Source organism: Rhodnius prolixus, unplaced genomic scaffold (genome assembly GCF_049639745.1).
Source record: "Rhodnius prolixus isolate KJV_2025 unplaced genomic scaffold, Rpr scaffold_1, whole genome shotgun sequence".
Taxonomy (NCBI): Eukaryota; Metazoa; Arthropoda; class Insecta; order Hemiptera; family Reduviidae; genus Rhodnius; species Rhodnius prolixus.
The window spans coordinates 54,176,922-54,287,735 of record NW_027411581.1 but is presented as its reverse complement, the minus strand read 5'-3'; the positions used below and the strand labels follow the sequence as shown (position 1 = coordinate 54,287,735).

The 110,814-nt window shown below is 33.9% G+C and overlaps 4 protein-coding genes across 11 annotated transcripts; 2 read left to right on the top strand and 2 right to left on the bottom strand.

Moving 5' to 3' along the window:
* Positions 1 to 1,439: 1,439 nt before the first annotated feature.
* LOC141462152 (serine/threonine-protein phosphatase alpha-3 isoform-like) lies at positions 1,440 to 47,342 on the bottom strand. 6 transcript variants are annotated; one of them, XR_012463129.1, is made up of 9 exons: positions 47,074 to 47,342; positions 24,471 to 24,676; positions 8,099 to 8,206; positions 7,924 to 8,012; positions 6,678 to 6,748; positions 5,103 to 5,180; positions 4,372 to 4,633; positions 4,026 to 4,227; positions 1,440 to 3,495 (listed from the first exon to the last, which is right to left on the bottom strand). XR_012463129.1 is itself a non-coding variant. In XM_074143801.1 (8 exons), the coding sequence occupies exons 1-8, from the start codon at positions 47,152 to 47,154 to the stop codon at positions 3,491 to 3,493; spliced, it is 900 nt and encodes a 299-aa protein (XP_073999902.1). In that variant the 5' UTR covers positions 47,155 to 47,342; the 3' UTR covers positions 1,440 to 3,490. The 6 variants fall into 6 exon arrangements, 2 of the variants coding, with proteins under 2 accessions (XP_073999902.1, XP_073999885.1); XR_012463130.1 differs by having other exon boundaries at positions 4,026 to 4,224; XR_012463136.1 differs by having other exon boundaries at positions 4,376 to 4,633.
* Positions 47,343 to 52,075: 4,733 nt separating this feature from the next.
* On the top strand, positions 52,076 to 66,921 carry LOC141448658 (uncharacterized). Its single transcript, XM_074117164.1, has 5 exons — positions 52,076 to 52,351; positions 53,632 to 54,799; positions 60,257 to 61,350; positions 64,033 to 64,038; positions 64,503 to 66,921. The coding sequence occupies exons 2-5, from the start codon at positions 53,858 to 53,860 to the stop codon at positions 66,667 to 66,669; spliced, it is 4,209 nt and encodes a 1,402-aa protein (XP_073973265.1). The 5' UTR covers positions 52,076 to 52,351; positions 53,632 to 53,857; the 3' UTR covers positions 66,670 to 66,921.
* Positions 66,922 to 76,004: 9,083 nt separating this feature from the next.
* Mybbp1A (MYB binding protein 1a) lies at positions 76,005 to 92,155 on the bottom strand. Of its 2 annotated transcripts, none has more exons than XM_074143642.1 (19): positions 91,434 to 92,155; positions 91,102 to 91,296; positions 89,517 to 89,699; positions 88,123 to 88,317; positions 87,572 to 87,772; positions 87,040 to 87,226; positions 86,080 to 86,257; positions 85,884 to 86,002; positions 85,655 to 85,800; positions 84,304 to 84,459; positions 83,538 to 83,729; positions 83,248 to 83,454; positions 81,991 to 82,130; positions 80,708 to 80,854; positions 79,842 to 79,951; positions 79,612 to 79,765; positions 78,390 to 78,621; positions 77,818 to 77,993; positions 76,005 to 77,173 (listed from the first exon to the last, which is right to left on the bottom strand). In XM_074143642.1, the coding sequence occupies exons 1-19, from the start codon at positions 91,530 to 91,532 to the stop codon at positions 76,996 to 76,998; spliced, it is 3,195 nt and encodes a 1,064-aa protein (XP_073999743.1). In that variant the 5' UTR covers positions 91,533 to 92,155; the 3' UTR covers positions 76,005 to 76,995. The 2 variants fall into 2 exon arrangements, with proteins under 2 accessions (XP_073999743.1, XP_073999753.1); XM_074143652.1 differs by having other exon boundaries at positions 83,257 to 83,454.
* A 171-nt stretch (positions 92,156 to 92,326) lies between these two features.
* On the top strand, positions 92,327 to 99,073 carry IntS14 (integrator complex subunit 14). 2 transcript variants are annotated; one of them, XM_074143672.1, is made up of 7 exons: positions 92,327 to 92,627; positions 93,344 to 93,514; positions 93,595 to 93,909; positions 93,990 to 94,242; positions 96,918 to 97,088; positions 97,163 to 97,314; positions 97,387 to 99,073. In XM_074143672.1, exons 1-7 carry the CDS (start codon positions 92,469 to 92,471, stop codon positions 97,597 to 97,599), a joined length of 1,434 nt encoding a protein of 477 aa, XP_073999773.1. In that variant the 5' UTR covers positions 92,327 to 92,468; the 3' UTR covers positions 97,600 to 99,073. The 2 variants fall into 2 exon arrangements, with proteins under 2 accessions (XP_073999773.1, XP_073999782.1); XM_074143681.1 differs by lacking the exon at positions 92,327 to 92,627 and adding an exon at positions 92,740 to 93,113.
* Positions 99,074 to 110,814: the final 11,741 nt, after the last annotated feature.

Genomic DNA, 110,814 nt, shown 5'->3' with positions numbered 1-110,814 from the left:
AATATTAATAAATTAAGGGTTAGTAGTAATGAATAATTTAGCACGGTTGTTAATAAGTAACGAAGCATATTACTCTTATACAGATGAAGTTGGCAGTCTGTGAAACAGGTAGATTATGAATAGGACAACATTTGGTGTTGAAATGCCATAACTATTCCAGATATAGATTTACTTATTTAAAACAGTACACATCTTCCAGCGAGAGCTCATCCGTTCTTGTAAATATCAATAGAAATGAACAATTTTTATTTCTACCTAATAATGTTTGCAAATTATCGTCATAATTAAGAGGTGACACGAAATGTTCGAAGTGCTCAAGGCAGTTACCAATAATTCTCATCCAAGTCAATGTCAATGTTATATTGCACCGTACCAGACAAAAGTAAGCTGTTTTAATCCAATAATTTTCATAGTAAGTTCTTTTCTGAATTCCCCATTTTAGAGTATATTACTGAAAATACCTTCGTTATCCTAAAAGATGAACTCTTCCTTCATTCCCAGCAGCTGCAACCTTCTTCTACTCCTATTTGATTCTTCCATTTCCCTTTTACTGTTAAGCCCTTCTATTCTGTCACGAATAGCAAATGCTGCCTGGCATTTGTTCTATTTTTCGTACTTTCTTTAATTTTTCCTCCTTTTTTTATTAAACCCCAATAGACGTTGCAAACTGAAGTGACTTTTATAGTCAGTCTTCTGTGGATTCTAAGTGGATCGGTCTAAACCTATATGTAAGAGCCTATATGAAAAACGTAAAAGAAGGGTCTAGAATGGCACTTTTATATACTGTTAGCAGCTAACCAGCTCAAGATCATGAGAATTTGGAATCCATGATTAGGAAGATGAAAGACCAGTTTGGGCAAAGGAGGATGAAAATGAATAGTCCTGAGAAGAAACAAATGCTTAATACATGAACCTTCTTGATTTGATTAGATTAGAAACATAGTAGATATGAAAAAAATAAAAGTATAAAAATTGAATTACCTGGCCCTGCTCTAGCACTTAGGCAGAAAAGATCTAGAGAATTATAGAGATAGTTTGGTCAAGAGAAAAAAGCAATCAGAATGCTTCTTCCTTTCTATGGAAGAGCGTATTTTTAAGGAAAGTAATTAAGAATTTTCTCACTTTAAGAATAATATTAAGAATTAAGAATAAATAAATGTGAATAACCAACAATGATATTTCTCAGAAAATTAAAATAATGCACACATCACGGAATGCTCCCATAATGACATAAGAGAGCCTAAATATTGAAGAAGAAGGGGAAAACCAGTAGATAGGAAAAGGATTAATACTGAAGGATGAGGACTGGAATGATAGATAGCAGAGGTGAGGCTTGACACGGAAAAAACACATTTATCCACATCCAGCAATACGAATTGATCATATATACAATACAATTATATCCCTTAAAAAATAAAATAAAATATAAAAAAAAAATATTGAACATAAATATAATAATTTATTTAAATATGAATACATACATAATGTATAAATCAAACTTGAATATTTACAATTAATTATTTACAATATTTACGCATAATATTAATTTGATTAGAAAATGCTTTCTTTTTCTTATTTATTATACACATATAATCTACAGATCAGTCTTAAATTAGAGAAAATTATATGGTTTAAAACCATATTTGTAATTACTTTTATACAGGTAAAATTAACTCTACTCTTTGAGCTTTTTATTTATATGCTTAGAAAGTAAACTTAAGAGTATAGCACATATTCCTTTAACTCTTTTTTGAACAATTGTACAAAACAGAAAGAAATATGTTATAGTTAGAAGACTGAGGCAGTCCTAAAAAAAGAAAAGAAGGCCAGGACATTAAAATAGACGATACAACCTAGTGAGAATTTTATCAGTATTCGAAGTAACTCTTTCGAAAATTTGGGAGATTTTGTCAGACAAAGAGATCTCATTGGAAATTAAAATAAAATCATAATGTTTAAAATGAGAACAAAGAGAAGTTAGCTTCTTTATTTTTTACAAAGAACAGGAGTGCAGGACATAAAATAGGACTTGTTTAAACAGCAAATTATCCGCGGCATCTAAACTCGAGTCCACAAACGAACACCTTAAAGAGGTAAGACCCAGTCGGACAGCAATTTATAACTCTGTGTATCTTGTCGAGCAAGGCAATACACAATGATACTTTCTATGAAATTATAGGCATGTATAATTTTACTGATAATGTTCACGTATTTATTATGAAGCGTAAATTTAGCCTGAACTTGAAGTTAATGAAAATTCCATTGTGTGCTTTGCCGTATTATGTGTAGTAGCTGCAATACTTTGAATGACCCAGAGGTCACAAATGCATTCTGGAATTAACTAAGATGGCAGAAAGAAGCTCCTCACTCTTGGTCGTAGTTTTAATTTACTAATCTGAAAGCCTGCTACATAATTTTGGGTCGAAGTGGGTTGGGCTACGTGGGCATTCGTCGCTCATCCTACAACAGCATTTGGCGATTTAATTCTGATCGGTGGCGAGGATCTGACGGAGAATAAACAACCTAAGGTTTTGAATTGCTAAGTTAATTAGGGCCAGAATGCGATACACAAGTCCATCCCAATAGTCTTTGGCGGCCAATTTATATAACAAAATCTAAAACATAGCAAAACTTTGTAAAGTGTAATTGCAATTGTAATTGTTTGCTTTAGGCATACAGCCATTAATGTTGGAATTGTCTCAAGTATTTGAAGTCCATAAAGTCATTTTTGTTTGGAGGAAACTGATTACGTAGTTTGAAATGAACTTGGCGGCAGAGCTTGATGAGCCCAGAGGAAACCGACTCTTTATGCTATTGTACTCATAAACTTTCTGGTTAAAAGTGGAGGTAAAGGCGATGAAGGCTAAGAATGCATTGAGGGGCCGAAGGGTGGCCTTGGACGCATTGCTGTTCTTTATAACATCTATCGAGATGAAAACTGATAGAAATAAGACAAACTGATTCGACTTACCGAGGGACTCATTCACTGTCAGTAGAGTAATTGGACAAAGAATAAAACCTGGTAAGCGTTTTTTTAAAAAGTTATTTGCATATTGTACACTTAATATTGTTTACAAATTTTATATTGTAGTTTTATCAGCTTAACTTTATTGGCAAAAATTACTAAGGAAAGTAACAGCTGAAGAATAGTAGCACATTTTGAGGACTAACTCCAGCTTGTATGACCTTACTTTAAGAAATAAATGAAAATTTTTTGGGACGTTCATGACCTTGCGGCCATTCTAAAAGACTATATATACATATATAGATAACATAAGATAAATCTCATTCATATTTTTTGTTTAACATAAATGAAATGATAAGTCATTTACAAATTCTTATTAATACTAGTGGCTTGTTTACAATTTTTTCTTATATCAATAGGTATTTTGATTTACAAATCATTGGGTTGATAACACTCTGTCTCTCTCTCTCTCTCTGCAGTGTGTGTAATATGTGCCATTATTTAACTTTTAACAGCTTCTTCTTGTCAGGCTGGAATAAAAGTAAAATCAAATTAATAAAGTAGTTCTATAAAATTTGGTAATGATCAATAGATTTTTATAAATAACTTAAATTTATTCGCAATAACTCAAGTTACTGCTGAACCGAAATTCATTTTTTAGCTGAAGGAAAATTAGCACCATCTAAAGATTAACGAAAAATTAACATAGCTGTAGCACCTCGAAACATTGCAGCAGAATTAATTAATAAAGAAGAGATAGTTCTTAAACAAAAATTCTATGTAATATCATGAATGAATATATTAGGTGTGGTAAAGCAGGAAAAGAGCTGAACGCTTCAATTTTTAAAAAACCTTTAAAACCTTTTTTTTTTAAAACTTTTCCCTTTATAGCCGATGTTATTTAATATATGTTAATTATAGAACATGTATTAAAGGATGGAAGGGATTATTTTATCATCTATTTAAAAAAAAAACCTGTTTTATTTAAATAATTCAGTTTACAGTACATGTGTGAATGCATTTTAAGTATAACAAAAAAAAAAAAAAAAATTGGACGTACTTTTAGATTATTAAATATGTGATTGGATCCACAATACTGGACAAAAATATCAGAGATTTAATCACAGCAAATTGTTCTGGACCATTCTTATCGGTTTCGGAAATAAATGTTGAGTATATATTGAAAATTGACGATTCTTTTTTCTAACTAGTAATGCTTTCTAAGTTGTCGAACTCTTACAAAAAAACTTCTGGTTGTGCTACTGAAACAAATTCATATACCTAAGCTTAGTTTCCTTGAAGTGATAAACCCAATCCACAATACAATAATTTGTTTAATTGCGAGTAAATTGATTTGTGTAGTAAATAAAACAAAAACTGTTTGATAAAGTAAAAGTAATGTATACCTACTGGTATTATACTAAAACAGCAAGTCAGATCTTCAGATACGGACATTACAGCGCCAGCGTTGTCGAATTCGCCGCAATAGTTAGCTGCAGAGAATAGTGTTAGTAACGCTCTCTGAGAGAAAAACTGGTAACCATCTTCGACCACCTGATGTGCCCGTACTATTAGCGATACTCGGTGTCTTCTCAGAAAACCTCGGACAACGTCTGCGCCGAATACATAGCTAACACCTCGATCATTTTGTCCCCAGCCAAGAACACGCTGAAAATAGAGAAAGTATGAGAATTAGAAGAAAATTGAGTATACCTTTTTTTTAATGTTTATTTGGGAAGTTCGTCTAAAAGCATAAACTATTTCCTCAGAGAGTTGGCTAAAGTTGCTAAAGAGTTGTAGAAATCCATATCGACAACCTTCTCAAGAAATTACTAGTCTGGGATACCTCCAACCTGAGTTTTGGGCGTATGATATCTGCTTTTGGGAGATCGGTCGCTGGGCATTTACTGACTTTTACTGACACAGTAAGAAATCACGATGCTGTTCTGGAAACACTCCTTCTACCTACGTCCCTTAGATTTGTTGAGCAGGAAAGTGCAACTCGTCTATCCCAATTTGTAGATCGCTAATCCAACAGGAAATCGACACTAATGAGACTCTTCTAGCCTCGCCTGGATAGAAGGACCTGCACCAAGTCTCACCAAATCTAATATAAATCCGACCAGAATTATCTTACCTCATCGGGGTCACCCCACAGGAGGTCGCATACAAGACCACTGTCTGGTACATCTAACGGTCTCTGGATCTTCTTTATCTGAAAAAAAAAAAAATCTGATATAATTTTAATAAAGTAAGAAGTTGAAATCCACATTACCAATCGACAAACTTCCAACTTTGTCTGGCAACATTATTTCATTTTTTATGTCAACTCAGAGAAAGTAGGGTTTTCGCTCAGATTTACCAATTTGAGATTTTACCGAAAGAAATATTATCTGAGTCCCAGTCAGTATGTTTTTATCCATGAGCCTGATGTGTGAAAGAGCTTTTGTATTTAACTTGAAGATTGTATCAGGGGTGACTCTCGAATTGTTGGAGTAAAACTTTGATTAGCTGATACTTCCGTTTAGTACAGCATTTGGGTAACTTTTTAGAATTTCCAGGTAATTACGTATAAATTTTCCAACCAGCTTCGATAAAGAAACATTGGGTGCAAACTTTTTATTTTCATTTTCTTCGATTTTCCTCCTCACAACTTATATGGTTAAAGAAAGACAAAATTTCTATTAAAATTTATGTTAAATTTAATAACGTTACTGAACTTTTAATTTAAAAAAATAAATTATTTACCAGAGATGACAAAAAACCTTTTTAAGTAAGCGAGTACTTAGTAAAGTTTTCAGTAAGCAATAAAATGAGAAGTACTCGTGCACATCATGCCTAAGACATCCGATGATAACCGTTGGCGAGCCTTCGTATCCTTTCAATCTTTCATAGCTCATCTCACAAGAGAGAAGAACTGCTCTTAGGTAACTTATAGGAAACTAAGTCTTTCTCCTTCTCCCACTATGCGTATTTGTTGTGTACGTGTGTGAGTGTATGAGAATTTAAGTTTTCGCGAATGCGTGAAGCTATATCTCATCGGATAAATAGAATTTTTCAATTTGATAAAAGTAAAACGTTAATAATCGCTAATTTTTTCTGTCAAGCTTAATGTCCAACTACCGACAGGTTTCCTGGACTTGGGTGGAAGCACATATTTTACTATTAAATTTTTATTCTAACAAATAAAAATTAGCTTACACGTGGGATTCAAACTAGGGATCTATCACTTACAAATCCACGTTCGTGACCACAACACCAACACCCGTCCCTTTCAATTTCAACACATTAAAGCAAAATTTGTCTTTCTCTACTTGTATAAAATTTCGACACGGATGTATGCCCTAATCTTTGGCATCCATGATAAGGAAGGTGCATTAGGATCTATATGCTATGTAATAGTGTTATACTCTGTTGTGGTCGCTATCAGTTGATTGTAAAACCCCTGGCCTTGAAGTGGTTTGAATATAACCCCTACATGGCACACTTCACTCGTTGCACTCCCTTTCATAACATTAACAACCGACAAGGACACTCATCATGAACGAAACATTTGTTAAATAGATAAAGATGAGTATGCAAGAAAGAGCTCAGCAAGCATTGCACATATTAAAAAGAAAGTTATATTACAACACAAACAAATTCTTATTGCGTAGGCACATTTACTACAGTTAAGGAATTTTATTAATAAGTAAATTTGTAATCAATCTACCTGGTTTAAATCAACCAATTGTGGAGAAAGCCCTCCGTGCATGCAAAATATCGTGTTTTCTATAAGGGCAGCTGAAATTTAAAAAACAAATTAAAATATAACAATTATAATTAGTAACAAATTCATCCATCTCTATTATTCACTGAAAATATTGTGACGTGTCACTTTTTTGAAACTGAGTTTTCTCCGGTAGTGCATTGTGTAAGAAATTATAGCAAGTTCAAATTTAGGTGACGTTTGGTTCCTTACGGACCTGTATCGCTATGCAACTAGCTCATAATCTAACAAACGGTGACATTTTAATAAATGGATTTTTCAATTTTGTACACCGAGTATTTAAACTGTCTTGAGGGACAGATGTATGAGGTTCATCTTATAAAACTGCATGAAAAAGCTTACTATTAAAAAGCAACTAACTTTCAACCAAAAAAAAATCCTAATTCAATGGAATCCTATCATTTTCCCGAGAAAATTAAATACTTATCTGTAAGTTTCTCAGAGAATGGCCATATTACGTTGGCATCTACAATTTACATTCGTTACAATTTACGGTTATATCACCATGTATCTATAAAATCAAAATATTTTTGGAATACTAAGTTCAAGAAAAGTAAGTAATATGAGGATGGGTCTATTTATAAAACATGATCTTATGGTTTCAGAAAGAACTGGTCATCAGAAATGCTTCTGAAAATTATCGATATACGAAGAGGATTCTTCTTTCAATCTCGTTTTTGCGAGTTAACTTCTGGAAGTCAAAATAAATGAAACTCTCCAATTTTCTGTTTCCTAAGTCCAACCACAATCTGATCCTCTCTTATAGCTCGAAATGGGAACATTTTTACTTCGCCTGTTCTGGGTTTAACACACCATTCCTTTTTTTCTTAGTTACAGCAGCCTTTTCTGACTACCGGGACAGATCTCACTTACAGATTTAAATAATCAAAGTATCCCAAGAAAAACAAATTTTTATGGTAGTTGATGTGTACTATCCACTTTGGGTTCAAAGGTGGTTGTGTGCCTGAGGCTTCTTTTTGTTTAGAACCAAAATTAAGAGAAAGTAACGAAAATTTTCTGAAAATGATACAAAATTTTCAAGCTTGAAAAAAATCTGTATGACTTTATATTAGTGGTTTACAGAGTTTGTAAAAATGTTATCTTAAACCGATTTAAAAAGAAAAAACTAAAAAAAAATCTAATAAGTGGACACGATAATTATAAAACATTACCAAGAAAATTGCCTTACCGACAGGTAAACAGTTGAAGAGATCGGTGAATGTTTTCCACAGTTTTACTGTATATCTTCTTTTACATTCATCATAAAATCCATACACCCTGAAAGAAAGAATATAAGTTTTAAAAAACTAACTCGTTTAAAGGTACTTTAACAACAATCATTATTTACTGCGAAGATGTTTTACCTATTTATAGAAGCGCATTCATGATTACCTCTGAGCAGAAAGAAATTGTTCGGATATTTAATCTTGTAAGCTAGCAATAAGCATATAACCTCCAAAGAATTCTTGCCCCTGCAAATGTAACATCAGATCGTAAAATGCATTTTAATAGTCATCAAAATATATTACTAGAATGTATAAAGAATTTTCTTATACTTAAAGACCAAATTGCAATCAAAAACCAATACATTAAGCTTAGAGTTGGACTAAGAACTAAGAATGCAATCAACTAAGAAGCCGTTAGTGTAACAGCTTTTCCCAATACCAAATATAGTTTTTTTTAAAAGGAAGAGCAAGGCTGTTTTTGGGCAGATGTCGGATGTTTGTTCAAAGTTTTAAAGTCCCCTAAAAAGTACAAAAGTACGCTGGACTCGAGCTGACTACTTCTGCGTTCGAGTCCAAGTCCCCTAAACTAATTTCCTGGCAACAATGAATGAAAAATAAAAATGAAAAGACTAACAGTTTAATAAATTTATAGCAAATTGGTAATTATCTTTGATAATTTTATTGTAAGTTATAACTAGTAATCAATTAGTCAAAGCAATAACTTGAGTAATTAGAAAAATGGAATGAAATAATTTGTTGTTAAAATTGGAGTAGAAAGTGTAATTTGACAAGATGAAGTTTTATTATTTAATTACTACTTCATTCTTCAATTTACTAAATTGGAAATTTGGAAAATTACTGGAATAGAATATTTTTACAGATATAGCTGTTAATTCTTGTACAAGTGGTAAGAGTATAGTATTAGGAAGTTTTCACCTAAAACACAAGTTTCGAGTCAGAAAATACTTCTTCTACTTGTCACTTTCGACTTTCCAATAGCTCTCTCTCTTAATTGTTTTTCACTGTGTGTGTGTGTGTTCTCAGGAAGAAGGCCTCAAAATTAACCCAATATAAACTTCAATATAGGTTCATTATAATAGAAAGTACATTGAGGAAACTCTGATCCTTCCATCAAGAAAACAACAAAAAACTAAAATTTTACTTTTTCTACAGATTGCAAAAGATTAATGAGTGGCACTTCCACGTTTAATTGCAATCTGAAAGCAATCTCGCAAGAAATTATAGGGTTTTTCTTCTTCTAATACTCAAACTTTAAAAAACAGATCTGGTTTGAGATCCATCATGAAAAGATGTCTCCTTGTTTCCATTATTTTCATTTTGACCCAAAAAAGACGCCGAAACAAAAAACAAACACTTGCGTCCAAGAATCACTACTTCAGTCACAGGAAACCTCAAATAGTTATGAATGTTCATTTTATAACTCAATGAAGAAACTTTTCTCTCTTTATGAAAATTTCTGTTTCATGTTGCAAGAGAATCTTAAGTATCTAATTTACATAAATAAAATTCTTCTCAAAAGTGAAAAGATCAAAGTTAGAACAATAAACAAGCTTATTAAGGTGAAAATTTACGCCAAATGTAAAATAGTAATAATTTTTCTTAGGCAATCCTTTTCTAGATGAAATTTCTTCGTAGAAAAAAATAAATATTTATTTGAAAAGGAGAAGGAGTAAAAGATTGTTGATTAGTTCTTTCGATTATTTTTTTTAAGACTTTATTCATTGTAACAATATTTTTTGTTAGCATTTATTTATTTATTTATTTTTTTTTACAAAAGAAACGAACTGTCAAAAGTGTGCGTGCTTGGGTGACATCTATAACTTTCCGAAGTTTATTATAAATGGCACACTTAAGTTTTTACAAGGTGCCGTGTTACCGACCTCTACCGTTAGATAGCATCGACAATCTGATTATTTTTTCTGTTAATAATTAAGTTTGATAATTAGTGTCAAATTTATGTGGTGTATAAATTTTGAAAAGATAATTTTGGAGCAAACGACTGAGTTTATCGAATTGAAACATCTGCTTTCTCTTATTTATCAGAAAATGATAAACCTCAAGATTTTCTCTTACTAGTAGAAAGATCTTCAAATAATATTCGAATTGAGTTCTTTCCCAGCATACGTGTGTATGAAAGTATTTTTTTCGTTTCAATGTTTTTAAAGATTCACGACATTTTTTTATAATAATGATCTTAATTCCTTGAAAGCTATCACTAAAGCAAATATAAGTAAACTAAACAAAATAACATAATTACAGCTTATAATTTTAACAGGAGTTGCGAGTGAGAAATAGGGTATCGAGATGCTCTATAAAGTTAATGGCGCAGTTTGCTGTTATTCTGACGGTTCTAGACAGGAGCAAACGCCCTGCTGTAGATAGAAGCTGCGTGGTACTTGTTGAGATCACTGAAATAAATATATTTTGCTATTGTGAAGGAGCACAGTAGACTATTAAAAGGTAAGAATATTTTCGGGTACTCAGGCAGCTCTCAGGATATTCAGCCGTGATGGAGCTCCAGATCAGAGAGAGAAACTTACAAGGCCTGGCTCAGAGAAGAAATGTGAAGCTCCACTTAGTAGAGCTGTTCTGCCGGCATTGTCAAGATGGTGCAGACGAATTGGATAAAGTAAGATTCCATGCATTGTTTTGTGGCTGCCAAAATAAAGAGTTCTGTGGCAGATAAATTGGGGATTGGAGAATAAGGGAATGAGGAAATGAGGTTAAGCAGGAAGGATTTCTTCTGAGTAGACTGAAACACCTGCTTCGGCAAGCGTGTTTTTAAGGAATGCTTGGTGACCATTATTCACAAAATAAGTTCTGATAGACAACATTTATAAAGAAGCAGGGAATAACTATCTATGTTAGTCTGCCTGATTCGCTAGTACAAGCCTTGGTTTGATTGAGGAATGCCTGGGGGATATGGAGCATAAGGTTATCTTCAGATATTGTACACACATCAGAAAACTACTTCTAGTGGAGGACCTTAGGGTTCTTTTCTAGAGTGGCCTTGTGGTGGGAAATGGGGATAAGCTTTCACATCAGGCTAAGGTTTCATACCGTTCAGGTACCTGAACAATTTCATTAATTGTAGTAGGACGAAGATATGTAAGAAATTCACATTGCAATTTCTATTGTTCTAGCTGGTTGTAATAATACTAGAAGGTTATTTTCAATATTTTCAATCCTAAGTTTGCGTGCTTAGTTTGGTGCTGCATAACTATAACATGTCATTAATCAATCACTATTTATAACAGAGGAACTATAACTCTTTTTTTTATAATCGATCTGCTTATTGAACCAAATCGTGGTTCTGCAAACTTTTCACGCCCATATTTCACGTAAAATAAACATATTTGTTAGCTAATATCACTTTTATCTAATAATAGATAGATGTATATGAATTCGGGCATGTAAAAGGAGCTATTGATCTATGAGCACGATAGATTTATGAGACCGCAGTACATATTCCCCTCTCGCCAAATTGGAATGGCTACCGCGCAAAAAAATATTGTCTTAGAAACATTTTTCTAGAGGAAAAATATGACTGAAAATCGGCTCTATGATGTACAACTTATGTGTAGTCAAGAAAAAAGTAATGTTTTCCTCATCGCCTTTATATCTTTGGGATAATTAATTTTTAAAAATCTGTATTTGAGTTAAGAGAAAAACAAACCATTTGCCAACAAACAAAATTTCAAGGTTCCAGTTTTGATATTATTTGATACTACAAAAAAATAGAAACACATGAAATTTAGGAAGATATTGATTTTGGTCCACATCCAAATCCAAACGAGTATAATTATGTTTCTACTGAATACGAACGTTTTACTTGTTTTTCTGATTTAATTCTTGCGATACTAATGAGTAGCTAGGATTTTCTTTAAAAAAATCAGCTATAAAAAGGCGAATCTCACTCATATAGGCAGTCTTTCAATCTGACTAAAACTCTAAATGATATATTCATACAATCTACAAAACAACTTCGTATCATTCGGCCTATCATTTTATTCTGGCAGAAATAATTATTATTTAACACTAAATCAGATTTCTGATTTCCTTAGAAGTAGCTTCCGCTCCAAGGATGGGCGTACCTAAAGTATTTTTGAAGAAAAAAAGTAAAGTCATGACAAACATTTTAGGCGGCTTACATCCATCTTACCGATCAGGTGTCGCGGTCGGAGGCGGATTCCTAATAATTAATTAAATAAATTGCTTTTTTTATATACCATTAAATAAAATCCAAACCCAAAACCAGGAAATGATCCTAGTACCACCATACATATTAGCTTTGAGGTTCGGAGGAAAAACAAAAAGAAAATGCATTTATTTATTATTATTTAGCGTTGCAGACAATGGAATCCCTTAGTCCTACACTTAATATCTTACCAGTCCTCCTAATAAACAGTCATTCTAACAAACAACCAACGAATATCATCACCAGATATCCTCCCCAAAAAATAATCTCAAACTGAACCTGCTTAAAAGACATTCTGGGTTAGCCGCTGCTTGGAAGGGATATACCAATGAATAAGACAGATTTGTTGAGCACTTACAGAATCCCGTAAGTAGTAGGGAAATGGGGGTTCTGGCGCACCTAAAATGTGCACCTTTTTTGTGCAAGATAGCCGCCATCCACACTCCGCCCACACCTTCCCCACCAATCCTTAGTGACTAATCATCGAATTGGAAGAGGGTTTAAGCCACGCCCCCTACCCCCTCCTTATTGGCTAATCTTCGACACACATAAAATGCGCAAGATGGCTGTCCTCCAAGGCAAACATCGATTTCGACGACATCACTTTTATCCCCACCCATTCCTAATCAACCAATCAGCGGACCACATACCAGCTAATAAAACATACCTTCATACCTCTTACAGACTCTATTTTACTGAGTAGTATGCTATAGTTTTCTTGAGTACAGAACCATTAGTTGAGAAGATATTAAGAGTTGAAATTTTTTTGGGTCACGGTATGCTATGAAATGGTGCCCTTTATAACTACCACAGTAAACAACAGATTATTCGTATAAAATTTTGTGCTCTTACGCACTCTATTTTACTGCTATAGTTTTCTTGAGTTCAGATCCATTACTTGAGAAGATATTTAGAGTTGAAAATTTTTTGGGTCATGGTTTTGCTGTGAAATGGGGCCCTTGTAACTCCCACAATAAACAACAGATTATTCGTATGAAATTTTGTGCTCTTACACACTCTATTTTACTGAGTAGTATGCTATAGTGTTCTTGAGTATAGATCCATCAGTTGAGAAGATATTGAGAGTTGAAAATTTTTTGGGTCATGGTTTTGCTGTGAAATGGGGCCCTTGTAAATCCCACAGTAAACAACAGATTATTCGTATGAAATTTTGTGCTCTTACACACTCTATTTTACTGAGTAGTATGCTATAGTTTTCATGAGTACAAAACCATTACTTGAGAAGATATTGAGAGTTGAAAATGTTTTGGGTCATGGTTTTGCTGTGCATTAGGGCCCTTGTAACTCCCACAGCAAACAACAGATTATTCGTATGAAATTTTGTGCTCTTACACACTCTTATTTTACTGAGTAGTATGCTATAGTTTTCATGAGTACAGAACCAGTACTTGAGAAGATATTGAGAGTTGAAAATTTTTTGGGTCATGGTTTTGCTGTGAAATAGGGCCCTTGTAACTCCCACAGAAAACAACAGATTATTCGTATGAAATTTTGTGCTCTTACACACACTGTTTTACTGAGTAGTATGCTACAGTTTTCTTGAGTAAAGAACCATTAGTTGAGAAGATATTGAGAGTTGACATTTTTTTGGGTCATGGTTTTAGTATGAAATGGGGCCCTTTATAACTCGCACAGTAAACAACAGATTATTCGTATGAACTTTTGTGCTCTTACACACTCTATTTTACTGAGTAGTATGCTATAGTTTTCTTGAGTACAGATCCATTAGTTGAGAAGATATTGAGAGATTAAATTTTTTTGGGTCATGGTTTTGCTGTGCATTAGGGCCCTTGTAACTCCCACAGTAAACAACAGATTATTCGTATGAAATTTTGTGCTCTTACACACTCTGTTTTACTGAGTAGTGTGCTATTGTTTTCTTGAGTTCAGATCCATTAGTTGAGAAGATACTGAGAGTTGAAATTTTTTTGGGTCATGGTTTTGCTGTGAAATTGGGCCCTTATAATTCCCACTGTAAACAACAGATTATTCGTATGGAATTTTGTGCTCTTACACTCTGTTTTACTGAGTAGTATGCTATAGTGTTCTTGAGTATAGATCCATCAGTTGAGAAGATATTGAGAGTTGAAAATTTTTTGGGTCATGGTTTTGCTGTGAAATGGGGCCCTTGTAACTCCCACAGTAAACAACCGATTATTCGTATGAAATTTTGTGCTCTTACACACTCTATTTTACTGAGTAGTATGCTATAGTTTTCATGAGTACAAAACCATTACTTGAGAAGATATTGAGAGTTGAAAATTTTTTGGGTCATGGTTTTGCTGTGAAATGGGGCCCTTGTAACTCCCACAATAAACAACAGATTATTCGTATGAAATTTTGTGCTCTTACACACTCTATTTTACTGAGTAGTATGCTATAGTTTTCTTGAGTTCAGATCCATTAGTTGAGAAGATACTGAGAGTTGAATTTTTTTTGGGTCATGGTTTTGCTGTGAAATAGGGCCCTTGTAACTCCCACAGAAAACAACAGATTATTCGTTTGAAATTTTGTGCTCTTACACACTCTGTTTTACTGGGTAGTATGCTATAGTTTTCTTGAGTACAGATCCATTAGTTGAGAACATATTGAGAGTTGAAATTTTTTTGGGTCATGGTTTTTAGTATGAAAGGGGCCCTTTATAACTCGCACAGTAAACAACAGATTATTCGTATGAACTTTTGTGCTCTTACACACTCTGTTTTACTGAGTAGTATGCTATAGTGTTCTTGAGTATAGATCCATCAGTTGAGGAGATATTGAGAGTTAAAAATTTTTTGGGTCATGGTTTTGCTGTGAAATGGGGCCCTTGTAACTCCCACAGTAAACAACAGATTATTCGTATGAAATTTTGAGCTGTTACACACTCTATTTTACTGTGTAGTATGCTATAGTTTTCATGAGTACAGAACCATTACTTGAGAAGATATTGAGAGTTGAAAATTTTTTGGGTCATGGTTTTGTTTTGCATTAGGGCCCTTGTAAGTCCCACAGTAAACAACAGATTATTCGTATGAAATTTTGTGCTCTTACACACTCTATTTTACTAAGTAGTATGCTATAGTTTTCTTGAGTTCAGATCCATTAGTTTAGAAGATACTGAGAGTTGAAATTTTTTTGGGTCATGGTTTTGCTGTGAAATTGGGCCCTTATAATTCCCACTGTAAACAACAGATTATTCGTATGGAATTTTGTGCTCTTACACTCTGTTTTACTGAGTAGTATGCTATAGTGTTCTTGAGTATAGATCCATCAGTTGAGAAGATATTGAGAGTTGAAAATTTTTTGGGTCATGGTTTTGCTGTGAAATGGGGCCCATGTAACTCCCACAGTAAACAACCGATTATTCGTATGAAATTTTGTGCTCTTACACACTCTATTTTACTGAGTAGTATGCTATAGTTTTCTTGAGTTCAGATCTATTAGTTGAGAAGATACTGAGAGATGAAATTTTTTTGGGTCATGGTTTTGCTGTGAAATAGGGCCCTTGTAACTCCCACAGAAAACAACAGATTATTCGTATGAAATTTTGTGCTCTTACACACTCTGTTTTACTGGGTAGTATGCTATAGTTTTCTTGAGTACAGATCCATTAGTTGAGAACATATTGAGAGTTGAAATTTTTTTGGGTCATGGTTTTAGTATGAAATGGGGCCCTTTATAACTCGCACAGTAAACAACAGATTATTCGTATAAACTTTTGTGCTCTTACACACTCTGTTTTACTGAGTAGTATGCTATAGTGTTCTTGAGTATAGATCCATCAGTTGAGAAGTTATTGAGAGTTGAAATTTTTTTGGGTCAAGGTTTTTAGTATGAAAGGGGCCCTTTATAACTCGCACAGTAAACAACAGATTATTCGTATGAACTTTTGTGCTCTTACACACTCTGTTTTACTGAGTAGTATGCTTTAGTGTTCTTGAGTATAGATCCATTAGTTGAGAAGATATTGAGAGTTGAAAATTTTTTGGGTCATGGTTTTGCTGTGAAATGGGGCCCTTGTAACTCCCACAGTAAACAACAGATTATTCGTATGAAATTTTGTGCTCTTACACACTTTATTTTACTGAGTAGTATGCTATAGTTTTCATGAGTACAGAACCAGTACTTGAGAAGATATTGAGAGTTGAAAATTTTTTGGGTCATGGTTTTGCTGTGAAATAGGGCCCTTGTAACTCCCACAGAAAACAACAGATTATTCGTATGAAATTTTGTGCTCTTACACACACTGTTTTACTGAGTAGTATGCTACAGTTTTCTTGAGTACAGAACCATTAGTTGAGAAGATATTGAGAGTTGACATTTTTTTGGGTCATGGTTTTAGTATGAAATGGGGCCCTTTATAACTCCCACAGTAAACAACCGATTATTCGTATGAAATTTTGTGCTCTTACACACTCTATTTTACTGAGTAGTATGCTATAGTTTTCTTGAGTTCAGATCTATTAGTTGAGAAGATACTGAGAGATGAAATTTTTTTGGGTCATGGTTTTGCTGTGAAATAGGGCCCTTGTAACTCCCACAGAAAACAACAGATTATTCGTATGAAATTTTGTGCTCTTACACACTCTGTTTTACTGGGTAGTATGCTATAGTTTTCTTGAGTACAGATCCATTAGTTGAGAACATATTGAGAGTTGAAATTTTTTTGGGTCATGGTTTTAGTATGAAATGGGGCCCTTTATAACTCGCACAGTAAACAACAGATTATTCGTATAAACTTTTGTGCTCTTACACACTCTGTTTTACTGAGTAGTATGCTATAGTGTTCTTGAGTATAGATCCATCAGTTGAGAAGTTATTGAGAGTTGAAATTTTTTTGGGTCATGGTTTTTAGTATGAAAGGGGCCCTTTATAACTCGCACAGTAAACAACAGATTATTCGTATGAACTTTTGTGCTCTTACACACTCTGTTTTACTGAGTAGTATGCTTTAGTGTTCTTGAGTATAGATCCATCAGTTGAGAAGATATTGAGAGTTGAAAATTTTTTGGGTCATGGTTTTGCTGTGAAATGGGGCCCTTGTAACTCCCACAGTAAACAACAGATTATTCGTATGAAATTTTGTGCTCTTACACACTTTATTTTACTGAGTAGTATGCTATAGTTTTCATGAGTACAGAACCAGTACTTGAGAAGATATTGAGAGTTGAAAATTTTTTGGGTCATGGTTTTGCTGTGAAATAGGGCCCTTGTAACTCCCACAGAAAACAACAGATTATTCGTATGAAATTTTGTGCTCTTACACACACTGTTTTACTGAGTAGTATGCTACAGTTTTCTTGAGTACAGAACCATTAGTTGAGAAGATATTGAGAGTTGACATTTTTTTGGGTCATGGTTTTAGTATGAAATGGGGCCCTTTATAACTCGCACAGTAAACAACAGATTATTCGTATGAACTTTTGTGCTCTTACACACTCTGTTTTACTGAGTAGTATGCTATAGTTTTCTTGAGTACAGATCCATTAGTTGAGAACATATTGAGAGTTGAAATTTTTTTGGGTCATGGTTTTAGTATGAAATGGGGCCCTTTATAACTCGCACAGTAAACAACAGATTATTCGTATAAACTTTTGTGCTCTTACACTCTCTGTTTTACTGAGTAGTATGCTATAGTGTTCTTGAGTATAGATCCATCAGTTGAGAAGATATTGAGAGTTGAAAATTTTTTGGGTCATGGTTTTGCTGTGAAATGGGGCCCTTGTAAATCCCACAGTAAACAACTGATTATTCGTATGAAATTTTGTGCTCTTACACACTCTATTTTACTGAGTAGTATGCTATAGTTTTCATGAGTACAAAACCATTACTTGAGAAGATATTGAGAGTTGAAAATGTTTTGGGTCATGGTTTTGCTGTGCATTAGGGCCCTTGTAACTCTCACAGTAAACCACAGATTATTCGTATGAAATTTTGTGCTCTTACACACTCTTATTTTACTGAGTAGTATGCTATAGTTTTCTTGAGTTCAGATCCATTAGTTGAGAAGATACTGAGAGTTGAAATTTTTTTGGGTCATGATTTTGCTGTGAAATAGGGCCCTTGTAACTCCCACAGAAAACAACAGATTATTCGTATGAAATTTTGTGCTCTTACACACTCTGTTTTACTGGTTAGTATGCTATAGTTTTCTTGAGTACAGATCCATTAGTTGAGAACATATTGAGAGTTGAAATTTTTTTGGGTCATGGTTTTAGTATGAAATGGGGCCCTTTATAACTCGCACAGTAAACAACAGATTATTCGTATAAACTTTTGTGCTCTTACACACTCTGTTTTACTGAGTAGTATGCTATAGTGTTCTTGAGTATAGATCCATCAGTTGAGAAGTTATTGAGAGTTGAAAATTTTTTGGGTTATGGTTTTGCTGTGAAATGGGGCCCTTGTAACTCCCACAGTAAACAACAGATTATTCGTATGAAATTTTGTGCTCTTACACACTCTATTTTACTGAGTAGTATGCTATAGTTTTCATGAGTACAAAACCATTACTTGAGAAGATATTGAGAGTTGAAAATTTTTTGGGTCATGGTTTTGCTGTGAAATGGGGCCCTGTAACTCCCACAATAAACAACAGATTATTCGTATGAAATTTTGTGCTCTTACACACTCTATTTTACTGAGTAGTATGCTATAGTTTTCTTGAGTTCAGATCCATTAGTTGAGAAGATACTGAGAGTTGAATTTTTTTTGGGTCATGGTTTTGTGGGAAATAGGGCCCTTGTAACTCCCACAGAAAACAACAGATTATTCGTTTGAAATTTTGTGCTCTTACACACTCTGTTTTACTGGGTAGTATGCTATAGTTTTCTTGAGTACAGATCCATTAGTTGAGAACATATTGAGAGTTGAAATTTTTTTGGGTCATGGTTTTTAGTATGAAAGGGGCCCTTTATAACTCGCACAGTAAACAACAGATTATTCGTATGAACTTTTGTGCTCTTACACACTCTGTTTTACTGAGTAGTATGCTTTAGTGTTCTTGAGTATAGATCCATCAGTTGAGAAGATATTGAGAGTTGAAAATTTTTTGGGTCATGGTTTTGCTGTGAAATGGGGCCCTTGTAACTCCCACAGTAAACAACAGATTATTCGTATGAAATTTTGTGCTCTTACACACTTTATTTTACTGAGTAGTATGCTATAGTTTTCATGAGTACAGAACCAGTACTTGAGAAGATATTGAGAGTTGAAAATTTTTTGGGTCATGGTTTTGCTGTGAAATAGGGCCCTTGTAACTCCCACAGAAAACAACAGATTATTCGTATGAAATTTTGTGCTCTTACACACACTGTTTTACTGAGTAGTATGCTACAGTTTTCTTGAGTACAGAACCATTAGTTGAGAAGATATTGAGAGTTGACATTTTTTTGGGTCATGGTTTTAGTATGAAATGGGGCCCTTTATAACTCGCACAGTAAACAACAGATTATTCGTATGAACTTTTGTGCTCTTACACACTCTGTTTTACTGAGTAGTATGCTATAGTTTTCTTGAGTACAGATCCATTAGTTGAGAACATATTGAGAGTTGAAATTTTTTTGGGTCATGGTTTTAGTATGAAATGGGGCCCTTTATAACTCGCACAGTAAACAACAGATTATTCGTATAAACTTTTGTGCTCTTACACTCTCTGTTTTACTGAGTAGTATGCTATAGTGTTCTTGAGTATAGATCCATCAGTTGAGAAGTTATTGAGAGTTGAAAATTTTTTGGTCATGGTTTTGCTGTGAAATAGGGCCCTTGTAACTCCCACAGAAAACAACAGATTATTCGTTTGAAATTTTGTGCTCTTACACACTCTGTTTTACTGGGTAGTATGCTATAGTTTTCTTGAGTACAGATCCATTAGTTGAGAACATATTGAGAGTTGAAATTTTTTTGGGTCATGGTTTTAGTATGAAATGGGGCCCTTTATAACTCGCACAGTAAACAACAGATTATTCGTATGAACTTTTGTGCTCTTACACACTCTGTTTTACTGAGTAGTATGCTATAGTGTTCTTGAGTATAGATCCATCAGTTGAGAAGATATTGAGAGTTGAAAATTTTTTGGGTCATGGTTTTGCTGTGAATAGGGCCCTTGTAACTCCCACAGAAAAGAACAGATTATTCGTATGAAATTTTGTGCTCTTACACACACTGTTTTACTGAGTAGTATGCTACAGTTTTCTTGAGTACAGAACCATTAGTTGAGAAGATATTGAGAGTTGACATTTTTTTGGGTCATGGTTTTAGTATGAAATGGGGCCCTTTATAACTCGCACAGTAAACAACAGATTATTCGTATGAACTTTTGTGCTCTTACACACTCTGTTTTACTGAGTAGTATGCTATAGTTTTCTTGAGTACAGATCCATTAGTTGAGAAGATATTGAGAGTTTAAATTTTTTTGGGTCATGGTTTTGCTGTGAAATTGGGCTCTTATAATTCCCACTGTAAACCACAGATTATTCGTATGAAATTTTGTGCTCTTACGCACTCTATTTTACTGAGTAGTGTGCTATTGTTTTCTTGAGTACAAATTCTTTATTAAAGGAATATAACTACATGTCCAGACTTGTTGGAGCGTGTACATGCAAATTAACTATTAAATAAAAACGGAAATAATATGAGTTTTCCTATTGGGACTACACAGTACATAGAAATAATAAGAGATATGCTAATTAGTTAAGGTTGCAACAAGTTGCGTCATAATAAGTTCTGTTATTTAATTTTTCAAAAATATTAATAAATGCAGCGCATATATATTAGGGTGCAATTGCTTTCTGTATTAAGGTGTCACACAACTGAAGTTTACACATGCGCAGTTGATTAAGTTAGCAGTGTAAATCATTTTCCTATTTAAAAAACTGCTGTTGGCACATGTATGAATTATCAGAAAATATAAAAGCTGTGGAAAGAAGGGGGGGGGCTTGCTACAGAGACATGTCCAGAGAGGTAATCATTTGGAAAAAAAAAAGACGCAACTCTATTGGCTAGTTAGAGTGTGACGTAATTGTGGTGGGGGGATAGTGCTAGAAACTAGCTGGTAGGATATCCCAAGTGTTAGTTTGTGTTTAGTTTTCTGTGAGAGTAGGTCGCGGCATCAGCAGAGGAAACAGTCCTGGTGAAGGGGGTAAGTAAATAATTTCCTTATAACCTACAGTGAGGTTATCCATTTTTGTTTAAGTTGAATATTTTTGTGATAGTGGGGGCAATTTAAATTAAAAAAAAAAAACATTCTTGGTAAAAGGGTTAGATTTTTAAAAAATAATTCGAAGGTAAAACATAAGAGAATATTCAAAACTAGTGTAAGCGAGACTATGTGGCCTACTGGTGAAGATGACGTAATATCCAACACGAATGTTGTAGGATCTACCCCCATGTGAGAAAACCTTCCCAACGGTGAGGGGGTGTAGGTTAAAGAAGAGATCGTTCATAACTAGAGTATGCTACTGTAGCCGACTGGTGAAGATGACGTGTCTTCCAACACGAAGGTTGTAGGATCGAATCTCAGGTATGAAATAAAAAAAATATGCACCCTCCCGTCTATCAATGGGCGAGGTATGTTTTATTGGCTGGTATGTGGTCCGCCATCTTGAGTACTACAGGTGGTATGAAGCCCGCCATATTGACGTCATCAGCTAATACGAGGTCCGCTATCTTGTGTACTACAGCGGTTAAGCCATCTTGTAGGAGGATTGATAGGCCAATGAATATGACGACTGAGAGGTGGATAAAGGTAGGTGTCATGTAAGTAGGGCCGGGTGGGGGGTGAAGGTGGTGTCGTTGAATTCGCCGATTAACGGATTAGGAAGGGGGGAAGGGGCGTGGCTTAAAGCCCTCATCCAAGTTCCTGATTGGTCGATTAAGAGGGATGGGGTAAGGTGGTGGTGTCGTCGAATTCGCTGATTGGTCGATTAGGAAGGGGTGGGGATAAAAGTGATGTCGTCGAAATCGATGATTGCCTGGGAGGACAGCCATCTTGCACATTTTAGGTGTGTCGATGATTAGCCAATAAGGAGGGTTGTAGGGGGCGTGGCTTAAACCCTCGTCCAATTCGATGATTAGTCAATAAGGATTGGTGGGGTAGGTGTGGGCGGAGTGGGGTTGGCGGCCATCTTGCACAAAAATGGTGCACATTTTAGGTGCGCCAGAACCCCCATTTCCCTACTTCTCCCGTACGACTCAAGATTGTATTCAAATGTAAGATAAATTGATTCTTCGTAAATATGTAAGTTGACTCACATTACCTATATTATTTTGCACATCTTTGTATTAAACTTATTTTCTAAATAAAGAAATAAGGTATGGGCGCTAGGCCAGAGTGATGACGCAAACCAGGTTCATTGGCATCTCCAGCCGATCTAGTTTCTTTGTGTTTTTGTTTGAGTTATTACCCAAAATAAAAAAAAATAAAATGTTATCCGGTGCGAATAAAGGAGATTATTTTACAGATAACATATGTTCAATATCTTTCTATTTTTCTGGGGAAGTTCAAAGTGATTTTTCTTTTAACTACGTTTTGGTTTATTTTATTTATTTTTTTTAAGGCTGAAAATAGACTAAGACACACTTAAATCTTTTTTAACTTCAAATGTTAATAATAGAATATTTTACTTTGAGATTTTTTTAAAATACTTTAAAATACCCTATGCAATAGTTTTAAAAGACAAAAAATTTATGCGAAGAATTGAAGATCACTCACTTTGTTTCTACAATTTTAAGGGCATTGGAGGACAAAGGGATAGATAGGATCTTTACCAATCACTGCAATGAATAGTTCGTACAGGAGAATTAGGAATATAACAGGAAGTAAGATAAAGGGATATGAATTAGAAACAAATCAAGGTATCTGTCAAGGTTGCCGCCTGAGCCCCCTATCTTTTCGTCAACCTTCTTGACAATGTCCTGAAAAGATGTGATAAGAGAAACGTTGTCTCCTGACATATAGAATACTTACGCCAATACTCTATGATCTGACAGGAGTTTTAATTGGGCCGGCTCTTACCGGTGAACATTTTCTTTAAGAATACCTTAAGGTGTTTATGTTAATTAATGTTTACTTACTCTGTATTAAGAATACTATTGTGTTATTTTTGATTATGTTACAGTTATTTAATGTTTCTTTTCTAAGATTGATTTTATTTTTTGTTATAAAGATGTAAATAGCCGAATTTAATTCGAATGTTAGTTTCGAAAGAATTGTAGGCAGATTGGCAGGTAGTGTGCATTTCGCTTTTATGACAGAATTCCATAATTTTTCTCTAACAATCTGGTGACTATTTCATTCTAGGATCAGGTGGTTGGCGTCAATGACAGTTTCAGAAGAACTTGAGCAAATTGTAACGTAAGTTCCTAACTAAGTTAATAAAAATATTCCAGCTCTTGCTGGAAAGTTGGGGCTATCTTTAAGTTTTATGATTTGGCCTTCAATTGTGCGGAATGGTTAATCGAAGGTCATCATATATAAAATGACCAATGCCACAATTCTATAGTTCCTTTTTAAGCCACCTAGTTCAATGCCCTGATATCCAACGTAGCAACACTAAATTCCCTTTCGTGATGAGTTTGTTGATACGATTATTAGCTTCTTCCAGTACGACATTCTGTTATGTGCCACAGCTAACTCTATATGGGCACAAAAGAGGAGTTCACCAGAAGCACGCCATCAAGATTTCAGAAGAAAGTAAGGCACACTACTAACGCTCTAGTATCAAATACTGGACGACTGCCCGACTTAATTTGCATTGTTCCACTCTCTGGATTACGCAAGGACAGAAAGAAACCTGGGTAGTTTGTTTATATTCTTATTGTGATAAATAAATACTAGACAGAACTTGTCTCATTTTTAAACATCACCCTCACCATACGTTTTAATTTAACTATAATTTATTGTTCAGCTTCTGACGAGTTGCCAAGCAACCTTAACCTATATTTTTACTTCATTTTTAGAAGTTTTTTAAGTTTTCTTATTTTTAGTCTTAATGATTTTTTTTCTTCCAAAATTGTATGAATTAATTTTGGAAAATTGGTTTTAAGCTACCCTCCTGTGCCAACTTTGGATGATGAACTATGTACATCCTATACCTCCTTTACATCTACGGTTTGGAATACTAAGTATCTATATGGGTTTTGTGTAGGGCTAATCTCTAGTAGACATTTGAGTTAACTAAGAGCCATTAAGGATCCCATACAGCTTATTTTCAAAAATATATTTCTTTGCTCCTTTTTTGGAGTTTTTTTTGGATCCATATTCTATTCGGTGAATCGTAAATCTCTTACCTGTCTACATAGTCGCCTAGAAATAGATAATTGGCCATAGGTGGATAGCCTAGTTTATCCATATGCCTCAGAAGATCAGTAAACTGTCCATGGATATCGCCAACAATGTTCACCGGCGAAGATAGTTCCAGTAACATGGGTTGCCTCATTAGAAGATCTCTGCCAACTTGGCACAGTTCCCTTATTTGCCATTCGGTCAAGGTCATCTGGAATTAGAAAAAAATAAATAAGTAGTTTTTATTAGATGGATAGTTTTTCTACTGGACTAAAATGATCTACATTCTGTTACTCCCTTGTGAGAGGATGGAGTTCAGTTAGTACAGCTTTCCTATTTTCAGATTTCACCGATAATACATGATTTGAATTTTCCTGTACATGAACCATGTTTTTACCAATTTTTCTACGTCAGTCAGCGCAAAAATATAAAGTTGTTGGAAGTTAATTTAGTTGACGCTACTAACAAAGTAAAGGTAATGCCTACTTTGTTCAGGCGAGTTTTACGTCCAACTGCCAAATTAGGTGTCGTGGACGAAGGTGACTAGCAAAAATTTCTCTTATAATCCATCTCAAACAAAATCCAAGGCCCAGACCGGGAATCGTAAGCAGTACCACAACACCTTTTAGCTTGTTTCCGCTTTTTATGACCGCTTTTTAGCGGGCCTCGCCTATGACCCTTCGGCTATCGTGGCGCCTACGTTGGCGATATGGAACTCGATATTTAAATTTTGGAAAACCAATCATCTGGAAGTGCTACTGAACAAAATCGACTTTTCAATTTTATTCTATTTCATTAAAAAAAAAAGATCCGTCGACTTCGTACTTCGTGCACGCTTGGATGGCTTAGATACACAAAGTATAAATGGGCCAGTCCTCAGAGCAAGAATAGTGATAAGAGATGATGAGAAGACAGTATAATTCTCTTTAGGCCAGTGAGAATACTGGACCAATGCTAGTTTTAGAGTGTATGAAAGAGGTATATTCTCAATGAAATTCAGGAGAATTTGGTGTTCAGGATTTATAGGCAGAATGGGAGGGTACTAGTTTCTATAGATGGGGTGATGATAGCAGCCACATTGGTTTAATCAAACATTTTTTTTTTTAAGAAATATTATTTTATAGGCAGAGGTGGAGTTAAAGCAGCCCTCTAATATGCCATTTTGGTGTATGAAGTACAGTGGAGTCTCAGTTATCCGTCATGACCGGGACCGGACACGTGACGGATAGTCGAATAGACGGATAACGGAAAAAAAACAGGAAAATTTCCATATTCTTTAGTTTAACGTGTATAAGACTTTGTATTAACTGGTATACATATTTTATACGTTTATACGCTTAAGCCTTAAAGGTCAGGTATCTTTCATTATTCAATTCATTCTATTGTGTATTAAAATTAATGAATACAATGTCTGCGACATCTAATCGGTTTTGTGGGCGGTTTTGTTTGTGGTTGATCTTTTTAGGGAAAAAACCCACAAACTGTCGAATGATGGACACGAGTATGTACCTAAAAGACAAAGGAAAAAAATCTCAAAAGAAAATATTCACACTCTGCGTTGAACGGTTTTCTTTTTAATTTTTTTTTTTTTTTTAATTTTTAAATACTGAGGACAGTGACGGTTAATTGGAATAGACGGATAAAAGGGTGACGGATAACCGAGACTCCACTGTATGTTATTATCACTTCCATATCATTAAATGATTTGAGAGAATGCCGAGAGTTTGAATAAAATAGCGTGGTAAGATTTGCGCGTTTACTCGAAAGATTCTTCTGGTAAATTGAGCATAGAGAGTGGTTGCTTCTCCGCCATTTTAAGGTTTCTTCCTAAAATGGCCCTATAGTACGAATAGCTGTTCTGCAGCATGGTATAACATCATTTAATATTGAAAGCATTAGTACAGTAACCATGAATAACCGGTTTGACCATTATTAATTTAGTAATTTGGGTTCTTGAAAACAAATATTTGCGATAAAAACTCGCGAAAAGAAAAACAGGAAAAATACTTCGCTATAATGAACTGGTACATTTCCAGGCCAACCTAGTTTTGCAATATTCCCGCTAGAGGGTAATAAATTATCTAGGGTATAATTTTTCATTAAAGTGAATTTAATTTACTCCGCTTGCGTGTTCAGAAAGTTTTATTTCCGGTCTAGTTCTGTCAGTTATTTTATTTTATTATTTTTTTTTTGTAATGAACTTTTCTTTTCCTTATGACCTTTCTGGATGAAATTCAATAGCATTTTTAGTGAGTTATTCCAAAGTTGTCCAATTATTTGAAGTGTTTGTGGGGGTGTGGACAAATAAAATTGAAATTGAAGAGAAAACTGGTGTGAACACTCACTGACTTCTCTGTCTGGATTTCCCTAAATTCTAACATAATTTTTTTTCAAATTCAGCTCTTTTATGTCATGAAATCACTGTAGAAGGTGATTCACTCCTACTTTTTTACAAAAATTATCCTCAATCAAATTTCCAGGAAATGTTGCCAATCAATGTTATAGACCAACACTGAACAGAAACTTTTTGGAGCCGTTTACGAGAAAAATCTTTAAATCCAATCTGTGAAATGGTACTGCCGGATAAGGGATGCTGGCGTCTCTTGGAAAAATCAAATTTAACACCAATCGCTATTTACCATTCTTGAGTTATGTACAGACAGATACTTCTACATACCAATTTAAAATAAACAAATGTTTGTTTACAGCGCAATCGCAAGTGACTTTAAGAAATAAAAATGTGGTTTTTAAAAAAATATCTAATAAGAATGAGACTGTCAACGCTGAGAGTATAAGAGGTGAAATGTAAAATCTCACCCAACAAAAAGTTGCTGAAAGTTTTTGGGGAAATAAGCAAAGTATAAACTCTACAAAAAGAGCAGCAAATCACCTATGACTTGCATCTAAAGTGCTATTTTTGTGTGATCCGTAAATACCCTTATAACATAGAAAACAATGAATATTTAGCAAAAATTCGATGTTGATTCAACTTTGGACACTATTAACTTTAAGAATAGCTGCAAAGATATCTCTGAATTTCTCAAAAGATTTTCATTTATCAATAAATGTTTATAAAGTGGAAAATCCATGAAGATAAGTAGGTCAAAGCTTATCGCTTACAAAACCAAACAGACTTACAGATACAGTCATTTCTTGACTTGTCTCTTAGCAATACAAAGGCACTTACAAAGCAAAATAAATTCAAGTCATTATATACAATCTCTATAAACCTACAATTTATTCTATTATTGGGAAAAAGTAAATAAATGTATAAACTACGAATTATTATTACGAGTATACAGCTGTTCAGCTGTAGTGATCTTTTTAAGTATGGGAAAACTGTATTCGAAAGTGTGCATGTGTTTGTGGGAGGCGGACACTTTTGAAAATATATAGCTGTTGTTGTTTATGCATGGTCTTTGCAATGAAGTATGACACATTTCCATCAATTATTATTTCTATGCATAATGCAAGAACTCAAGAGCCTAGATCGTTCTCGAATATCTAATACCAAGATTTTCCTTACTGCTTGGTTATTTATCGTTGTTGGAAAGCAGTTAATAAGCAAAAAAAAAAGTTACAAGAGTTACTGTTTTCCCTGAGTCTTCTTTCAAAATGAAGAATCTTCTTCAGTTCAAGTTCATTTACAGAAATGATTTACAATGTACTGAAGTGATAAGAAAAACGTCTAAGTAGAGTTTTTTACAGACTGTTAACTGAATTTTTTTGGGAATATCTGAAAAAACCAACCACTGTTTTGCATCTAAACTGTTTTAGACACTCATACGACTTACGTACATTTACCATAATTTTCCAAGTTTTTTCAGACTCATAATTTCTATTAAATATAAATTGGGTTAATGTACTTAATGAGTTTCAAACTTCGCTGAGTTGCAGGTACTTGAGCGAAATGTCAGCTTTCTGCGATGTATTGATTTTGAGCTAAATTCTCTGCCTCTCTTACCCACGCAGAGAGACAATTAAAACATATTTTTTGCCCTCCGGAGATCACAAATACGTGTTTATTCGCTGATAACTTGCCATCTCAATTACAATACTTCCTCTTTACACCAAATAAAAGATTTGTTTGTTGTTTTTTTTTCAATTTTTGTAAAACAAAATTTATGATTGAAGAAGATAATTTTAGTGAACTTCTACATAGAGCATCATAATTCAGTGTACAACGCTAAATAAAGTGGTTTTTATTGAATTTGATTGGTAATTTCCTTGAAGTACTCGTTATGCGCCGTTCTACTTGTTACACAGGCCTCCAGTTCCAAGGAGAGCCACTGAGGAGTTCTCACTGCGACCAGTAGGTCGGGCGTAATGTAGTATGCGTCACATACTCTCGTATAAACTACGTGCTCGACATGGATGACATTCTCTAAATTTGTACGTTAATTTAAACTGAATAAAGTGCCCAATATTACAATAACCTCCCCCATCCCCCAGTACATCTGATAAGATGATTTAAAAAATTCACGCGTGATCACTCACACGACTTTTCACTATAAATCTCAAGGTTTTCTCTCAATTTGAAATTTTAATTAATTTTTTTAAATTAATTTAATTTATAAGCAACATCTATACAATCTGCACAAATTATAAATCTATAATTGCCACTGAGCACAAATGAGGCCTGTTGACTTATCGGCATGATTAGCGAATCCATTAGACAGATTCCGAATAGAGTATAACTTTTTTTCTCTGGAAGTGATTCTTGGCGGAAGTAGACTGTCGGGCATGCGCGTTTTCGCGAATATAATGTAAGCAGACTATATTATCTATTAATTAAACTATTAAAATATTTATTTTTATTCCCACTTTTTTCACAAAAGATGACTTAGTAAGTTAGTAATCCCAGTAATCAGGTTTGCGAGTCGTAAAAGAATAGCTATGTCGTCTTGTCCACAAATGTTGTTCGTAAAAATTTAATAGTCAACGTATGTTTTTATGCAAATATATTAATCGTTAAATTTAACATTAAAAGACATTTATTTGGGTTTAATTCATAAGAACGAGTTAGCAAAGTGGATGAACAGTACTTATTACAGAAAGAAGTGACAAATTCCGTCAACAAAGGTTGGTCATTGACTTGGAAGATGGTACACTAGCATAATAGTTCATCAAGGTTATTTAAACTGAACATAAGAACTCAGCGATGAACTGACAAGCACTGAATCTGCCTTTGATATCCATTAATGACTTAATAAACCTGTGGCACCTAGTGGCCATCGCCTTGAGCAGAAAACTGAAAATTGTGCCTTAGTATAGGTCAGTCTTCTCAAGACAAAAATGTAACTTACCGCTAAAAGACAAAATCCCAATGATTCCATTCTAGAACTGTCTACTAAGTAAGAAAGTTAGTGTAGTAAATGCAGTAAAGTTATGTAGCCCGAATGTCGTGGAGTAACAGATGGTTGTGCTGGTCGAAGGGCCGCTGGAAAGACCAGTACCACAAACTTACTCGTTTGCTCGTCTTAGCTCGTTTCCGTTACACTAACATTGTTAAGTTTATCACGCTGCCAACCCACCGTGAGATCACCTAATCCTCATCGTGCGTAGAGTTCAGTAAATTATATTTCCATCTTTTCTTACCATTGGTAGATACTGAACAGAAAAATTGTAGGATAAACAGAATTTCTATAACCTCAATTATCAAAGTTATCTTAGAAAAATCAATTTCTTAATTATTTGGTTTCAACACAAAGGCTTGGCCACAACCCTTTTGGATATGGTAACAAAATATTTTAGTTTTTTTTTTTCATTTTTTGGGAAGTGCATCATCACGAAACCCCTCCTCAATAAATCATCCAGAAAAGGAGTTAAGTAGTAAATCATCCTGAAAAACAACTGTTCCAGAACTTCATTCTTCCAGAAAAACGCTTTTCTTCAAATTATATTTGTCTTGAATTCTTATAATATTAGTCTTAATCTATCCAAGTGATAAAACCAAATCTTCTACTAAGATGACACTTTTGAGATAATCCTAACTACCCCTATAATTGCAGGTGACAATAAATAGGTAGGTACTTTGCATTCATGGTGAATATGCCACTATTTTGAAGGTTAATAAAATATATATACAAAAATCTAAATTAAAACATAAGATTTATGAATCGTGTTATTTCTCAAGGAGTTCTAAAATGAATTGCCTCGCTAGATGATTGGCTCTAGTTAAGTTTGATGAACAAATAGATTTATGTGACAGTTTTGAAAACGAGTTATCTTTAAGATAAATCTCTGACCTTTAAATAAAGGAATATATTTACTAAATAGTTTCCGGCCTGACGTTTATTAAAAAATATTAGATAAACCTCAAAAGAGGGGTTTTTTTTTTTTCTATTTTTAGAGATTTCTTCCGTGCTTGCCAAAATACTAAAAAGGAAACCTTGCGCAAACGCTTGGGCTATTATTTCTTTCTTTTACTAATCAAGCAACCCCATTCATATGGTTGATTATACTCGTCTGTACGTCAAATGCGAGGGTTTGATGTGCTCGTCAGTATGTTTGTTCTGGTAAAAGATTTCTTGGCTAGCTGCCACCGCACTCTAACTAATGTCGTATGTCTGTCCCCAAAAAGTTAGAGGAAGTTTGTACAGAGTTAGCCCGTCCAGGGAGGTGAAATTTAAGCGGTTAAGAAGTTTGTTGTAGAGAAAATATCGATTATTCTGTCACAAGTAATGTGCTCACTTTATTATTAGTAAAAAAAAGTTTTCTCTTTTTTGTTGAATGACAGCAACACTGTTGTCTTTCAAGAAAACCGAGCTTACATAATTTATCACCACACTTAAATTTAAAAAGTATAAAATAAAACTATCGGATGTAAAGAACACTTTTTACTTAGTTAGAGGGCGGTACTGCAATGTATCAAACTTTCGAATCGAGTTTTAATCAAAATGTCCGGTTTAAGTTCTCCTTAGATCAAAACAATGATATTTTAGATCGTTGTTCATTCTTTTTGGTGACTGATTCATCCCATAATTTAGATCATGATAAGGGCGTGAGTGTGTGTTAGAGATAGAAAGAAAAGAATTTGAACACTAAACAATAAAGCTCAAATTTTAGATTTAATTTGTGTTCATATCATGTCTCAACTTTAACTACTTCTTCTTTCTTTCTTGGCATTAAAGCCCATGAAGGGCCCTAAGCTCCTCAATTTCCCAATTTAGGTTTTGAGAGGAATTAAGGTACTACAGGGTAGGGTTGTACGCCTTACGTCCAATCACCGAAACAATGGAGGACCATGGATTTGAAGGGTTTATTCCCTTTGCCGAACTAGTATCTCCAAGGAAAAGTATACCTACTTGGATAAGTATATACGTACCTTGGTGTGCTTGTTTACGTGAATGTAGTGCCCCGAATGTTCAGTTAAAGTCAATGGAGTACTGAGCAAGGAACCCGTGGGATTGTAACATCCAGGAAACTGCATGCAACTTTAAATTAGCCATCAAACGGAAGTTCCGCTTTTCGAATGAATTTGTTTTACTTTTTTAAGTGTTTCTGAAAAAAAAGCCATTTTTTTTTTTTTTAACTTGGTACACTAATCATGCAGTTCGTGTACATTTACATGAAATATTTGCCCAGGAATATTTCATTAATGGCATTTCTGCGAGCGGAAACTGGAGGCTTTCTCATAAAAAGCATTTCCGGTGTCACGAATGGTTCTAACCACTCTTATAATTTTAAAGAGTGTTAAAAGTATCACCCCATTTTAAATGTAGCCATAGTTTACATAAATTGCAAAAATTATTTTAGACGGAAGTGATTAATGGATTATTTTAAAAAAAAGTCTTTTATTGAAATTCACAACTGCAACAATTGTTGCAACAATGTGTTGCATAATAAAACAATATCAGGGTATACCAGAGGAGAAGGTACACGATGGATTTAAATTTTCATTTAAAATTGTTTATAATTACCAGTACGTATTTAACAAATTTCAGGAACAACTTATATTCAAAATTCAGACTAGGTTAGTCACTTAGGTAGTTGAATCTTATTCACTCTTGCAATATATATTTTTACACATATACATGAATTTTATTTGTTTATATATTTATTGCAAAGAACTGCGAGAGTATTAATTACATTCAGAAATACATCTCAACTAAACAGTCGTATAGTTAGATGTCTATTACTATAATTAAAACATATATTTGGCGCCGACTAACATTAGATAAAATGTACAACCTGTCAACTGTGTTATTTATATAAAATAGTTGGAGAAAAAGTTACATTCACCTCACTATCGGATTATTATCTAAGAAACAAAATATTTTAGCAAGAACTTAACAGATGTACGATATAGAAATAGCAAAGAGTACTTTATTATTTGGTGCAACAAACCAGCCTAAACAGATAACCAAGGGGGCTGGTTAAATGACCCTCTTCTACACTCGTTACCATTGAAGACGAAAATACTGGTTGATATTTATGGTTCTACATGTACATAGTTCTATAACTTTATTCAATTATTTAAAACATTTTTTGGGGGAAAATTACATTAGAAGCACCTTAGAGTCTAAGGCTTAGACTAGGGGGCGTAGTTAGCAAACCCTTAAATACACTATTTCAGAGAAATGTAAGAACTTATCAACTACTTGATATTACTAAGGATTAAAATGCTACCAAAATGGAGAATATCAGAATACACAAAAGTGCCTCTTCACTGAATAGATTCTGCAACAATTCCTAAGAATCATGAAGTAGAAGGTTATCGAAGTAAGGGATGAACTTAGCCTCACATTTAAAGTACTGTTTCTGCAAATTTTATGGCAAATTGTAAAATACTATATGCATATTTTTATCAGCCAAAACACCAAATTGTAAGAATATCAGTCTGCTATGAGTATGAGCTTATCACTTTGGCTTAAATATTCTTCTCGAATTTGACGGGATTCTGGGTAAGTTTCCTTGGACAGTACAACATAAAATAACATCTATACAGGACATATTTAATGTTAATGGCGTAGAATGAAGGTGGAGATGTCGGAAAAGATACAATATTTATATATAATGCGAACAAATTTTTGATCAGATTATTTTTATTTCTATTTATCTTTTTATTATTATAATTAATTTTTGAAGAGATTGGAGACCTCGATTTTCCCTCTCGCCATTGTTGCTTAGCCAATTATCTTTTTAAAGAAATTGTAAATTTGTGCATTACGATAAGAAAAAGTCTTGCGAGTCACGCTAATTTTTTTTTACTTTCTTAATAACTTATTTTTTTTTTTTTTTTTTTTTTTTTTTTTTTTTTTAAACTTATTCTAAGTGAAAATTCCATTTATAATAAGAGAAATAATAAAAGGAATAAGAGAAAATACATTTGCAAATAAAGTAACTACAGATCTGCAGTGAGCATCGCACCTGTCTGTATCATCGCGGCCAGGTATATCGAACTACTGCCGTCCTAGTCTAAAGAATGCACGATGACGTCAGTTAGAGAATACGCCAGTCACTCAGCATGCAGGCGATGATCGAAAACACAAACACAGATGTTGCATATTTACTACACCAAACGAATTTATAGAAGAGTTTAGTAACCAATAAGAATATCAGAGAATCATTTGAGAGGTGCTCCAGATATCCGCAATTTAATTCCAAAATATTTATATTTTACTATGGCAATCAATATTAAGCGTAAGATTTAATTGGAAGCTTCTGCACGATAACGAGATGAACTCCTCTGGCAATCATGTTCGATACAGCATTGCATTGGACCATTATGAAAATCAATCAGAGAGGTAAATAAACGTTCATCACAAAGTCCTTATACATCAATCTTAACAAGAAGTGAGGAAGGTTCCCTTAAAGACAAATTTAATTTTTAGCCATTTTTGGAGTTGTAGTTAAGCAGTTTTGTAAAGTACCATTTCAGTAAAGTACCTGCATTAGTACATTTCTCTAGAACTCTGGTACCCGAGACCGTAGCATTCTATCACCGTATTTCAAGAGAACAGTGTCTTTAGTGGGCCTAAGGGACGCTATGGCGTTATGTTTATTGAAGTAACACATCAATAAAATGTACAGATAAATTTATATTCAATTTAAATAAGTATTGTTTAAAAATCTAAACTTATATTACATTTGTGATCAGCTGGTTCGCCATTGTACGTTTCAGTGTGTTTAAATTTTGCTCTGCAAACTTATTAATTTATTAAGTGTTTCTAGTGACTATTTAGTGTTAAATTGTTTCTTATTTTGTTTATTGTTGTTGTTTGTTTTGTTAGACATTGAAGTGCGATGACACATTGTCAATTTTTGTAAATAGTTTAATTTAAATAGACTTATTTTTCGTAGGTTAGGTAAGTTATTTGAATTTGAAATTTTTAATAGTGATTGGACACTTAGTTCCGATAGTAGCCGCATGGCTCAAATGCAACTTTCAAATTCATCAGGCATTGAATCACATGGTTCGTGCAGTGCTAGTGGAATTTTCACTAGTAATAATAATAAAACTAATAATGATGTTGATAAAACAAGTAAATCAGTGAAAAGGTCAAGCACAAATAAATCTGAAATTTTGAACAAGAAGAATAAAATTAAAACCAAAAGCACTGCTGTGCAAAGAAAGTTGACTCGAACACAGTCCCTTCAGTCAGTTAATTCCGCTGTTTCCACTACCCCTTTCAGTAATACTATCAATTTCTGCACACCGAATCCTTTTGCACCTTTAAGTGTAAAAGATGACGGAGAAATCCCGAACGCTAATACATCGGCCAGTGAGAAAAAATCACCTAAGCCTCCTCCAATATACATCTCAAACGTGGAAGACTACTTACAATTCTGCACTACACTGACTCAACTTCTTGGACCTTCATCTTTCGATTGTAAATCGAGAGTTGACAAGGTAATGTTATCAACAAAGACAATTGAGGGATACAGAGCAGCAATCAAGTTCTTGGTAGAAAATAAAGCACAGTACCACACTTATCAGCTAAAGCAAGATAAGGCGTTTAGGGTGGTATTAAGAAATCTACACCACACTATTCCTACAGAAGCCATCAAAGAAGATCTGGAAGGATTAGGGCATAAGGTGAGAAATGTCAGCAATGTGAAACACCCAGTTACTAAAGCCTCACTTCCTCTGTTTTTTGTGGACTTGGAACCGCAAGAGAATAACCAAGAAATATTCAAGGTCACGTCAGTCCTGTACACTCGAGTTAAGGTAGAGGAACCCTACAAAACTGAGGAAATAATTCAGTGTAAAAGATGCATGCAGTATGGCCACAGCAAATCTTACTGCAATTATACACCTAGGTGTAAAAAATGTGCTAAGTACCATTTTTCCTCAGACTGCCCCCAGCCTAGGGACATCCCACCTACATGTGCGCTGTGCCAAGAAAGGCATTATGCTACCTATAGGGGCTGCACAGTTCATAAAGAACTTCAGCGACTACGAAGAAAGTCAAGGGATCAAAATGGCCGCAGTCTGCAGCTGCGTTCACATCAGGAAGCTGTTCCACCACCTACTCCAAAAGACTTTCCTCCATTACCTCAGAAGGTTCCTACATCTTCGCATCCGCATCCGTCTCAGCAATCAATTTATCAAAGGCCTTCTTACGCTGGAGTCGCGGGGTCTCCGACTAACCTTTCATCCGCTTCTACTGACGTTACTACTGTACTGACCTCTTTCATCTCTGAGTTCAAATCACTCATCAATCCTCTCATCAGCCTTCTCACTACCTTGGTGACTGATCTCATTCCTCGACTTGTAAAATAAATTCCTCATCACTTCATTTCCCTTCACATTCACTAGCAATACTTCTTTGGAACGCAAACGGGCTGAATACCCACAAAGACGAACTAGACATTTTCTTACATGACAAACTAATTGACGTAGCCCTAATTACGGAGACACACTTTACTGGACGATCTTACTGCAATGTAACTGACTACACTACTTACAGAGCCGACCACCCGGACGACACTGCCCATGGTGGCGCAGCCATTCTCATCCGCTCCTCTTTAATTCACAGCCTACTCCTCACTGAGCAAACTGATGCTCTCCAGTCCGTGGCAGTTACATTGTCTTGCCACCCATTCTCCTTGAATGTGGCAGCGGTGTACTGCCCGCCTAACAAAGCAATATCATCACAAGAATTTAGTACTTTCTTTGGCAAACTGGGGCCTAAATTCTTGGCAGGTGGGGACTATAACGCTAAACATCCGCAGTGGGGTTGTCGCACAACTAATCCTAGAGGATGCACTCTACTCAATGTTCTCTCTTCCTCTAACTACAATGTATTGTCTCCTGATCAACCAACTTACTGGCCGACAGCTCCCTCTAAACTGCCTGACATCCTAGACATTTTCGTTACCTCTCAGACATCTTCACAATGTACAGACATCTACACTCTTACTGATCTTTCTTCTGACCACAGTCCTGTGCTGTTGGTACTAACTGCGACACCTAAGACACTTCCGTCTCGTCCTTCTCTAATTACCGGACCTGTTGACTGGGACAACTTCCAAACTTTACTTGACACTAAACTTAATCTATCTCTCTCTTTAAAAACTGCAGACGAAGTTGATGAAGCAGTTTACACGCTGACTAACGCAATACAGACTTCCATCTGGGAATCGACTACCCACTCACATCGGAAGAATACTAGACAATATAACTTACCTATAGAAACACGAATACTCATAAGAGAAAAAAGGAGAGCACGAGCCCTCTGGCAACAAACACGTTATCCTAGTGACAAACGGATGTACTTTAGACTCACAAGACAACTGAAAAGAAATTTACAAAAGCTAAAAATTGAAAAATACGATGCCTTCATTACAAACCTGACTACAGACCGTAAATCTCTTTGGACCGCTACACGCAGGCTTCTGTCCTATAAACACACTCCTTCTCCACTTAGACGGGACGACGGGACTTGGGCGAAATCGGACGAGGACAAAGCTACACTGTTTGCTCATCACTTGACAAATGTCTTTACACCTCATCCTGATATGTCGGACGACTTACACATGGCTGAAATACAAACAGAACTGGACGTTCCACTTCCTCTCTCACTACCACCAAAAGCCTTTACTCCTTCAGACGTTAAGTACACTATCAAGAATCTTCCATCTAGAAAGTCTCCTGGATATGACCTCATCACCTCTGAAATCCTCCGCCACCTACCTAAAAAAGCTATCATCTTCCTCACCTACATTTACAACTCTGTCCTTCGTACTACATACTTTCCGCTATCCTGGAAGTATTCAGTAGTGCGAATGATTCCGAAACCTGGAAAACCTGCTCACCTTCCCTCATCCTACAGACCTGTCAGCCTACTGCCGACTCTAGGAAAAGTTCTTGAAAAACTGCTACTTAAGCGTATTAACCCCATATTGTCGGAGTTTGGTGTTATACCAGACCACCAATTTGGTTTCAGGCGTCATCATAGTACTGTTCAACAATGTCACCGGGTAGTTGATGTTATTGCTTCAGCACTGGAGAGAAAACAGTATTGCTCAGGGGCATTCTTAGACGTAAGCCAGGCCTTCGACCGTGTTTGGCATCCTGGATTACTGTTCAAACTAAAAAAGCATCTTTCCTCAACGTACTACCTCATTCTGCGCTCCTATCTTTCAGATAGGTTCTTTCAAATTAGTACTGGCTCAGCAATCTCTTCTTTCTCCACAGTGGGGGCGGGAGTGCCGCAGGGGAGTATACTTGGCCCCGTTCTCTACACAGTATACACATCAGACATACCTGTACAACCCTCTACACTACTCTGTACATATGCAGACGACACAGCCATACTTTCCACAAGTACACATCCTACATCAGCTTCATACAAATTACAGACACATTTACATAAAATAGAATCCTGGGCAAAGAAGTGGCGGATTAAAATGAACCCACAGAAATGCCAGCATGCCACGTTTACTCTCCGGCGGGGCTCCTGTCCACCTGTCCTCTTCAACAGCAATCCTCTTCCTCATACAGATCTGGTGCGCTACCTTGGGCTCTACATAGACAAGCGACTCACGTGGAACCCACACACTAGACTTAAAAGACAAGCTATGACAAAACGTGCGAAACTACTCTACAGACTTCTTGGACGACGCTCCAAATTACCTATTGAACTCAAACGATTAATATACAGTACTATCCTCAAACCAATGTGGACTTACGGACTAGAGCTGTGGGGTTCAGCCAAACCTACAAACGTACGGACTGTACAAACATTTCAGTCAAAACTCCTCCGACAGATAGCTGACGCTCCTTTCTACGTGACTAACCTCACTCTACACAACGACCTCAACATCCCCTTCGTACACCAGTTAGCCAAGACTAAATATCAAAAATTCCATAGTGCTCTCTCCACTTGCTCCAATTCTCTAGTACAGTCTCTCGCCTCCTCTGATATTCCTGACAATCCTCCTCGCCGACTGAATCGCCAGTGGCCCCGCGACTTCCTCGCAGTCTGAAGGCCTAAAATAAATATCCTGTAGAAAGTGCTGCCGCTGGGCAGTTTCTTTCCTCCTGCCTTTCAAGCCTCTATACTTCTATCTCCTTATTTACTTATTGTATAGTGTATTATACAGATTGTAAATGGCTAAATAAATTAAAAAAAAAAAAAAAAAAAAAAAAAAAAAAAAAAAAAAAAATTACATTTATGTAATAAATAAATTAAATATATATTAGGTGTAAGTTAAACTTTTGGGATATCAACCACATCAAATATTTGATCTGCCCCCAGCGTTCGGCAACTTTCTGTCAGGTTTCGGATTTACATCTCTCTGCAGACTTTTCAAAAGAAATACGAATTTATGAAAAGCAATGTCCTACTTTATCAGGCTAGCTTGATATCTAACTACTATTCAAGTGTCGTGGATGGAAATTTAGTACTATCATCAAAATCCATGGCGTAGACCGGCAATGGAATCCAGGACCACAGTAGTATACCTTTGCTTTTCAGGCCGCCTCTCTATCCACTGTTACCTGAAGATATTGCGGTTCTAATCACTTATTCTGAAATTACCGAATAAGTTTTGTACATTGCAAGGGCAGTACAAAAAATAATCTGTGAACTGCAGAAGAACCTGTCTCAGCACGTGAACACTTGGAAGAAGCACAAAAATTATTTTTGGGTACCACCCTGTTAGCAATGCTATACCCAAAAGTAACTGAAAGATGGAAATCTATCAACTGAAAGTAAAACATTAAAGATGTTTAAAGTTTTTCTCGAAAATGGCTCCTCTAGGAGCTGGGAAGGAAATAGACTCTTCTTGAAAATTCAATGAACAGCACTTCCGCTTTTATACCCTTAAGAAAGGTGAATTGCGAAAGTTCCGAGAATGAAAAAAATCGACCATCTTCCCATCAGGGAACACCAATTTAAATTTGTATTGAAATTCCAAGTAATAAAGAAAAGAAAATTAGTAAGTTATTGCCTTAAAGACATCAGCGAGTAGAAATAGTGATCACGCCAGAGATTTTTATATTTACAAACATTATTAACATAGAGGTAACATAATCATACGTAAACAGTTGCCTTGTTAAACACCATTGCTGGTGTATTACAAGTTATATAACGCTTACTATGGTTATATTTCTAGCGATTACAAAACTCTCATCACCAATTTGTTTTATCAGTTTAGAAGTTTAATTAAATTTTTATTGCATCGTTGTAAATGTTTTCTGGTTTTTATCTTTACACGAGCCTATTCTGTTACAAATCAAAAGGTAATAATTAGGCAATTCTGCTAACTGAATTGGAGAAAAACCAAATAGTGTCCAAAGGAATTTCACTTTCAATTAAAAAAAAATAATTTCAAAATGTCTTTTACAATTGTATTTTATTGGTTTAGTGACAAAGTTGGACTTATCAAATATTACATTCTGATAGTAACTAGATGTGACTCATTTTGTACTGCCTGCCTCAAGGATATGTATACGTATATTGAAATCAAGTTGATTTTAGAGTTATTTACCCAAAATGGATTGTTCAATACATTTATAAATAACATACTAAGCATTATATGTATTGTAGACAGTTTATGTAATTAAACTTCTAGTTTGTGCAGTAAAGTTGTAAGTTTCATAATTATATTTTATTATAATAAAATGATATTGGAAGAAGCGTGGCATCACAGCTCCTTCCATAAACCATAGTTTATGGAAATATTCTGAAACCAAAGTATTGGGCCTATTCTAAGTGATAGTGATTTCGTTACTCAAACAGGTAACATATCAGTTATTCCTTATAATGTTAATAATGGTAAATCATTAATAATTTTTATAATTGTTAAGGAAGTCGTGAAAAACTGCTTTGAAAAAAAAAAAAGAAGACAAAAATCAATTGTTTAAAATAAAAACATCATCCGCTGTAGGAAATATACTCTTCAGTTAAATGAATGTCTTTTTGATATCATAAGTGGGAACATACTCATCATTCGAATCACTTAGCAGAACGATTCCTGAACTTGTGTTATTTAATATTACATGGTTTACGCATGGTGTACGTGAACTGAATAACTTTCTGGTGGCAGCAAGGGCCGTTCTTCATACACAGTGCTCCTCTTAATAAATATGTTAATACACTCTTACATAACATAATGGCGGTTGAATTCAAATGAGTGTACAACATATAGAACACAATATTTACTTATAAAATCATCCACAACGGCAACTGTCAACAAGACAGAAGACATCATCTCATACAAATAAGAAACATTAAATTAAATTGATATAAAACAATTATTCCTAATATTAGTTGTTAAAGAATGAATTCTTAAAATTAGGCGCATTGCCTTCTTTCTGCACTTATATTATTTGTTGCCAGGTCCATACGTTACATGTGATTCCCTAGTCTGTACAGGGACTACAAAGATCTAAAGCCTGCAATTTACAGACACATACCTCACAAATTTCTATTATAGCTTTTAAATGTAACTAACACATATTTTAACAGAAATTAAAGCACTGACGCATATATTATCGCCATCCTTCTCTAAACTACAAACAAATACAAATGGAAGATTCAAAACAGTTAGTAAAATGATTTCCTTCGGCAAAGCCACCAGTTCTTTCACCAGCTGTCTTATCCAAATTTATACTATCTTATCAAAACAAATAGAAACAGCAAGAGTACTTTTAAAAAGTTACATTTTTTTATCCAGAAATACACAGAGTACTAATTCACACACAAAAAAGTCCAATTAAGTCCACTAACTGCATGATTTACCGAGCTTGCTAAAATTATTCAGCGATCATATTGCACTATTTTGGTTCACTCAAAATCAACAGATAAAGCTGTATAAAGAAAAAATCTAATGCAAAAAAAAAATCTGTTAAATTTGAATACAGGATATTTGTGCTTAAAACAAACAAAATGTCGAACAAATATAACTAGTATTACTGAAAAAGAAGCCGATTTAACGAGAAACCGGCTGCATTGTTCTGCTCCCTTCATTCTATGATCATCCTCTTGTTTTAGTACTCTAACTGTGAAGCCAACAGCTCGAATCCTCTTGAGCGTTCCCTATGAATAGAGACTATGCTTTCTTGAAATTCATTCCTAACTTTTCACTCTCTGTATGCTTCTATCAGCTTGCACACCATGCATTCTATTATCTCCTCCTAGTTCTGTGCAAAATTGCCATCGGCAAATTAGCTTTGCAATCCCAAATTATACCTTTCGCAATTAATTGACACACCCATGTTTTTGATTTTGATTCGGTTAAATAAAATCTGCTAAAGGAAGAATCAGGATCACATCAATCAAGTAGGTAACATTGCGAAATGAATTATGTCAACGAAAAGAATAACTTCGAATTTCCGCTCACAATGATGAAATGCAAATAGGCTGTAAAGCCTTGCAACATGGAGAAGTCGCCATTTCTATGCCTTCCGACCTTTTTGCAATAATTCTGTACTTCGTAGCTAAGAATTACTTTTTCCCTGTTTCTGGTCTAGCGGATAACAACCACCTTTTTAGTACCACTAAAGACTCCATAGAAATCCCAGTGCTGCTTAACTACCCTGATGTTCCGAATACACGAAGACCCAGCCTGAAAAGTTCTCGTAATGGCCAACAGGTTCTCATCACAGTCTCCAAGCAGTCCCATAATATAATATTATTAATAATAATAATGTATTTGTTTAAACTTCAGTTTTAACAAATAGAATTAGGTCAGTAAAAAATCTTATACAAAATGATAATAACTAAGAAGACAGAATAAGAACGTAAAATTAAGACAACTTTGATTACGGAATTAAAACAAAATACAAGACTTTAATTACATAATTATAAAATTGAATAAACAAACAAAAGGCGTATATTGGAAACAAACAAAAATAGAAAAGAGAATTCTGAATAGAAGAAAATAAATATACAAAAATAAGCAAAAACGGAATACTTAAGATAAATCAAATAAAACAGATAACGGATGATAATTAATTTATAAGATTCCTTACGGGCATAGCATAGCTTTTAGCCTGTAATTCCCAGCCTATCCTTAAAAAGGATTCTGAGTAGACAACAGCTTTATAGGGCCGTCTAAATGAGTTACTAACTGCAAAGTTATACTATATTTTTTTGTTTGAAACCTTTTTGGTAGAGAAATAATAAATAATTTGGGAAATAATTCATTTTTATGAAGTTAGGTTTCGATTTAACTTTGTCAAGGAATGGAATTTTGTTAGTTCAAGGGTTGGAATAAAACAGAATGAGCTTGAAAAATGTAGACCTTAAAACAGAAATCATTGCCAAATTGTTAACTGCAAACTACTCCATTTACATTTATATTGCATTCAAGTACAGTCTTAAGAAAATTAGAAATCCATTATTCAGTAAGAGAATGTAGTACGAGAAAGAAACTCTTACTGTTGTAAGAAGAAGTAACCATTTTGTTTGCAGATATTACTTTAATTTTAAAACACTATAAATAGAAATAAGTTGAGAAATTCTGGTATTAGAGTTAGATCTAAAAATACAAGCAGTAAACTACAACATTAAAAATGTAAAAACAGATATTTTTTTTTTCTACTAGGACACAAATCGACTTTGACATAAAGTCGTAGAATTTATTTTTGTTTACAAATTTACTAGTTTTTCCTTCTCAATTTTACATCTCAATAAATTATTGATATAAATTAGAATAAAGAATTTATACAGAACAATGTTTCTTCTGGCCAGTTAGTTTTAATTCATTGCCAAGGCCAGTAACCATGTAAAATGATATTTTCAGATTTTCCATGTACTATTCCTTAATTTATATTGATATTTACATAAGTGTGTAAAATATATTGCTTATTTTCAAATTAATGACGTCACATGTTCCCTTCAATATTATGTAGGGTCTGTATGATAAAGGTTTGGGTTGAAACTTTCTCATGACCCTCTTCTACCGCAACTTAAAACTTCTTTAACTTTTGAAAACTTAAAACTTAGGATTGTTGCGAAAAAAATATCACTAAACTAATAACCAATTCTGAAAAATGGTACTTCCGGCAGTCCTATTTTCTTCAAGTTTCGAATTTTATATAAACATGCAAGAACTACGTATTTAAAAAAAAAAAAATCGGACTCGGGGGAGCTCTTTGTGATACTTAGAAGGGAAACTAAAACTCGAAAACGCACATTCGCAATATCTTCTGTTTTAAAAGATGAGAGAAAGTAGACACGGTCTAATGAAGGATGCGTCAGGTCTCACTAAAATATTCTCTGAGAAAACGTAAACCAAAGAAACAGATCGAAAAGACGTTGTGATCCGAGTCAAAATAAAACCTATGAGAGTCTAGCAGATAAGGAAAGAGCTAAAAGTGTTGGTTGCCCGGATCACTAATAGCCAAACAGAAATTAACTCTAAGCTCTAAGAGGATGTGTAACAGACGCATGGCATGTTCTAGCTATGGAATATTCCTTAATTTATAATGATACTCGTATTTACATAAGTGTGTAGAAAACATTGCTTATTTACAGCGATGAGAACGAAGCCAATATTGTCACTGGACCTAGGATGTCCAGGTCCTAAGATGAGAAATAATGCAGAAAAAGTCTAAAGCAGGATTCTCAACCTGGTTATCAGTTTCAGCTAAGTGGAGGGGCGCCGGAATGGGTAAAAATTCAGGAGGCGAGAATGGGTTAAATCGGTAACAAGCGGAATTTAGTGTTCTCTTTGGAAACTTAAAGTTAAAGCCACAGTTAGGTGCGAAGATAGAACTTTAGAATGGATTCTCTGAATGTTGAAGGTTTTCAGTTTGGCTCCTTAAGTCCAGCTCGGTCTCAGAAGTATTTTGTAAAGAGTTAGTTTGCTTTGTGTATTTATGGATGATCACCGTACCGTAATTTTTGAGATTTTTACCCCTCTAAAGATTTTCTTTGAACATGATTTGAATTTGACACAGTAGTATAACTAGTATAAATTTTGTTTGAAAATGCTTCCAAGAAAATGACTTTTTTGGGCACTTCTTGAAAGCAATGGCGGTAGCTTTTCCATTTCTGAGTAATATATTATGATCTTATCTCCTGTTTCATGCTAACGAGGTTTAAATATGTCGCTACAATTCCGAATTTGAATCAAATATAGCGTGAACGAAAGTAGGATCTCTTTCTTTTTCTTTGAGCGTTTTTTAATAATAATCTTTCAACATTTTGTCTGAGATTAAGACAAATTGCTTTTGTTTTTAAATTCTTCTCATTAATTTGAAACTTCTTAAAAGAAGTCAAGGCTGAAAAGCATCTCTTTAAAGCACTGGTTCCCAACCTTTTTTTCGCTCACCCCTAAAATGTATATTTTGCGGGTAAATATAACAAAAAACAAACATCAAACACATGGAGTATATAAGAAAGTATGCTTTAAAAAAAATAATAATTTCATTAAAATATGTGCAAGATAATAAAATCGAGATTCATACTTTCAAAACATTGCTAATAACTTTTTTGTTCCTGTTTATTGCCTACAAGTTTATCAAAACGTGGAACAATGTTACTTGTAGCAACAAGCAATTCTACCTGGGCATTCAAGCGATTCCTAGATTTTGTTTTAATTTACAAGAGAGTACTGAATCCTGACTCGCATAAGTATGTTGTTGCAAATGGAATTAGTACAGCCAAAGTAGTTTTGAACAGTCTAGCAAAAATGTCCAAAACCGAGCATCAATACTCTTCCAAAGTGCTTGTTTTAAATTGCATTTTTAGAGCACGATTAGAACGCAGTTCAGCAGATCTTCTTTCAGCTCTTTCTCATCTGGTGTTTTATTTTAGCTAAATCGAAAGAGTATGGATTCATAATTCATTCATCAGACTTTTCCAGTTTCCCTACGTAAAAATATAGACCAAATGACTTTGTCAGCACTTCTAAATTAGCTACGACTCCTTCACAAACACTGGGAATCAAACTTGACGATTCATTATTATTAACTATTTTTTTAAGTGATAAGAAATTTGAAAAATTGCCTTTTTTTCACTCGCCGGCTTCATAGAAATTGGTTGCCTTTGAATGCATTAAGCTTTTCACAGCAATTGATTATATTTATATTCTTACCTTGAAGCAATAAACTTAGCTCATTCATACGAGTGAATATGTCAGTCAAATACGCTAAGATTTGGGGTGAATTCTCGTGATTGCTATTCTTCAAGAAGATGAAAGTGACTTTTCTCCAGAAAATCTTAATCTTGAGAAATAAAAATATTATTTACCTGGACTTTTCTCGCACCCCTTGGAATATCGTCTCGTACCCCCAAGAGGTTTGGAAACCCCTGCTCAAAAGTATAGTTTCAGTACAGCGAAATCAAGAGACAGTAAAACTATGGAGTAGAAACTCACACGACTTTTGCCGAACTTCACATAATTAAACATTCTTGAAACAAGAATTTAAACTAAATAGATAGATCACGTCAACATTTACTCTTTCCTACAATCAAATTCTGTTGAAAGTAGCGTGATGGCATAGCTGTCTCAAAACTTTTTAGAAACAATTTTCATGACAAAAGAATAATGGTGGCACCGAAATCCTAATATCAAATTTTTTACCCATACCAATTTGTAAAAATTACTTTTCTTACTAAAATCTTCAAATGGATTTTTTTTAGAAAACTAAGAGAAAGTAAAAAATAAATGAAAATTTGAGAAACTATATAAGTTAACTTTAAAGAATTGTTCAGGAAAAAAGATGTTTAAAAAAAAAATTATTTTTCCTTTCCGAGCTTCAAAAAATAAATTACAGTAATTCACAATCGCAAAACTTTCTCTTACGGTTGATAGAGAAATTAAAAAATGTAAGCTAATTATACGTTTTATTAGCAATGACCAAGAAAGTCTCTTCGGGGAGCCACTTTGGTATTATTTATTTACTGTCAGGTATCATTGGTGCCCTTCAACAGAAATTTCTGGACTGGAGAGCCGAGTAATTGGACCTACAGTAAGATCTGTTATATCTGGCTGTTGCGGAGGAAAGCTACTAATTTAAATAACTGACAAATCACTAACCAGCTTAAGCAAATTCTGTGTTTTAAACGATCTTTTACAAACATTCGTTTCAAAACAATTTTTTGGTTCAAATTTTGTCTATAAAAAATAAATATTTCTAATGCAATTTTTGAATAATTTTAAATCAAAATAGAATTCATGAAATAAAATAATAATTTAACTGACTTGTTTTTCATGTTTCTTCTTGCCAATTTCCAAAAGATGTGTAATAACTTTGTCAACATCTAAAACTTGCTTCATTACCATTATTATTAGTTAGGCGTAATAAATAAAGATGACTTAGGGTTTAAAGCAATAATAAACTACTGAAATCGGTCTGTCGCAATTACCGCTACGAAACTGCGCAATCTAACACTTGCGAACAGTGCCATACGCAACTTTATACTGCCAGCACCTAGTGCCTTTTCCCAGAGCGCCAGCCGACTAAATTGTGGCGCTCCCCAACGGCAGCGCTAAAGTAAAACAAACATTGCTAGCACTAGCACGCTCCTTCGGTGTGGAACTCAACTGTCGATTGTGTGTAAACGTGAATATGAGAGTAATTTGTACAAATTTTATTTGTATCTTTTCTTAACCCTCTTTTTTCTAAGAGGTAAGTATTGTAATATTGCAGACTTTTTATTTAGGATTTTCACGCAAATCTCCTCTTTGAAGTCTCCAGAATTTATTTTATTTTTTATTTAAGATATTACCACTATCTGTGCGTGCGTGTGTACATACACAGAGCCATATATGTATATGTGTGTCAGCATAAATCAAAAACAAAAGAAGCGGCAGAAACTTGAAATTCTATATTTGGTTTAAGTGCTAACAATGGACCCGACACAGGGTCATCCAGAATGTTTTCTAGTAATGACTTATTCCCATCCACCCAAAAAAGACTGAAGTTATCAGTTCCTAGTCAGTTCCCTGGGTCTCAATGCAATACCTATTTAAGAATAAAAGCCGATCATGACCAACACCCTCCCTTAAAATCTGGCCAGTACCAAAACCTAAAACCTTCTTTTAGGAAACGAGGTTCCAAACAAAGAGCACGTTCTTTCGCGCCCCTTCCAATAAATTGGCTCTTTCATAACTTTCAATCTTCAAATAGCCTAGAAAAGTATAAAAATGACAGATGGGATGATCTCCTTTTTTCTATGGTATCTCCCTTTCAGATCACCAGCTATTGAAGCTATCTAGATCCAACAACCTCTTTATAGTATTCGCATTAATTACTTTGATATTTTGTTTTTGGGATATATCGTTTAGCACATATTCATACAGCGAGAAAGGGACATATTCTAAAAATATTTTTGAAACTCAGTATTCCTCGAAACGTTAATATCTGGAAATTACTCAAATCGAAAATTTGACGAAATCACAATACTTCCTTTTATCACCCTCTCCAAAAAAAAGCAACGGAAGATGAACGGCCTTGGAGCTGCCTCCCACATATCACCATCGATTATTTGCGCACAAGAAATGGTGTCAATGCAATACTTTATATTTGGCCCCTCCCAAGCTGCAGAGTTATCCACGTATGTGAAATTTTGTTTCTCATACATATAATGGTCTTGAAACAGTGACTATCTCGGCACTGTGCTTTATAATGGGCATTCTGTTTTAAGGGAGCAGTTTTTCATATTAGAAGCATTAACAACAAATTGGCCGCCTTAGTCTTGAAAGGCCGGTATGTGCATACACAGTAAAGCAGAGTCCAAAGCATATTGGTAACAGTAAGAACGCATTGATGGTATATCAGAATACAAACAGAACTATACCAAAAAATAATAAGAAAACATTTAAATTAGAATTACCACAATATACAGCTAGTAGCTCCTTTGCAGCACGTTAAAGCCTGTACAGAATCTATGAATGATTTAGATTTAAATAATTTAAATAGCTATGCGTACATTGTTATTGAAAATGACACCTACATACAATTCTTAAAAATTATTCCTGATGACTCTGCATGAATAGTTGTGAGATGCATGAACAAATGAACATATAACAAAACTAAAAGTGTGTTGCGAATTGTGGATCAAGGAACCGCTCTGTTTTGACTAATAAAAGAAAAACAAAGAAAACTTATTTTACAGTTCAATTCTCCTAATGTCCAGACATTGTTGTCTTTAAATTTTGGATACACATTATATAAATAAAATTCTATTATTTCAAACATTATCTATTAATCTTCATAAAGTGGAGTTCTTAGAGGGCTAAGTTAAGCTCTTCTATAAAGTGCTGTTTCAGTCTCGGAAGAATATCAGTACAATCTAAAGATATAGAGTAAACGTTTTAAAGTTTTCTAAACTTTGCTGGTCAGTCAATGAAGGGTTTTATCTGGGATAGTGAGGCATACTTTGCTTAAAACATTGTTCTGGGAATGTTCATTTTAGTGATGTTTTGGAAACTGTGACGTCTCGTTTCCTTCAACAAGATCATTTTATTATTGTGAATATTTTTGATATCGATTTCTGCATTTTTATTTATTTTTTTATTTTTAGTATGAACCCATTTATTGGAAAATTTCATTACATTGAAGTTGTTAAAATGCTCCCACCAGGTTATTTTAAATTATGAAATTGACGTCATAAAATGAACATAATTTTTCAAAAGTAGTAACTATTTTTAGCTTGCTGATGTCACCAACCTGTTTGCTCTAAAAATAATAAAGGCGAAAGAAGGAGTTTTTGTTAGAGGATTAATTAATTTTTTGATCAGTATGGGGTTGGGTGAATTTCTGATTAAAGTGTATTAAATGGTTCCTTTGCTTCAAAGAAGAAAATTTTATAAAATATCCCTCTTTTAAATTTATTGGATTACGTGGTAATTTAGGCAGAATATAGGATCTGTGTGTGAGTGTATGTCAAACAATCTTTGTGTGACGTCACTGTACTAAAACTTAAAAGATATTGTATTATAGAAAAGTTTCTAAAATTAGAACATTTGTACAAGTAACTATTTCCTCAGTATACAAGCCCAGTAGGATCTAAGTAAAAGTAACATCAAAGAGTGAAAAAAGAGGTGGTCCAATTTGGGTTGGAAAGTATTTAGGACGAGAAAGACTGTACAAAATCCTGTTATACCCTTTAAACACTTTTCTTTAGTAGACAGCCCTTACAAAATCCAAAGTGACTACCACAATTTCCGGAACTACGTTGATAAAGGGACTATATTTTAGAGTTAGATTTCTTTGTCTAGGTTGCTTGCTATCTAAATTTGGACCGAAGATAGGACCTTTTAGGCGGTTGATGGACAAACCCCTCAAGCATTAGGCAGTTTCTGCGTGACTCATTGACACAGTATATCCCTGCTTCTCCTAATGTCAAGACATACTTTGTAGGAGAAGCACATATAAATAAATGCAATTTAAAATTATTAGTTAGCAATACCAATTTCAAATAAGGTATACAATTTTAGCCAACTGTTTTCTTTAACCTAAGAAAAACCTTACATTCTAGTTTAAAATCACGATGCAGTGAATAATTTTACGTGATAGAACATCGGGTGTTGGTCTAGTGGTCATGAGCGTGGCTTTGTAAGTGGGACATTCTCACTTCGAATCCTGCGTATGGCTACTTTTTATTTGTTACCCCGTCCACGACACCTAATTGGTAGTTGGACGATAGTCCCTCCAGAAAGAATAGGCTTTACTTTAAATAATGCAATAATATAGCAAGATAGTATAGCAAGATTGCCTACAGTGTGTACTGTAAGTGCAATATACAACATACCAAAAAAAAAAGTAAAGAAACAACATACCAAAGAAAAAGAAAGAAGTAAAATAAACTGTCCGGTAGGACAGTTTTATAAGGGTTGATCGTCAAAAACTGCTTAGATTATAATCTAATGTAATCCGTGATGGTTGGCCAGACAGTCTACCAAGGCAATATAAATTTATATAGATTTATTGTTGTAGTAAACCTAATAATTTAAACCTAGTTAAAACAATCTAAAACTATTGACTTTGGGGTTTGGGGAGGAGCTTCTACGCAAAGCATGAGTTTTTTTGTCCAAAGACAAAAGGCAGCAAAAAGGGTGGAGAGGTGAGTGACTCGGAACAGTCACCATATCCTTACCCAATGCTAGTTACCGTCTAAATGGATCCTCAGTTCGGTCCAAATTTAGAAGCAAGCAATAAATTTAACTCGCCTTTATAAGACACAGTACCGCATATCTATAACTACAGACCAACTCTTGAAAAACACTTTTTCTTATCCAGGGAACTCTACGCTGAAAACTAAAAATATAAAATCTGCGACACAGTAATATCTTTTCTTAAAGTAAAAGTTATTTTATCTTCTAAAGAACTGAACTGAACAAATATATGTATATAATATATATCTTGTCTGTGCTACTGACATGACTGCCACTGTGCCATATATTTGTATTCATTGTCGTTACCAAACTATTTTTGCTTCATACCATCTGATCCGATAGAAACCGTTGACTACAAACGTGAGAATGGTATGTATAGAGAACGTTGTTTTTAAAACAATTAAAATTTAATTTGGGTGATTTTAAAAGAACAAGTGGGCATGTTAAATTTTAATAATTACAAAGTACTGAATATTCACTGAGAAATTGCCGAAAAGATGAAAATACATTACAATGTGAATGTTTTGGTCCGAATTGGCTTCAAGTGCCGATGTACTCGGGATTAAAGTATCTTAATTGTTTATCTTTAAGCTAAAAAATATCTGTTTTTATAAATATTAGCAAAATAACTACATCTTGTAAAAATTTGTGTACAATTAAATTTATATAGGTATTGTATTGGAATAATTAAATTTGCTTTCTCCAGGAAATAAGACTGTTTTTAAGAAAAAAAGATCTGAAGCACTAAATTATAAAACGACCTTTCAATCAGAATTGTTGAGAATCGAACTATAGTTCCTATAATTTTTCCAACCGCTAGTTAGGTAATGAACACCTCTAGTAGCAAGTGCATCGGTACTATCTATATTCTATTCAGTGTAACTGCTAATTAATTACACGAAGTGATGAAATACAAGTTATAGAATTAAAACAGTAGTATACATATATCGAAATTTACTTTGCCTTTGACAGAGTTCTAACAATGACAATTATGAAACGTTTTAATTAAAGCTCTGCTAGATATTGTAGGAATTTTGGTGATTTAGTTTGCAAGATTTACCCTAGAGATCAGGACATTCGGACAATTCATCTTTGTAGTGTAGATATGGAAGGTTACCTTCATCTGGTCGAGTGGGACACATTAGGTTGATAAATAAAAGTTTGTTACGTTAATGTTGGCACGGTGGCAGTTTTGTGTTGTATTGTACCATCTAGCGATTAAAAAAATTGCCTTAGACCTCGTTATTCGATTAAAAGTGTCATTTTGAAAAATCGTTATCAAAAGAAGATCCCATTTTATTTCGTTCTTGAAGGCTGGACTGTCAATTCTGGTCATTTGATAGGGATTACGTCTATTCAGGTAATTTTTGCCATTTCCTAGAGGTTTAGTTGCCGTTGATTTTATCTTCAGTTAAAGAAAACATTAAGCTCTTAGTTCCTTGCTAGGCTCGCTCGCTGGAGATCCCGGTTTCGGTACCAAGCATTACCATCTTTAAGAGGATTTTTTCTTGCGGGGAAGTTGCTGCTTCAGGTTTTTTGGTCATGCAAGCTTTATTTTTGAAGCTGGATAGTAAACTGAGGCGTCTGGCTTCAAATTCCATTGATATTAAAGATTTAGATTCCATGAGAGTTTCTTGTTGCTCTTCAACACATAGACCCATTGTGCGTATAGAGGCACTAATTAAAGCTGTAATGAAATCCTGTGTGTACGATTAGATCTAGGATAGGATAAGGAGAGTCTAAAGTTTAAACTTAGGTATGGTAGATAGATAAGTTTTTTCCTCTGCTCCAATCAAACTCATAGCTGCACAAGTTATTCACACTGTCAAAGAGCAGTGCTGTTTTTTCTACCTCTTCACAAAGTAACTCACCTAGACTATCCGTTGCTAAATCTACGATGCAGATGCAGTAATAATTAGAAACTTAAGAAGTCAATAAATTATAATGCTAATAACAGAAACTAATTAAATTTAATTAAAAGTAAGTCACAATTGTATCTAGATATTGGAATATTAAATAAATAATTCAAACACGTCCAAACTTGTTTAAGTTTAAAACTTTTCAATGAGCGCATTTAAAAATCTATTCAATGTATATTTTTTATTTTATCACCTAATAAAGTATGATAAATAATTTCGGCGCTAATGACCGAGATGTCGATGCGCCGATACAAAAAAAAAATAATAATTTCTCACTCTCCTCAGGTTTCTGGTCGCAGGGATGTAAAAATACTGATGTCGAAACCTAGGCCTTAGAAAGAATATGGTAGGTTTTGTGCTATTATTACAATGGGGATCGGCTTAAGAATCTTTTTTTGGTTACCATGTCTGTGATAAAAGCACTAATCTAATCATTTTGATACTTAGTGCCGGTTTGGTTTGGATTATTTCACAAAAATAAAGTAGATGCTATTTTTATTATTTAAGCAAGTTTGGCTTTTTATAATTTTTGTTAAAAAAAAAAATTATTTAGGCTACGAAAGAGATAAAGATACATTTACATAAAAATATTTAGTTCGGAGGGGTATTAACCCTAGTGACTCTAGTTGCCCACTAATCATTATCCGTAAGTCAGAACTTTTATAATCCTACTAGTAGGAAATTAACGTGAGAGTATTGAGAATATATTTTGTTGTTGCAGATTTGGTAATACTTGAAAAAACTGCTGCTAGAATGTCCTTAAATTAGAGGACCTCTCATAATATTGTATATTAAAATTGATAATATGGATCAGTAAGTAAATAATAAAAAATTAGGTGACAGAGCCTTCTTAAGTAAATTGGAAAGAAATGTTATGAACTCTTCAGGTAATTACGTTAATCTTATTGTAATAGTTTAATTTACAAGAAAGAAAAATTTGTAAAGTAATGGCATCAGTTGTCGATGTTTGGACACGTGAACAAGAAGACCAACAATATGATGGCGTTGATAGTAGCGATGATAGTGACTATGAAGCAATTCGTGTCGACAAACTGTACCAATGCAGTGAATGCAATTATAGCAGTAAATCATCCAGTTATATGAAACTACACAAGCTAATACACACAGAGATCAAACCATATAAGTGCAGTGAATGTAGTTATAGTTGTAAATCAACCAGTAATTTGAATAAACATAGAGCTACTCATTCAGCCGTTAGAGGTTTCGTTTGTTCACAATGCAATTACTCTTGTAAAAGATCCGAGTATCTAAAAAGACATATGTTGAAACATTCTACTGAAAGACCATACCAGTGTCACCAATGTAGTTACTGTGCTAAAGCCAAAGCTTTTTTACGGCACCACATGGCAGTCCATTCCGATAATAAGCCTTATAAATGTAGTGAATGTAATTTCGAATGTAGAACAACTGGAAATTTAAAGTTACATTCTATCTATTCGCATTCAGACGAAAAGCCACATAAATGTGGTGATTGTACTTATACATGTAAAACAGCTAAAGATTTGAAAGCACATGTGGTAACACATTCATTCGATCGGCCATTTAAATGTGCCGAATGCAATTATTCTTGTAAATTACGTAGGGATTTGCGATCGCATCAAAAAATACATTCAGGGGAGAAACCATACAAATGCAGTGAATGTGATTATAGAGGAACAGGGTCCGGAAATTTTTTAAGACACATGAGAACTCATACAGATGAAAAGCCATTCAAGTGTGATAAATGCCATTACCGTTCAAGACAGTCTTGTGAATTAAAAAGTCATTCGCTGATACATACAGGAGAGAAGCCGTTTCATTGTAGTGTATGCAATTACAGATGTAGAGTTTCTAAAAATTTAAAGAGACACATGAAGAGACATACGATAAATAAATAAGAAATTGTATTGAGAACTATAAGTGCTTTGTGATGAAATGTAGTTTTAGGAGTTCAAAGGCTTCTGATGTGAAGTCATTTGCTGATACGACATTCAGAAATTAAACCTAATCTATGGTGAAGTAATAGCCCAGCAATTAGTAGATCTAAAGCCTACACCATGAAAATACATTACTGTAATGTAACAGTGCTGGATGAAGAGATTTTCTCCGTGAGCTTCATAATTTAATTTGTAACATAAATCAGTACTTTTCACTTTTCTTCCTACTGCAGCCAACTCGCTAGAATTAATAGTTATTTTCTCCTTTTATGTTTAGGCTTTTATGATGAAAATAGTATTTTTTGCCCAATATTTCCTCTACTAAACTGTTGCGTAGGTAGGAACTGTAATAATAGCCGACATATATAGAGCTCTTAAATCAAATCCACTGAGACTTGAACGATTGTACGTCTCTGTCATATTTGTCCATGTGGGTGTCTGAAGAAAACGTGTTCTAAAGTTTGCCTGTGGGTTCGAAAACCCAAATAGTGGCAGATATCAACTTTTTGTGCAAGCCATGAGTGTATTATTGTTGGGCAGGAATGCCCGCAGACTCCAAGTTCCCTGAAAAGTGCCCAAACGAAAACTGTAATAGAAAAGTTTTTATACTATTGGGACTTATTTGTGAAATGTCAGTTTTTAGGAATAAATCAGACCGTATAAAATCTAACTTTAACGAAGTTCTTTATATCTATTATACTTTATACTTTGCGACGCACAGGCAAGTAGGTCAATCCTCTTGACCACTGGGCTTAAAAAGTATAATGTCAGTAAATTTATATAACAAAATATTTATTCCTTAGTCAATTTGTTATTTTACTTGTTTTATTTCTAATCATTGAAAACAAAGAAACTTAGATGTTCTAAAAAACTTAAAAATAAATTAAACTTTCTTAATCTTATTACAAAATATATATTCTTAGTTCTTCAAGAACTGTCCGATTCCTTTAGGAGTCACTTTTAGTATTTAGTATTTTTTTTTTTTTTTTTTTTTTTTTTTTTTTTTTTTTTTTTTTTTAATAAGTAAAAATTGAAATCTCTACTTGCAGCCACCAATGAAGCACCTCGAAAGATGTACTGCTTTTAAAACTTGCATATTTACGATTCATTCAATTAACGATTTACGAAAAAAAAAATACAGTATTAAAACTTAGATTTTATCAATAATTATTGAATTATGTGAGTAAATTTTTCCTAATTTATTTTTTTTTATGCATAATGTTTGTTTCTGGAGCAAAGAAAACGTGACTAGTATGAACTTGACTTTATATACACAAAATAAATTTTAATAAAAATTAACTTTATAATATGTATTGTTTTCATGTCATTTACCAACCCATATTTTGATGGAATCCGGTTATTCCGATCCAAGGCTCATTGTTTGTGGAGCGAACATTGTACTTTGGAAGAGGGGGTTAAACAGGTTGTTGTTAATCCCACGCCTCAAAAGTACGTTGGTGTTACGAAGATGAACCAAATTATGGAGACAAAGTGCATTATATTTTGAAGAATAAATTGGTAAATCTTAATTTTTAATCTTCATCTAAGTAAGTCTGACAAAATCACATACAATTATTACACCCTAGTACCTTTATTATTTAATTGAAGATCCAGGGGACCTTCAATGTACTAAAAAGCTCAAGCCTAAAGAATATAACTCCTACATCTGCGTAAACCTCTCACCAAGAAACTTTTCGTAGTTGATTTATAAGAACGTTAAAAATAGTTTTGATACTCATTAACCTTTAATATTCTGCGCCAGCCATTTGTTGGGTATTTTGTAAAACTGATAAATCGTTGAAATTTCTAAAACTACCTGAACTAACTGTTTTCTCAATAAATATTCTTCACCTTTGGAGGTCGAAAGAACCACAATATTTATCATAATTTCGAAAGGGTCATGGTCAAAAAAAGGTGGAATCTCGCTTGCTGGTTCGGATGTTTGACTCTAGAGATCACTATAATCTTTCCAGTAAATTTGGAAGGTTTCTGTTTAAGTAGGCTTACTCCTTCGTCCAAGTTCTGGGTTAAAATTATTCTCGTAATTAAATTACAGTTTTCGCTATCTTATTGTAATAGGTATTATTCATGTAGTATTTATTTATTTATTTAACTGTAATAACAGTAAAGTAGGACGGTTAATAAAGTGGGAGAAGCTGAAAGTAATGAGGAACTATCGTGTACAGGTAACTACATCACAATTAGGCTATACAAATTTTTTAAGTAAAATGAGTAGAGGAGGTTTACCTGGATATTTCGAATGGTAGTTAAACAATAATTATTAATTAGCCCAATTTTTTGGGAGTCATCCTAAATTTAAGAAATAATCGTAACCCATTGACACCTGTCGTAGGTGAAGTAACGGAGAATAGTGATGGAATCCAGTTTTGATGAATTTTATTATAAAATGCTTCATTTCTCAAATGTTTAAACTTTCATTTGATTGTTTTTTAAACTTCGGTCACATTCCATCCAAAACGATGTTGGGTTAAAAGAGAGGGTTTTCGGCATTGACCATGAATAGTTTTTCGGCCAAAAAAGTTAACGCCTATTTTTCAGGCGGAGGCTACCGATTAGGGTAAAAAGTTGCTCTACGTTAATTTAATCATTTGTTACCGGATTTTGACTTTAAAGAGTTCTATAAATTATAAATGTTAACGAGTTATGTGGTTATAATCAGTTAAAGAACTGGGACGTTATGGTCGTCGTGCGCATTGTGGGCGTTTCCCAGGATAGGTATCGGAGATCTGGCTGCCGAACCGGAAGGTCTCTCTACGCTACTTTACTTTTGAGTCGGACATTTAATTATTTACGTCTTGATGCCTAACAGAATGCGATTTTCTAAACAAAAATTACTCAACACTAAATGGCCTTTCACAGGTGCTTCACCTAACTGAATAAAAATATATTTTGAATGAAAATGGCCAGAATAGGGGTCATGACATCTAATAGATTCTTAAAAATGAAAATAACAGCAGTAAAATTATTCAATAAATTATTTCAATTGTTCTAAAATTTCCAAAAGTACAATGGGCTTTTGTGTTTGTAATATCATCTTCAAGGATTCAAAAGTAAGCTCCAACTATGAAAGGAATCAGTTCAAAAAGAGGGGAAAAAAATAAAAACCAATTTAAATAAAATACATAATCTTTGACAAAACTTTCAAACTGGTTGAAATTGCTATCCTAAAGTATGAATGAAATGTTGGAACTTGTTGATTTGTGTACTTTTTGTTGTTATATTAACCCTTATACTTTACTTTTTAAACTGAAAGTTTTTGTTAACATTTTGTTCCTTTTGAATGTATTTTATTTTCGGTTAGTTTGTTAGCAATATTTGCACAGCTAATGATGTGTAAATATTAGGATATCGGAAATAATTAGTCTAATTTACGAGGATTAGAATGTATTTATTAATACTCTGTGGTTCTAAAAACCCATATGCATATAAATTTACGTGACGTCAATATCACAGATCCCAAACCAATTTTTTGTTTGTAATGTTTCAAATAAAAGTAATAGGTTAATATTTATCAATAATTGTCATTCCAAAAGTAGAAATAATTGATAAAACTGTTTTCTATAAAATTCCAAAATCCTGAAAAATCTAATTCTAAAGTCACGCTTCCGGTTTACAGATTTTCTTTACCTTCATTATAACTGGATTATTAGGCGGCCAAACGGTAATTACATCTAGATTCTGTCCCCTAACAATTTCTCAAAAACAATTTTCTGTATTTGCTGGTAAATAGCAATTTGGTTTAGGAAAATCGCTAAAAGTTATGGGCAATCGCTAAAAAGGTACTAAGATGCCCAGTATGAGAAACATTATGGGAATTGGTGCCAAGTTATAGGGAAGATTGGCCCGGAACCTGTCTTGGGAATTACCAAGAATGCAGCTCGTGCGGCTCTCAGAGACTGGGGAAACGGCCTCTTACTTGCTGTTCGATTACGTTGCAATCAAGTGGTTGGGCTATGAAATCTTTGGATCTTTGAGACCAAAGGAGATAGTAGCGCAAAAATGTGATATTTGGGCACAATAAGCCTCTTTTGTCTGAAGTGCCGTGGGGTTTAGGACCCATTCCGCCATTGTAATCTAATCTCTGGGAAGAGGTAGAGGTTCAAAGAAAGTTATTGGAATATAAATTTTTTAAAAATTAGTAAGCAGATATGCACTGGTTCTTGAGCACAAAGGTACCTTCCCAACCACATCTTCTTTAATACCTAATCGGTTAAAATGCGCAGCACAAATTAAACTTGCGATTACAGTTCTTTTTATTAAAAGAATTAAGTAAAATGAAACGCTGCAATTACATTTTTTCCAATTAATTAAATTTCGATTACATTATTTTCCCTTAAGATTGGTAAGATAAGTAATGTGATTCTTACTGCTCTTAATTGTGTAAGAGAAATTAATCTGAAATTACAGCAAATTCCCTTGAGAGAAGTAAGAAAAATTAAACTGCGAATTCGGCACTATTGCAATGCTTTCTTTTAATAGGATCTTTTTCTCAGTCTTCATGGAAATTGGGGAAAAAAAGTCTTACCTTTTGTGACAGCCAGAAAAGTTTTCTGTCTTCTCGACACCGCAAAGCTCTTGGGGCAGAATGTGTGAAGACCAGTAACCGTTAGGAGGGTACTTGACAGCAGCAGATACTATGGTTGGAATTGTATGGCGCTTGCTAGCCCTAACGAACTACCTCTCCAGCTTTAAAATACTGTAGAGGCAAAGTGTTCTTTTGGATAAAATATAAAAATTGCAAACTTATTTGGGTACTTAAAATGGGTATCTTTCATAAATTGGTGACTGAATCCCTTATCGATGAAAGTTGCCTCTTATCGAATGAATTTTCAGTTTGTTTATATTATCTGGAAAATGTTCCCTCACTATATTCTTAACTTCATGTAAATAAGTAATTTTTATTTATACCCTTTTCCTAGGAAAATGCATTTTATTACAAAGCTGAGAGACAGTCAAGGTGGGGTTCCCTCTTTCAGCCAATTCTGCATATAATATGCGGCTCTGCTACAATGAAGAATAAAGTGAGTAGCTGAAATAAAGGGTTTGAATTGAATGTTTTGACCGCAATCGCCAATATTAAATAACTATTGTAATTAAGCTTAACTAGACTAGCAAAATTTATTTAGCAGTATGCAATTGTAAAACTACTAATGTCTAATTATGTGATTTTTGTTGCAGATTGATTTATTACTAGGAAGTACAGCTATATTATCTTGCATGCTATTTGTTAGCGGCAGAATCTATAGGAGAAGTCTAAAAGAATATCAAGGCAAAGAGATTGTAGATGAAATTAATGATTTGAAGGATTCAATTCTAAATAAAGAAAGACTACCAGTGTGAAAAAGAGCATAACGAAACAGTTGAATTTAAAGATTTTAATAATAAAAAAAAATCAATCGAAAAGAAATTTCAAAGATGATGCGAAGAGAATACAATGATGCTGAGGCACCTAAAATAGAGAACTATTTGGAAAACGATCTTAACAGCCATGGAGATGAAAATGTGCGAAAAATACAAACGTCGATAAGTCATGAGGACCATCCTTTCAAAGCAGAAGACAATTCAGAAGGCGATGTCAACCATCATGAAGAAAATGCGCTAGAAATTCAAAATATGTTGATAATTCCTGAGAACAAATCTTACAAATGCATTGAATGCAATTATAGCAGTAAATCATCCAGTTATATGAAACTACACAAGCTAATACATACAGGCGTTAAACCATATAAGTGTAGCGAGTGCAGTTATAGTTCTAATTCGTCCAGTAATTTAAATAAACACAAGGCAACTCATTCTGAAGTAAAAGCATACGAATGTTCTGAATGCAATTACTCTTGTAAAACAGCCGAATCTTTAAAAAAACATTCGCATTCTCATTCTGTTGAAAAGCCATTTGTATGTTGCATGTGCAATTATAGATGCACTTTATCCGCCTCTTTGAAAGTACATGTAAGAGCTCATCTAGGTGATAAAATTTATAAATGTAATGAATGCAGTTTTAGGAGTGTAACGTCTGGAAATTTAAACGTACATATGCGAACACATACGGGCAAGAGACCATTCAAATGTAGTATATGTAGTCACACTTCTAAGACATCAACTGATATAAAAAGACATGTGGCAACGCATAATAATGATAGACCGTATAAATGCAGTGAATGTAATTATAGTACTAAATTGTCAAAAGATTTGTATAGTCATCTAAAAGTGCATACAGGCGAAAAACCATTTAAATGCAAACATTGTGATTTCTCGAGTAGACTAAGTGGAAGTTTAATTAGACACATGAGAATTCATACTGGTGAAAAGCCGTTCAAATGTAGTTTGTGTAACTTCAGTACCAAACAGTCCTCTACTTTAAAAAGACATATAATGTATATACATACAGGCGAGAAACCATATAAATGTAGTGAATGCAACTACGAGTGTGTGACATCTTCATCTTTAAAAAGACACCTGAAACAACATTTGAGAAAAGCTTAGTTGTTAAGAAATCAAATGTCTGTAATGTAGAAAGTGGGTATTTGAACTGTTAGAAATCTCCTCTCTCGCTATTAACTTCAAGCACTACCTAGACACTCTCTTGTGATATCTATAACCTATCGAAAATTTTTTGTGTCGAAATTTTAGTTTTTGAGGCGTAAACACTGACTTTCAACTTCTCGGTTGACCCATCAATCTCACTTATTGACTGAGCCAACTGCAGAGTTACTGTTTTTATAAATTAAAACCTTCCGGTTTGAGTAATCCTGGTAGGAGTCAGCTCTTTTTTACATAAATGGTTGATTGATTATAAGTCACTTGTGACATCAACGCTTTTTTAATAATCCAAAATTTTAGATTCGCTGGTTGATCAAATTAGAGGAGAATTTCTTTACCTAATTACATCCCTGGCATTGAACAAGATGTGTCCCCTGTGTAATTTTCAAACACGTCATTATTTCTTTCAATTCCTGGTTGAATACTCTTTGTTACAGTTAGAAGAAGTTAAGTCTTCTAAAGAACTGCTCCATCAATCTTGTAGAGTTAGAGAGTGGGTCTTAGATTTCTCTCGTTACATGCACTATCTTTCTTGTTATTTAACTCATTTGATTTCTTTCTTTTGATCTTTTGATCCCCTCTTAAATATATGATGGTCATTATCTACTATCACCTACTCCCAAATATTTGCAAGGAAGTATTAATTCTGTAAAGTACTACTAAGTTAAGAATTTATAGATAAATCTTAAAAATCGTAAATTAATAAAGTATTATATAAGGTATTTAATAAAGGAGGGAGGAGAAATAGATCTGCAAAAATGGATGGATAACGAGATTGAAATATTACATAACGATAACATCTCGGATAAATGAATGCCCTCTTGCGTTTAATAAGCATTTCGGTGAAAGGGTAGAGAAGGCATAGGCTGGAATTCAATTTGGAATGGATAGATTTATGTAAATTTACATGAAAAAAATTTATGTCAGTAAATAAAGCATATAGTTTTATATGTGTAATGTTGTAAAGAAAACTAAAAATAGTTAGTTTGCAATAAGTAAACGCCAGAGAGAACTCATATTTTCTGTATGATAGTCTTTTAGGTATAGAAACGAACGTCTCAGCGTGATATCTCGTGCCTAAAGATACCTTTTATTTTTTTTATTACAAATTTGTATTCGTTCATTTTTGAAAGTGTTACTCTTTCGGAAGTTCGAGAAGGAATTTTTTACAAAAGAGCAACTTATTTAAATTGGTATCTGAAATAAAATATAATTATTAAAGATTTAAATTTGTATTGGAATTCCATGCTGCAAATTAAATAAATGAAATTCAAGTGTTTAGTATTTTTTTTTTTAACGTAATGTTTATTTAACTAATATGTTGCCAAATTAATATACTTTGCCTTCTTAGTAATAATTATTTTCACTTCTCATTTTTGTTTTTTACAGAAAAAAAACGGCAATGATTTACTGCATTTTTAGATTTTACTAGAACATTAAATCGTATTGTGCATTCAGGTACGTCCGTTTAATAAACTGGTTAGGTGTTTTCCGCTTACATATATCACTTTCTGCGTTCTTATTTCTTCAGAAGGTGCTTTCTTTGTCTTATTTATCTTTTTTCTTATTTAAATTTTATTTTTAAATCTGTATATGTTAATATAAATACGAGTTTCTGATCAATCCCAATTTGATACTTGAGTAAGGATCTAGACAGGGCGTCAATTGTGGTTGAGTATCTTAGATTGGAATGTGTGTATTGTTAATATGTAGGTGTGCTTATTAGAGCCCAGAATTCTAGTCCTTCAGCCAAGATTGTGAAGGAAACAATTTTTTTATGAAGAAGCATTTTTAGTGTTTTTCTTTTCTTTTTCTTTGGTCCATGGTTTTTAATAATTAAGTACAACTTTACGAATACTGCTCAAAATATAGATTATAATACAAATTTTAAGAAAAAAAAAATCTCAAATTTTAAGACATATTTCGCTAATTACCTAAAAAGGCTTTCTTTTTTCTTATTTATGGCGTCTCTCTCCTTGCTAAACTGGCCATAAAAAAGTAATAATAGTAATAATTAACTAATAAGTAATAATAAATATCTGCAAATAAAGGACAAAAAGCCACCACCTGATGAGTTTCATCTACCTCATATTTGTTACACACCTCACAAACATTCTGGCCACTAATTTTGAAGTATACATGGTCTACTGTGAATTTTGATAAGTGCCATTTGATCTCAGCTGAGCAAATAAGCGTTTATGACAAGACCTTTATTAAAAGTTCTATATTCATATGTCAATAAAGGAGAGCACATCAGATTTACAAAAATTATATGACCATACAAACGATGGAATGAATTTATTAAAGTTAGTAATTTTGAGTACCAGTTGAATTATTCTTACAATTTAGAAAAAAAATACAAAGTTGATCATCTAAAGCCTTAAACACTAAAGAAAATTGTTACATTATCATAAAAAAAAAAATTTAGCTACTTGTGTCCGCAATGAGATCTATTTGACGGAAAATAAAAAAATCACCTTAGTTAGTAATGTTCGCGCAAGAGATCGGGATGGTGGACTTTTCACGTTGGGAGGTTGCAATTGATGGCCTGCGTTGAATTATGAGTTGGTAGTGATTAATTGCCGAAGTTGTTAAATTAAATATAATTCACTGAATGTATATAGCGAAAGGTTTTACAATCGTAACTATCATTTTTGAGTTTTTTATATGTCTAGAAATGTGCATCATAAGAAAATAATTCGTCATTGATAAAGCTTTTTGGATTCCTGTATTACAGGTACTTGATGTTAATTCTGCAGTTTAAATGAAATGTTTTGTTTTATTGTTGCATAATTTTTAATAGATCTTAGCTATCTTCTGTTTGGTACCATGTAACTTGACGGATGTCTTTATATTGGGTAAGTTACATATCGTTAATTATATAAATTATACACCCAGCTTTTAAGACTTTTTGCAAAAAGACTTTTAAAGTTATAAAGATGCCATCGTCCAATATTGTACACTTTGTTGTAGATTTGAAACATGCGGAACCAAAATAGAGCACTACTTGTCCTTGGAACATAAAGCAATTTAAATACAAATAGTACTAGAAAGTGTGTACAACAATATCATTAGCAAGAACTACATAATGAATAAATATTGTAAAATTGAAAAGAGCATGCATATGGCTAGTAAATTTTAATGAGCCAAAAGCAGTGACTTTTAGATTGGGGAAAAAATCGCGGAAGATGCAGTTTGAAGACATTGCTAATAAATCTATATGTGGGACCCAGACAGAGGAACTTTTTAGGAACTGCGGTGAAGAGAAGACTGGGGAAGTGCTTACTGGCCACGCAAGTTCTGTCAAGCAGCCTTATAGTTGCACAAAATGCAATTACAGTACCAAATCATCAAATTTATTCAAAGTGCATATGCTATATCATTCAGACGGGAATATATTTAAATGCGAAGAATGCAGTGACAGGTTTAAATCACCTTCAGAATTGAATAAGCATTTGCAAATACATTCAAATGAGAAACCATTACCAAAAATAAGTACTGGCCTTACAAGTTCTGTCAGACAACCTTATAGTTGCATAAAATGCAATTATATTACTAAATCATCGAATCTCTTTAAAGTTCATATGGGGTATCATTCGGAAGGGAACATTTTTAAATGCGAAGAATGCCGTGACAGGTTTAAAACATCTTCTGACCTAAAAAAACATATTCAAAGACATTCAGAAGAAAAACCTTTACCACAAATTCATAATGGCAGCGCGAGTTCCGTCGGGCAGCTTCATCATTGCACAAAATGCAGTTACAGTACTAAATCATCGAATCTCTTCAAAAAGCGTATGACATATCATTCGGTAGAGAACATATATAAATATGAAGAGTGTTGTGGCAGGTTCAAATCACCTTCTAATTTAAAAAAACACAAACGAAGACATTCAGAAGAGAGACCATTTAAATGTGGTAAATACGATCATAGTTCAAAATCATCTTCCGATTTGAACAGACATGTAAAAACACATTCTGGAATTAAACCTTATAGATGTGCGGAATGCGATTACAGTTGTTTACGAAGACAAGTTTTTAAAATACATTTACGAAGACATTCTGGCGACAAGCCGTATAAATGTGAGAAATGCGATCTTAGTTGTATAACATTTGGAGAGTTGACAGTGCACAAGCAAGTACATTCAGGTGAAAAGCCATATAAATGTAGTATATGCAATTACAGTTGCCAATCAGAACTATTGAAAGTACATATGCATTCACACTCAGGCGAAAATCAATACAAATGTAGTAAATGCAGTTACACATATACGACGAGCGATGAGTTAAACCGCCATATGTTAAAACATTCAAATTTGAATACACATTTAAGCAAGAAGCGATATCAGTGTGAGGAATGTAATTACAGTTGTTTAAAATCAGATCAGTTAGCGGTACATTTGCGAAAACATACAAGCGAGAGGCCATACAAATGTACTGAATGCGATCACAGTTGTATAACTTCAGTACAGTTAAAAGAACATATGCGAAATCATTTGGATGTAAAACTATATAAATGTGAAGAATGCGAATACTATTGCTTAAATCAATCATCTCTAAAAGTACATATGCGAACACATACAGGCGAGAAACCATACAAATGTACGGAATGCAATTACAGTTGCATTCAATCAGGAAATTTAAGTCGGCATAAGCGAAAACACACAGGCGAAAGGCCATTTAAATGTGGGGTATGCAATCGCAATTTTGTAAGATCCGGGCAATTAGAAATACATATGCGAACACACACAGGAGAGAAGCCATACAAATGTAGTGAATGCACTTACAGTTCTACTACGAGCTGTAGTCTTAAAAACCACATTTTAAAACACACAAAAGAGAAGCGATATAAATGCGGAGAATGCGATTACAGTTGCATAAAATATGATAATTTTAAAGTACATATGCGCAAACATTCGGGCGAAAGACCGTATAAATGTGGGGAGTGCAAGAAGAGGTTTGTGACTTCTGGACATTTAACAGTACATATGAGGACACATTCAGGAGAGAAACCTTACAAATGCAAGAAGTGTAGTTACATTTGTAAACAGTCAGGACAGTTAAAAGTGCACATGCGAACACATACCGGCAAGAAGTCATATAAATGTAACAAATGTAAAAATGGTTACACTGCATTTAGGAATTTAAAAATACATATGCGAAAACACTTGGAGGGCAAGCCGTCGTACAAATGTAACGAATGTAGTTACAGTTGTACTTTACGAAGTATTTTAAAAGCACACATTTTAAACCATAGATAATAGCGGTAATTTTAAGAAATACTATTATCTTAATCAAGCATTAAAGAAACAAAAGAATAAGTAATGTCTTTTGAGTACATTCAAGTTATGGAATATCTAGTACTAGTGTTTTTCATTTTATTTTGAGGGAAATGACTTTTGATTAAAAAGTAGTTGATTAATGCATATTTAATTTATCTAAAACATTTGGTATTATAATTGTTACAGAATTTCTAAGTTACAGGAAAATAAAATATTTGCACTAACATGTAATTAAGTGAGTTTCCTTTACTTTTTTAACGTTTTATAAATTTTATTTATTTTCTTAACTACGTCAAAGGAGTATTGTGCACATTGTGTCACTGAGCTGGGAACAGCGGCATAACTGGCGCGATGGAGAAGCCAACCACTTGGTTAAGTTCGAAAGTCAATGGCCAGCAACGTTTTAAAAGTCTTATAGAATTTTAGAATAATATGAGTGCTCAGAGATGGTATGGTGGGAGTGTAAATTAAATAGGTACTTTATTTTAACTCTTTTCCAAATTACTCTTCTGATTTATCATTAATAACATATGCCCTTTGTTCTGAGTAGTCACATATACATGCATGTTAAAGTAGAAAAAGACAAAGTTAGAGTCAACTACTGTTTTAATTTGAATCACGGAGGATCTAAAACAATATTTCAGTCTTGAATTCGTCTTACCGAAATATTCGTGAGCACAAATAACGCATAGTTAATAAGTAGATTATTCAACAATAATTATTCAAATTGTAATTTAATTTAGACCCCCTAATTTTACTTATGTAAAATACTGGAATAATTAGCTGTCCTAAAAATATGCATATGTATCTTATTTATTTTATATTACATTACATAAAGTAATTTATTCATAACTTTTTTTTTATATCGATTGATTGATTTTATGGGTTTTGGGGGGAAATGAGGTCTCCGTACAATTTTCGCAGCAAAATCTGGAAGAACAGCAGTGCCGGAGGCAAAGTAGCAAATGAATTCCCATGTCAGGTCCTACTGTACTTCTTTTCCTTTACTTCTACTTATAGTTTCTAGAATAATATGTTTAAATTAGACTGCATTCAAATATGAGAAGTGTGTTTCTTTAACTTAACTTTTTTCCTCGAAAAAATTGTATTTTATGTGCTTTCTTCATTCTGAGAATATTCTTATCATCTGACAACATAGTATTTTAGGGGCATTTCTGTAAGTACTGATTTTTAGTGAAAGCACTTCTGTTCCTTTACTTTTCATGCGTGCATACGATACAAATAATTACAGAAGGTGAGGGATTAGCTCAGTGTTTAGAGCAAGAAACTTTCACGCGGAGATCTCGGGTTCGAGTCGAGATGCTACATTTTCACTTCCGAGGCTTGTTCATTTTGGAACATTATAAGTTAATTATATATAAATTAATTATTAATAAGTCACATTAATTTTTCGAAGTGAAATTTCTTTTCCTTCTAATGCTGTTCTAAGTTGGTTGGGATGTTAAGCATTTGTTCTAGATTGTTATATGGACGCAACTTTAAATCATATCTCATGTAATGAGAGGACTCAGTCTGATTGTTGGCATTGCACCAAAAAATGCTCCGGACGCCATAACCTTAAAAAAAAATCTTTTTCTGTTGCAGAGCTACAATTTTGATGAATGCAGAAGATATTCTGCAAAAAAAACATTAGCATTTAATTGAACCGCGGGAAGCCATATAAATGTGGTGAATGCAATTAATAGATTATTGCATTCACCACATTTATATGGCTTTCCTGGTAATTCATCAATCTCGTCAAAGCAATATCATTTGAGAAGATAACATCTGAATTATTCTGAGCTGCAGTCCTACTAGTTTTTTGAACAGTTAATAATAATAATAATAATAATAATAAGTTTATTTAAACAAATAATAATTGTACAAGTACATAAGAATATCTTATCTAAAAAAAAAAGCCAGAAAACTTAATTCGGCAAGGTATCCGTCTGCCGGGGTTTGGTAAATATAAACATTTCTTCATATCAAGTGAAAAAATATGATAAAATAGATAAATAAAAAATAAAAATATATCTTTAGAACCAAATTACAAAAATATTTTCCAACAAAAGAAAAGTTAATTAAAGAAAATTGAATTTTTATAATAAAACAAAGTAATAGACAGCTGTTAGTGAAGTAGCTGAATAAATTGCAGGCATGCAGCTAAGTAAAACTCCATAGAAATACATTAATGAGTAAGCTAAGAGACAAAATAGATAATTCTAGCCAAAGAATAAGCATAATAATAATAAGAATCACTTTTCAAATTTAATAACTAATTGTAGTTCTGTAATTAAAAATGTAGGAGAGAAATATATATATATTTATATTTTTTTAATATACTTCATTAGATGAATTCATTATTTATTAGTTTTCTATATTCCCATGCTGCTGTCACATATCTGATTAAGTGAGACCATTCTGGACCATTCAGTACATTGAGAAAGAAATCATATGACAGAAATCTGTCCCCAAATACCGACAGTCTGTATGGGGCCAAAATAGGGCATTGTGCGACGAAGTGGAACGTATCTTCCTTTACTCTGTAATTGCAGAGAGTACATTCTTCCTGGACATCCAGGCTATAAGGCTTGTGTTTGAGGTTCAGCAGTTCCCCCCTTAACTTAAAGACCCAACGTATATCCGATATACGATTTTCCGTTTCAGTTTTATCAACCAAATTTGCACATTTAACCTGATGATTGAGTAGCTTATAAATAGTATATCGGCGCGATGCCTGAGCTCTTTCTCTCTGCTTCAAAGCAAAAGTTTCCTTCAGCCTGGAGATAATAGATTGAAATTTTAAATGGAGGGCTCCTCTTTCCAAATTGCCAAAACTCAAAGAAGTTGCGGTCTGTGCAGCCAAGTTTTCCCAGTCCTCAGCCCATGATATGCCCAATCTCAAAACCTCTTCCGCAACCACACGAGGAAATCTTAATTGGTCCATATTTAATACTTTGTGTATGTAACGGCTATTTAGACCCAATGTATAGAAAAAAATAGGTTCCAGACCAGTTTCTAGATGGAGAATATAAGATGGTGTAAAATTTGGCAAAGCAAACAACTTTTTTATGAAAAACCACAAGACTCTTTCTATTTCCTGAGATTGCTGGGTTCCCCACACTTGGGCTGCATAACACAGTATGGATCGCGAAGCGGCATTAAATATTTGTAATTTCGCATTCAAAGTTATTTGAGGTTGCATTATAGCTCGTCTCCATACATAATTAATTGCGTGCCTTGCAGAAGATGATTTTTCCAAGAAGTGTGGCTTCAAGGACAATTGGGGGGTTAGCAGCATCCCTAAATAAACATATCTGTTTACAACCTCTATCTCCTGAGACCTGTACGTCCAACGCTCTCTGGCTCCAAGTTTGCCCCCATTACGAAATACCATTACTTTGGTCTTATTGAGATTTACACTTAGGTTCCACCTCTCACAGTACCCCTCTAGTTTGAAAATATTCCTCTGTAGAGCAACTGGATTCTCTGCCATGATTACTATGTCATCTGCGTATAAGATAACCTTAATTAATTGGGTTCCCACTTGCATCCCTTTTTCAAATTCATCCTCTAGATCATTTACATACAACGCAAAAAGAAGGGGACTAAGTAAACAACCTTGCCGCAATCCACTAGCTACTAAAAATGGTTCAGTTTTGCCAAGTGGGGTCCAAACCGAAGCCATAGTTCCACTAAACATATTTTTCAAAGTTGTTATAAATCTTGAAGAGATCCCAGCATTATATAACTTTAAGTACAGGGCTTCACGATCAACTGTATCGAAGGCAGCCTTTAGGTCCACGAACAGAGCATAAAGTTTCTTTCTGTGATACAAACGCTTTTTAATTAAATTATATAGAACAAATATGCAGTCAGCTGTGGAATAGCCTTTTCGAAAGCCAGCCTGGCACTCTTTCAGAACCTTATTTGCATTCACAAATAATTCTAATCTACTTAAAAGAAGACCTGAGAACAGTTTACCCACACAATTCAAAAAAGACAAACCTCGGTAATTTTTCACATCAGTTATGTCTCCTTTTTTAAATACTGGAAAAATAAGAGATTCTTTGAAGCTGGAAGGAATCTGGCCTGTAGAATAAATTTCGTTGAAGATAAAGAGAAGCTGTTCGAGGTACTCCAATGGCGCGTTCTTAAAAAACTCGTAGCTCACTCTATCTACTCCTGGCGCCTTATTGGATTTTGATTTCTCTAAAACCATTTTCAATTCATCCATTACAAAAGCGCAATCCATGTCGGAAGAGCTATTTACCGGGGAAGCATAATAATTCAATGCGTAAGTGGCACGAGACGGACATAACAACTCTCTAAAATGTTGAACCCATTCACCCACAAGAATACCGCTATCGACCATGCGTTTAGAGCTTCTAAAAACATTCAATATATCCCAAAACTCTTTACCTAGTCTTACCTTTTTAAATTTTTCTAGCAAGTTTCTATAATATTCTGACTTCTTTGAAGATATTAATTCCTTATAGCTACTATTCGCCTCCAAATAAGCTCTTTTAACAACTTGCGATGAACTCTTACGGCAAAAATTTAACAACCTTCGCGATTTTTTCCTTGCTTTGTGACAGTCCCAATCATACCATGGTTGCTTAAATGCCTGTTTTTTACTAAGGTGATCGCGATGCCAAAAAGCCGCCCTCCTAATACTCTCAATCATCAAATATATTGCATCCTCAGGGTCGTACTGTCCAAACCGCTGAACCTCTTTGACAAGCAACTCCTGATAAAGAAGCTTATTATCACTACTCCATCTTATTTGAGGGAGCAAAGGAAAAATGTCTTCGTCCACATCAATTGATTTTAAAGAGAAAGTTATTGGAAGGTGGTCAGAGAATGTCTCACTTTTTATTGAGAAATCTATTATATTGGACAGGATATTCAGCGACACACAACAAAAATCGATAACTGAGCTGCCACGAGCTCCTATATAAGTAAAGTGGCCTTCAGCATCACTTTTGGAACGACCGTTCAATACAATTAGGCCGTGCTCATCACATATATCAATGAATTTTTTTCCTCTCGAGTTAACCAAACTGTCTTTAGAACATCGGGTAAAATCGAGTTTCCCCGAATCAATAGGTAGCTCAGTATTTAATTGTTGAAGCAAACCAATTCTAGCGTTCATGTCACCTGTTACAATGAAATCAACCTCAGATATTTCTGAAATTAAATCGATAAAGCCATTAAATTGTTGCTCCCAACAGGAGCAGTTTAAATAAATAGGAATGATATAATACTCAGAACCACCACAGTCAGCACACGAAACCAATATTGAGTCCCCAATTTTTATAAATTTAAATTTCTGTTTTAGTTTCTTTTTAATACCGTACGGAGCACCTCCACTAGGCCTCCCATATTTATGTAGTTTTGATGCCGCAATCCAATTAAGGTTAAATTCAGAAAGATATTTATCAAAATAAGCAGAACAATTACCATTATCTATTACATGAGTCTCAAAAAGAAAGAAAATATCGAAAGTTTTAATAAAAGAAATAAACGAAAAATCTCCTATCTTATTATTAATGCCTGCAATATTATAGGATAACAAGTTTATAGAATTTAATTTATACTGATTACCATAAGTCGCTATTGAATTCGTATTTTGCCGGCAGACGGATAATTCTCAAGTATTTCTTCTAGATGAAGACTGTTGGCGCCCTGGAGATGTAGGAAGGTTGGCTCCGCGGCGAGGGGGTTCCTGCAGAAGTCCGTGGATGAACTCAGAGAAGTCATGACCCACAATCTCTTTTAATTTAGCTGCCCCAAATTCCTCTTCATAGGAGAGTCCCATAGTATCGTCCCAAGAGAAGATAACATCATTGATAATTAGTTTATCTACCTTAATAAAAGATTTATGGTTGCTATTCAATCGACGAATCTCCCATCGCAGACGAAATAAGTTATGCCTCCGGTTCCGAGTCTTCAGTGAGTAATCTTGTTGAATTCTCCAGTCAGTTCCCTTTAGGCGAGATGTTTGCCTTAAAACTGTCCATTTTTCATTATTACGAAGAAATGACACCATCACATGCCTTTTCTTCATATTCTTATTCCCTAGAGGGCGAACTTCTACTATCTCCACCTTGTCTTCGATTTTCATCACATTAGAAAAAAAATCATATACAATATCTAGCAGGTTATCTTGATCACTGAACAATAGACCTTTTATAATTAAATTATTTTTACGAAAATTATTCTCGAGTATTTCTAATCGTTTGTTTAATTGACGTTCGTTTTCCTTCAAAGACATTATTTGTATTTTCAGAGACTCATTTTCAATTTTCAAACTTTTCATTTCCTCTCGAAGTAAATTAAAATCATCTTTTGTCGGAAGTACTGCCAATTTTGTGTCTATTATTTTGCCTATTGATATTAACAATTCATCATTACCTGAGCTGCTCATTTCACTACTTTTTTCTTCTGTAATTAACTTCTTAGATTGTGAAGGCAGGGATTCTGGAGAACTTCTACTTCTCTTGAGAGGGATTCTTACTCTACTAGGTGTTGAATTTGATGAAGATTTTTGCACCAGATACGACTCTATTTGCTTTTGTGACATTAGTTAATTGCTGTTAAATTTTATATTCTCTCCCTTTCCTTTACTCTTTTATTTATCTAACTAATAATTAAGCAGACTTTTAAATCATTTAGATCTCTTCAATTAATAACTGATTATGAAGAAAATAGAAAAAAGAAAGAAAGAAAAAAAAAAATAATAATCATAAAATTATTATAAGTGCCAAAATAGAGATGAAAAGGTGAAATGAAATAATATTTCGTCTTTGAAATAAATTGACTTTGTTGTTTCAATCAGAAAACGTATATAAATGGATTATTTACTTCATTCATATAAATATGGGAGAGTTACATAGGTGATCTATGAACTATTTGTCTTTGCGGCTCACCTGTGACGCAGAGCCCTCTTCTTTATCCCCTCCAAGTCTGCATCCACTATTCTATTAAAGCAAATCTATTAAAAATTTAATTAATTTTCCACTGATTACGGAGAAACTGTTCGATAGGAATTTTTCAAACTTCACCACAGTTTTTATAAAGTAAATATCTATCCACTTGACAAAATTCACTTTTTAAATCCGTTTTAAACCTTATAAATTTTTAGTTAAATACAGACACGATCTTACTCTGTCGAAGTACAGAACCAAACTCCTTTTTGAACAGTTAAGACGAATGAATTTAAAATATTGGCAAACAGGAACCATATGTTAGATACTATGTGAGAATATAAGTTACAGAATTAAAGGTTTTACTAATTCAGGAAATTTTAGTATTAAAAGGTCCCAAGATTTGTAAACCATTCACAGGTTCAGAAAAAATACAAGTTTAGTAAAAATATTGTTGCTTACCTTTTACGATTTCATCGTAAATGCCTAATTTCGTGCAAAATGTAAATAATTAATTGAATGGTATTGATTGTTTTACTGTCTGGGTGTAGGAGAAAAGTGGTTCACTTTAAAAGCAAGAAAGTGTGAATCTGGTATGCAGTTTTTGATAGTGTTGACAGTCTCCTGAAATTAGAGTTTCGGTGTTTTAATCACTTTAACACTTTAATCTAACAGGAAATGCGGCTCTATTGAATAAAATAACTCACTTTTTCTGGATTAACTCGAAAAAATAGTTTCATATACTATTTACCCACCTTAAAATATCACTTCTGTTTCAAACTTTCATTTTTCTTTAAATAACAATATTTATTTGGGATTCTTTTTAATGAATATAGAGAAAAATGAGCGGAAGGTTTTTTTTCAATAAAAAAAAACAGCTACTATTATTTGTTAAAATGCTCCCTTAGCTTCAAAAGGACTCGACACTAGATATTTTGCTATGACTCATTTTCACTCATCTGAAGGCATTCAAACAATGTTCTCATACTGAATTCTTAATTTCCAAGAATTTTGCAAACTTAGATATCTTAAAAAATATCTGTTAAAAGGTTAAGAGCAGTGAATATAACGAAGGGTAAATAAACTCGTGAAAAATATTATTATAAAATAATATTGAAATGTACTTATGTTGTGCTGGGGTAGTGTGTGATAGAACCTCAAGATATATCTAAGATTCTGATAAGACACGCTCAATCTGTCTTCTCGGCAGAACAAGAAATCATTTCCTAGTCAGGTCGTAGCCTAAAGTGGTTATTTTGTTTGGATAGGCTTAACCATTATGACTGATTTGTGTTACATTAAAGCCATAGGATACATCCGAATAGCGGACTCATCAAAGTAATATTTTTCAACTTGTATAAAATAGAATAGCAAACTGTATACGGAAATGTTTCTTAAATTTTTCATTAAGCTTCCTAAAAGAAGCTTCTTGGAGAGTTATGCTTTTTATTTTCATAAAACTTGAACGCATAATTCAAAATTATGTATGGGGCCGAATCTCCGTTTATCTGCTATTTATTTATTTTTTAAAATGATTTAAGGCGTGTCAACATTCGAGGTTAATGAATGGCACCCGTAGCTTTTTTTTTAGTGCACTGCCGGCCTCCGGACAGTGTTCTTTCGTAACTGACAACACTGTCCATCGCCGGACAATAAGCTGTAAGAAGCTCCTAGGAAGAAAAAAATTAATGCCCAGCAGCTAAATTCGAACCCAAAGGTGATAGAGGTTTTATTTTTTATTTGTGCCACATTTTGCCCCATCTCTAGACTCGCAAGAGTGTTTTACAATTTTGCTGCCGATTTTATTTTTCTGCTTTTATTATTTTATATACATTTATTATGTTTTTTAAAAGACAGAAAGCCTATTTTTGTTTTTACTTTCATTGTGTTATACATTTATGGTTTTCTGTTTGTTAACACGGCATTACAATTTTCTTTTTCCCTTGTACACAAGTAAATATGGTGATTTTTTTTATTGTTATACTTTCAAGGTTTGTGTTGTCCGATTTTCTTTTTTATTTTGTGTAATGAGGTTAAATTTGTAAATGTTACACCTGATCCCTAGCTGTGAATTGTACTTTTATAAATAATAAAGAATTATATTAAAAATAAGAGTTACTCTTAATACAAAAGTTTCCTCAAACAATGAACACAGGGAAGGGATTAGCTATGAGGTTAGCATACTGGACTCCCACGCGGAGGTCCCGGGTTCGAATCCAGCAGCTGACCCTTAGATTTTCTCTTCCTAGGTGCTTCTTACAGCTCACTGTCCGTTGATGGACAGTGTTGTCTGTAACGAGAGAACACTGTCCGGAGGCCGGCAGTGCACTGGAAAAAGCTCCGGGCGCTAATGACCTCAGCTGTTGATGCGCCAAAAAAAAAAAAAACAATGAACAAAATCATGTATTTTGCTTTCATTTTTTTTTAATTCCCCAAACTTTCAGTCTTGCTTAACCATTTTAAGTACATGAGTAATGAAAAAAATAATAGAATAACATCAAGGTATGATGCAGTAATTAAAACTAGTGACTGAACTTATTTTGTACATCGTAAGCAAAGCAAAAAATATTTTGAAGTACACCAAAACGTTCTGTTCAGAATTTTAAGTGACGAATCATTCAGCATTTCTAAAAATCTTTGATTAAATTATCTATAAAAAAGTTTAATGAAAAATAATGAGTACAAGATTGTTAAAGAACAATGATAAATTACCACTTTTTATAGGGGGGGGGGAGACTTATTTCTTAGAACAATAAAAAAAGAAAGAAGCTCATTTTTAGGTCACAAGAATTTTGGAATTCTGACGGTTATAAACTACAATTCAGAAAATACACAAGAAGTAACACTAAAGATAAATAAGGTGTAATTAAGAGAAATTATGAATGAAGTGAACAATTGACAAGGTATGTACGATCGATGAAATAAAGGTAAGAAGGAGAAAGCGTAAACATGTTTTCTCACTGAGGAGAGGAGGTGTCCTCCTTCATTAAAGCATGATTTCAGGGGAATCACACCCTACCAAGTAAGGAAAGGCTCTATCTTGGAGGAAATGCTTGGTGGAGACTTCTAGACATAGTTGCCGAGTGCAATCCACACTTAAGCCTGAGGCGCTAGACATCTTTTTTGAGTTTGATTTGCTTAACCCAGTCTTTACACTCAGCAATTATCTCTGCAGCCCTTTGTGAACGTAGGGGTGTAAAAAATGAGCATCATTAGGATGGGATGAAAAAGCGGCTAGTCCACAATCCAAAGATGGTCATCTTACCTACCTACAAGTGTCATTCTCAACAGGCTTACTAATAAGAATAAAACTCCATTAAAAAATTGTTTAAGTAAAACTATTATACACTTTTAACACTTTAAGTTAGTTTCACCTTCAAGTCAGTAAACTGTAGAAACTATTTTGCATACTGTCCATATTGATCGATTCTAATCTCAAATATTTCGAGCGTTTCTTCAACAATTTCGAATCTATTTTGCGTTTGTTTGTACCGTTCATAGCATGTGCTGAAATTGCTTTCTCATTTTTTTCTGAATCCTCCTTATTAGATTGCCTGTTTAGAGAACAAAAAATATTAGTTGAGATTTACTTATTTATTTATTTATTTATTTATTTATTTTTTACGATTATTAAGAAGCTAAAATGCTTTTTAATAAAAAAATTAGCAGCCAATGAAGCGTAATGCTGTCCGAAGTAAGCCTTGCAAGTTGTGCAATCTCTGTTTTTTTGGAACCTTTCAAACAGTAGTTTTAAACCCTGTATCGTTTAAACAAGAAGTTGCAATGCAGCTACCATGTACACTTAAAGTCATATATGTAATATATGACTACTGTTATATAATATAATTACTGTTTGAAATATATGTTCAAAATATATTAGTTCATAAAATAAAATTCAATTAGTTCATATCATTTTCAAAGTAAATTTCCTAGACTACTTAACATATAAGTATGAAATTGATCAAAAGTTGAGCGAATTATTTCATAGATAGTTTTTAACCCTTTTAAGATATCGTTCACTGAAAGCATTGTGCAGAAAGATGGATTTTTCAGACTGTCACCTTTACAGACTGCCCATTTAATGCAAAACTTTTTCTTTGGCGAAAGAACTCTATCGGCAATGTACTGATTACACTCCGGCCGCGTATTACCTCATATGATGCGCCTTTTGAAAACACAAAATTAAAAATTTTCTTACCCGTCATCTTGAGACAGACAGGATATCTCTTTGGCGAGACTTAATTGTTTTACATTGTGACACACATCACAATCGAAATATTTTAATCGGTCTTTTTTTTCCAACAATTTAACAAATGATTGTAATTTGACTAGAAATTTTTTCAAATTATTATTGTAGCTACCATTATATATTTTCTGAAAAGAAGAAGTCAATATTAGTTTTAGATTCTATTATAAATAAAAAAATGGATATTTTTTATATTTTATATTTTTTTTTTGTAATTATTCCAACGAAACTAGCGGGTCACTAGAAATTGGGACATTAGTACTTTTATATTTGCTCCAACCTTTTCACTAGCTCAGACTTTTATTCTTTTTTATTCTTATTCTTATAAGAATAAGAATAAATCGGTCTTATTCAATTTCTTATTCTTTCTTTGTTTTTATTCTGGTCTCATTCTTTTTTACATGCGAGATTTGCTTAAAGCTCTTCCAGAAAACAGGAATACGTCAGTAATATTCTGTTTGGCTTCGAGGCAATCGCTAGTTTGAAATTATGGAATAGAGGGCCAACAATTCTTAAAAACTTACCTCTACTTTAGAAAATGATTCTTCAAAGTCTTTCAGCTTATCTTTCTGTTGGTTTCCATTAAAGTACCATGAATTCAGAAAAAATGCTTCAATAATTTGCAAACCTAAACACCTTCTCATATGTTTAATATCTGAATCAAATGTAAATTTCGCAGCCACCAATAACATATCGTACGCACGGCTCCATCTGAAGTCAATGAGCGCTGTAAAAAATGTGTTGGGTATGTTGCTCCTGCAAAACATAAGAAACCAAACTTTCATCTTGTCCCAATTAAATAGATTTTCAAAATGCTGTCACTTTGTTTCTGTCATAGCAAATGAAGTTTTTGCTGGAAAAAGGTATTTTATGGTGATATTGTATTCGAGGAGGCTGCAAACTAAAAAATAATAAAATACAAAGAACAGAACTGATATTTAGTTTGTATTTTTTTTGGTTGGCTATCGAAATCAGCTTAGATTTTAAGTTAGCCTTTAAAGAATTGTATTCTCCACTTTTTTTTTTTTTTCTAAACACAAAAAAGCCTGCGTAGTTACTAGATGATTATACGCAATTCATATTCCCTTGAGGTACATGAGGGGAAAGGTGTCTGGAACCTAACATATTTCCATCTCTCACCTCCAGGCAATCAAGAAAGCCTGGTATTTAAGAGCGTTATAATGGGTTTTCTTCAGTATATCTATCTGTGAAGTCATTAGAAGGGTGTAGTGAGTGTCACCAAAGATAATCCCTTATACCATATTCACTTCTCTTCCAAGAATTTCCAAAAAAAAACCTGGTGAGTTGTTTTATCACCTGGGAGAGTTATAGAGTAAAGCAGCTTCATCTAAAACTTTTCAAACGGGCTTTACGTCCAAATGGTAAATAGGAATCGAGAACGGATAGAAAAATTAATTACTTCTCATATCAACTAACACATTAAATATAAACAAAGATCAAGATCGAAAGTAGAATTCTTTTGTGCCTCGGCTACTAAAATTCAAAAATGAGCAATTTTACCAGCAGAATCACGTAAAAGTTGTTTTTGGAAATGAATTTTTTTTTGCATTTTCATTGGCATGGGTAAACTGTAAACAGTGAAATCTACTATTCATACATTGCAAGCGAATGACCTTAAATATGCTATTTCAAAATTAATTGCCTGGAATTAGGTAAGAATGGGTAAGTGTAGAGAAAGCAAGAGCAACTGTGTGCAGATGTAGACTTTCAATATTGGATATTTACCTGGATTGGAAGAACCTCTCTAAATGGGAATTCACAGTGTCCACTAGCTTATCAGCTCTTTCTTCATAGCAGTTCTCGTTTGTCACAAATATTGCTGCCTTCGCCAATAATTTGCAAATTATTAATATGCTACTTCGATAGACTTTAGAGCTACCTGCAATAAAATAAAATCTAGCTTTTATAACAGTATGTACAAAAGAAATGTGAATATGATTTAATTAAACACTTACTTTTAGCTGCTTCTTCCAATAATAGATTCAATAAAAGAAGTACGTCATCGAAATATTCTGATATCTGCAGATCTTTCACGGACAACCTATACATTTTTTTCATGCAACTTCTGTAAATGAGGAAGAACCGTTGAGTTAGCATGATGCTTGTTTTGGTATTGAAAATTTAATATTTTAATTTTTAATAACATTGACAAACTGCTAGTGTTTAGATATGTTATTGTTATTAGTTAAGAAACCATTGTTTATCTTCTATTCCCGCGCTCTTTTATCCGAAAATGTAAAGAATCCATTTATTTATTTTTCTTCTTATTTTAAATGTTTGAATATCCCTAAATCTTCCCTAATTATAAGCGCAAAGAGTAAGTAACTCTGATCAGATACCGGGTCAGAATTTAGGTACAAATTCACTACACCAAGCAAACCAAGATATTTAATAATACATTTAACATCAATAAATTTCTCCAGAGTAGCTGTTAGTATGTTGAAGGGTGAAAGCTACTGTTGATGGTTTGAAAGTAAGAAAAGAGCAGGTCTCTGTCGGCTCCATCTCCTGAATGGCAGTAAGAAGTAGTTCTACCTTTGGCGATAAAAAAAAATGTTCGAAGAAGACCCAAATTTAGCAAAAAAAAAAAATAGGATTCAATTTTTCACGGACGTTTCGACTTTCTGACAGTTTAATTACTGTCATTTAATTACTAAAAATTATTGAATATTATATATATATATATGTGTGTGTGTGTGTGTGTGTATGTGAGAGAGAGGGGGGAACTTTAAATACAAAGTCTAATCAAGTATAAGTAATTATTCAGGAGAATTATTATCAGGACACCTCTCGTTTACAACGAAAAATAAACATGACTTACACAAGTTTATTGTATAATGGTTCTTCCGCTTTACTTTTTGAAGCAAATTTGAACAATTTTACTAGAACTGGAATCACCATCAACCAATTACTGAAGGAAATTTGTTCGTTTTCTTCCTTGCAACAAATTTCCAATAGATCTAGTACTCTGAAAAGTAAATCATTTTTAAAATCTGGTATGAACATTCACTCGATTTTCTCTTACCGTACTTTGCAGAATTAAATTTTACTGAAACTTGGGATTTTAAAGGGTAGATGACCGCTGAGCTCAATATTGAGTTGGCTATCGTAATGTTTCTGATGTCAGTTTCTTCCAGCAGCCTATTAAATGCAATATTTTCCGAGAAAAAGAAGTTAACACGTTAGTTTCAAATTCAAATGTAAAAAACAGATAAATCTAAAGCCTTTTCGAACAATCGCAGTCGACTGACTGATATTCGTAAGTTTCATTATACTTTTAATTCTCACAAATATTATTAGGACTGTACTTCAATGAAATGGCCTATTACAGAGCAGCTTAGTAACAACCCTCCCTAGGAATCCCATTTAAATAAAGTTCTCTGGAATAATCAATTCATTAAAGCGGCAATTCGGTGGGTTTGTCGGAGAACAAGGTACCTGAATCATATATCATCATTCTGTGATTTTTCTTTTTTAACCATAGCTGACCACTTTTTTCAAAAAATTCAATTAAGAGTTATAATTCAGTTAAAAGTTATTAATTTTCCACTGATATACAACATTTGGATTCAGTTACATAACAGTAAATGAATGGGAAGGAACTTAAGTTGGAATCACCAAGAGTTGGTTCCGATTGGAATGAAAAAAACTGCTCTACTAGCAAAGAAACTTTAGTCGATCAACAGTTGTTTGTATCATACAGTAATGTTCCCCGCACTTGCAATTAATGTTTATTAGCGAAAAAACAGCTAAGTAAGTAGGAATGTGCCTGCTCGATCAGATGCAGGAGAGAGTTCCAGCAAGTTTTTTCATATTAGTTCCAAAGATAAGTGTAAAATCAATTCAAATTTCCAAATGCTTCTGGCCTGTAATAGCTCAAATCGCGCTATATTCATCGATTCCAATTTTTGGAAATCCAATTTGCCCATAAGGGCAGACCCTCAGACCTGGGATCTATTTTAATTTCGTCAAGAAGCAATTGGCGAGCTTATTTTAAGGAAACAGAGAAGAATGGTGATTAGAAGAAAAATTGTTTCTTGAGTACAACTGTTATGGTATATAACTATAATTCTTTTGTTTGGGTATAACTTAGTTAAAATTTACCTGATCCTAAAATGTGTAAGTTCACTCTGAGTTATCTTTAGTTTCTTAGTCCTTATCTTTCTATTCTTAAATAAATTACCCACTAACTCATTTAATTTATTTATTTCATTTTCATCAGCATCGTCCAGATCTACGGAAGCCTGAAAAATGGAAGAAAATTTCTCTCTTGAACTTAAACGACTGACTTTCTTTTTCTATGTTCTTATTATTTTGTACAATTTCTCTTCGTTCAATGAATAATTACTAATGATGTAAATATTAGTTGGCAGATTCACTAAAATATAAGGGTATTTTTTGGGAAGTATTATATGCCAGGTCCCGGTCTTTGAATGACTTCATAATCAAATATTTTAAATAAAAGTGCTTACATGTTACAAATAAATTATGTAAATAATAACAATCAAACCACTATGCGCTGCGTGTTATAAAATGTAAATAATTTTCAAATAAATTACTTTGAGAATTAGAAAATTAAATGTAACAATAGAAGGATACTATATTAACAAAAAGACCATTTGTCTATAAGTGAAAACGCCAAATAGCGAACTACTTTCCACTTTTGTAGCAATAATTTTAAGTCCTCTCAAACTTAAGTTTGGTAAGCTCTATCTTCTAATAATTCACGGACAGCTATGTATCCGGATCTTGTATACATCTATACTCACACTATTACTAAATACCAAACTGAGCCCCGTACGCATGCGTGCTATTGAGGTTGCAACGAATAGGCAGTAAGTTTTTTTAAAAATAAGGTGCTGCTTATCGCTATGGGAGCACTGCGGTTCATACGGAATGAATAATTTAAAATTAAAGACTTTATTCTCAGAATAGATCGAACATATTTACTGCATAGTCCAACTTATTTCACCTTGAATAGATGCATATGTGCCTTGACGGCTGAAAGTATATTTTATAAAATTCTGCGTTAGAATATGACGATTTTATCGAATAACCAGACAAAATGTTACACTGACCGGTACACCGATACGTACCTTCAAATCGGGTCGTATGGTATAAAAACGATGCTTACATCATTAATGGAATATAAACACAAGATATGATCTCAATTTGCTTTCAAATCTGGTAGACCATGAAAGTCCATTCTATTAAGAGACAGATAGATAGATGCAACTGATAGATAGTTTGAGAGAAAGAAAGAGAGAGTTGAGAGAGAGGACAAACTTGTTTGCAACACTGACAGAACTATGAAAAACCTCCTTATATCTGTATGTTTTATAATGCCAACATAATACTCACAATACTCACATTGTCAATATCAGGCTGGATGAGTTGACCCTGTACTTGACTCCATAAGCCTTCATCACCTCCTTCGAGCTGATCACTGACAGAGTCGGCTGACACTGATTCATCGTCTGAACCATCACTTTTCTCATCTTCACTTTCCTCCATGTTTTCTTCCAATGTGACAGATTTGTTATTTAAATCATTTTCAGGATTTAAAATCTTTAACAAAGCAAATTTTTGAACGAGTACTGTTTTTTTTAAAAAAAAAAAATGCCGCGATGAGAAACTTTACTCCCTCTTACCTCAATTAATTGTAAAAATGGGGACGCAGTGATGAAGTTTTTGCAAATTACTTTGAACATGGATTGAACAAGGAAGCGATGACCCGAGACAGGCTTGGATAGCAAGTTCAGAAATATGTCCATCAGAATCTCGCTCCAGTGAGGCTCCTGATCGGCAGGTTTGTCTACATTGGCAAATATGCTGACCACGTCCTTAACAAAACAACAACCAATTACATATTAAATCTTTTTATACGCAATGTTCACTTTTGTATAAAATTTTCGTGAGGGATTTAGATTAGATTATCGGGTGGGACCTATGCCCCACGGCACCACAGCCAATAGAGGCCTATTGTGCCATAAAATGAGGGAACTGCATCTATAAACAATTCTTTCGTCTTGTTTTTTAATTTAAGCAGAGAATATTACAATATGATTCCCGAATACCTTTAACACTTAATTAATTTAACAAAAATAAATAAATAATTATTGCCGATCATTCGTCCCATTGGACCTTGTTAAATATAAAAACAAAATCTGCGTTTGACATCTTTACTATTTACTTATAATCTTTTTACATTTCAATCTCAAAATTAAAAAAAAAATCAACCTGCTCTTTCTTCAAGTGTAAAATTTATATCTAAATTTATCAGGAAAAGCTCACTAAAAGAAACTGTCACTCATCACAATTGGGGTGCAGTACACATGGGACTTGCATTCAGAGAAAAAATGCACCAACTTGGGTTGCACCCTTCGTACCAATAAAGAAGACGAATAATAAGCATACCTTTAGATTGAATATCGATTCCTTGGGACGACGTAATACGTTCAGAAGTAAATAGAATGATAACAGCAGCAATACTATATGGGTTTCAGTTTTATTCTTCTTATTTCTGTACATTTTGTCAGCCCAAGCGTGCAGTTTCAGCCATTCATTATAGTCCTAAAAAAATATGAGTTAGTGATATTACTCTCACATTACTGCATCCCTACAGCATCTCTCAAATTTCTAAATACTTGGGCGCTTACGAAGAAATAAGATTTTAGTGGCAAGTAGCTCTGCAAATATTTAATGTTCACAAACTGGGAAAGGAAAAATGGATTCAATACAATTGGCTGAGATGGTCTAGGGGAAGCGAACTGGACGATCAACCACGAAATGCCTGACTTTCATTCTAAAAAAACTTTTGTTACATACGTTAATATTACAAGTATAATCAATTGTAATTTTGGCATTTTTCTATGCATTTATTTGCACTGCATTGTTTGTGGTGCATACACATCTGTCAAAGTTAGTAAAAATAAGGAGTTACTTTGACTAAAATAAATACACTTAAAATTTAATTTATATATAAGCTATATTTCTTAATTAATTTATTATGGCTGACGGTTCTAAATTAAACCTATACTTTTTTTTTTTTAAATTAAGGCTGGCCAACATTTGTCGTCATTGGCGCTCAGTGCCTTTCTGAGGGCAATGTCGGTATATAACTTTCTCTCAAGGCGATTTACAGTTTACCAAACAGTAGCTGCAAGAGACTTCTAGGAAGAGAAATCCTGCAAGAAAAACCAGCCCAGCAAAAAAAAACATTCTAGCTCTCCCAAACCTATTGGTCTCTATATAAACATATCGCGGATTGCGCATTTGGTAAACCAATAAATAAATTCGTTGTTCACTTTTGTCATAATAATATACAGTGTTGAAAAAAGTAGACTTTACGGCTTTATTCAATTTTGTTCCCAAATTTGTCAATATAAAAATAAATGAGTCTTTCATTTGCAACTGTAAAAAAACAGCTACAATTTTCGTAAAAAAGGATGAATTTGTTGATCACAGGGAATCTAAAACAAAAACGCGGCAGTTGCAATAATCTTCTCTTAACCAATCTTCATCCAATAAAAAATAGAGTAAACTTAGGGAAGGAACTTCTGACGAACAGAATTTCAAGTTCCTGTCTTTGTCCAAACTTACAAAAATAAAATTTGAAACTAGACTACCTTATAGAAATAAACTATTTCTGGGGGGAAGTACAGCTATTTCTCTAAAGTTCCTATATACGGGAAATTCAATGTACACCATCTATACAACAAACAAGAACAAAATAACCCTATCAATTCAAACGTACTATAAAACTTACTTCATCACTCAACTTAAATCTCAATTTAGATCCACTGTTAATTTTGGATTTAATGTTGCTTGTTAACTCCGCCAAAATTTCACAATGGGTTGCATAATTGACAGGTATGTGGCCCAAAGCATTGTAAAATAAAGTTCGCATCAGTCCTAGAAATAAGATGGATCTTTAGGGATACATATCAAATCTAATTGGGTACCCCAATGAAAGGTACTAAGGAATTAAAACTTACTAGACAATTCGGAATTGATGTTCTTTGTGGCATCGTTAAATAAGCATATGTCCTCTAGAAATATTAACTGTTCGACTAACCATGTCTTTTCAGAAATCACCGTGTCCTTGAAGATCATTCTGGAAACAGCAAGAGAGAGATTAGAACAAATCAATCAAATGTACGAGAATCCTAGATTCAGAGAAACCAAACTTACCTATAATAGTAACTCAATGCAACCAACTTTTCTGATGCAGTCCAGCCTTCCCTTCCTTCCCTGCATCCCTTCGTCTCACTGTCCAGAGAGTCATTAAGAATTGATTGGAATACCTTACACAATTCCATGACAGCATTTGAGTCCAAGTCATTCATTAATTGACTGCATAGTTTAGTATCTGAACATACAATAAAACATTAGAAAACCATCATCAAAAGCACGTACATCATTAGGTGTAAGGAAGTCTACTGCCGCAGGCAAATAAAATGTAATTAGAATTAAGGAACCCAATAAACATTTAGAAATACTTAGTTTTAATTTTATTGAAACGGCGCGAAACATTAAGACATCGAATTATCATGTTGGTGTCAGTCAGCAAGTTATTTATACTAGTATTTCTTTCATATTCTTCAATTAGTATTATAAACATTTTCCATAGTAAATGAGTAGAAAAGCCCGTAAAATTAATTTTTTTTCATTAGCAATGTCAGTAAAGAATCTTTTTAAGGAATTGATAATTCAGCAAATTTAAACTAACGTAATTATTCTTGTATGAGAAGAAAAACGTAAAACATACGAGTGTATGAGTCAAATAATTTGTAAAGGGTTATTGCATATTAGTATATAAGTATTCAAAACATTTTCAGAATGAACTACTTTTATATGAAATAAAGTTCCATAATGTAATCTACTGATTTGACACAGTGGCTAACATACGTTGATAAAGATTTAGAATTAGATTGCAAAAGGTGTTACTACGAGCCAAATGTGCAGCGGCCTAAAAGAAATATTACGGTGCCTTAAAAAGTACGCTTGTGAACTGGAAAGTATTTGCTTTGATGAAAGCTCAGAGATTTTCATACGCGCTTCAAATTTTAATGTCAATTTTTTTGGTATGGGGAAAATATAGATAGTGCAGCGAGAGAACACTAGCTACACAACTATTAAAGCTAGACTCACTGGAAATGTTGTCAAAATTAATACAATCTGCCTGAATAAATATCTTCATTATCAGCTGGTGCCTGGTGTCAGTCGAAGCAGAGTGCAATAACTGCACTATCCTTTCTATGATTCTCTTAACTTGTGGATCCTTTTGAGCGTTATCTCTCAGCATGAAAATCACTCTGGTAGTGAAAAGAATCTCCACCTATAAACACAAGCATTCTAAATACATTCAAGCTAACCAGTTCTTGGGCATCTATCGCTATGCAAAACTTGAACACTCACACGACTTGCTGCTGTAGTAATCGCAAGAAAATTACTCTCAACTCTAAAAAACTTTTTAAAAAGGGTTTTTCTCAAGGAGAGGTATAATATATGAATATTTAATCATTTTTGTTTTACTTTCTTTTCTTGTTATTACGGAATGTCTGCAATTTTCGGTTTTTAGTTAAGTTGCATGCACACACTTACAGATCAATTTATTTTTTTGTTTCTATCAATGAGAATAAATAATAAACTACAAATAATCAAACGAGGTCAGAGGTCCTACCAGCTCATTGATTTGTTCTAGTTGCATGAGCAAGTTGTACAAAAACTGTAATGCCACTTTGCAAATCCTAGCCTGCTTCACTGTCGCTTCTTCTGTCAGTTTCTTCCAGAAGACGGTCAACAAGGAGTAACGTGATGAAATTCTCTCGGCCAGTGTGTGGAATATTGGATGATTTAATGAGGTTTGATCAGTACAATGTGTCTAAAAATGGAAAAAAAAAAAAATGTCAATAATTTATGTTTGCAAGTAGAAGGTAGAAGTAATTTACTCAAGCTTGCTAAAGCAGCTATCCCCAGTTGTTTTTTTTTATTTGTAATACAGTCCAAAGTATGTAAAGTGATCGCCTACTTTTTAGGCGGGGCTTAACGTCCATCAAATTTGGTGTCCTGGACGTATCAGAAGCACATACCCTACTATTATTTTTTTTTGTCTACCAAATAGAAAGTAGCTACAAGCGGGATTCAAACTGGGGATCTGTTACTTACAAATCCACGCATCGTAAGCACTACCAAAAACAGCCCCAAACAGTTCAAATACATAGTAGTACGTACCAAGAGTAAATCAGCTACTTGTACCAAAACAGACTGATGCATCATACTAGCTTTTTCGCACTGAAAAATCTCCTTGATGACGGAGTTTTTACAATATTTGGTTAGGTTCAGTAAATAATATAACTTGTCCAAAGTATGGTGCTTTAAATCTACTAAGTGGGCCCTCAAAGTTTTGTTAATGAAGGGTAAGTTATACTGCAAAATAAGATAATAAGTTAGTAACAATCAGAATACATTTTTTGGAAGAAAAATTAGTTTTTTACATTAATTTGATTTTCCTCAGATTATTTCAGTTAGCAATAAAGAGGTCCTCAGCCAGTATGACTTAAAGGTTTGAGCAAGAATTGTAGGATTCCAAATTTTTAGATACGTGAAGAAGACGTTATCACTTCAGCACAATAATTTACGCTCTTCTGGTGCTTGAGCATGTCAGAAATTAAAAGTAACTAGAGAGCGTACGAAATGGCTAGTTTTTCAATATCGTGACGTGGCCATAGGCCAGCGATTGCCATCACTTATCAACTGGACGATAAGGCCAAAAGGTTATCAAGAGGCAAGTTTAAATTATTAGGGAGATGGAATAAGTAGGGGCTTCAGTTTCAAAACTATGTTGTTAAGAGAGTTAGGAAACGGGTATCACCATGATAACCATAAATTTAGCCTTGTGTGTTTAGAACCTCTTAAGAGATTACTTCGGGAAACGGAACATCCCCAAAATAATAGTATTATCCATAAATACTTAGGAGATTCCAACTTAGTATGAAGGTTTGAGGTCGTCAAATGGTTGCAAACAACCTTAAGAAACTTGGCCATTTCTAACTAGGTCAAAAACTTGGCCTCCTAGTATCTATCTAGATAACCTGTGTAAGTTACCTTTAGGTGTTATGGAACTCGTGAGGACAGAAATTGTATCATTACGTGCAGCTTAAGTCGGATCATAAAGACATCGCCTTTTTACAAATGTTGTTGCCGCTCGAAAAACTATTTCGTGAGTGAAAGAGAGTGATGGAGAGAAGGGGTTTGTGCAGGCAATTCAAGGGCAGGTGGCTCCTACCTGTTCTACATACCCGAGAGTAATCCAGTTCATTCTAGAATAAGAGTCACAGTTGAAAGTAATCTGACTCGCACCTATGGGGACAAGATGGCGAAGTACAGGCCCTCTCTTTGGAGGGGAATATCCAGCGCGGAAGTTTTGCTTTAAGTTTAGGATCGTTCTGAGCCACACTTAAAAGAGAGACTTCAGGTAATGAAGTTGAGGAAGAGCCAGGTAGCACTGCATTAAGCAGTGGCTCTCCTCGCATCTCGAAAGAGCCTCTAGTCTCTTTAACCAAATTATAATAATATGAAATTGGGCATAGTGAAAGTAAATCCATCACTTTATGAAATCTACTCACCTTGTTAACTAAGTGCACCAGATTTAAAAATGCAGGATGATGCAAATGCGGTTTAGTCAATGCGATTTTAAATATTGCATCTGCCACAATTTCCTTTATTTCCTTTGGCTCCTCGTCCAAATAATTCGACCTCAATAGGACAGAATATGCCAATAATCTCCCCAAATGTAAGTCACTTTTTTCCTGAAAAAGAGTAAAGTAAATACAGACAAACAGACCTACAATCTCAAACATTAAAAAATTACTGCAGTACTTAAATTGGTGAATAATTCAGACTTCAAATAGCAGTTATAGCAGCGGATTCTTGTGATAGCACCTCAAAAACATTCAGCGTGTACTACTCCTTTATAAAAACGCAACCAATGAAAGGGCAGTGCTGTTACCAGAAGCACTGGTATCAAAACTATGTTGTTAAGAGAGTTAGGAAACGGGTATCACCATGATAACCATAAATTTAGCATTGTGTGTTTAGAACCTCTTAAGAGATTACTTCGGGAAACGGAACATCCCCAAAATAATAGTATTATCCATAAATACTTAGGAGATTCCAACTTAGTATGAAGGTTTGAGGTCGTCAAAAGAAGCAGGTACACGAAATCCTCGATTCCTTTTAATTACCCGGGTAAACAAAAAGATTTGAGAACATAGAGACGCTCTGCGTGAGTGTGAAACTACTTAAGCAAAATTTATTTTGAACTTGCTGCTCACAGCTAACGATTACATCCAAATTCTACTTACTAAGCTAGAAAGTGCCTCCCCCCTACTTAAGCTAAAAGATATTCTTCTTATAATTCGAAGAAGAGTTCTTCAGAAAATCAACGCAAAGTCATGTCGAACTTTCTCAGTAATTTAATATTTGAAGAACATTTTCCTTCACCCAGTTTTTGGCCCTTTATTTGACAACTCTGATTACCTCTTCTTCTGCTTTGTAGCGCTCTTTTTACAAATTTATTTACAAATAGGAGTCCTTAAATAAGGAATATTTAGGTTTTCCACTGAAGATATGCTCCTGGTAACAGAAGGGTATCTACTAATTGATTCATATTATTGAAAACGATGGATTGTATTTCGACGTGCATAAGTAATAATAAATGAGTGAATTTTTGAATAGTAACTTTAGAAAAATTCTTTGATACATAAAATTACAATCAAGAGATAATTTGAAGACCTTCTTTTGTTAAACCAATGGTTCTGACCCTAGGTCTCACTAGAATCATGAATTAATTATTGTCTCGTAAACAGGTATTTGAAAAAATGAAAACCGGTTCATTTGGGAACTAATACTCCAAAAATATTGAATATTTTTGAAAGTTTTAAAACTAAGATCTTATAGTCTACAAAGTTTATAAAGTGAACATGAACTTGAACTCCTTTGTAAAAGGTACATTGTATCTCTATACAAATAAAGTTTAAATTGAATTTAATATTGTATATTTGGAACTTAATCAAGTGTTTTTATGTTCTTATATATCAAAATTTTAATGCTATGCATTAGAAAACAAGAGTGCGGGGTTAAGATGAAGAAAAGTCTTGGGCTATTTCCCAAGAGAAAAATCGCAAAAAATTGACTACATTGGAGGCTTACCCTTTTTGATGTACTTCTTGGGATAGCAAGTAGACTGTTTACAAGTTTATCATATGTTTCAAAATCTAGAACATCCTTGGAAATACACTGGAACATGGCTGCAAGGGTTGCGTAGCATCCTTCTCTCATCTTTCGACCTGCCAGTCCACCAACCACTCGCTTCAGTGCGTACACCAAACCTGTTCCTGTCTTATCCTAAACATTTTTTGCTGTTGTTTAATGATTAGTAAAAAGCATGTTTACCTATTCCATTGTAAATAAAGCAACGCTCTGTAACCAATCTAATCAGTACTCATACTAAATAGTTTCAAACGACTAGCAAACTACCTTACCTTACTAGCATACGCTAGGATCATTTGTCCACCTTTTAATTTAATTGATGATTTTGAATGATTTAAATCTGTAAACATGTCAAATTCACTACGACTCATAATTATTTGTAAAATGTCCTATCCAGAAACCAAACCACGCTATAATTAATCAACCACTTATGACCAATTTCTCAGTTTAAAGGTAACCAGTTTAGAGTTTATACTGTAAAGCCTATATGTAGCGCTCACGTGCTTCTGTGTAACCGATTGTGACCGTTAGTCGAGTTTTTTGAGTTATAATAACTCGTTCAAAACTTGTTTTCACGAAAAAAAAAACCTTAAAATAACGTTTCTGTCTTTCAATAAATATTCAATGTATTACCTATAATTAATTAGTCTATAAATTCTAGCTTCCTAATCTGTGGTGAATTAAAATTTATAGCCCCCCTCAGGAGATCGTATCAAAGTCTACAAGTTCATTTATGTATGTTAACCCAAAATTTGTCATGGTTTTCTTTCCTTGTTTGTGTAAAGACCAACATACATCCTATAAACAGTTAATAAATGTGTTTAAGATACACATTTTTGAAGCATTCTTCGTAACTTTCATATTGTACTTAACCACGAAGAGGTGAGCTTGAGGAATAATAAAGAGTAGAATGGCCATACATCCAATCACAATATTTTTTTTCATTTAGCAAACATTTTGTTTGGGAGCTCGACAATCGTTTGGATCGTGCCTTGGTTGCTGCTTCCTGCAGTTTACAGAATATAAAGCGAAAAATACATTTTTTTCTGTAAAAATAAGTGTGAGCAAGAGCAACATATAAGAGTTTGATTTAAAACAAACAAAAATCTTTGCTACTGTGTTTAGTATCAGTAGGAGCTGCGTAACCTAGCCTGCGCCCACAGCTGTGCCGCCGAACCTACTGCACCCTATTAACCTTGTCTTTCTATGTTATGTGTAAAAATTTTAACTTCAAATGTGCTTCTCTGTGAATAAATTTTAAACTTATTTATAGCCATTATTGTTGAAGTTTGTTAATAGTAATAAATATGCCCACAATAATATTACTTGATACGTCCACGTTAATGGACGTCCGTGTAATTAGACGTAAATTAGATACCTATTCACCGTTGCAGTTTACTATTTCAGCAATACATACATTTTTGGATGAAATTAGTGTCACTTCAAAACTGGAAGTAGTTGCGATTGTAAGTAAACATTGTTCTTAATCAGCTTTATTTTGATAACTTTTTTATACTGTCAGTAATGGCGGGTTTCGTCTCTTGTCAGCTTTGGGCCAAAATTATTTGCTACCTGTATAACTAGTGCAATTCTAATTTTCTCAATCAGACTCCCCTTCTGGAACAGGTGTTGATGTTGCTTCAGAGAAGCAAGTATTAAAGAGTATAAACAGGTCTAACCTAAAGAAAACGGTTATACTAGCTGAAAGTTTCGAGCGGAATAATAGTGAACCAAGGCTTATTCAGGGATGAGATAAATAGTCTAGTCTAAAAAATTTACACTGACATCCTCCATTGGAACGACACTCTGATCCTATAACAATAAGTTAGGATGAATATATTAATCTGGAGTTGGCAGTGCAGTCAGTATGTATGAAGAAGCTTGTTAGTAGAAATCAAACTGTACAAGTACTAATAGAACAACCTTTGATGAAGGATGAAAATCCGAAACCGGTAAAAAATAAGGAAACTTCAACAATTTTATCATTACTGCTACAATTTCTTTAAATTATATATTTTTTCTTAAGCGATTTAAAAGTGAAGCCCTGTAAAAAAAACCTGGTAGGCAAGAGTGAAGGGGCAATATTCATACTTTGGTATAATGACGTATTTTTTTTTTAAATGTAGTTTAAAACAATTGCTAATAATAATTGTGGGCTGCATTCAGCAAATATTGCTTACAGGTGTCCTGCTCCCCTGAGCCGGAAGTACTCTGCCCGTTTACTAGAGAGTATGACTCTATTAAGAAGAAACTTAGACAGATAGAACCAGGCAACGAGTTCAACCTTTATGACGGTCTAGACGGCATTGAGTCTCTGTTCTTGGGCGAATGGCCGTCCAATGAAGCAGTCACCGTGAGTTCTTAACCACTAATGCTCTTTCATATTTAGTGTTCAGTTTTTATTAAGGTTAGTGTGTTTGAGTTCATTCACAGATAATTGCCGTGTACGACGCCACATCTATAGAACGATTAAGTCGCCATAAGACTGGCGTGGAATTGTCTCTGACTGGTAAACTTTTACTGTTGGGTTTGCAAGACGGCTACGAAAGTGATTACCGAGAAGTGACGCCAAACATTACCGCAAACAACAATCTGGATGTGATATTACTGCAACCTAATTTGCCCATCACTGAGACGTCATTGCAGCATGTCTTCTCGTCGATTGTCGAGAGTAACTATCAACAATTTGTGGCCCAGTTAATCTGCGGGGATCTGGTTTCTAAAGTGACTGTGTGGCCAGTTCCCGAGGTAAATTGGTTAGATATTTTCTGAGAAATTAATTAATTAATCTAATTAATTTGGTCGAGTTCTTCACTTTATTTCTCTAGCCACACACCAGCATCACTGACTTTGATTACAAGGTGTACAAGCCTGAGCAACAGGTGGAGATTATGGGATTCCTAGAGTTGTCAACGTTAGGCTGTGCGGCCGCCGTATCGCGCCATCTCATCTCGCCCTGGGTGCCGCCCCCTCCACCCCTTATGTTCAGGGGCCTAAAGGAGCAGCGGCTGACGCAAGACGAGGACCCAGAGGGCAATGTGCCTTCATTTGTAGTGCTACTTCACGGGGCGCTAAAGGTAGGTACATTTCTATCTCTTAATGATTATAGTAGATCGCACTTGGTATTTCATTTGGTAGAGAGCTTCTCCTGAATCAATATTCCGACCGCAAACCGTCGTCGGAAGTTGCATTTAACTAATTGATTTTTTTCAGCGTTTAGTTAATAATAATTAGCACTTGGGAGGTCTTCAATTCGTTTTACAGCAGAATACGAGAACACAAATTACACACAGTAAAAAATAAATACTTGTAAATAGAATTCATTCGTTCTCAAATTTTAATTTAATGTAGTCCCTTTAATTGAGTACTTGCAAAGAAGTTTTATAACCAAATAAAAATTACACATCTTTATATATTTTATAAAACATATATACCCGTATAACGTTGTGAGAAGAACATCTAGATTAAGAATGTAATTGAAGGAAACTACATTAACATTTAATATTAATAAAGTAGATTACTTAATTACATATTATTTTTAACGGGATTTTAACTACTAGATAAAATAAAGTACCTACTAGTTTAATTTAACAATGAACTTAAACCGACGGTTTTTACTTCCTTCTGCTGTGCTAACCTTCTACTTAAATCAGATGTAAAAACAAAACCAGTAACAATCGGTATGTACGTATATGAATTTATGTACATTTATGGTACATGTATTTTTAATTTTTAGCGTCTATAACAATAATATTTTTCATTCAATTTGAAAAAAAAGTGCATGAATTAGTAGTTTAATACCTTCTACAATCAATCTGTATTAAATGGGTGCTATACTTTACTGAACAAATATTTTACATTTGAAAATGGCTAGCAAAAGGGTCTGTGACACCAAAAACATTCTAAAAAATATAATATTAGAAGTATGAATGAAATGTTGGACATTTGCTGATTTGTAATCCTTTTGGCGTTTAACCAACTCTTATACTTAACTTTTTAAACTAAGTTTTTGTTAAGGAGATAATAATTAGCACTACTGCCTATTAGTGAGCCTTGGCCTCCTCAACCTGCTTCCGCCAGTCATCTCTATTCTAAGCAACCTTCCAGTTTCTTTCGTGAGTAGTTTTCTGGCATCTTTATTTATCCCAATAGTCCATCTTAATTTGGGTCTGCCTTCTCGCTAACCTAATTATTACCTCCTCTAGGAGCCTTTTAGGCGCATCCTCATGCGACATCTTAAGTGGCCGGCCCACCTGAGCTTGCCAGTTCAGTATTTTGCGATTTGTTAAAAATGGAAAAAAAAAATTACAAAAATAGTTTCAACTACTTTCTTTAAACTTTAATTTTATATTAGGTGCTCTACTTAAATAGATTCCTCTTTTGTGTGCCGTTTCTGCCAGCGAAGATTGACGATTACTTCGCTAAATGATTGCAGATCTCTGCAAATTGAAACAGTCCATTATCCAAGTTTGACAACCAAGATGCCTCTGTTCTTGTAAGGAGCGACAACTTACCTGATTTAACAGGGTAAAAAGATAGATTTTATTACTCAAAAGTAGGCAAGTGACTTTTTATGGTCAGATTAATTGTGCGGGATGGATTTGGTGAGTAATCGTTGTCTTTGCGGCATGGAAGTATCAGTGGTACACATCATTATTCATATGCTCTAAACTTTGCCATAATAATATAAATGACAAATGTTGAACAGATTGCCCCAAAAAACAAAGTCTATTCTTTGGATCCAACGAATCAACAAATGTTCAATTAAATCTTACGTATTTATATTTGCTACCTTAATGACCATAATTCCTTAGCATTCAACAAAAAGGCAACAAAAAACAATATATACCATCAAATAAACGCGAAAAGTCCTACGTGGTTGGTATGGAATTTCTCTATTCAAGAGTTATTTATTGTTCAATATAACTCCACTATGCCCTCCAACAGTTAAGTGGACTTAACCTTTATAGTTTGATTTTTTTTTTTTTTTTAAGAATGTAAAAATTCGGTTTAAAATTTGATTGAGAATTAGAAGACACACACATCAATCAATACATTCCAACTGTCCGTCCGGTAGACATAAGTTAAGTATAAGACATTGTATAAGGATTGATAGTAAAAAAAAACGCAAGAAAAAGCGTAAAAACACCCAACTTTGACATTTTTTTCTTTCCTTTTCCATAAGACATAATTGCCCAAGATGTTTAAAATGTTGATCATATCCTCCTCTTTGTCTGTAATTTATCTAAGTGAGAAGTATGGTTCATAGAACTACAGAATCATTGATCCAAAAGGAAGAAAAATTGCCAATTTCATTCATAGATTTTTTTATTTATTTTTTTCTAAGCTTTCTACTTATGGTCAAGCTCATCTTTAGGGCTTATGCTTGCAGACTATGTTAGTATTTTTTCATTTTTTAACATCAAAATACTAACCTTTGTTTTCAGTTCTGACTGTTTAAGTACTGTACCTGCATAATTATGACTGAAATTTGCAATAATTTTTCATTTTGGATCAATGATTATAAGCTGTAAGTAAGGAGATGATTGCCATTAGATTGCTAACCCTAATAGTCGTCCTCACTAACTCGGCAGGTGTCCATATTGAATTGTATGGTTCTCTGTGTTTTTAAGCTGCTGCCAAGATTCATGAAGAACTGTTATAGTTCCACCTAGGCAGATTTTTATTCGCATGAAGAAAATTTGTCATTTACATTAACTGCCGTCAAACATCATTTGTATTTGATTTCCAGGTAGAGAACATGTGCGCCATTTGTTTCATCGCCGACGAATGGTTTGGTGCACTATACGCATGTGCAGATTCGAAGAAAAAATCCAATCTTGCGTTAGCATTATTCTACCCTGGGAAGAACTCTGTTCCTTGGCTGGGTGACTTAAACGCATTGACCATCCCCTCGACACCGCCAGGTAAAGACGACTCTCCATTATATGTTGATCTGAAATAGAGATCAGTTTTTTAGTTGAGAAACTGCTTGTTGCAGCAAGCGACTGCTTCCCAGTGAAGAGTGGAGACAAAAAAAGTTACTCTCAGAATAATGTAGCTTGGATCAGACAGCCTGGATTGCAGTCAGATATTCAAAAAATTTTACGACATGCTAGAAAATTACCCGAAAAAACTCAACAGTTCTATAAGGTAATTTCAGACGTTGTATTTAATGGTGTTTACCCGAAGTGATCATTCTGAATGTCTTCTTTTCCAAACTAGGAACTGAACAGAGTTCGTAAAGCAGCCATCTGTCTAGGGTTTACCTCATTAATTGAAGGGTTGGCGAACTTACTGGAACGAGAGTGCACTCTACTACCTGGTACCGCACATCCTGCATGTGCATTTCAGTTGACTCATGCGGCTGGTATTTTACGAGAACCTTATTCTCGAGATCCAAAATATACAATCATGCCTATGAAAATGTCTTTCTAGTTAAATTTGTGATTGTTTTTATTTATTCTGGAATAGGCAGGTTCCTAAATTCAATGTTCTATACCTGATGCAGAGGCACTACAGTGAGACACCAATAATATTACTCCAAGTTGGAGTAACGAGCTCCCGAGCTCATTATCTCTGCATTTGAACCTGCCTTTACAATTTTTCTTTCCTATTACTTTTAAAAATGTGATAAAGAGTAATTTTATATTATAAAAATAAATAAGTGCTTGAATGTTTGAATAAGTGTGTTTTTTAAGTTTCTGGTAGTTTTTGAATAAAGGAACGTCTAAACTCAGAAGACGAAAATTTTGATGTTGATACAATAACGTGCTTGTCTCCACTGAGAAGAAATTAAGTATTTATTAAAATTGTACTTACTGTACTTTTTTTGGGCTAGAATATCCATACTCATGAATAATTTTCTTAAACCCACAGTTTTGGATCTCAAAACGGATATTTCTGGAAAGTCTGTTGAAAATTTGTCTCTATCGCACTAGGATAGTAAGAGCAAATAAAAATATTTGATTATTTGTAAAGGCTTTATTAATGTGCATGAATGACAACCTTACATAATAAATAACTATATAAAAGTAAAATAAAGTAATGCCTATTTTTTCAGGCGGGCTAACTACCAAATTAGGTATCGCGACTAGCTAACTTACTTTACTATAAAGTTCTCATATTAAACTCTAAATAAAATCCAAATCCTAGACCGGGAATCGAACCCAGAACATATTGAACCCACAATGCATATTAGCTTAGCAGGCCTCGCCTCTAATCGCTCGGCTACTTTGGCGCCCACGTTTTAATATATACATAATGAAAGGTATTGAGGCGCCACGGTGGCCAAGCTGTTAGAGGCGAGGCCTGCGAAGCTAATATGCATTATGGTACTGGGTTAGATTCCCGGTCTTAGGCCTTGGATTTTATTAATTGGTTTATAAAAGAAATTTCCAGTAAACTTTGCTAGTCGCCTCCGTCCACGACACCTAATTGGTAGTTGGACGTTAAGCCCCGCCTGAAAAAATAGGCGACTATTTTACTTTTTTTTACTTTTAATGAAGGATTTGAAGTAGACCCAAATTGCTCTTGAAGTGTAAAGCTTAGTCTGACCACTTATCCATTATTTCTGAAGGATTACTGCTCTTAAAATTACAAAAAAAACAAAAAACAAAACTTCAACTGAAGTTACTACCTGTACTGTTCAGACTTTTAGATCTGCAGTTTTATTTGAAACATTTATCTTGGGAAATTCTATTAAGGGAGAGGGTTTGGGTGTACTACCACTGCATTGTTAATTCATTTTTATTCATTAAATTTTTGTACAGTTTCTCGGAAATGGATGATGAATGGATGGATGAAGTGCTAAGCTGTTTTTTTTTCAATGATTTTCTGTTATGCAATTGTAACTACATTCACTTAGAAATATATTTTGTTAGTTAGCATCAATATACGAATTTTCTTAAGATTTGTAATGTGTTGGTGTGAAATTATATATATATTTTTTTTTAAAATTCTGTCACTATCCTTTTGCAAGAATATAACTACTTATGATCATCAAAGACAAATTTAAAAGGATAAAAACTGTCTTTGATTTAATTTAAACACATCATTTGATTTTTTTTTCTACTTTTTCACGTTATAATTACAAGAGAAAATTTAATAGTTCAGTGATGAAATCTTCTTTCACTATACTGACGGCTGCTCGGAAGTGTGAATTTTCATATGGTTTTTCCAATCTAAAGCTTGAGTAAAACTGAAACTCACTCAAATTCCCTACCTTTATGTAGTTTTTTGGCGTTAATACTTTTGCGTCTTTTTAAATAATATTGTGTAACGAGATTCTCAACACGTGCAGTTTTCGTCTTGATGAAATTCTCAGTAGGTTTTCCGAATCTCGTGTTTTGTTTTATTTAAAAGATTTGCCAGTGTGAATTTAAAGATATTTTGCGGATTTGCTGAAGTGGTCATTTGCAATAGCAGAGATTCCGTCCATTCATTAAGAGACTTCTCTGCTGGTTTCTTAAGCATTATTACTTTTTCTCGACATCAAGTTGCTCTTATTTTTTCAAGAGGCGCGTCAACATCTGAGATTATTAATGCCCCAGCGCTTTTTCTATGCACGCCGGCCTCTTGTCAGTGTCTTCTCTTTACATAAAAGGCTGCCCATCACCAGGTTGTGAACTGAAAAGAAGCTCCTAGGAAGGGAAAATCTAAGGATCTGCAATCCGAAACGATAATCTTGAGCTAATCTCTTCCCTAGCTGCCCTTATTATTTATAAAAGCATTTTACTATCTGTTTCCTTGATTCCTATACCCGATGAGCGCAATAAGTACCAGAAATGTAAGTTTACGAAGATCCCTCCACTGAATTCTGTCGAATTTAGAAACATGTTTATTCAAATTCTTAAAAAAAGAGAATGAGGAACAGCAACACATTTTAACTAAATACCTTTTCCGATGTCCCTAACTTGTGAACATATAATCTCAGCGGACAAATCCAATTGAGCTCATCTTTGAATGAATTTTTCTTCCATCTTGACATCATTCGACTTCTTAATCAGGAACTTTTGTACCTACTTGAAATAAAGCTATTCCGCCAAATGATTATAATTCCAACATGGTGCGGAGCGAGGCAACATTTCTCTCCGCACATTTTCTGTTAAGCTGACAAGGTTCTCTGGTCATTTTTTTTTTTAATTCACAAAGGACAGCAACATAAAAATTACCAACAGTGAAATTCTGGAACATTAGTTGGTTGGACGTGGTGAAAATGAAGTTTTATATTTTAAATACAAAATGTTTTAATACTTTTAAACATTCTTTACACAAATGACTTTTACAAAGAGGAAAATTCCAAGATAATAACAATAATTTATTGCTTTTTTTTTTCTTGATAATGCAACTTATCTATTATTACGAAAAAATATACTCCTTGAGCCTAATTGTTACATACACTGTTGTTCAACTATAGCAGTTTGCATTTTTGGCTAGTATCATCTAAATAAAGAATTTATACGTTCTACAGGGACCTTGAATAAATTCTCGCTGTATTTTTTTTTTTAATTAAGGCTTTACTTTTAACATTTGTAAAAAAAAGTTTATTGAAATATTGTCCATCTACTTTTACCTGCAAAGTTCTACCATCTACTACTTTTCCTATCTTTCTGGCAGCATTTGAATTCCACGTTGGAAAAATGACTTCGTTTGAGGAAATCCAGGAGTTAACCCATTTTTTAGCATCTTCATGAGAATGTAAGAGCTGCTCAGCCAGGCCATCCATGTGCCATCGAGCGGATGTCAGAAACGGCAATGTCAGGTGATTAAGGCGGGCGGGGTAGTAGGACTTCCCATTTGTGTTTCCAGATAGGTTTTCACCGATTGTACAACATGTGGCCGAGCGTTGTCGTGTAGTAAAATCACTTGGTCGTGCCTCTGCTCGTATAGCGGCCGCTATTCTTTCAATGCTCGGCTCAAACGCATAAATCGTAACCGCTGGCTATTTCCCGTGATGGTTTCCTTCGGCGCAATAAATTACGCCCAGCTGATTCCACCAAATGCAGAGCAGATTCTTCGAGCCAAGGATATTCAGCTTTGCCGACGATGTTGACCCAACGATCTTCTATACTTAGAGTTATCGTATTGTATCCACTTTTTATCGCCTGTCACAATACGATGCAAAAAACCTTTTTTCTGCCGTTGAAGCAGCTGTTCACTCGTGAAAAGGTGTCTCTCGGCTTTAACTCGTATGGCACCTTATGTCCTAGTTTTTGAATAATTCCTAATGCTTTCAAACGTTTCGAAGCTCTTGTGCGATCCACTCCTAATGAATCTGCAAAGTTCAGCTAGCGACTGTCTTGAGTCTTCATGAAGTAACGCCTCCCGTTCTTCATTTTCAAACTTTTTCTGTGCACCAGTGCGTTCTTTATCAAGATCAAAATCATGATTTTGGAAACGCCTACACCAATCTCGGTTTGTTGTTTCCAACAGAGTAGGTCGCCATAGGTCTCATCAAGAACTCGGTGTACTTCAGCTGCAGATTTTTCTGAATAGTCCAATAAAATTTCCCCGCAAATATTCTTTTTTTTAAAACGTAGTTACATGTTTAATTAAATATTTTAACAAGCTGTTTACTCTAAGGATCAATAATGTACACTTAAATTCAAGTTTGAATAGATTAGTCACGCGCAGTACAGTGGTGCCAATTTTTTGGCAAACAGCGAGAAGTTATTCAACGCCCCAATATGTATACAAGAATTTCTGCCCAAATAATGCTTGTACCTCCTTACTATCAACACACTTAAATCGGAGGAGGTAGACAGATAGGTATAGGTAGGCTCTAATCATTACAATCTAATGTGTTGTAATTCGACTTGTTGAATCATCCAAACAGTTTCTCCTTACACAAACTTGTTAACGAAATACATGGTTAGCATTTATGTTTCATAACATATGTTTGATCAAATTACCTATTTGCACCTATAACTACAATCATTAAATATATATGGTTTCTAGCCAGCGTGCATTCTTACAAGTGTTTTTAAACCTTCACTATTGCACTACATTCATATTGCTGCTAAAGTGTATGGCCATTTGACTTTGCAAATCACCATTTTGTACACATCTACAGTGACTCCCATTAACTGTGGGACAGTATACAGACATTAAAAATTGAAATTGGCATTAACCTATTTAAATTTTTATAAATTTCGTTTCATTTTGTAATTAATATTAGTTGAATACAAAAATATTAAAATAAATACACAAAAAATGTTTTTGTAGACAAATATGTAAATAATAAGTATAAATTCTTCCTCTCATAAGTATCGGGACATTATAATTCATAGTTTGTTCGAAGTTCAGCCCGTTTATTTGTACAATTTGTAAATACGTATCTTATACAAACTTTCAATATTAAATTAATTTCATTATGAAATTAGTTTATTAAGTCAAGCCAGGTGTAAAATGTCGCACTAAAGTACAAATACAACGATTGAGCAAACAACAATTGTAGCACTTCTTGTGTCCCAATATTTATGATAGTTTTACTTAACACTTTTACAAAAAACATTTATAACACTAACACTTTTCCTAAACAGTTAGGAATTACATTGTTTTACAATTACACATTTGTATTATATATAGTTTTTACTATAATATATAAAAAATATTTTTATCAAAGCTTTTTATTTCCTTCCTCCATATAAATAATTTTATATTAGATATCCCAACATTAATGGGAGTCACTGTATAACTGCATTCGCTACATTTATATGGCTTATCGCCAATGAGTGTTTCCATATTTTTTCCAATTTCCACCTTGTATGCAAGTGTAATAATTACATTACTGCACTTATATGGTTTTTCGACATTTGGTATTTTTATTTTTAGTGAATGAAGGCGCGCTAATAGCCTCAGATATTGGCGCCCGGAGCTTTTTTCAGTGCACTGCCTGCCCCCGGATTTCTCTCGTTATAGACCACACTGTCAATTAACGGGGCAGCAAACTGTAAGAAGCTCCTAGGAAGAGAAAATCTAAGGGCCTGCAGATGGATTCAAACCTGGGACCTCCATGTGGGAATCCAATATGCTAACCGCAAAGCTAATCCCTTCCCTGTGTATTTTCATGTTTTTTTTAACAATTTACAATAAACATTTTTACAATCACTATCTTTATAAGGCTAATCGCCTGAGAATATTCTCGTGTTTACAATTTTCCTACTTTTATACAACTGTAATTATATTAACTACAGTTTATGGCTTTTCATCTGATGCATTTTCACGGTTTTTCAAAAGTCTAGCTTGTATGCAAGGGTAATTACATTTATACGGCTACTTACCAGAGAGTGTTCTCATATTTATATATTTCATTTATTGCTTTTATACAACTGTAATTACATTGTATTGCTTTTGTTCTTTATGTATGTTATTTTCAAATTACCATCTTGCACACAACTGTAACTACAATCATTCCCTGAGTATTGTTTTTCAAATTTTCAGCTTGTATACAACTTTTAACTACGTTAACTACATTTGTAAGGTTTTCGTCTTGTGTCTATTCTCATGTTTTTTTCCACATTTCCTGCTAAGTTTGCAAGTGTAATTACATTTACTACATTAATATGGCAAAGCACCAGAGAGTATTCTCTTATGATTTTTCAATTTACCTGCTTTAATACAACTGTAATTGCATTAACTACATTTGTATGGCTTTTCATCTTTATGTATTTTCATGTTTTTTTTTCTTCAAATTTTCAGCTTGTACGCAAATGTAATTACAATTACTATTTATATGGCTAATTGCCAGTAAGTCTCATTTTTTTTCTTTTCAAATTTCCTGCTTTTATACAACTTTAAAAGATAATTAATTTTACATTCGTTTGGCATTTGATCTTTATGTATGTTATTTTCAAATTACCATATTGCAAAGAACTGTAACTACAATCACAACATTTATGTGGCTAATCACCAGAGTGTATTCTTATATGTTTTTTCAGATTTCTAGCTTGTATGCAACTTTAATTACATTACTGCATTTATATGGTTCTTCGCCATTGGGTATTTTTATTTTTAGTGATTTAAGGCGCGTCAATGCGTCAATATCTGTGGCTTTTGGCGTCCGGAGCTTTTTTCAGAGCACTGCCTGCCCCCGGATAGCGTTCTCTCGTTATAGACCACACTGTCAATTAACGGGGCAGTGAACTGTAAGAAGCTCCTAGGAAGAGAAAATCTAAGAACCTGCAGCTGGATTCGAACCTGGGACCTCCACGTGGGAATCCAATATGCTAACCGCATAGCTAATCCCTTCCCTTTGCATTTTCATGTTTTTTTAACAACTGTAACTAGAATCACTATCTCTCAATTTTTCTGCTTTTATACAACTGTAGTGACATTAACTACTTTATAGCTGTTATCTGTATGCATTTTTATATTTTTTTCAAAAGTCCAGCTTGTATGCAAGGGTAATTGCATTTACTACATTTATATGGCTAATTGCCTGAGAGAATTCTCATATATATAACATATATACACACATTTGTATAGCTTTTGTTCTTTATGTAGGTTACTTTTCAAATTACCATCTTGCCCACAACTGTAACTACAATCATTACAGTTATATGTGTAATCGCCTGAGTTTTCTCATGTTTTTTCTAATTTTCAGCTTGTATACAACTATACCTTTAACTATACTATAACTTTTAACTACATTTATACGATTTTCGACTGTGTTTATTCTTAATTTTTTTGTTTTTTCCTAATTTCCTGCTAATGCCAGAGAGTATTCTCCTATGAATTTACAATTTACCTGCTTTAATACAACTGTAATCACAATAACTACATTTGTATGGATTTTTATCTTTATGCATTTTTGTTTTTTTAATTTTCAGCTTGTATGCAAATGTAATTACAATACCAAAAAAAAAAAAAAATTACATTTTTATGACTAATTGCTAGCGAGTATTCTCATTTTTTTCTTTTCAAACTTCCTGCTTTTAAACAACTATAATTACATTAGTTACGTTTGTATGACTTTTGATCTTTATGTATGTTATTTTCAAATTACCATCTTGCACAAAGCTAACTACAATCACTATATTTATATGGCTAATCGCCAGGGTGTATTCTTATGTTTTTTCAGATTTCCAGATTGTATGCAAGTTTAATTACATGACTGCATTAATATGGTTTTTCGCTTTTTTTGTATTTTTTTTTAGTGACTTAAGGCGCGTCAATATCTGTGGTTATTCGTGCCTGGGGCTTTTTTCAGTGCACCGCCGGCCTCCGGACAGTGTTCTCCCGTTATACAACAAACTGTCCATCACCGGACTGTGAGCTGTAAGAAGCTCCTAGGAAGAGAAAATCTAAGGGTTACGTGTTACCTCATTAAGAATTACATTCTTATAAATAACTACATTCATGGTTTTCTGCCAGTATTTCTTAGTGTACAACTATGCAACAGTGATTGCATTCACTTGTATTACATGGTTTCGAATATGTATTTTGTCTAATTGTAAAATAATTATAAACTAAACTTCATTAACAACATTTATACGGATTCACGTCAAAATGAATTCTTTCATGTATTTTCATATTTCCAGCTTGAATACAAGTGTAACTACATTCACTACATTTATACGGCTTCTCGCCCGTGTGAGTAATCATATGTTTCTTCAAATTTCCAGCTTGTATGCAAGTGTAATTACATTTACTACATTTATATGGTTTTTCGCCTGTGTGTATTTTCATATGCTTTTTTAAATTACCATCTTGCACACAACTGTAACTACAATCACTACATTTATAAGGCTTCTCACCTGAGTGAATTCTCTTATGTTTTTTCAAATTTCCTGCTTGTATACAACTATAATTACATTCGTTACATTTGTATGGCTTTTCACCTGTATGTATTTTCATATGTTTTTTCAAATTACCAATTTGTACGCAACTATAACTACAATCATTACATTTATATGGTTTCTCGCCAGTGTGTATTCTTACATGAGTTTTTAAAAGACCTGCACTTACACAACTATAACTACACAAACTACATTCATATTGCTGCTTGCTAGAGTGTATGGCCATTTGACTTTGCAAATCACCACCTTCCACACATCTATAACTGTACTCGCTACACTTAGCGCCAGAGAGTATTCTCATATGATTATCCATATTCACTAGATGTTAACTGTGTTCACTGCAATTTATACTTTTCCACTATTATACATTCTTACATACTTGGCAAATTATTGCTGATATGGTCGACTTTCAGCATAGTATCAACGAATGCCCTCTAAATCACAGCAACTTGTGTGTGGATTTACTATCCGCTTACTTCTCTGTGATGAACTAGGTCGGTTATATTCTTCCTGGGAAGCTAGCCAAGCCAACTAACTGCCCTTGTTTTTTCTGAATCCAGTTCCCAGATTCTGATCAGCTCATTAAGGCATAGAAATGAAGGTACGTTTACCTCAATAAGAATTTCTTATCTGTAACAGAAAAAGATTTATAAGTGGTTAATTTTATTTTACAAATATTACTTTCTTTTTTTTTTTTCTAGTAAGTAACATTGAATGCTGGGCTAACTTGCAATATTTCTATGATAGCTATTTTTCTGAGCTCACTTATGTAGGAATAAACTATTTTTAGCATACCGAATGTGTGTCAAAAATTACTAAAAAATGAAAAAAGAACGCAAAAACTTTGTGATATCGTGATTGGTTTTGTCCCAAATGGGTGAATCAGAAAAGAGAGACACTAACGAACCTTTTCTTTTCTTCTAACATTTTCGAAATATTATTTTTTGTTAACAGCTAATAATCCTAGGGAATAAAGTTATCACTTTCCTCTAAGATGCCACACAAAAATAAAAGTTACAGATTTATCGCCTACAACGATTAATAAAGGTTGTGTATGGAGACGGAGGATAATTAATTCAGTTGTACAAGAATTAATTTCGAAACTGCCGGAACTACCGAGCTATTCTACTGGATCATGTGATGTTTCCCATCGAAAAGGATAAATGATTTAAACCTTTTCATTCATTTAACCAGCAAACTCAACGCACCACCGCTACCTCACATTAGTGCCCAGGAATCTTGCACCAGTATCATTGGGAAAGCAATAGAGATGAAAACTAACAAAAATTAAAACCTTTTATTTGTTGTGGAGTCACTAAGACAAGAATATGTTTATTTAATAAATAGTCTTGAAACTATGAAATATTCATTAAGCGATTTATCGCTAAAAAAATTCATAATATTCATATGAGACTTTCGGTGATGTTTACTTTCAAATTTTCTTTTAACTTTTCTTGGAGACTGTTTTACGAAGAACGAAGGTGCCCCTTGTAACTAACTACTCGATACCTTGCATTAACCTGTTACTTCTTGGCAGAATATTCATGACAGCTCAAACCGATATTAATCCTGGACTACAGGTTAGCTAATAAAGGCGGCCATTCCAAGCTAATCATCAAATACCGAACGACAAAATTGATTTAGTCCTAAGTAACAGGCTAGAGAATACACATTAAATGCATTACCTGAATGAAAAACATCAAGGTCGACTACTGCTGCTTTATTGAATATGGAACTTTAGTCAGGTACATTTATTCTTACGATTATTTTACTGTTTCACCCACATAGTTGCTAAGTGTTAGACAACTATCTAACAATTTTTAACGTTAATCGCCTGTATAGTGCCTTCAGTTCAGCGCATAGCATATGTTAAACGTAATCACTCAACTAATGTTTATAATGGAGAAACCGATAGCCCCGAACACTGGTGTACATCAAGTAAACTAAAATACGGCACGTTCTCAAAGCTCACGCACACACCCACAATGTACAGAAGTGACAAAATTATTGTTGGATGTTCAGATTTTATTTTTTGAATTTCTTCATTTCGCTTGACGCACTAAAATAAATAAAAAAAAAATAAAAGAACAATATTTTACAAATTATGAAGCAGTGGGATTAAGGAACGAAAAGTTTCCCTCTAAAAATTAATGGAAAATGTGGCAGCGGAAAATAAATGCAGGATGACTACTTGAGGCGAATCTATGGAAATTTTTATCTTAAAACGCGCTTTTTTTTTTATTTTGCTTTAATAACTGAATCTTAAGTAAGCAAATTTCTTTCTAGTATCGAAACTGGGTTATATATACAGTAAATGTGAGTGGCCAGAACCGGTAAGATAAATGGACTTTTTTGCCAGCTCTGGAAGATCTCCAAACGTCAGTATGTAGGGCTCATCCTAGTGTGATAAAATCTTACTAAGATTGTATACGTTATCCGCTTGTACAGTCTAATCGAAATGGGTGTTTATTATATATTATCTTGGAAAAAAAAATAAAAAACTAAATTGATATGTCCATATATTTAGCATTCACGAAACAAATATTGAGCCACGATTATTAGATTCAGCTTAGAACGATTTGTGCCCATGACAGTAATCTGCACAATTTAGCTATTTATGATAGTTTACAAAAGGAAAATAATCTTTTGTATTTGATTATAACCCCAAAAATGATGCCAATAGAATATTTCTTTTGTTTTAAACATTTATTTACTTTATTTTATTTTTATTTTTTGGTAAAATTGCAACTCCTAGTCTCTGTGCTTGTTTTAAGAGTAATTTTAATACAGAAGATCACAACTGAAAAGCATCATTATTTATATCTAAAATTATTGTGACATTTAGTTAGGTACTTACTCATTCATAATGCGGAAAACTCTCTCTTCTTTTTCTAGCAAAGAAATGCTTCCATTTAACTACTTTGATTCCCAATTAATTAAGTCCACAAAATTCAGAATAAAGGTTGTTTTTTTTAAGCATCGTCAATGAAAGCTGTAAAAAAAATGGTTGTGTAATTTATTAATTGCTGAAAATAAAAGTAGTTTTGAAACAATAAAATATCACCTTAAATGATTAAAAAAAAATAAATCACAGTTTTGCTATATGAATTTAAAGTTTGGGGCATCTTTAATCCCGCACTTACGGTAAGCAAATTACTTCTTTATATATAAATTACAATAACAATAAAAAGTTGGCCTACCTTTTCTATCTGATTCAAGCTGAAGAAGTGCCCCGCACAGTTCTGTAAGTTGTGAGTCTTGCGCCATCCTTTCTCTGACGGCGAGCCGGCCTTGCAAACATGGTGTCCTATGTAGACTACTCAAAGCTGGTATGGGTCTATCTTAAAATTTTAAGTGTAACTACATTCACTACATTTATGTGGCCATACAAGCTTTGGTTCTCGACCGTAACAAAAATATAAACATAAATTCTTATGTTTTTACAAATTTCCTGCTTATGTGTAATGCTAAGTGTAATTACAATCACTTCATTTATATGGTTTTTCGCCAGTTAATAATAATAATAATAATAATATTAATAGGGAAGGGATTAGCTATGAGGTTAGCATACTGGACTCCCACGCGGAGGTCCCGGGTTCGAATCCAGCAGCTGACCCTTAGATTTTCTCTTCCTAGGAGCTTCTTACAGCTCACTGTCCGGTGATGGACAGTGTTGTCTGTAACGAGAGAACACTGTCCGGAGGCCGGCAGTGCACTGGAAAAAGCTCCGGGCGCTAATGACCTCAGCTGTTGATGCGCCAAAAAAAAAAAAAAAAAAAAAAAAAAAAAAAAAAAAAAAAAATAATATTAATATTATTACTTTATTTAAAAATATAGAAAAAGTATATTCATGAAACATCAAAAACAAGTAATATACAGCATGGAACCAGTCCGTCTACAGGAGGTCGAAGTGAAAACAAAATATCTGATTTATGTTCACTATAATTTTTTTTTTTTTTTTTTTTGCTATTTATTTTTGATTTTTATAATTTTAAATTTAAAAGTAGTTATTTCTGTTTTTCTTCCTTATTTTATGGCCGTCTGTTGTTCAGTCTTCCTCCACCACACCACTGCTCCGTAGGTGATGATAGGTATGACTGTTCTTGTATACAGCCAGTGGGTCATTTTTGGGCGAAAACCCCAAGTCTTCCCACAGGTCCTGGTTATACCACATAAAGCCTGTTTAGCCTTAAGTGTAACTTTATCCAGATGTGCCTTCCAAGTAAGTCTAGAGTCCAGAATGACACCTAGATACTTAACTTCGCCTGACACATCCAGCGTTTTGTCAAAAAATACAAGATTTTTGTGGCTCTCTTTGTCCCTTCTCTTAGTAAAGGGAACCAGAGAAGTTTTAGAAGGGTTCACAGAGAGATCCACTCTTCTGCACCATCTTTCTATAATTTTGAGTGCTTCCTGCAGGAGTTCAGCCACGATGATCTCGTGCCTCCCCCTGACTACCACAGAAATGTCATCTGCATAGCCAAGGACCGAGAACCCACGGAGATCTAGCATCTCAATTCACTCGTCAACGACCATGCACCACAGGAGAGGAGACAAGACCCCCCCCTGCGGACATCCCCTGACGGTTGTTATCATCAGCGATTCCCCAAAAAGAGTCGCTGTAATTTTCCTTGACGTTAGCATGCTGCCAATCCACTTTATAATTGTAGAATCCAAGCCATGCCTTTCCATCGCCAAGGAAATTGCACTGAAAGAAGTGTTGCTGAACGCTCCCACAATGTCCATAAACACACCCAGTGCTGTTTCCTTGCAGAGCACAGAGGCCTCCAGCTCCTTAACCAAGCAATGGAGGGCTGTCTCGCAAGATTTGCCTATCTGATAGGCGTGCTGA

Coding starts and splice junctions, on each gene's coding strand:
- IntS14 (XM_074143672.1), top strand. CDS start 92,469: ATGCCCACAATAATATTACTTGATACGTCCACGTTAATGGACGTCCGT. Junction 93,515..93,594: donor CGTCCAATGAAGCAGTCACC/GTGAGTTCTTAA, acceptor GTTCATTCACAG/ATAATTGCCGTGTACGACGC. Junction 93,910..93,989: donor CTGTGTGGCCAGTTCCCGAG/GTAAATTGGTTA, acceptor TTATTTCTCTAG/CCACACACCAGCATCACTGA.
- LOC141448658 (XM_074117164.1), top strand. CDS start 53,858: ATGGCATCAGTTGTCGATGTTTGGACACGTGAACAAGAAGACCAACAA. Junction 54,800..60,256: donor ACATGAAGAGACATACGATA/AATAAATAAGAA, acceptor TAATAATAAAAA/AAAATCAATCGAAAAGAAAT.
- Mybbp1A (XM_074143642.1), bottom strand. CDS start 91,532: ATGAGTCGTAGTGAATTTGACATGTTTACAGATTTAAATCATTCAAAA. Junction 87,227..87,571: donor TAGAACAAATCAATGAGCTG/GTAGGACCTCTG, acceptor TTGTGTTTATAG/GTGGAGATTCTTTTCACTAC. Junction 79,766..79,841: donor ATTGGAAGAAGCAGCTAAAA/GTAAGTGTTTAA, acceptor ATTTTATTGCAG/GTAGCTCTAAAGTCTATCGA.
- LOC141462152 (XM_074143784.1), bottom strand. CDS start 47,154: ATGGTAATGAAGCAAGTTTTAGATGTTGACAAAGTTATTACACATCTT. Junction 8,207..24,470: donor CTAGGCGACTATGTAGACAG/GTAAGAGATTTA, acceptor TTACATTTGCAG/GGGCAAGAATTCTTTGGAGG. Junction 3,496..4,375: donor GCTGTTTTAGTATAATACCA/GTAGGTATACAT, acceptor CTTTTATTCCAG/CCTGACAAGAAGAAGCTGTT.